The sequence below is a fragment of the Ptiloglossa arizonensis genome, unplaced genomic scaffold, assembly GCF_051014685.1.
Source record: "Ptiloglossa arizonensis isolate GNS036 unplaced genomic scaffold, iyPtiAriz1_principal scaffold0020, whole genome shotgun sequence".
In the NCBI taxonomy this organism is placed as follows: domain Eukaryota; kingdom Metazoa; phylum Arthropoda; class Insecta; order Hymenoptera; family Colletidae; genus Ptiloglossa; species Ptiloglossa arizonensis.
The window spans coordinates 1653375-1797553 of NW_027478390.1; positions in this window are offsets into that span (position 1 = coordinate 1653375).

The window sequence follows — 144179 nt, forward strand, 5'->3', positions numbered from 1 at the left end:
TTTCTTCTTTCACACGCAACAGGAATTTTTGGGTTTCGTCAATCCGTTCGCGAGATATGGGAGTTTGAAGCTAAGAAATGGTAGAGTAGGCAACAAATTTTGCGCAATTCTGCTGCTCCAACCGCTTAACCAGAATGGCCTAGGGAAAAAATACACATACCGTTGTAATCGGGAGAGTTTCTACTTTCAGACGCAGCAGAAATTTTTGGGTCTGGTCAATCCGTTCGCGAGATATGGGAGTTTGAAGCTAAGAAATGGTTGAGTAGGCAACAAATTTTGCGCAATTCTGCTGCTCCAAATCTTAACCAGAATGGCCTAGGGAAAAAATACACTTACCCTTGTAATCGGGCGAGCTTCTACTTTCAGACGCAATAGGAATTTTTGGGTTTGATCAATCCTTTCGCGAGATATGGGAGTTTGAAGCTAAGAAATGGTTGAGTAGGCAACAAATTTTGCGCAATTCTGCTGCTCCAACCGCTTAACCAGAATGGCCTAGGGAAAAAATACACATACCCTTGTAATCGGGAGAGTTTCAAATTTCACACGCAACAGGAATTTTTGGGTTCCGTCAATCCGTTCGCGAGATATGGGAGTTTGCGGCTAAGAAATGGTTGAGAAGGCAAAAAATTTTTCGCACTTCTGCTGTCCCAAACGCTTAACCAGAATGGCCTAGAGAAAATATACTCATACCGTTGTAATCGGGCGAGTGTCTACTTCCACACGCAACAGGAATTTTTGGGTTTGGTCGATCCGTTCGCGAGATATGGGAGTTTGAACCTAAGAAATGGTTGAGCAGGCAACTAATTTGGCGCACTTCTGCTGCTCCAAACACTTAACCAGAATGCCCTAGGGAAAATATGCTCATACCGTTGTAATCGGGCGAGTTTCTATTTTCAGACGCAGCAGAAATTTTTGGGTTTGGTCAATCCGTTTGCGAGATATGGGAGTTTGAATCTAAGATATGGTTGAGAAGGCAACAAACGTTTCCCAATTCTGCTGCTCCAAACGCTTAACCAGAATGGCCTGAGGAAAAAATGCACATACCGTTGTAATCGGGAGAGTTTCAAATTTCACACGCAACAGGAATTTTTGGGTTTCGTCAATCCGTTCGCGAGATATGCGAGTTTGCGGCTAAGAAATGGTTGAGAAGGCAACAAATTTTTCGCACTTCTGCTGCCCCAAACGGTTAACCAGAATGGCCTAGGGAAAATATACTCATACCGTTGTAATCGGGCGAGTGTCTACTTCCACGAGCAACAGGAATTTTTGGGTTTGGTCGATCCGTTCCCGAGATATGGGAGTTTGAACCTAAGAAATGGTTCGGGGGCAACTAATTTGGCGCACTTCTGCTGCTCCAAACGCTTAACAAGAATGGCCTAGGGAAAATATGCTCATACCGTTGTAATCGGGCGAGTTTCTATTTTCAGACGCAGCAGAAATTTTTGGGTTTGGTCGATCCGTTCGCGAGATATGGGAGTTTGAACCTAAGAAATGGTTGAGCAGGCAACTAATTTTTCGCACTTGTGCTGTTCCAAACGCTTAACCAGAATGGCCTAACGAAAAAATACACATACCGTTGTAATCGGGAGAGTTTCAAATTTCACACGCAACAGGAATTTTTGGGTTTCGTCAATCAGTTCGCGAGATATGGGAGTTTACGGCTAATAAATGGTTGAGAAGGCAAAAAATTTTTCGCAATCCTGCTGCTCCAAACGCTTAACCAGAATGGCCAAGGGAAAAAATACTCATATCGTTATAATCGGGCGAGTTTCTACTTTCAGACGCAGCAGAAATTTTTTGGTTCGGTCAATCCGTTCGCGAGATATGGGAGTTTGAAGCTAAGAAATGGTTGAGCAGGCAACTAATTTTGCGCACTTCTGCTGCTCCAAACGCCTAACCAGAATGTCCTAGGAAAAAAATACACATACCGTTGTAATCGGGACAGTTTCTACTTTCACACGCAACAGGAATTTTTGAGTTTCGTCAATCCGTTCGCGAGATATGGGAGTTTGAAACTAAGAAATGGTTGAGCAGGCAACAAATTTAGCGCACTTCTGCTGCTCCAAACGCTTAACCAGAATGGCCTTGGAAAAAAGTAGACATAACGTAATCGGGAGAGTTTCTTCTTTCACAAGTAAACAGGAATTTTTGGGTTTGGTCAATCCGTTCGCGAGATATGGGTGTTTGAAGCTAAGCAATGGTTGAGTAGGCAACAAATTTTGCGCACTTCTGCTGCTCCAAACGCTTAACCAGAATGGCCTAGGGAAAAAATACACTTACAATTGTAATCGGGCGAGTTTTTACTTTCAGACGCAGCAGAAATTTTTGGGTTTGGTCAATCCGTTCGCGAGATATGGGAGTTTGAAGCAAAGAATTGTTTGAGTAGGCAACAAATTTTGCGCATTTCTGCTGCTCCAACCGCTTAACCAGAATGGCCTAGGGAAAAAATACACATACCGTTGTAATCGGGAGAGTTTCTACTTTCAGACGCAGCAGAAATTTTTGGGTCTGGTCAATCCGTTCGCGAGATATGGGAGTTTGAAGCTAAGAAATGGTTGAGCAGGCAACTAATTTTGCGCACTTCTGCTGCTCCAAACGCCTAACCAGAATGTCCTAGGAAAAAAATACACATACCGTTGTAATCGGGAGAGTTTCTTGTTTCACAAGTAAAGAGGAATTTTTGGGTTTCGTCAATCCGTTCGCGAGATATGGGAGTTTGAAGCTAAGCAATGGTTGAGTAGGCAACAAATTTTGCGCACTTCTGCTGCTTCAAACGCTTAACCAGTATGGCCTAGGGAAAAAATACACTTACAATTGTAATCGGGCGAGCTTCTACTTTCAGACGCAATAGGAATTTTTGGATTTGTTCAATCCGTTCGCGAGATATGGGAGTTTGAAGCAAAGATATGTTTGAGTAGGCAACAAATTTTGCGCACTTATGCTGCTCCAAACACTTAACCAGAATGGCCTAGGTAAAAAATACTCATACCGTTGTTATCGGGCGAGTTTATACTTTCAGACGCAGCAGAAATTTTTGGGGATGGTCAATCCGTTCGCGAGATATGGGAGTTTGAAGCTAAGAAATGGTTGAGCAGGCAACTAATTTTGCGCACTTCTGCTGCTCCAAACGCCTAACCAGAATGTCCTAGGAAAAAAATACACATACCGTTGTAATCGGGAGAGTTTCTTCTTTCACAAGTAAACAGGAATTTTTGGGTTTCGTCAATCCGTTCGCGAGATATGGGGGTTTGAAGCTAAGAAATGATTGAGAAGGCAACAAATTTTTCGCAATTCTGCTGCTCCAAGCGCTTAACCAGAATGGCCTAGGGGAAAAATACACATACCGTTGTAATCCGGCGAGCTTCTACTTTCAGACGCAATAGGAATTTTTGGTTTGGTCAATCCGTTCGCGAGATAAGGGAGTTTGAAGCTAAGAAATGGTTGAGCAGACAACAAATTTTGCGCACTTCTGCTGTTCCAAACGCTTAACCAGAACGTCCTAGGGAAAAAATACACACACCGCTGTAATCGGGACAGTTTCTACTTTCACACGCAACAGGAATTTTTGGGTTTCGTCAATCTGTTCGCGAGATATGGGAGTTTGAAACTAAGAAATGGTTGAGCAGGCAACAAATTTAGCGCACTTCTGCTGCTCCAAACGCTTAACCAGAATGGCCTTGGAAAAAAATAGACATAACGTAATCGGGAGAGTTTCTTCTTTCACAAGTAAACAGGAATTTTTGGGTTTCGTCAATCCGTTCGCGAGATATGGGAGTTTGAAGCTAAGAAATGGTTGAGCAGGCAACAAATTTTTCGCACTTCTGCTGCTCCAAACGCTTAACCAGAATGGCCTAGGGAAAAAATACACTTACAATTGTAATCGGGCGAGTTTTTACTTTCAGACGCAGCAGAAATTTTTGGGTTTGGTCAATCCGTTCGCGAGATATGGGAGTTTGAAGCAAAGAATTGTTTGAGTAGGCAACAAATTTTGCGCATTTCTGCTGCTCCAACCGCTTAACCAGAATGGCCTAGGGAAAAAATACACATACCGTTGTAATCGGGAGAGTTTCTACTTTCAGACGCAGCAGAAATTTTTGGGTCTGGTCAATCCGTTCGCGAGATATGGGAGTTTGAAGCTAAGAAATGGTTGAGCAGGCAACTAATTTTGCGCACTTCTGCTGCTCCAAACGCCTAACCAGAATGTCCTAGGAAAAAAATACACATACCGTTGTAATCGGGAGAGTTTCTTGTTTCACAAGTAAACAGGAATTTTTGGGTTTCGTCAATCCGTTCGCGAGATATGGGAGTTTGAAGCTAAGCAATGGTTGAGTAGGCAACAAATTTTGCGCACTTCTGCTGCTTCAAACGCTTAACCAGTATGACCTAGGGAAAAAATACACTTACAATTGTAATCGGGCGAGCTTCTACTTTCAGACGCAATAGGAATTTTTGGATTTGTTCAATCCGTTCGCGAGATATGGGAGTTTGAAGCAAAGAAATGTTTGAGTAGGCAACAAATTTTGCGCACTTATGCTGCTCCAAACACTTAACCAGAATGGCCTAGGGAAAAAATACTGATACCGTTGTTATCGGGCGAGTTTATACTTTCAGACGCAGCAGAAATTTTTGGGGATGGTCAATCCGTTCGCGAGATATGGGAGTTTGAAGCTAAGAAATGGTTGAGCAGGCAACTAATTTTGCGCACTTCTGCTGCTCCAAACGCCTAACCAGAATGTCCTAGGAAAAAAATACACATACCGTTGTAATCGGGAGAGTTTCTTCTTTCACAAGTAAACAGGAATTTTTGGGTTTCGTCAATCCGTTCGCGAGATATGGGGGTTTGAAGCTAAGAAATGATTGAGAAGGCAACAAATTTTTCGCAATTCTGCTGCTCCAAGCGCTTAACCAGAATGGCCTAGGGGAAAAATACACATACCGTTGTAATCCGGCGAGCTTCTACTTTCAGACGCAATAGGAATTTTTGGTTTGGTCAATCCGTTCGCGAGATAAGGGAGTTTGAAGCTAAGAAATGGTTGAGCAGACAACAAATTTTGCGCACTTCTGCTGTTCCAAACGCTTAACCAGAACGTCCTAGGAAAAAAATACACACACCGCTGTAATCGGGACAGTTTCTACTTTCACACGCAACAGGAATTTTTGGGTTTCGTCAATCTGTTCGCGAGATATGGGAGTTTGAAACTAAGAAATGGTTGAGCAGGCAACAAATTTAGCGCACTTCTGCTGCTCCAAACGCTTAACCAGAATGGCCTTGGAAAAAAATAGACATAACGTAATCGGGAGAGTTTCTTCTTTCACAAGTAAACAGGAATTTTTGGGTTTCGTCAATCCGTTCGCGAGATATGGGAGTTTGAAGCTAAGAAATGGTTGAGCAGGCAACAAATTTTTCGCACTTCTGCTGCTCCAAACGCTTAACCAGAATGGCCTAGGGAAAAAATACTCATACCGTTGTAATAGGGAGAGTTTCTACTTTCACATGCAACAGGAAATTTTGGGTTTCGTCAATCCGTTCGCGAGATATGGGAGTTTGAATCTAAGAAATGGTTGTGAAGGCAACAAATTTTTCGCACTTCTGCTGCTCCAAACGCTTAACCAGAGTGGCCTAGGGAAAATATGCTCATACCGTTGTAATCGGGCGGGTTTCTATTTTCAGACGCAGCAGAAATTTTTGGGTTTGGTCGATCCGTTCGCGAGATATGGGAGTTTGAACCTAAGAAATGGTTGAGCAGGCAACTAATTTTGCGCACTTCTGCTGCTCCAAACGCCTAACCAGAATGTCCTAGGAAAAAAATACACATACCGTTGTAATCGGGACAGTTTCTACTTTCACACGCAACAGAAGTTTTTGAGTTTCGTCAATCCGTTCGCGAGATATGGGAGTTTGAAACTAAGAAATGGTTGAGCCGGCAACAAATTTAGCGCAATTCTGCTGCTCCAAACGCTTAACCAGAATGGCCTTGGAAAAAAATAGGCATAACTTTGTAATCGGGAGAGTTTCTTCTTTCACAAGTAAACAGGAATTTTTGGGTTTCGTCAATCCGTTCGCGAGATATGGGGGTTTGAAGCTAAGAAATGATTGAGAAGGCAACAAATTTTTCCCAATTCTGCTGCTCCAAACGATTAACCAGAATGGCCTAGGGAAAAAATACACATACCGTTGTAATCGGGCGAGTGTCTACTTTCATTCGCAGCAGGAATTTTTGGGTTTGGTCAATCCGTTCGCGAGATATGGGAGTTTGAAGCTAAGCAATGGTTGAGTAGGCAACAAATTTTGCGCACTTCTGCTGCTCCAAACGCTTAACCAGAGTGGCCTATGGAAAAAATACACATACCGTTGTAATCGGGACAGTTTCTACTTTCACACGCAACAGGAGTTTTTGGGTTTCGTCAATCCGTTCGCGAGATATGGGAGTTTGAAACTAAGAAATGGTTGAGCAGGCAACAAATTTTTCGCACTTCTGCTGCCCCAAACGCTTAACCAGAATGGCCTAGGGAAAATATACTCATACCGTTGTAATCGGGCGAGTGTCTACTTCCACACGCTACAGGAATTTTTGGGTTTGGTCGATCCGTTCGCGAGATATGGGAGTTTGAACCTAAGAAATGGTTGAGCAGGCAACAAACTTTTCCCAATTCTGCTGCTCCAAACGCTTAACCAGAATGGCCTATGGAAAAAATACACTTACAATTGTGATCGGGCGAGCTTCTACTTTCAGACGCAATAGGAATTTTTGGATTTGGTCAATCCGTTCGCGAGATATGGGAGTTTGATGCAAGGAAATGTTTGAGTAGGCAACAAATTTTGCGCACTTCTGCTGCTCCAAACACTTAACCAGAGTGGCCTAGGGAAAAAATACTCATACCGTTGTAATCGGGCGAGTTTATACTTTCAGACGCAGCAGAAATTTTTGGGTATGGTCAATCCGTTCGCGAGATATGGGAGTTTGAAGCTAAGAAATTGTTGAGCAGGCAACTAATTTTGCGCACTTCTGCTGGTCCAAACGCCTAACCAGAATGTCCTAGGATAAAAATACACATACCGTTGTAATCGGGACAGTTTCTACTTTCACACGCAACTGGAGTTTTTGGGTCTCGTCAATCCGTTCGCGAGATATGGGAGTTTGAAACTAAGAAATGGTTGAGCAGGCAACAAATTTTTCGCACTTCTGCTGCCCCAAACGCTTAACCAGAATGGCCTAGGGAAAATATACTCATACCGTTGTAATCGGGCGAGTGTCTACTTCCACACACAACAGGAATTTTTGGGTTTGGTCGATCCGTTCGCGAGATATGGTAGTTTGAACCTAAGAAATGGTTGAGCAGGCAACTAATTTGGCGCACTTCTGCTGCTCCAAACGCTTAACCAGAATGGCCTAGGGAATATATGCTCATACCGTTGTAATCGGGCGAGTTTCTATTTTCAGACGCAGCAGAAATTTTTGGGTTTGGTCAATCCGTTTGCGAGATATGGGAGTTTGAATCTAAGATATGGTTGAGAAGGCAACAAACTTTTCCCAATTCTGCTGCTCCAAACGCTTAACTAGAATGGCCTAGGCAAAAAATACACATACCCTTGCAATCGGGCGAGTGTCTACCTTCAAGTCGCAGCAGGAATTTTTGGGTTTGGTCGATCCGTTCGCGAGATATGGGAGTTTGAAACTAAGAAATGGTTGAGCAGGCAACAAATTTAGCGCACATCTGCTGCTCCAAACGCTTAACCAGAATGGCCTTGGAAAAAAATAGACATAACGTTGTAATCGGAAGAGTTTCTTCTTTCACAAGTAAACAGGAATTTTTGGGTTTCGTCAATCCGTTCGCGAGATATGGGGGTTTGAAGCTAAGAAACGATTGAGAAGGCAACAAATTTTTCGCAATTCTGCTGCCCCAAGCGCTTAACCAGAATGGCCTAGGGGAAAAATACACATACCGTTGTAATCGGGCGAGCTTCTACTTTCAGACGCAATAGGAATTTTTGGGTTTGGTCAATCCGTTCGCGAGATAGGGGAGTTTGAACTAAGAAATGGTTGAGCAGGCAACAAATTTTTCGCACTTCTGCTGCTCCAAACGCTTAACCAGAATGGCCTAGGGAAAAAATACTCATACCGTTGTAATAGGGAGAGTTTCTACTTTCACATGCAACAGGAAATTTTGGGTTTCGTCAATCCGTTCGCGAGATATGGGCGTTTGAATCTAAGAAATGGTTGAGAAGGCAACAAATTTTTCGCAATTCTGCTGCTCCAAACGCTTAACCAGAATGGCCTAGGGAAAAGATACACATAGCGTTGTAATCGGGATAGTTTCTACTTTCAGATGCAGCAGAAATTTTTGGGTTTGGTCAATCCGTTCGCGAGATATGGGAGTTTGAAGCTAAGAAATGGTTGAGCAGGCAACTAATTTTGCGCACTTCTGCTGCTCCAAACGCCTAACCAGAATGTCCTAGGAAAAAAATACACATACCGTTGTAATCGGGACAGTTTCTACTTTCACACGCAACAGAAGTTTTTGAGTTTCGTCAATCCGTTCGCGAGATATGGGAGTTTGAAACTAAGAAATGGTTGAGCCGGCAACAAATTTAGCGCACTTCTGCTGCTCCAAACGCTTAACCAGAATGGCCTTGGAAAAAAATAGACATAACTTTGTAATCGGGAGAGTTTCTTCTTTCACAAGTAAACAGGAATTTTTGGGTTTCGTCAATCCGTTCGCGAGATATGGGGGTTTGAAGCTAAGAAATGATTGAGAAGGCAACAAATTTTTCGCAATTCTGCTGCTCCAAGCGCGTAACCAGAATGGCCTAGGGGAAAAATACACATACCGTTGTAATCGGGCGAGCTTCTACTTTCAGACGCAATAGGAATTTTTGGGTTTGGTCAATCCGTTCGCGAGATAGGGGAGTTTGAAGCTAAGAAATGGTTGAGCAGGCAACAAATTTTTCGCACTTCTGCTGCTCCAAACGCTTAACCAGAATGGCCTAGGGAAAATATACTCATACCGTTGTAATCGGGCGAGTGTCTACTTCCACACACAACAGGAATTTTTGGGTTTGGTCGATCCGTTCGCGAGATATGGGAGTTTGAACCTAAGAAATGGTTGAGCAGGCAACAAATTTAGCGCACTTCTGCTGCTCCAAACGCTTAACCAGAATGGCCTTGGAAAAAAATAGACATAACTTTGTAATCGGGAGAGTTTCTTCTTTCACAAGTAAACAGGAATTTTTGGGTTTCGTCAATCCGTTCGCGAGATATGGGGGTTTGAAGCTAGGAAATGATTGAGAAGGCAACAAATTTTTCACAATTCTGCTGCTCCAAGCGCTTAACCAGAATGTCCTAGGAAAAAAATACACATACCGCTGTAATCGGGACAGTTTCTACTTTGACACGCAACAGGAATTTTTGGGTGTCGTCAATCCGTTCGCGAGATATGGGAGTTTGAATCTAAGATATGGTTGAGAAGGCAACAAACTTTTCCCAATTCTGCTGCTCCAAACGCTTAACCAGGATGGCCTAGGCAAAAAATACACATACCGTTGTAATCGGGCGAGTGTCTACTTTCAGTCGCAGCAGGAATTTTTGGGTTTGGTCAATCCGTTCGCGAGATAGGGGAGTTTGAACTAAGAAATGGTTGAGCAGGCAACAAATTTTTCGCACTTCTGCTGCTCCAAACGCTTAACCAGAATGGCCTAGGGAAAAAATACTCATACCGTTGTAATAGGGAGAGTTTCTACTTTCACATGCAACAGGAATTTTTGGGTTTCGTCAATCCGTTCGCGAGATATGGGCGTTTGTATCTAAGAAATGGTTGAGAAGGCAACAAATTTTTCGCAATTCTGCTGCTCCAAACGCTTAACCAGAATGGCCTAGGGAAAAGATACACATACCGTTGTAATCGGGATAGTTTCTACTTTCAGATGCAGCAGAAATTTTTGGGTTTGGTCAATCCGTTCGCGAGATATGGGAGTTTGAATCTAAGAAATGGTTGAGAAGGCAACAAATTTTTCGCAATTCTGCTGCTCCAAACGCTTAACCAGAATGGCCTAGGGAAAAGATACACATAGCGTTGTAATCGGGATAGTTTCTACTTTCAGATGCAGCAGAAATTTTTGGGTTTGGTCAATCCGTTCGCGAGATATGGGAGTTTGAAGCTAAGAAATGGTTGAGCAGGCAACTAATTTTGCGCACTTCTGCTGCTCCAAACGCCTAACCAGAATGTCCTAGGAAAAAAATACACATACCGTTGTAATCGGGACAGTTTCTACTTTCACACGCAACAGAAGTTTTTGAGTTTCGTCAATCCGTTCGCGAGATATGGGAGTTTGAAACTAAGAAATGGTTGAGCCGGCAACAAATTTAGCGCACTTCTGCTGCTCCAAACGCTTAACCAGAATGGCCTTGGAAAAAAATAGACATAACTTTGTAATCGGGAGAGTTTCTTCTTTCACAAGTAAACAGGAATTTTTGGGTTTCGTCAATCCGTTCGCGAGATATGGGGGTTTGAAGCTAAGAAATGATTGAGAAGGCAACAAATTTTTCGCAATTCTGCTGCTCCAAGCGCGTAACCAGAATGGCCTAGGGGAAAAATACACATACCGTTGTAATCGGGCGAGCTTCTACTTTCAGACGCAATAGGAATTTTTGGGTTTGGTCAATCCGTTCGCGAGATAGGGGAGTTTGAAGCTAAGAAATGGTTGAGCAGGCAACAAATTTTTCGCACTTCTGCTGCTCCAAACGCTTAACCAGAATGGCCTAGGGAAAATATACTCATACCGTTGTAATCGGGCGAGTGTCTACTTCCACACACAACAGGAATTTTTGGGTTTGGTCGATCCGTTCGCGAGATATGGGAGTTTGAACCTAAGAAATGGTTGAGCAGGCAACAAATTTAGCGCACTTCTGCTGCTCCAAACGCTTAACCAGAATGGCCTTGGAAAAAAATAGACATAACTTTGTAATCGGGAGAGTTTCTTCTTTCACAAGTAAACAGGAATTTTTGGGTTTCGTCAATCCGTTCGCGAGATATGGGGGTTTGAAGCTAGGAAATGATTGAGAAGGCAACAAATTTTTCACAATTCTGCTGCTCCAAGCGCTTAACCAGAATGTCCTAGGAAAAAAATACACATACCGCTGTAATCGGGACAGTTTCTACTTTGACACGCAACAGGAATTTTTGGGTGTCGTCAATCCGTTCGCGAGATATGGGAGTTTGAATCTAAGATATGGTTGAGAAGGCAACAAACTTTTCCCAATTCTGCTGCTCCAAACGCTTAACCAGGATGGCCTAGGCAAAAAATACACATACCGTTGTAATCGGGCGAGTGTCTACTTTCAGTCGCAGCAGGAATTTTTGGGTTTGGTCAATCCGTTCGCGAGATAGGGGAGTTTGAACTAAGAAATGGTTGAGCAGGCAACAAATTTTTCGCACTTCTGCTGCTCCAAACGCTTAACCAGAATGGCCTAGGGAAAAAATACTCATACCGTTGTAATAGGGAGAGTTTCTACTTTCACATGCAACAGGAATTTTTGGGTTTCGTCAATCCGTTCGCGAGATATGGGCGTTTGTATCTAAGAAATGGTTGAGAAGGCAACAAATTTTTCGCAATTCTGCTGCTCCAAACGCTTAACCAGAATGGCCTAGGGAAAAGATACACATACCGTTGTAATCGGGATAGTTTCTACTTTCAGATGCAGCAGAAATTTTTGGGTTTGGTCAATCCGTTCGCGAGATATGGGAGTTTGAAGCTAAGAAATGGTTGAGCAGGCAACTAATTTTGCGCACTTCTGCTGCTCCAAACGCCTAACCAGAATGTCCTAGGAAAAAAATACACATACCGTTGTAATCGGGACAGTTTCTACTTTCACACGCAACAGGAGTTTTTGGGTTTCGTCAATCCGTTCGCGAGATATGGGAGTTTGAAACTAAGAAATGGTTGACCAGGCAACAAATTTAGCGCACTTCTGCTGCTACAAACGCTTAACCAGAATGGCCTTGGAAAAAAATAGACATAACGTTGTAATCGGGAGAGTTTCTTCTTTCACAAGTAAACAGGAATTTTTGGGTTTCGTCAATCCGTTCGCGAGATATGGGGGTTTGAAGCTAAGAAATGATTGAGAAGGCAACAAATTTTTCGCAATTCTGCTGCTCCAAGCGCTTAACCAGAATGGCCTAGGGCAAAAATACACACACCGTTGTAATCGGGCGAGCTTCTACTTTCAGACGCAATAGGAATTTTTGGGTTTGGTCAATCCGTTCGCGAGATAGAGGAGTTTGAAGCTAAGAAATGGTTGAGCAGGCAACGAATTTTTCGCACTTCTGCTGCTCCAAACGCTTAACCAGAATGGCCTAGGGAAACAATACTCATACCGTTGTAATCAGGCGAGTTTCTACTTTCACATGCAGCGGCAATTTTTGGGTTTCGTCATTCCGTTCGCGAGATATGGGAGTTTGAAGCTAAGAAATGTTTGAGTAGGCAACAAATTTTGCGCACTTCTGCTGCTCCATACGCTTAACCAGAATGGCCTAGGGAAAAAATACACTTACCTCTGTAATCGGGCGAGCTTCTACTTTCAGACGCAGCAGAAACTCTTGGGTCTGGTCAATCCGTTCGCGAGATATGGGAGATTCAAGCTAAGAAATGGTTGAGTAGGCTACAAATTTTGCGCACTTCTGCTGCTCCAAACGCTTAACCAGAATGGCCTATTGAAAAAATACACTTACCTCTGTAATCGGGCGAGCTTCTACTTTCAGACGCAATACGAATTTTTGGGTTTGGTCAATCCGTTCGCGAGATATGGGAGTTTGAAGCTAAGAAATGGTTGAGTAGGCATCAAATTTTGCGCACTTCTGCTGCTCCAAACACTTAACCAGAATGGCCTAGGGAAAAAATACTCATAACTTTGTAATCGGGCGAGTTCCTACTTTCAGACGCAGCAGAAATTTTTGGGTTTGGTCAATCCATTCGCGAGATACGGGAGTTTGAACGTAAGAAATGGTTGAGCAGGCAACTAATTTTGCGCACTTCTGCTGCTCCAAACGTTTAACCAGAATGGCCTGGGGAAAAAATACACATACCGTTGTTATCGGGCGAGTTTCTACTTTCAGACGCAGCAGAAATTTTTGGGTCTGGTCAATCCGTTCGCGAGATATGGGAGTTTGAAGCTAAGAAATGGTGGAGTAGGCAACAAATATTGCGCACTTCTGCTGCTCCATACGCTTAACCAGAATGGCCTAGGAAAAAAATTCAGATACCGTTGTAATCGGGAGAGTTTCTTCTTTCACACGCAACAGGAATTTTTGGGTTCGATCAATCCGGTTCGCGAGATATGGGAGTTTGAAGCAAAGAAATGGTTGAGCAGGCAACAAATTTTGCGCACTTCTGCTGCTCCAAACACTTAACCAGAATGGCCTAGGGAAAAAATACTCATACCGTTGTAATCGGGCGAGTTTATACTTTCAGACGCAGCAGAAACTTTTGGGTCTGGTCAATCCGTTCGCGAGATATGGGAGTTTGAAGCTAAGAAATGGTGGAGTAGGCAACAAATTTTGCGCAATTCTGCTGCTCCAAACGCTTAACCAGAATGTCCTATTGAAAAAATACACTTACAATTGTAATCGGGTGAGCTTCTACTTTCAGACGCAATAGGAATTTTTGGATTTGGTCAATCCGTTCGCGAGATATGGGAGTTTGAAGCAAAGAAATGTTTGAGTAGGCAAAAAATTTTGCGCACTTCTGCTGCTCCAAACACTTAACCAGAATGGCCTAGGGAAAAAATACTCATACCGTTGTAATCGGGCGAGTTTATACTTTCAGACGCAGCAGAAATTTTTGGGTATGGTCAATCCGTTCGCGAGATATCGGAGTTTGAAGCTAAGAAATGGTTGAGCAGGCAACTAATTTTGCGCACTTCTGCTGCTCCAAACGCCTAACAAGAATGTCCTGGGAAAAAAATACACATACCGTTGTAATCGGGACAGTTTCTACTTTCACACACAACAGGAGTTTTTGGGTTTCGTCAATCCGTTCGCGAGATATGGGAGTTTGAAGCTAAGAAATGGTTGAGCAGGCAACTAATTTTGCGCACTTCTGCTGCTCCAAATGCCTAACAAGGTTGTCCTAGGGAAAAAATACACATACCGTTGTAATCGGGACAGTTTCTACTTTCACACACAACAGGAGTTTTTGGGTTTCGTCAATCCGTTCGCGAGATATGGGAGTTTGAAGCTAAGAAATGGTTGAGCAGGCAACTAATTTTGCGCACTTCTGCTGCTCCAAACGCTTAACCAGAATGTCCTATTGAAAAAATACACTTACAATTGTAATCGGGCGAGCTTCTACTTTCAGACGCAATAGGAATTTTTGGATTTGGTCAATCCGTTCGCGAGATATGGGAGTTTGAAGCAAAGAAATGTTTGAGTAGGCAACAAATTTTGCGCACTTCTGCTGCTCCAAACACTTAACCAGAATGGCCTAGGGAAAAAATACTCCTACCTTTGTAATCGGGCGAGTTTATACTTTCAGAAGCAGCAGAAATTTTTGGGTATGGTCAATCCGTTCGCGAGATATGGGAGTTTGAAGCTAAGAAATGGTTGAGCAGGCAAATAATTTTGCGCACTTCTGCTGCTCCAAACGCCTAACAAGAATGTCCTAGGAAAAAAATACACATACCGTTGTAATCGGGACAGTTTCTACTTTCACGCACAACAGGAGTTCTTGGGTTTCGTCAATCCGTTCGCGAGATATGGGAGTTTGAAGCTAAGAAATGGTTGAGCAGGCAACTAATTTTGCGCACTTCTGCTGCTCCAAACGCCTAACAAGGATGTCCTAGGAAAAAAATATACATACCGTTGTAATCGGGACAGTTTCTACTTTCACACGCAACAGGAGTTTTTGGGTTTCGTCAATCCGTTCGCGAGATATGGGAGTTTGAAACTAAGAAATGGTTGACCAGGCAACAAATTTAGCGCACTTCTGCTGCTCCAAACGCTTAACCAGAATGGCCTTGGAAAAAAATAGACATAACGTTGTAATCGGGGGAGTTTCTTCTTTCACAAGTAAACAGGAATTTTTGGGTTTCGTCAATCCGTTCGCGAGATATGGGGGTTTGAAGCTAAGAAATGATTGAGAAGGCAACAAATTTTTCGCTGTTCTGCTGCTCCAAGCGCTTAACCAGAATGGCCTAGGGGAAAAATACTCATACCGTTGTAATCGGGCGAGTTTATACTTTCAGACGCAGCAGAAACTTTTGGGTCTGGTCAATCCGTTCGCGAGATATGGGAGTTTGAAGCTAAGAAATGGTGGAGTAGGCAACAAATTTTGCGCAATTCTGCTGCTCCAAACGCTTAACCAGAATGTCCTATTGAAAAAATACACTTACAATTGTAATCGGGCGAGCTTCTACTTTCAGACGCAATAGGAATTTTTGGATTTGGTCAATCCGTTCGCGAGATATGGGAGTTTGAAGCAAAGAAATGTTTGAGTAGGCAACAAATTTTGCGCACTTCTGCAGCTCCAAACACTTAACCAGAATGGCCTAGGGAAAAAATACTCATACCGTTGTAATCGGGCGAGTTTATACTTTCAGACGCAGCAGAAATTTTTGGGTGTGGTCAATCCGTTCGCGAGATATCGGAGTTTGAAGCTAAGAAATGGTTGAGCAGGCAACTAATTTTGCGCACTTCTGCTGCTCCAAACGCTTAACCAGAATGTCCTATTGAAAAAATACACTTACAATTGTAATCGGGCGAGCTTCTACTTTCAGACGCAATAGGAATTTTTGGATTTGGTCAATCCGTTCGCGAGATATGGGAGTTTGAAGCTAAGAAATGTTTGAGTAGGCAACAAATTTTGCGCACTTCTGCTGCTCCAAACGCCTAACAAGAATGTCCTAGGAAAAAAATACACATACCGTTTTAATCGGGACAGTTTCTACTTTCACACGCAACAGGAGTTTTTGGGTTTCGTCAATCCGTTCGCGAGATATGGGGGTTTGAAGCTAAGAAATGTTTGAGAAGGCAACAAATTTTGCGCAATTCTGCTGCTCCAAACGCTTAACCAGAATGTCATATTGAAAAAATACACTTACAATTGTAATCGGGCGAGCTTCTACTTTCAGACGCAATAGGAATTTTCGGATTTGGGCAATCCGTTCGCGAGATATGGGTGTTTGAAGCAAAGAAATGTTTGAGTATGCAACAAATTTTGCGCACTTCTGCTGCTCCAAACACTTAACCAGAATGGCCTAGGGAAAAAATACTCATACCGTTGTAATCGGGCGAGTTTATACTTTCAGACGCAGCAGAAATTTTTGGGTATGGTCAATCCGTTCGCGAGATATGGGAGTTTGAAGCTAAGAAATGGTTGAGCAGGAAACAAATTTTGCGCACTTCTGCTGCTCCAAATGCTTAACCAGAATGGCCTAGGAAAAAAATACGGATACCGTTGTAATCGCGAGAGTTTCTTCTTTCACATGCAACTGGAATTTTTGGGTTTCGTCATTCCGTTCGCGAGATATGGGAGTTTGAAGCTAAGAAATGGTTGAGTAGGCATCAAATTTGTCGCACTTCTGCTGCTCCAAACGCTTAACCAGAATGGCCTTGGGAAAAAATACTCATACCGTTGTAATCGGGCGAGTTTCTACTTTCAGACGCAGCAGAATTTTTGGGTCTGGTCAATCCGTTCGCGAGATATGGGAGTTTGAAGCTAAGAAATGTTTGAGTAGGCAACAAATTTTGCGCACTTCTGCTGCTCCATACGCTTAACCAGAATGGCCTAGGGAAAAAATACACTTACCTTTGTAATCGGGCGAGCTTCTACTTTCAGACGCAGCAGAAACTTTTGGGTCTGGTCAATCCGTTCGCGAGATATGGGAGATTGAAGGAAAGAAATGGTTGAGTAGGCATCAAATTTTGCGCACTTCTGCTGCTCCAAACGCTTAACCAGAATGGCCTAGGAAAAAAATACGGATACCGTTGTAATCGCGAGAGTTTCTTCTTTCACATGCAACCGGAATTTTTGGGTTTCGTCATTCCGTTCGCGAGATATGGGAGTTTGAAGCTAAGAAATGGTTGAGTAGGCATCAAATTTGTCGCACTTCTGCTGCTCCAAACGCTTAACCAGAATGGCCTTGGGAAAAAATACTCATACCGTTGTAATCGGGCGAGTTTCTACTTTCAGACGCAGCAGAAATTTTTGGGTCTGGTCAATCCGTTCGCGAGATATGGGAGTTTGAAGCTAAGAAATGTTTGAGTAGGCAACAAATTTTGCGCACTTCTGCTGCTCCATACGCTTAACCAGAATGGCCTAGGGAAAAAATACACTTACCTTTGTAATCGGGCGAGCTTCTACTTTCAGACGCAGCAGAAACTTTTGGGTCTGGTCAATCCGTTCGCGAGATATGGGAGATTGAAGCAAAGAAATGGTTGAGTAGGCATCAAATTTTGCGCACTTCTGCTGCTCCAAACGCTTAACCAGAATGGCCAATTGAAGAAATACACTTACCTTTGTAATCGGGCGAGCTTCTACTTTCAGACGCAATACGAATTTTTGGGTTTGGTCAATCCGTTCGCGAGGTATGGGAGTTTGAAGCTAAGAAATGGTTGAGTAGGCATCAAATTTTGCGCGCTTCTGCTGCTCCAAACGTTTAACCAGAATGGCCTGGGAAAAAAATACACATACCGTTGTAATCGGGAGAGTTTCTACTTTCAGACGCAGCAGAAATTTTTGGGTCTGGTCAATCCGTTCGCGAGATATGGGAGTTTGAAGCTAAGAAATGGTTGAGTAGGCAACAAATTTTGCGCACTTCTGCTGCTCCAAACGCCTAACAAGAATGTCCTAGGAAAAAAATACACATACCGTTGTAATCGGGACAGTTTCTTCTTTCACACGCAACAGGAGTTTTTGGGTTTCGTCAATCCGTTCGCGAGATATGGGGGTTTGAAGCTAAGAAATATTTGAGAAGGCAACAAATTTTGCGCAATTCTGCTGCTCCAAACGCTTAACCAGAATGTCATATTGAAAAAATACACTTACAATTGTAAGCGGGCGAGCTTCTACTTTCAGACGCAATAGGAATTTTTGGATTTGGTCAATCCGTTCGCGAGATATGGGAGTTTGAAGCAAGGAAATGTTTGAGTATGCAACAAATTTTGCGCACTTCTGCTGCTCCAAACACTTAACCAGAATGGCCTAGGGAAAAAATACTCATACCGTTGTAATCGGGCGAGTTTATACTTTCAGACGCAGCAGAAATTTTTGGGTATGGTCAATCCGTTCGCGAGATATGGGAGTTTGAAGCTAAGAAATGGTTGAGCAGGCAACTAATTTTGCGCACTTCTGCTGCTCCAAACGCCTAACAAGAATGTCCTAGGAAAAAAATACACATACCGTTGTAATCGGGACAGTTTCTACTTTCACACGCAACAGGAGTTTTTGGGTTTCGTCAATCCGTTCGCGAGATATGGGGGTTTAAAGCTAAGAAATGTTTGGAAGGCAACAAATTTTTCGCAATTCTGCTGCTCCAAGCGCTTAACCAGAATGGCCTAGGGGAAAAATACACATACCGTTGTAATCGGGCGAGCTTCTACTTTCAGACGCAATAGGAATTTTTGGGTTTGGTCAATCCGTTCGCGAGATAGGGGAGTTTGAAGCTAAGAAATGGTTGAGCAGGCAACAAATTTTTCGCACTTCTGCTGCTCCAAACGCTTAACCAGAATGGCCTAGGGAAAAAATACTCATACCGTTGTAATCGGGCGAGTTTCTACTTTCACATGCAACAGGAATTTTTGGGTTTCGTCATTCCGTTCGCGAGATATGGGAGTTTGAAGGTAAGAAATGGTTGAGCAGGCAACTAATTTTGCGCACTTCTGTTGCTCCAAACGCCTAACAAGAACGTCCTAGGAAAAAAATACACATACCGTTGTAATCGGGACAGTTTCTACTTTCACACGCAACAGGAGTTTTTGGGTTTCGTCAATCCGTTCGCGAGATATGGGGGTTTGAAGCTAAGAAATGATTGAGAAGGCATCAAATTTGTCGCACTTCTGCTGCTCCAAGCGCTTAATCAGAATGGCCTTGGGAAATAATACTCATACCGTTGTAATCGGGCGAGTTTCTACTTTCAGACGCAGCAGAAATTTTTGGGTCTGGTCAATCCGTTCGCGAGATATGGGAGTTTGAAGCTAAGAAATGTTTGAGTAGGCAACAAATTTTGCGCACTTCTGCTGCTCCATACGCTTAACCAGAATGGCCTAGGGAAAAAATACACTTACCTTTGTAATCGGGCGAGCTTCTACTTTCAGACGCAGCAGAAACTTTTGGGTCTGGTCAATCCGTTCTCGAGATATGGGAGATTGAAGCTAAGAAATGGTTGAGTAGGCAACAAATTTTGCGCACATCTGCTGCTCCAAACGCTTAACCAGAATGGCCTATTGAAAAAATACACTTACCTTTGTAATCGGGCGAGCTTCTACTTTCAGACGCAATACGAATTTTTGGGTTTCGTCAATCCGTTCGCGAGATATGGGAGTTTGAAGATAAGAAATGGTTGAGTAGGCATCAAATTTTGCGCACTTCTGCTGCTCCAAACACTTAACCACAATGGCCTAGGGAAAAAATACTCATAACGTTGTAATCGGGCGAGTTCCTACTTTCAGACGCAGCAGAAATTTTTGGGTTTGGTCAATCCATTCGCGAGATACGGGAGTTTGAAGGTAAGAAATGGTTGAGCAGGCAACTAATTTTGCGCACTTCTGCTGCTCCAAACGTTTAACCAGAATGGCCTGGGAAAAAAATACACATACCGTTGTAATCGGGCGAGTTTCTACTTTCAGACGCAGCAAAAATTTTTGGGTCTGGTCGATCCGTTCGCGAGATATGGGAGTTTGAAGCTAAGAAATGGTTGAGCAGGCAACTAATTTTGCGCACTTCTGCTGCTCCAAACGCCTAACAAGAATGTCCTAGGAAAAAAATACACATACCGTTGTAATCGGGCGAGATTCTACTTTCAGACGCAGCAGAAATTTTTGGGTCTGGTCAATCCGTTCGCGAGATATGGGAGTTTGAAGCTAAGAAATGGTTGAGTAGGCAACAAATTTTTCGCACTTCTGCTGCTCCAAACGCTTAACCAGATTGGCCTAGGAAAAAAATTCAGATACCGTTGTAATCGGGAGAGTTTCTTCTTTCACACGCAACAGGAATTTTTGGGTTCGATCAATCCGTTCGTGAGATATGGGAGTTTGAAGCAAAGAAATTGTTGAGCAGGCAACTAATTTTGCGCACTTCTGCTGCTCCAAACACTTAACCAGAATGGCCTAGGGAAAAAATACTCATATCTTTGTAATCGGGCGAGTTTCTACTTTCTGCCGCAGCAGAAATTTTTGGGTTCGATCAATCCGTTCGCCAGATATGGGAGTTTGAAGCTAAGAAATGGTTGAGTGGGCATCAAATTTTGCGCACTTCTGCTGCTCCGAGCACTTATCCAGAATGGCCTACGGAAAAAATACTCGTACCGTTGTAACCGAAAGAGTTTCTACTTTCAGACGCAGCAGAATTTTTGGGTTTGGTCAATCCGTTCGCGAGATATGAGAGCTTGAAGTTAAGAAATGGTTGAGCAGGCAACTATTTTGGCGCAATTCGGCTGCTCCAAACGCTTAACCAGAATGGCCTAGGGAAAAAACACTCATACCGCTGTAATCGGGCGAGCTACTACTTTCAGACGCAAAAGGAATTTTTGGGTTTGGTCAATCCGCTCGCGAGATATGGGAGTTTGAAGCTAAGAAATGGATGAGTAGACAACAAATTTTGCGCACTTCAGCTGCTCCAAACGCTTAACCAGAATAGTCTAGGACCTAAATACACATACCGTTGTAATCGGGCGAGTTTCTACTTTCAGTAGCAGCAGAAATTTTTTGGTTCGGTCAATCCGTTCGCGAGATATGGGAGTTTGAAGCTAAGAAATGGTTGAGCAGGCAACAAATTTTGCGCACTTCTGCTGCTCCAAACGCTTAACCAGAGTGGCCTAGGAAAAAAATACAGATACGGTTGTAATCGGGAGAGTTTCTTCTTTCACACGCAACAGGATTTTTGGGTTTCGTCAATCCGTTCGCGAGATATGGGAGTTTGAAGCTAAGAAATGGTTGAGAAGGCAACAAATTTTTCGCAATTCTGCTGCTCCAAACGCTTATCCAGAATGGCCTAGAGAAAAAATACACACACCGTTGTAATCGGGAGAGTTTCTATTTTCACACGCAGCAGGAATTTTTGGGTTTGGTCAAACCGTTCGCGAGATATGGAAGTTTGAAGCTAAGAAATGGTTGAGAAGACAACAAATTTTTCGCACTTCTGCTGCTCCAAACGCTTAACCAGTATGGCCTAGGGAAAAAATAAACTTACCTTTGTAATCGGGCGAGTTTCTACATTCAGATGCAATAGGAATTTTTGGGTTTGGTCAATCCATTCGCGAGATATGGGAGTTTGAAGCTAAGAAATGGTTGAGAAGGCAACAAATTGTTCGCAATTCTGCTGCTCCAAACGCTTAACCAGAATGGCCCAGGGAAAAAATAGACATACCGCTGTAATCGGGCGAGTTTCTATTTTCAGACACAATAGGGATTTTTGGATTTGGTCAATCCGTTCGCGAGATATGGGAGTTTGAAGCTAAGAAATGGTTGATAAGACAACAAATTTTTCGCACTTCTACTGCTCCAAACGCTTAACCAGAACGGCCTAGGGAAAAAACACTCATACCACTGTAATCGGGCGAGCTACTACTTTCAGACGCAAAAGGAATTTTTGGGCCTGGTCAATCCGTTCGCGAGATATGGGAGTTTGAAGCTAAGAAATGGTTGAGCAGGCAACTAATTTTGCGCAATTCTGCGGCTCCAAACGCTTAACCAGAATGACCTAGAGAAAAAATACACATACCTTTGTAATCGGGAGAGTTTCTTCTTTCACACGCAACCGGAATTTTTGGGTTTGGTCAATCCGTTCGCGAGATATGAGAGTTTGAAGTTAAGAAATGGTTGAGCAGGCAACTATTTTGGCGCGCTTCGGCTGCTCCAAACGCTTAACCAGAATGGCCTAGGGAAAAAACACTCATACCGCTGTAATCGGGCGAGCTACTACTTTCAGACGCAAAAGGAGTTTTTGGGTTTGGTCAATCCGTTCGCGAGATATGGGAGTTTGAAGCTAAGAAATGGAAGAGAAGACAACAAATTTTGCGCACTTCAGCTGCTCCAAACGCTTAACCAGAATAGTCTAGGACAATAATACACATACCGTTGTAATCGGGCGAGTTTCTACTTTCAGTAGCAGCAGAAATTTTTGGGTTCGGTCAATCCGTTCGCGAGATATGGGAGTTTGAAGCTAAGAAATGGTTGAGAAGGCAACAAATTGTTCGCAATTCTGCTGCTCCAAACGCTTAACCAGAATGGCCAAGGGAAAAAATAGACATACCGCTGTAATCGGGCGAATTTCTATTTTCAGACGCAATAGTAATTTTTGGGTTTGGTCAATCCGTTTGCGAGATATGGGAGTTTGAACCTAAGAAATGGTTGAGTAGGCAACAAATTTTGCGCACTTCTGCTGCTCCAAACACTTATCCAGAATGCCCTACGGAAAAAATACTCGTACCGTTGTAACCGGAAAGGTTTCTACTTTCAGACGTAGCAGAATTTTTGGGTTTGGTCAATCCGTTCGCGAGATATGAGATTTTGAAGTTAAGAAATGGTTGAGCAGGCAACTATTTTGGCGCACTTCGGCTGCTCCAAACGCTTAACCAGAATGGCCTAGGGAAAAAACACTCATACCGCTGTAATCGGGCGAGCTACTACTTTCAGACGCAAAAGGAATTTTTGGGTTTGGTCAATCCGTTCGCGAGATATGGGAGTTTGAAGCTAAGAAATGGATGAGTAGACAACAAATTTTGCGCACTTCAGCTGCTCCAAACGCTTAATCGGAATAGTCTAGGACAAAAATACAGATACGGTTGTAATCGGGAGAGTTTCTTCTTTCACACGCAACAGGATTTTTGGGTTTCGTCAATCCGTTCGCGAGATATGGGAGTTTGAAGCTAAGAAATGGTTGAGAAGGCAACAAATTTTGCGCAATTCTGCTGCTCCAAACGCTTATCCAGAATGGCCTAGAGAAAAAATACACACACCGTTGTAATCGGGAGAGTTTCTACATTCAGATGCAATAGGAATTTTTGGGTTTGGTCAATCCATTCGCGAGATATGCGAGTTTGAAGCTAATAAATGGTTGAGAAGGCAACAAATTGTTCGCAATTCTGCTGCTCCAAACGCTTAACCAGAATGGCCCAGGGAAAAAATAGACATACCGCTGTAATCGGGCGAGTTTCTATTTTCAGACGCAATAGGAATTTTTGGATTTGGTCAATCCGTTCGCGAGATATGGGAGTTTGAAGCTAAGAAATGGTTGAGTAGACAACAAATTTTTCGCAATTCTGCTGCTCCAAACGCTTATCCAGAATGGCCTAGAGAAAAAATACACACACCGTTGTAATCGGGGCGAGTTTCTACTTTCAGACACAGCAGAAATTTTTGGGTCTGGTCAATCCGTTCGCGAGATATGGGAGTTTGAAGCTAAGAAATGGTTGAGTAGGCAACAAATTTTGCGCACTTCTTCTGCTCCATACGCTTAACCAGAATGGCCTAGGGAAAAAATACAGATACCGTTGTAATCGGGAGAGTTTCTTCTTTCACACGCAACAGGAATTTTTGGGTTCGATCAATCCGTTCGCGAGATATGGGAATTTGAAGCAAAGAAATGGTTGAGCAGGCAACTGATTTTGCGCACTTCTGCTGCTCCAAACACTTAACCAGAATGGCCTAGGGAAAAAATACTCATATCTTTGTAATCGGGCGAGTTTCTACTTTCTGTCGCAGCAGAAATTTTTGGGTTCGATCAATCCGTTCGCGAGATATGGGAGTTTGAAGCTAAGAAATGGTTGAGTAGGCAACAAATTTTTTGCAATTCTGCTGCTCTAAACGCTTAACCAGAGTGGCCTAGGGTAAAAATACACATACCATTGTAATCTGGCGACCTTCTAATTTCAGACGCAATAGTAATTTTTGGGTTTGGTCAATCCGTTTTCGAGATATGGGAGTTTGAAGCTAAGAAATGGTTGAGTAGGCAACAAATTTTGCGCACTTCTGCTGCTCCAAACACTTATCCAGAATGGCCTACGGAAAAAATACTCGTACCGTTGTAACCGGAAGAGTTTCTACTTTCAGACGCAGCAGAATTTTTGGGTTTGGTCAATCCGTTCGCGAGATATGAGAGTTTGAAGTTAAGAAATGGTTGAGCAGGCAACTATTTTGGCGCGCTTCGGCTGCTCCAAACGCTTAACCAGAATGGCCTAGGGAAAAAACACTCATACCGCTGTAATCGGGCGAGCTACTACTTTCAGACGCAAAAGGAGTTTTTGGGTTTGGTCAATCCGTTCGCGAGATATGGGAGTTTGAAGCTAAGAAATGGATGAGAAGACAACAAATTTTGCGCACTTCAGCTGCTCCAAACGCTTAACCAGAATAGTCTAGGACAATAATACACATACCGTTGTAATCGGGCGAGTTTCTACTTTCAGTAGCAGCAGAAATTTTTGGGTTCGGTCAATCCGTTCGCGAGATATGGGAGTTTGAAGCTAAGAAATGGTTGAGAAGGCAACAAATTGTTCGCAATTCTGCTGCTCCAAACGCTTAACCAGAATGGCCCAGGGGAAAAATAGACATACCGCTGTAATCGGGCGAGTTTCTATTTTCAGACGCAATAGTAATTTTTGGGTTTGGTCAATCCGTTTGCGAGATATGGGAGTTTGAAGCTAAGAAATGGTTGAGTAGGCAACAAATTTTGCGCACTTCTGCTGCTCCAAACACTTAACCAGAATGGCCCATGGAAAAAATAGACATCCCGCTGTAATCGAGCGAGTTTCTATTTTCAGACGCAATAGGAATTTTTGGATTTGGTCAATCCGTTCGCGAGATATGAGAGTTTGAAGCTAAGAAATGGTTGAGTAGACAACAAATTTTGCGCACTGCTGCTGCTCCAAACGCTTAACCAGAATGGCCTAGGGAAAAAATACACATACCTTTGTAATCGGGAGAGTTTCTTCTTTCACACGCAGCAGAAATTTTCGGGTCTGGTCAATCCGTTCGCGAGATATGGGAGTTTGAAGCTAAGAAATGGTTGAGCAGGCAACTAATTTTTCGCAATTCTGCTGCTCCAAACGCTTAACCAGAATGGCCTAGGGAAGAAAGACACATACCTTTGTAATCGGGAGAGTTTCTTCTTTCACACGCAGCAGAAATTTTTGGGTCTGGTCAATCCGTTCGCGAGATATGGGAGTTTGAAGCTAAGAAATGGTTGAGTGGGCATCAAATTTTGCGCACTTCTGCTGCACCAAACACTTAACAAGAATGGCCTAGGGAAAAAATACTCATACCGTTGTAATCGGGCGAGATCCTACTTTCAGACGCAGCAGAAATTCTTGGGTTTGGTCAATCCGTTCGCGAGATATGGGAGTTTGAAGGTAAGAAATGGTTGAGCAGGCAACTAATTTTGCGCAATTCTGCTGCTCCAAACGCTTAACCAGAATGGCCTAGGGAAAAAAGACACATACCTTTGTAATCGGGAGAGTTTCTTCTTTCACACGCAGCAGAAATTTTCGGGTCTGGTCAATCCGTTCGCGAGATATGGGAGTTTGAAGCTAAGAAATGGTTGAGAAGGCAACAAATTGTTCGCAATTCTGCTGCTCCAAACGCTTAACCAGAATGGCCCAGGGAAAAAATAGACATACCGCTGTAATCGGGCGAGTTTCTATTTTCAGACGCAATAGTAATTTTTGGGTTTGGTCAATCCGTTTGCGAGATATGGGAGTTTGAAGCTAAGAAATGGTTGAGTGGGCATCAAATTTTGCGCATTTCTACTGCTCCAAACCCTTAACCAGAATGGCCTAGGGAAAATATACTCATAACGTTGTAATCGGGCGAGTTGCTACTTTCAGACGAAATACTAACTTTTGGATTTGGCGAATCTGTGCGCGAGATATGGGCGTTTGAAGCTAAGAAATGGTTGAGTAGGCAACAAATTTTGCGCACTTCGGCTGCTCCAAACGCTTAACCAGAATGGCCTAGGGAAAAAATACGCATACCTTTGTAATCGGGAGGGTTTCTACTTTCAGACGCAACAGTAATTTTTGGGTTTCGTCAATCCGTTCGCGAGATATCGGAGTCTGAAGCTAGGAAATGGTTGAGAAGGCAACAAATGTTTCGCACTTCTGCTGCTCCAAACGCTTAACCAGATTGGCCCAGGGAAAAAATACACATACCGTTGTAATCGGGCGAGATGCTACTTTCAGATGCAATGGGAATTTTTGGGTTTGGTCAATCCGTTTACGAGATATGGGAGTTTGAAGCTAAGAAATCGTTGGGAAGGCAATAAATTTTTCGCACTTCTGCTGCTCCAAACGCTTAACCAGAATGGCCTCGGGAAAAAATACACATATCGTTGTAATCGGGCGAGCTTCTACTTTCAGATGCAATAGGAATTTTTGGGTTTGGTCAATCCGTTCGCGAGATATGGGAGTTTGAAGCTAAGAAATGGTTGAGAATGCAACAAATTTGTCGCACTTCTGCTGCTCGAAACGCTTAACCAGAATGGCCTAGGGAAAAAATACACATACCGTTGTAATCGGGAGAGCTTATACTTTCAGACGCAATAGGAATTCTTGGGTTTGGTCAATCCGTTCGCGAGATATAGGAGTTTGAACCTAAGAAATGGTTGAGCAAGTAACAAATTTTGCGCACTTCTGCTGCTCCAAACGCTTAACCACAACGCCCCAGGGAAAAAATACACTTACCGTTGTTGTGGAGCCAGCTTATACTTTCAGTCGCAATAGGAATTCTTGGGATTGGTCAATCCCTTCGCGAGATACGGGAGTTTGAAGCTAAGAAATGGTGTAGCAGGTAACAAATTTTGCGCACTTCTGCTGCTCCAAACGCTTAACCAGAATGGCCTAGGGAAAAGATACGCATACCGTTGTAGTCGGGCGAGTTTCTACTTACAGACGCAGTAGGAATTTTTGGGTTTGGTCAATCCGTTTACGAGATATGGGAGTTTGAAGCTAAGAAATCGTTGGGAAGGCAATAAATTTTTCGCACTTCTGCTGCTCCAAACGCTTAACGAGAATGGCCTAGGGAAAAAATACACATACCGTTGTAATCGGGCGAGTTGCTGCTTTCAGATGCAATAGGAATTTTTGGGTTTGGTCAATCCGTTCGCGAGATATGGGAGTTTGAAGCTAAGAAATGGTTGAGTAGGCAACAAATTTTGCGCAATTCTGCTGCTCCAAACGCTTAACAAGGATGGCCTAAGGGAAAAATACACATACCTTTGTAATCGGGCGAGCTTCTACTTTCATATGCAATAGGAATTTTTTGGTTTGGTCAATCCGTTCGCGAGATATGGGAGTTTGAAGCTAAGAAATGGTTGAGAAGGCAACAAACTTTTCGCACTTCTGCTGCTCCAAACGCTTAACCAGAATGGCCTCGGGAAAAAATACACATATCGTTGTAATCGGGCGAGCTTCTACTTTCAGATGCAATAGGAATTTTTGGGTTTGGTCAATCCGTTCGCGAGATATGGGAGTTTGAAGCTAAGAAATGGTTGAGAAGGCAACAAATTTGTCGCACTTCTGCTGCTCGAAACGCTTAACCAGAATGGCCTAGGGAAAAAATACACATACCGTTGTAATCGGGAGAGCTTATACTTTCAGACGCAATAGGAATTCTTGGGTTTGGTCAATCCGTTCGCGAGATATAGGAGTTTGAACCTAAGAAATGGTTGAGCAAGTAACAAATTTTGCGCACTTCTGCTGCTCCAAACGCTTAACCACAACGCCCCAGGGAAAAAATACACTTACCGTTGTTGTGGAGCCAGCTTATACTTTCAGTCGCAATAGGAATTCTTGGGATTGGTCAATCCCTTCGCGAGATACGGGAGTTTGAAGCTAAGAAATGGTGTAGCAGGTAACAAATTTTGCGCACTTCTGCTGCTCCAAACGCTTAACCAGAATGGCCTAGGGAAAAGATACGCATACCGTTGTAGTCGGGCGAGTTTCTACTTACAGACGCAGTAGGAATTTTTGGGTTTGGTCAATCCGTTTACGAGATATGGGAGTTTGAAGCTAAGAAATCGTTGGGAAGGCAATAAATTTTTCGCACTTCTGCTGCTCCAAACGCTTAACGAGAATGGCCTAGGGAAAAAATACACATACCTTTGTAATCGGGAGAGTTTCTTCTTTCACACGCAGCAGAAATTTTCGGGTCTGGTCAATCCGTTCGCGAGATATGGGAGTTTGAAGCTAAGAAATGGTTGAGCAGGCAACTAATTTTTCGCAATTCTGCTGCTCCAAACGCTTAACCAGAATGGCCTAGGGAAAAAAGACACATACCTTTGTAATCGGGAGAGTTTCTTCTTTCACACGCAGCAGAAATTTTCGGGTCTGGTCAATCCGTTCGCGAGATATGGGAGTTTGAAGCTAAGAAATGGTTGAGCAGGCAACTAATTTTTCGCAATTCTGCTGCTCCAAACGCTTAACCAGAATGGCCTAGGGAAGAAAGACACATACCTTTGTAATCGGGAGAGTTTCTTCTTTCACACGCAGCAGAAATTTTTGGGTCTGGTCAATCCGTTCGCGAGATATGGGAGTTTGAAGCTAAGAAATGGTTGAGTGGGCATCAAATTTTGCGCACTTCTGCTGCACCAAACACTTAACAAGAATGGCCTAGGGAAAAAATACTCATACCGTTGTAATCGGGCGAGATCCTACTTTCAGACGCAGCAGAAATTCTTGGGTTTGGTCAATCCGTTCGCGAGATATGGGAGTTTGAAGGTAAGAAATGGTTGAGCAGGCAACTAATTTTGCGCAATTCTGCTGCTCCAAACGCTTAACCAGAATGGCCTAGGGAAAAAAGACACATACCTTTGTAATCGGGAGAGTTTCTTCTTTCACACGCAGCAGAAATTTTCGGGTCTGGTCAATCCGTTCGCGAGATATGGGAGTTTGAAGCTAAGAAATGGTTGAGAAGGCAACAAATTGTTCGCAATTCTGCTGCTCCAAACGCTTAACCAGAATGGCCCAGGGAAAAAATAGACATACCGCTGTAATCGGGCGAGTTTCTATTTTCAGACGCAATAGTAATTTTTGGGTTTGGTCAATCCGTTTGCGAGATATGGGAGTTTGAAGCTAAGAAATGGTTGAGTGGGCATCAAATTTTGCGCATTTCTACTGCTCCAAACCCTTAACCAGAATGGCCTAGGGAAAATATACTCATAACGTTGTAATCGGGCGGGTGTCTACTTTCAGACGCAGCTGGAATTTTTGGCTTTTGTCAATCCGTTCGCGAGATATGGGGGTTTGAATCTAAGAAATGGTTGAGAAGACAACAAATTTTTCGCACTTCTGCTGCTCCAAACGCTTAACCAGAATGGCCTAGGGAAAAAATACACTTACCTTTGTAATCGGGCGAGTTTCTACTTTCAGATGCAATAGGAAGTTCTGGGTTTGGTCAGTCCGTTCGCGAGATATGGGAGTTTGAAGCTAAGAAAGGGTTGAGCAGGCAACTAATTTTGCGCACTTCCGCTGCTCCAAACGCTTAACCAGAATGGCCTAGGGAAAAAATACACATACCGCTGTAATCGGGCGAGTTGCTACTTTCAGACGAAATACTAACTTTTGGATTTGGCGAATCTGTGCGCGAGATATGGGCGTTTGAACCTAAGAAATGGTTGAGAAGGCAACAAATTTTGCGCACTTCTGCTGCTCCAAACGCTTAACCAGAATGGCCTAGGGAAAAAATACACATACCGCTGTAATCGGGCGAGTTGCTACTTTCAGATGCAATAGGAATTTTTGGGTTTGGTCAATCCGTTCGCGAGATATGGGAGTTTGAAGCTAAGAAATGGTTGAGAAGGCAACAAATTTTTCGCACTTCTGCTGCTCGAAACGCTTAACCAGAATGGCCTAGGGAAAAAATACACATACCGTTGTAATCGGGAGAGCTTATACTTTCAGAAGCAATAGGAATTCTTAGGTTTGGTCAATCCGTTCGCGAGATATGGAAGTTTGAAGCTAAGAAATGGTTGAGTAGGCAACAAATTTTGCGCAATTCTGCTGCTCCAAACGCTTAACCAGAATAGCCTAGGGAAAAAATACACATTCCGTTGTAACCGGGCGAGTTGCGACTTTCAGATGCAATAGGAATTTTTGGGTTTGGTCAATCCGTTTACGAGATATGGGAGTTTGAAGCTAAGAAATCGTTCGGAAGGCAATAAATTTTTCGCACTTCTACTGCTCCAAACGCTTAACCAGAATGGCCTAGGGAGAAAATACACATACCGCTGTAACCGGGCGAGATGCTACTTTCAGATGCAATGGGAATTTTTGGGTTTGGTCAATCCGTTCGCGAGATATGGGAGTTTGAAGTTAAGAAATGGTTGAGTAGGCAACAAATTTTGCGCACTTCGGCTGCTCCAAACGCTTAACCAGAATGGCCTAGGGAAAAAATACGCATACCTTTGTAATCGGGAGGGTTTCTACTTTCAGACGCAACAGTAATTTTTGGGTTTCGTCAATCCGTTCGCGAGATATCGGAGTCTGAAGCTAGGAAATGGTTGAGAAGGCAACAAATGTTTCGCACTTCTGCTGCTCCAAACGCTTAACCAGATTGGCCCAGGGAAAAAATACACATACCGTTGTAATCGGGCGAGATGCTACTTTCAGATGCAATGGGAATTTTTGGGTTTGGTCAATCCGTTTACGAGATATGGGAGTTTGAAGCTAAGAAATCGTTGGGAAGGCAATAAATTTTTCGCACTTCTGCTGCTCCAAACGCTTAACCAGAATGGCCTCGGGAAAAAATACACATATCGTTGTAATCGGGCGAGCTTCTACTTTCAGATGCAATAGGAATTTTTGGGTTTGGTCAATCCGTTCGCGAGATATGGGAGTTTGAAGCTAAGAAATGGTTGAGAAGGCAACAAATTTGTCGCACTTCTGCTGCTCGAAACGCTTAACCAGAATGGCCTAGGGAAAAAATACACATACCGTTGTAATCGGGAGAGCTTATACTTTCAGACGCAATAGGAATTCTTGGGTTTGGTCAATCCGTTCGCGAGATATAGGAGTTTGAACCTAAGAAATGGTTGAGCAAGTAACAAATTTTGCGCACTTCTGCTGCTCCAAACGCTTAACCACAACGCCCCAGGGAAAAAATACACTTACCGTTGTTGTGGAGCCAGCTTATACTTTCAGTCGCAATAGGAATTCTTGGGATTGGTCAATCCCTTCGCGAGATACGGGAGTTTGAAGCTAAGAAATGGTGTAGCAGGTAACAAATTTTGCGCACTTCTGCTGCTCCAAACGCTTAACCAGAATGGCCTAGGGAAAAGATACGCATACCGTTGTAGTCGGGCGAGTTTCTACTTACAGACGCAGTAGGAATTTTTGGGTTTGGTCAATCCGTTTACGAGATATGGGAGTTTGAAGCTAAGAAATCGTTGGGAAGGCAATAAATTTTTCGCACTTCTGCTGCTCCAAACGCTTAACGAGAATGGCCTAGGGAAAAAATACACATACCGTTGTAATCGGGCGAGTTGCTGCTTTCAGATGCAATAGGAATTTTTGGGTTTGGTCAATCCGTTCGCGAGATATGGGAGTTTGAAGCTAAGAAATGGTTGAGTAGGCAACAAATTTTGCGCAATTCTGCTGCTCCAAACGCTTAACAAGGATGGCCTAAGGGAAAAATACACATACCTTTGTAATCGGGCGAGCTTCTACTTTCATATGCAATAGGAATTTTTTGGTTTGGTCAATCCGTTCGCGAGATATGGGAGTTTGAAGCTAAGAAATGGTTGAGAAGGCAACAAACTTTTCGCACTTCTGCTGCTCCAAACGCTTAACCAGAATGGCCTCGGGAAAAAATACACATATCGTTGTAATCGGGCGAGCTTCTACTTTCAGATGCAATAGGAATTTTTGGGTTTGGTCAATCCGTTCGCGAGATATGGGAGTTTGAAGCTAAGAAATGGTTGAGAAGGCAACAAATTTGTCGCACTTCTGCTGCTCGAAACGCTTAACCAGAATGGCCTAGGGAAAAAATACACATACCGTTGTAATCGGGAGAGCTTATACTTTCAGACGCAATAGGAATTCTTGGGTTTGGTCAATCCGTTCGCGAGATATAGGAGTTTGAACCTAAGAAATGGTTGAGCAAGTAACAAATTTTGCGCACTTCTGCTGCTCCAAACGCTTAACCACAACGCCCCAGGGAAAAAATACACTTACCGTTGTTGTGGAGCCAGCTTATACTTTCAGTCGCAATAGGAATTCTTGGGATTGGTCAATCCCTTCGCGAGATACGGGAGTTTGAAGCTAAGAAATGGTGTAGCAGGTAACAAATTTTGCGCACTTCTGCTGCTCCAAACGCTTAACCAGAATGGCCTAGGGAAAAGATACGCATACCGTTGTAGTCGGGCGAGTTTCTACTTACAGACGCAGTAGGAATTTTTGGGTTTGGTCAATCCGTTTACGAGATATGGGAGTTTGAAGCTAAGAAATCGTTGGGAAGGCAATAAATTTTTCGCACTTCTGCTGCTCCAAACGCTTAACGAGAATGGCCTAGGGAAAAAATACACATACCGTTGTAATCGGGCGAGTTGCTGCTTTCAGATGCAATAGGAATTTTTGGGTTTGGTCAATCCGTTCGCGAGATATGGGAGTTTGAAGCTAAGAAATGGTTGAGTAGGCAACAAATTTTGCGCAATTCTGCTGCTCCAAACGCTTAACAAGGATGGCCTAAGGGAAAAATACACATACCTTTGTAATCGGGCGAGCTTCTACTTTCATATGCAATAGGAATTTTTTGGTTTGGTCAATCCGTTCGCGAGATATGGGAGTTTGAAGCTAAGAAATGGTTGAGAAGGCAACAAACTTTTCGCACTTCTGCTGCTCGAAACGCTTAACCAGAATGGCCTAGGGAAAAAATACACATACCGTTGTAATCGGGAGAGCTTATACTTTCAGACGCAATAGGAATTTTTTGGTTTGGTCAATCCGTTCGCGAGATATGGGAGTTTGAAGCTAAGAAATGGTTGAGAAGGCAACAAACTTTTCGCACTTCGGCTGCTCCAAACGCTTAACCAGAATGGCCTAGGGAAAAAATACACATACCGTTGTAATCGGGCGAGTTGCTACTTTCAGATGCAATGGGAATTTTTGGGTTTGGTCAATCCGTTTACGAGATATGGGAGTTTGAAGCTAAGAAATCGTTGGGAAGGCAATAAATTTTTCGCACTTCTGCTGCTCCAAACGCTTAACCAGAATGGCCTAGGGAAAAAATACACATACCGTTGTAATCGGGCGAGCTTCTACTTTCAGATGCAATAGGAATTTTTGGGTTTGGTCAATCCGTTCGCGAGATATGGGAGTTTGAAGCTAAGAAATGGTTGAGAAGGCAACAAATTTTTCGCACTTCTGCTGCTCCAAACGCTTAACCAGAATGGCCTAGGGAAAAAATGCACATACCGTTCTGATCGGGAGAGTCTCTAGTTTCACACGCAACAGAAGCTTTTGGGTTTGGTCAATCCGTTCGCGAGATATGGGAGTTTGAAGCAAAGAAATGGTTGAGTAGGCAACAAATTTTGCGCACTTCTGCAGCTCCAAACGCTTAACCAGAATGGCCTTTTTTTTTTTTTTTTTTTTTAACGTGGGGGAAATCTTCGAAAGACCCCCCCCGCCGCCTGGGGAGGGGCGGGGGGAGTGTGGGATTCCCCGCGCCCGGAAGGAAACCCATCGGGCGCGGGACCTACCCACTAAAACCCACCACGGTGGCCATCCTCGCACTATGCAGGGGGAGCACCTGGGACCGAAGACATCATAACATCAGGTGCTCCCCCGTGCAGGGCTCTCGCGCCCGTGTCCTCCCGTTCCAGGGAAGGGAGGGGGTACTTCCCCCTCCCTTCCCTGTTTTCTCCTCGGCGCTCTGGCGCCCGACGTCGGAGCAGGGCCACACTGCTCCGACGTCCCACTCCCGGGGGCCGCCCGAGGGCGGCCGCGAGTCCCACACTCGCGACCGCCCACGGCCCCCATAGCCGCGCCGGAAGCACGGCCCTGGGACCGTGCCGTCGGCGCGGCCGCACCCCGGCTCGTACGCTCCCGAGGGCGGCTCTGGCCTCTCCGCCCTCGAGAGCGTCGCCGTCCCTTATTCTTCCCACCCCTCAGACGACGGGCGGTGGCACGAGCCTCAAGGGCTACGCACCCCCGCCCGCCGCTCTCAGGGTGGCCTCCCCGGCCCTTCCGGAGGCCCACCCGCCCCCGGCCTCGGACGAGGCCTCGCTCGCGGTCTCCCGCTCTCGCGAATGCGGCTCGCGGCCTCCTTCTGCGAGATTACCTCCTCGCAGAAGGAGGCCACGGCCCGCCACTTCGTCTCGCTGCCGAGCATGGCCCGTACCACGCCCGGCAGCGATAGATCCGCCCCAATCACGGCCGTGAGGACACGGCGCTCCACCCCCCAGGCCGGACACACCTCGAGGGTGTGTTGCGCCGTGTCCTCGTCCGCTGGACAGTGCCAGCAGCGCGCCGCCTCTTCCACACCGATCCGGCACAGGTACTGTCCGAAGCATCCGTGCCCGGACAGCACCTGCACCAACCGGTAGGTGAGTGAGCCGAAGCGCCTACCCAGCCACTCAAACAGGACCGGCCGGATAGCCCGGACAGTCCTCTGGCCGAACAACGGCTCGGCCAGCCGCTGCTGCCAAAGCTGCAGCATGGACTCCCGGGCCTGGCGCCTGAGGGCCTCCACCTCGCATCCCGCCAGGACCACCCCATCCTCGCGGGCGCGCATGCGGCCCTCGTAGAAAGCCGCATGCGCGCCCGCGATCAAGTCCGCCGGGGGTAGCCCTGACAGGACGCTCGCCGCCTCATACGAAACGGTCCGGTACCCCCGGGCGATCCGCAGTGCAAGCCGCCTTTGAACCCGGCGCAGCAATACCTTGCTGCGCCGGGAGGCGGCCAGGTCGCCCGCCCAAACGGGGGCCCCGTATAGGGCCACCGAGTGGACCATTCCCGCGTAGAGGCGGCGAACCCGGTCACTCGGGCCCCGCAGGTTGGGGAGGATACGGCCCAAAGCGCCAACTATCCTCTCCAACCGCGGGGCCAGGGCCCGGAAATGGCCCTCGAAGCGCCAGTGGCTGTCGAGGTGAAGTCCCAGATATTTCATCTGAGACCTCACCTCGACGTCTGTCTCACCCACCCGGATCAGGGGGGGAGGCGGCTCTCCCCGGGGTCTATACATCCCGAGTACCTCGGTTTTGTGGAGAGCCACCTCCAAACCGATCCCCCTGATCCGGGAGACGACGCGCCGGGCACCGTCCTCGGCGGCCCGAACAGCCCCCCTCCAGTCCCCCCCGACGGCCAGCAACAAGGTGTCGTCCGCGTAACACGTCAGACTGACGCCGTCGGGGAGGTCTTCGGCCCGCAGGACGGTGTCGTACCCGAGGTTCCACAGCAGGGGTCCTAACACCGACCCCTGCGGAACCCCGGAGTACACCGCTCTCCTCTCCGTCCCGCACCGGCCCGGATACTCGATCCACCTGTCGCGGAGGTAGTCCTCGACGACTGCCCTAAGGTAGGCGGGGAATCGATGTTTCTCAAGCCCCCGCCTAATCGCCTCCCAGGGTAGGGTGTTAAACGCATTGGCGATGTCCAAGGACACCGCCAATGCCACCCCACCCCGGGAGACCGCCGAGGCCGAGAGGGACCGGACGCGTCGAATCGCGTCGATCGTCGACCGGCCCTCCCGGAACCCGAACTGGCACTCCGCCAGCCCGGGCCCACCCCGAACCAGAATGGCCTAGGGAAAATATACTCTTACCGTTGTAATCGGGCGAGTTTCTACTTTCAGACGCAGGAGAAGTTTTTGGGTTTGGTCAATCCGTTCGCGAGATATGGGTGTTTGCAGCTAAGAAGTGGTTCAGGAGACAACCAATTTTTCGCAATTCTGCTGCTCCTAACGCTTAACCAGAATGGCCTAGGGAAAAAATACACATACCGTTGTGATCGGGAGAGTCTCTACTTTCAGATGCAAGTGGAATTTTTCGGTTTGGTCAATCCGTTCGCGAGATATGGGAGTCTGAAGCTAAGCAATGGTTGAGAAGGCAACAAATTTTTCGCAATTCTGCTGCTCCAAACGCTTACCCAGAATGGCCTAGGGGAAAAGCACACATAGCTTTGTAATCGGGAGAGTTTCTACTTTCAGACGTAGCAGAAATTTTTGGGTTTGGTCAATACGTTCGCGAGATGTGGGAGTTTGAAGCTAAGAAATGGTTGAGAAGGCAGCAAATTTTGCGCAATTCTGCTGCTCTAAACGCTTAACCAGAATGGCCTAGGGAAAAAATACACATACCGTTGTAATCGGGAGAGTCTCTACTTTCACACGCAACAGGAATTTTTGGGTTTGGTCAATCCGTTCGCGAGATATGGGAGTTTGAAGCAAAGAAATGGTTGAGTAGGCAACAAACTTTGGGCAATTCTGCGGCTCCAAACGCTTAACCAGAATGGCCCAGGGAGAAAATAGACATACCGTTGTAATCGGGCGAGTTTCTACTTTCAGACGCAATAGGAATTTTTGGGTTTGGTCAATCCGTTCGCGATATATGGGAGTTTGAAGCTAAGAAATGGTTGAGTAGGCAACAAATTTTGCGCACTTCTGCTGCTCCAAACGCTTAACCAGAATGGCCTAGGGAAAAAATACACATACCGTTGTAATCGGGAGAGTTTCTACTTTCACACGCAACAGGAATTTTTGGGTTTCGTCAATCCGTTCGCGAGATATCGCAGTTTGAGCCTAAGAAATGGTTGAGAAGGCAACAAATTTTTCGCAAGTCTGCTGCTCCAAACGCTTAACCAGAATGGCCCAGGGAAAAATTACACATACCGTTGTAATCGGGCGAGTTGCTACTTTCAGACGCAACAGGAATTTTTGGGTTTCGTCAATCCGTTTACGAGATATGGGAGTTTGATGCTAAGAAATGGTTGGGAAGGCAATAAATTTTTCGCACTTCAGCTGCTCCAAACGCTTAACCAGAATGGCCTAGGGAAAAGATACACATACCGTTGTAATCGGGGAGGGTCTACTTTCAGGCGCCGCAGGAATTTTTTGGCTTTGGACAAACCGTTCGCGAGATATGGGAGTTTGAAGCTAAGAAGTGGTTGAGTAGGCAACAAATTTTTCGCACTTCTGCTGCACCAAACGCTTAACCAGATTGGCCTAGGGAAAAAATACACATACCGTTGTAGTCAGGCGAGCTTATACTTTCAGACGCAATAGGAATTCTTGGGTTTGGTCAATCCGTTCGCGAGATATGGGAGTTAGAAGCTAAGAAATGGTTGAGAAGACAACAAATTTTTCGCACTTCTGCTGCTCCAAACACTTATCACGAATGGCCTAGGGAAAAAATACACATACCGTTGTAATGGGGAGAGTTCCTGCTTTCACACGCAACAGGAATTTTTGGGTTTCGTCAATCCGTTCGCGAGATATGGGAGTTTGATGCTAAGAAATCGTTGAGTAGGCAACAAATTTTGCGCACTTCTGCTGCTCCAAACGCTTAACCAGATTGGCCCAGGGAAAAAATACACATACCGTTGTAATCGGGCGAGTTTCTACTTTCAAATGCAATAGGAATTTTTAGGTTTGGTCAATCCATTCGCGAGATATGGGAGTTTGAGGCTAAGAAATGGTTGAGAAGACAACAAATTTTGCGCACTTCTGCTGCTCCAAACGCTTAACCAGAATGGCCCAGGGAAAAAATACACATACCTTTGTAATCGGGCGAGACTCTATTTTCAGATACAATAGGAATTTTTAGGTTCGGTCAATCCGTTCGCGAGATATGGGAGTTTGAAGCTAAGAAATGGTTGAGAAGGCAACAAATTTTTCGCACTTCTGCTGCTCCAAACGCTTAACACGAGTGGCCTAGGGAAAAAATACACATAGCTTTGTAATCGGGAGAGTTTCTAATTTCAGACGAAATAGGAATTTTTGGGTTTGGTGAATCCTTGCGCGATATATGGGAGATTGAAGCCAAGAAATGGTTGAGAAGGCAACAAATTTTGCGCATTTCTGCTGCTCCAAACGCCTAACCAGAATGGCCTAGGGAAAAAATACACATACTTTTGTAATCGGGCGAGTTTCTACTTTCAGATACAATAGGAATTTTAAGGTTCGGTCAATCCGTTCGCGAAATATGGGAGTTTGAAGCTAAGAAATTGTTGAGAAGACAACAAATTTTGCGCACTTCTGCTGCTCCAAACGCTTAACCAGAATGGCCCAGGGAAAAAATACACATACCGTTGTAATCGAGCGAGTTTCTACTTTCAGATACAATAGGAATTTTAAGGTTCGGTCAATCCGTTCGCGAAATATGGGAGTTTGAAGCTAAGAAATTGTTGAGAAGACAACAAATTTTGCGCACTTCTGCTGCTCCAAACGCTTAACCAGAATGGCCCAGGGAAAAAATACACATACCGTTGTAATCGAGCGAGTTTCTACTTTCAGACCCAATAGGAATTTTTGGGTTTCGTCAATCCGTTCGCGAGATATGGGCGTCTGAAGCTAAGAAATGGTTGAGAAGGCAACAAATTTTTCGCACTTCTGCTGCTCCAAACGCTTAACCAGAATGGCCCAGGGAAAAAATACACATACCGTTCTAATCGGGCGAGTTGCCACTTTCAGATGCAATACGAATTTTTGGGTTTGGTCAATCCGTTTACGAGATATGGGAGTTTGAAGCTAAGAAATGGTTGAGAAGGCAACAAATTTTTCGCACTTCTGCTGCTCCAAACGCTTAACCAGATTGGCCGAGGGAAAAAATACTCATACCGTTGTAATCGGGAGAGTTTCTACTTTCAGACGCAATAGGAATTTTTGGGTTGGGTCAATCCGTTCGCGAGATATGGGAGTTTGAAGCAAAGAAATGGTTGAGTAGGCAACAAATTTTGCGCACTTCTGCTGCTCCAAACGCTTAACCAGAATGGCCTAGGGGAAAAGCACACATAGCTTTGTAATCGGGAGAGTTTCTACTTTCAGACGAAATAGGAATTTTTGTGTTTGGTGAATCCTTGCGCGCTATATGGGAGCTTGAAGCTAAGAAATGGTTGAGAAGGCAACAAATTTTGCGCATTTCTGCTGCTCCAAACGCCTAACCAGAATGGCCTAGGGAAAAAATACACATACCGACGTAATCGAGCGTGTTTCTACTTTCAGACGCAACAGGAATTTTTGGGTTTGGTCAATCCGTTGACGAGATATGGGAGTTTGCAGCTAAGAAATGGTTGAGAAGCCAACTAATTTTTCGCAATTCTGCTGCTGCAAACGCTTACCCAGAATGGCCTTGGGGAAAAATACACATACCGTTGTAATCGGGCGAGATTCTATTTTCAGATGCAATAGAAATTTTTGGTTTCGTTCAATCCGTTCGCGAGATATGGGAGTTTGAAGCTAAGAAATGGTTGAGAAGGCAACAAATTTTTTCACACTTCTGCTGCTCGAAACGCTTAACAAAGAATGGCCGAGGGAAAAAACACACATACCGATGTAATCGGGCGTGTTTCTACTTTCAGACGCCGCAGGAGTTTTTGGGTTTGGTCAATCCGTTCGCGAGATGTGGGAGATTGAAGCTAAGAAATGGTTCAGAAGACAACAAATTTTACGCACTTCTGCTGCTCGAAACACTTAACCAGAATGGCCTAGGGCAAAAATACACATACCGATGTAATCGGGCGTGTTTCTACTTTCAGACGCCGCAGGAATTTTTGGGTTTAGTCAATCCGTTCGCGAGATATGGGAGTTTGAAGCTAAGAAACGGTTGAGTAGGCAACAAATTTTGCGCACTTCTGCTGCTCCAAACGCTTAACCAGAATGGCCTAGGGAGAAATACACATACCGATGTAATCGGGCGTGTTTCTACTTTCAGACGCAACAGGAATTTTTGGGTTTGGTCAATCCGTTCACGAGATATGGCAGTTTGAAGCTAAGGAATGGTTGAGTATGTAACAAATTTTTCGCAATTCTGCTGCTCGAAACGCTTAACCAGAATGGCCATGGAAAAAAATACACATACCGTTGTAATCGGGAGAGTTTCTTCTTTCACACGCAACAGGAATTTTTGGGTTTCGTCAATCCGTTCGCGAAATATGGGAGTTTGAAGCTAAGAAATGGTTGAGAAGGCAACAAATTTTTCGCACTTCTGCTGCTCCAAACGCTTAACCAGAATGGCCCAGGGAAAAAATACACATACCGTTCTAATCGGGCGAGTTGCTACTTTCAGATGCAATACGAATTTTTGGGTTTGGTCAATCCGTTTACGAGATATGGGAGTTTGAAGCTAAGAAATGGTTGAGAAGGCAACAAATTTATCGCACTTCTGCTGCTCCAAACGCTTAACCAGAATGGCCGAGGGAAAAAATACTCATACCGTTGTAATCGGGAGAGTTTCTACTTTCAGACGCAATAGGAATTTTTGGGTTGGGTCAATCCGTTCGCGAGATATGGGAGTTTGAAGCAAAGAAATGGTTGAGTAGGCAACAAATTTTGCGCATTTCTGCTGCTCCAAACGCTTAACCAGAATGGCCTAGGGGAAAAGCACACATAGCTTTGTAATCGGGAGAGTTTCTACTTTCAGACGAAATAGGAATTTTTGTGTTTGGTGAATCCTTGCGCGATATATGGGAGCTTGAAGCTAAGAAATGGTTGAGAAGGCAACAAATTTTGTGCATTTCTGCTGCTCCAAACGCCTAACCAGAATGGCCTAGGGAAAAAATACACATACCGATGTAATCGAGCGTGTTTCTACTTTCAGACGCAACAGGAATTTTTGGGTTTGGTCAATCCGTTGACGAGATATGGGAGTTTGCAGCTAAGAAATGGTTGAGAAGGCAACTAATTTTTCGCAATTCTGCTGCTGCAAACGCTTACCCAGAATGGCCTTGGGGAAAAATACACATACCGTTGTAATCGGGCGAGATTCTATTTTCAGATGCAATAGAAATTTTTGGTTTCGTTCAATCCGTTCGCGAGATATGGGAGTTTGAAGCTAAGAAATGGTTGAGAAGGCAACAAATTTTTTCACACTTCTGCTGCTCGAAACGCTTAACAAAGAATGGCCGAGGGAAAAAACACACATACCGATGTAATCGGGCGTGTTTCTACTTTCAGACGCCGCAGGAGTTTTTGGGTTTGGTCAATCCGTTCGCGAGATGTGGGAGATTGAAGCTAAGAAATGGTTCAGAAGACAACAAATTTTACGCACTTCTGCTGCTCGAAACACTTAACCAGAATGGCCTAGGGCAAAAATACACATACCGATGTAATCGGGCGTGTTTCTACTTTCAGACGCCGCAGGAATTTTTGGGTTTAGTCAATCCGTTCGCGAGATATGGGAGTTTGAAGCTAAGAAACGGTTGAGTAGGCAACAAATTTTGCGCACTTCTGCTGCTCCAAACGCTTAACCAGAATGGCCTTGGGGAAAAATACACATACCGTTGTAATCGAGCGAGTTTCTACTTTCAGACGCAACAGGAATTTTTGGGTTTGGTCAATCCGTTCGCGAGATATGGGAGTTTGAAGCTAAGAAATGGTTGAGACGGCAACAAATTTTACGCACTTCTGTTGCTCCAAACGCTTAACCAGAATGGCCTAGGGAGAAATACACATACCGATGTAATCGGGCGTGTTTCTACTTTCAGACGCAACAGGAATTTTTGGGTTTGGTCAATCCGTTCACGAGATATGGCAGTTTGAAGCTAAGGAATGGTTGAGTATGTAACAAATTTTTCGCATTTCTGCTGCTCGAAACGCTTAACCAGAATGGCCATGGAAAAAAATACACATACCGTTGTAATCGGGAGAGTTTCTTCTTTCACACGCAACAGGAATTTTTGGGTTTCGTCAATCCGTTCGCGAAATATGGGAGTTTGAAGCTAAGAAATGGTTGAGAAGCCAACAAATACTTCGCAATTCTGCTGCTGCAAACGCTTACCCAGAATGGCCTAGGGGAAAAATACACATACCGTTCTAAACGGGCGTGTTTCTACTTTCAGACGCAGCAGGAATTTTTGGGTTCGGTCAATCCGTTCAGGAGATATGGGAGTTTGCAGCTAAGAAATGGTTCAGAAGACAACAAATTTTTCGCACTTCTGCTGCTCGAAACGCTTAACCAGAAAGGCCTAGGGCAAAAATAGACATACCTTTGTAATCGGTCGAGGTTCTACTTTCAGACGCAATAGAAATTTTTGGGTTTAGTCAATCCGTTCGTGAGATATAGTATGGGAGTTTGAAGCTAAGAAACGGTTGAGTAGGCAACAAATTTTGCGCACTTCTGCTGCTCCAAACGCTTAACCAGAGTGGCCTTGGCGAAAAATACTCATACCGTTGTAATCGGGCGAGTTTCTACTTTCAGACGCAACAGGAATTTTTGGGTTTGGTCAATCCGTTCGCAAGATATGGGAGTTTGAAGCTAAGAAATGGTTGAGAAAGCAACAAATTTTTCGCACATCTGCTGCTCCAAACGCTTAACCAGAATGGCCTAGGGGAAAAACACACATACCGTTGTAATCGGGCGAGTTTCTACTTTCAGACGCAACAGGAATTTTTGGGTTTGGTCAATCCGTTCTCGAGATATGGGAGTTTGCAGCTAAGAAATGGTTCAGAAGACAACAAGTTTTACGCACTTCTGCTACTCCAAACGCTTAACCAGAATGGCCTAGGGAGAAATACACATACCGTTGTAATCGGGCGAGTTTCTACTTTCAGACGCAATAGAAATTTTTGGGTTTAGTCAATCCGTTCGCGAGATATGGGAGTTTGAAGCTAAGAAATGTTTGAGAAGGCAACAAATTTTTCGCAATTCTCCTGCTCCAAACGCTTAACCAGAATGGCCTAGGGAAAAAATACACATACCGTTGTAATCGGGCGAGTGTCTACTTTCCGACGCAGCAGGAATTTTTGGGTTTGGTCATACCGTTCACGAGATGTGGGAGTTTGAACCTAAGAAATGGTTGAGTAGGCAACAAATTTTTCGCACATCTGCTGCTCCAAACACTTAACCAGAATGGCCGTTTCTCCGTTTCTCGGCTTCTCCGTTTCTCCGTCTCTCCGTTTCTCCGTTTCTCGGTTTCTCTGTTTCTCCGTTTCTCCGTTTCTCCGTTTCTCCGTTTCTCGGTTTTTCCGTTTCTCCGTTTCTCCGTTTCACCGTTCATTTGTTCGTTTCTCCATTTATTTCTCCGTTTCGCCGTTTCTTTCCTCGTTTCTCCGATTCTTTGTACGTTTCTCCGCTCCTTTCTTCGTTTCTCCGTTTATTTCTTCGTTTTTCCATTTATTTCTCCGTTTCTCCGTTTCGTTGTTCGTTTCTCCGTTTCTTTGTTCGTTTCTCCGTTTCTTCGTTTCTCTGTTCGTTTCTCCGTTTCTCCGTTTCTTTCTTCGTTTCTCCGTTTCTTTCTTCGTTTCTCCGTTTCTTTCTTCGTTTCCCGTTTCTTTCTTCGTTTCTCCGTTTCTTTCTTCCTTTCTCCGTTTCTTTCTTTGTTTCTCCGTTTCTTTGTTCGTTTCTCCGTTTATTTCTTCATTTCTCCATTTATTTCTCCGATTCTCCGTTTCTTCGTTTCTCTGTTCGTTTCTCCGTTTCTCCGTTTCTTTCTTCGTTTCTCCGTTTCATTGTTCGTTTCTCCGTTTCTTTGTTCGTTTCTCCGTTTCATTGTTCGTTTCTCCGTTTCTTTGTTCGTTTCTCCGTTTCTCCGTTTCATTGTTCGTTTCTCCGTTTCTTTGTTCGTTTCTCCGTTTCATTGTTCGTTTCTCCGTTTCTTTGTCCGTTTCTCCGTTTCATTTTTCGTTTCTCCGTTTCTTTGTTCGTTTCTCCGTTTCATTGTTCGTTTCTCCGTTTCTTTGTTCGTTTCTCCGTTTCATTGTTCGTTTCTCCGTTTCTTTGTTCGTTTCTCCGTTTCTTCGTTTCTCTGTTCGTTCCTCCGTTTCTCCGTTTCTTTCTTCGTTTCTCCGTTTCTTTCTTCGTTTCTCCGTTTCTTTCTTCGTTTCTCCATTTCTTTCTTCGTTCCTCCGGTACTTTCTCCGTTACCCGGTTTATTTCTTCGTTTCTCCGTTCATTTCTCCGATTCTCCGTTTCTTTCTTCGTTTCTCCGTTTCTTTGTTCGTTTCTCCGTTTCTTTTCTCCGTTTCTCCGTTTCATTCTTCGTTTGTTCGTTTCTTTGTTCGTTTCTCTGTTTGTTTCTTCGTTTCTCCATGTATTTCTCCGTTTCTCCGTTTCTTTGCTCGTTTCTCCGTTTCTTTGTTCGTTTCTCCGTTTCTTCGTTTCTCTGTTCGTTTCTCCGTTTCTCCGTTTCTTTCTCCGTTTCTTTCTTCCTTGTTCCGATTATATCTTCGTTTCTCCATTTATTTCTCCGTTTCTTTCTTCGTTTATCCGTTCCTTTCTTCGTTTCTTCGTTTCTTTCTTCGTTTCTCCGTTTCTTTCTTCGTTTCTCCGTTTCATTCTTCGCTTCTGCGTTTCTTTGTTCGATTCACAGTTCATTTCTTCGTTTCTCCGTTTCTTTGTTCGATTCTCAGTTTATTTCTTCGTTTCTCCGTTTCTTTCTTTGTTTCTCCGTTTGTTTCTTCGTTTCTCCGTTTCTTTCTTCGTTTATCCGTTTCTTTCTTCGTTTCTCCGTTTCTTCCTTCGTTTCTTCGTTTCTCCGTTTCTCCGTTTCTCCGTTTCTCCGTTTCGATTAAATGATTATAATAGTTATAATTTCTATTATAAATCATTTGAGCTATAGTTAAATTATACACTAATACTCTAAATACATATTTAATATATTTTTTAATCTCTTTAGCCTCCAGAAGAATTTTATTTATACTATTTACTGTATATAATAATTTACACAGAATGGGAAATAAATCTAATTATTTATTTATAATAAGTATTTTTTATTCACTTATTTTAAAAATTGGGATGTACTCTTTAAATGTTCGATTCATTTCTTTAATTTATTCATTAAATTGAATTAATCTATTCTTTATAACAACTTTAATAAAATTAATCCCTATAATTATTATAGAACTCATATTAAAATTTAATAATGAAATTTATTTTATTTGCCTAATTAATGTAATTATTGCCCCTATCATTTGCTTAAACAAAAAAATCAATCATAATAATTATAGGATATTCATCTGTTATACAAACATCTATTATAGTTATTTTATTAATAATTAACAGAAATACATTTTTAACATATTTCATTTTGTTTTAAATAATTTCTTTAATTTTAATTTTTATATTTAAAATAATATAGATTAACTCTTCTTCCTTATTTAATATATTAACCTCTAATAAAGGAAAAATTATTTTATACTCTATAATTATTATGTACACAAATTTGCCACCTATAGCACTCTTCGTACTGAAATAAATCGTCCTAGAAACGCTAATAAATTCAAGAATAAAATTTACCGTGGAAGGTTTAATTTTACATTTATTCGAAAGATGAAACATACAAAGTTTGTACAAAAGTATTTATTTATTTTATCGCACGGTAGGGAATATCATACAAATGGAAATACTTATCTCTAATGTCGGTAAATTGTACTTGTCGCGCCATCTATTTGTGGAAATTAGAACAATTCCTCGACAAAGTTGAGCGTTTCTCCGCCAGGTGTTTTCATCCCTTAAGTGTAGTTTAACCCTTTCTCCACTAGATGGCAACCCATGTAATTACCACGTTACAGGGATTTGTAATTGCGGGTTCACAATATATTTGCATACATACAAACTATAATGTCGATATGTAGAGAAATATTCTTTTATTTTATCGCACGGTTTCTTCGATTGTATTTGTTCGATCTAACCAAATACTTCAAGAAATTGATGGATTTATAGCCATTATTTATACCGGAACATTGTGAAAAATTGTTTAATCTACGGTCCAACGACGGTTGTTAATAATTATGATAAATAAACGTCAAGATATTGCGAAATCTGCGAAGGCAAACGGTTTCGGTGAATGTTTGTTCATTTCCGCCATTGTTACTAACATTTATGTATGTTCCCAATATTAATCGAACAATGTGCATCCTATTTATGCATTGAAAATGATTAAGTACCTCATAGAAATTAATTTGGATCGAGATTCAAAGTAAAACGTGTTTCGTAAAGTTTTATAGCAGGGAAAGTAACAATTGTTTATTAAATACACTAATTTAACATTTGCTTAATTCTTATAATTTACACAATACGCGTAGTAGTTGCATTTTTTATTTAAAAGCGCTGAAAGTCAATTAATCGCTTTTCTAGATACAACAATCATAGCGATGAACGCTTGTGAATCGATCATCGATACGTGTAGCCTTGAGAATGTCAGTTTGATCTCAACGAAAAATTCCATCGCGAGCAATGAATATTTCGATGAAATGATATTTTAAGCCTTTATTTATACTAGGGCATTGTTAATAATTATTTAAACTATGGTACTACAACAATTGCTAATAATTATGATAAATAAACGTCCAGATATTGCAAAATCTGCGAAGGCGAATAGTTTCGGTGAATGTTTATTCATTTCCGCGAGTTTTACTAACATTCATGCATGTTCCCAATATTAATCGAACAATGTTCATCTTATTGATGCATTACAAATGATTAAGAACTTATAGAAATTAATTTTGATCAAGCGTCGAAGTAAAGAGATGATTCTTAAAGTTTTAAAATAAAAAGTGAAGTAATTTATTACTATAATTTGATTTAAAAAATCAATTCTTTTGTCAGACATCTAATGATTTGATTTAATTAAATATTATATAAGTAGGTTAAAATTTAATTTTGGTTGTTAATTCAATTAATAAAGTTTGAATAATTAGTTCTTTCCACAACAATTGGCATAAATCTGTGATTAGCTCCGCAGATTTCAGAACATTGTCCGAAAAATACTCTAGGTCGATCAGTAATTAAATTTATTTGGTTAATTCGCCCTGGTACTGAGCCTATTTTTAAGCCTAAAGACGGAACAGTTCAAGAGTGAATTACGTCGTTTGATGTTGTTAATATTCACAACATTTTTCTAGGAGAAGAAAAATGTAAATATTATTTAAATCTTTATCTATATAGGAGTCAAAATTTAAATGATTAAATTCTGGGTATTCATAGGATCAATATCATTGGTGCCCAATTGATTTGATTGTTAAGTATACGGGTATTCATAGTTCATCAATAAAATATAGGGTTTTTAAAGAAGGAAGTGCAATTACTCCTAAAATTATTATTGGGAGTAAAGTTCATAAAATTTCAATATGATGATTTTTAAGTAAAAATCGATTGATAAATTTATTAGTAAAAATATCTAATATAATTATTAGAGTTAAGGAAGAGATTATAATTATTATAATTATTGTGAAGTTGTGAAAAAGATTTAAATTATCGGCATATGGCGAATTGGGGTCTTGGAAATTAATTATTTTTTAATGGGACATTTTTAATAAAAATATGAAATTTTATAAATGAATCTTAAATTCATGCACTAATCTGCCATATTAAGATTTGTTTTTAATAATTAGAGGAATAGAGAGGAATGAGTGGTCTTTTGGGGAAAAGTTTTGGGGTCATTCTAGTGATGATTGATTAAATTTAAATATAGCTAGACGTTTAGTTATAAATCTCTCCAATATAATAGACAAGAGTAAAATTATTCTTTTGAATGAAATTATTGAGCCAATAGATGATAATAAATTTTCACAGTAGTAGGAATCCGGGTAATCTGAATAACGTCGAGGTATTCCTATCATTCCTAAAAAATGCTGAAGGAAAAAAGTTATATTTACCCCAATAAATATTATATAAAATTGAGTTTTAAGATAAAATTGATTTAGGGTAAATCCTGTGAATAAAGGGAATCAATGAATTAATGAAGCAATAATAGAAAATACTGCTCCTATTGACAGTACATAGTGGAAATGAGAGACAACATAGTATGTATCATGTAGTATAATATCAATAGATGAGTTTGATAATATAATTCCTGTTAATCCTCCTATTGTAAATAAAAAAATAAAGCCAAATTATTAAATAATAGAAGGATTAATAATAAGTTTTGACCCGTAGTACGTAGCTAGTCATCTAAATACTTTGATTCCTGTGGGAATTGCAATGATTATAGTTGCAGAAGTGAAATAAGCTCGTGTGTCTACATATAAGCCTACTGTGAATATGTGATGTGCTCACACAATAAATCCTAGAAATCCAATTCCGAGTATTGCATAAACTATCCCTAGGTTCCCAAAAGTTTCCTTTTTCCCTCTTTCATTGAAAATGATATGGGAGATTAATCCAAACCCGGGTAAAATTAAAATATAGACTTCAGGATGCTCAAAAAATCAAAATAAATGTTGAAATAAAATTGGGTCCCCTCCCCCAGTAGGATCAAAGAAGGAAGTATTTAAATTTCGGTCTGTTAATAACATAGTAATAGCTCCGGCTAATACAGGTAGTGAGAGAAGAAGCAAAATTGTAGTAATTAATACGGACCAAGCAAATAAGGATATGTGATCGAATTTTAAAGCATTATTTTTTATTTTAAGAATTGTAACAATAAAATTAATTGATCCTATAATTGAAGAGATACCTGCAATATGCAAAGAAATAATTGTTAAGTCTATAGATGAAGATGGGTGATAAAGATTTGATGACAAAGGAGGGTAGATTGTTCATCCAGTTCCCGAGCCTGGGAATAATAGTGTTGTAAGAATTAAAAGTAATAATGAAGGGGTGATTAGTCACAATCTTATATTATTTATTCGGGGAAATGCTGTATCAGGGGATCCAATTATTAAGGGAATTATTCAGTTTCCGAATCCTCCGATTATAAATGGTAAAACTATAAAAAAAATTATTACAAAAGCATGTGATGTTACAATTGAGTTATAAATTTGGTCGTTATTAATTCAAGTTCCTGGCCTATTTAATTCTATTCGAATTAGTATCCTTGAAGAAGAACCAATTATACCAGATCATATAGCTGATATGAAATATAATATCCCAATATTTTTGTGATTTGTTGAATACATATATTAATTATGTTAAAAATTAATATAACCAGTATAACATAAATACAAATATAAATATTAAAAAAGTTATAAATAGATAATAGTTTAGAAAATTAAGGTTAATTTTGTTATATATTTTTTATTTAATTGAAGGGAAAAAATATAAGAAGGATATATTTAAATAATTTCATGATGTAATTAATCTTATAAAAAGATATACAATTATTAAAAGTATAAATTTTATTCTTGAATTTATTAATGTTTCTAGGACGATTCATTTCAGTATAAAGAGTGCTATAGGTGGGAAATTTGTGTACATAATAATTATTGAGTATAAAATAATTTTTCTTTTATTAGAGGTTAATATATTAAATAAGGAAGAAGAATTAATCTTTATTATTTTAAATATAAAAATTAAAATTGAAGAAATTATTTAAAACAAAATCAAATATGTTAAAAATGTATTTCTGTTAATTATTAATAAAATAACTGTAATAGATGTTTGTATAACAGATGAATATCCTATAATTATTTTGATTGATTTTTTATTTAAGCAAATGATAGGGGCAATAATTACATTAATTAGGCAAATAAAATAAATTTCATTATTAAATTTTAATATGAGTTCTATAATAATTATAGGGATTAATTTTATTAAAGTTGTTATAAAGAATAGATTAATTCAATTTAATGAATAAATTAAAGAAATGAATCGAACATTTAAAGAGTACATCCCAATTTTTAAAATAAGTGAATAAAAAATACTTATTATAAATAAATAATTAGATTTATTTCCCATTCTGTGTAAATTATTATATACAGTAAATAGTATAAATAAAATTCTTCTGGAGGCTAAAGAGATTAAAAAATATATTAAATATGTATTTAGAGTATTAATGTATAATTTAACTATAGCTCAAATGATTTATAATAGAAATTATAACTATTATAATCATTTAATCGAAACGGAGAAACGGAGAAACGGAGAAACGGAGAAACGAAGAAACGAAAGGAAGAAACGGAGAAACGAAGAAAGAAACGGATAAACGAAGAAAGAAACGGAGAAACGAAGAAACAAACGGAGAAACAAAGAAAGAAACGGAGAAACGAAGAAATAAACTGAGAATCGAACAAAGAAACGGAGAAACGAAGAAATGAACTGTGAATCGAACAAAGAAACGCAGAAGCGAAGAATGAAACGGAGAAACGAAGAAAGAAACGGAGAAACGAAGAAAGAAACGAAGAAACGAAGAAAGGAACGGATAAACGAAGAAAGAAACGGAGAAATAAATGGAGAAACGAAGATATAATCGGAACAAGGAAGAAAGAAACGGAGAAGCGAAGAAACGATGAAAGAAACGGAGAAACGGAGAAACGAAGAAAGAAACGGAGAAACGAAGAAATAAACGGAGAAACGAAGAAAGAAACGGAGAAGCGAAGAAAGAAACGGAGAAACGGAGAAATAAATGGAGAAACGAAGAAAGAAACGGAGAAACGAAGAAAGAAACGGAGAATCGGGGAAATAAATGGAGAAACGAAGAAATAAACGGAGAAACGAGGAAATAAACGGAGAAACGAAGAAAGAAACGGAGAAACGAAGAAAAAAACGGAGAAACGAAGGAAGAAACGGAGAAATAAATGGAGAAACGAAGATATAATCGGAGAAAGGAAGAAGGAAACGGAGAAGCGAAGAAAGAAACGGAGAAACGGAGAAATAAATGGAGAAACGAAGAAATAAACAGAGAAACGAAGAAAGAAACGAAGAAACGAAGAAAGAAACGGAGAAACGAAGAAAGAAACGGAGAAACCGAGAAAAAAACGGAGAAACGAAGAAAGAAACGGAGAAATAAATGGAGAAACGAAGATATAATCGGAGAAAGGAAGAAAGAAACGGAGAAGCGAAGAAAGACACGGAGAAACGGAGAAATAAATGGAGAAACGAAGAAATAAACGGAGAAACGAAGAAAGAAACGGAGAAACGAAGAAAGAAACGGAGAAACGAAGAATGAAACGGAGAAACGAAGAAAGAAACGGAGAAATAAATGGAGAAACGAAGATGTAAACGGAACAAGGAAGAAAGAAACGGAGAAGCGAAGAAACGATGAAAGAAACGGAGAAACGAAGAAAGAAACGGAGAAACGAAGAAAGAAACGGAGAAACGAAGAAAGAAACGGAGAAACGAAGAAAGAAACGGCGAAACGGAACAAGAAACGGAGAAACGGAGAAATAAATGGAGAAACGAAGAAAGAAACGGAGTAACGAAGAAAGAAACGAAGAAACGAAGAAAGAAACGGAAAATCGGAGATATAAGTGGAGAAACGTAGAAATAAACCGAGAAACGGAGAAAGAAACGGAGAAACGAACAAAGAAACAGAGAAACGAAGAAAGAAACGGAGGAACGAACAAAGAAACGGAGAAACGAACAAAGAAACGGAGAAACGAACAATGAAACGGAGAAGCGGAGAAATAAATGGAGAAACGAAGAAATAAACAGAGAAACGAAGAAATAAACGGAGAAACGAACAAAGAAACGGAGAAACGAAAAAAGAAACGGAGAAATAAATGGAGAAACGAAGATATAAACGGAGAAAGGAAGAAAGAAACGGAGAAGCGAAGAAAGAAACGGAGAAACGGAGAAACGAAGAAAGAAACGGAGAGACGAAGAAAGAAACGGAGAAACGAAGAAAGAAACGGAGAAACGGAGAAATAAATGGAGAAACGGAGAAATAAACGGATAAACGAAGAAAGAAACGGAGAAACGAAGAAATAAACTGTGAATCGAACAAAGAAACGGAGAAACGAAGAAAGAAACGGAGAAACGAAGAATGAAACGGAGAAACGAAGCAAGAAACAGAGAAATAAATGGAGAAACGAAGATATAAACGGAAAAAGGAAGAAAGAAACGGAGAAGCGAAGAAACGATGAAAGAAACGGAGAAACGAAGAAAGAAACGGAGTAACGAAGAAAGAAACGAAGAATCGAAGATAGAAACGGAGAATCGGAGAAATAAGTGGAGAAACGAAGAAATAAACCGAGAAACGGAGAAAGAAACGGAGAAACGAACAAAGAAATAGAGAAACGAAGAAAGAAACGGAGAAACGAAGAAAGAAACGGAGAAACGAAGAAAGAATCGGAGAAACGAAGAAAGAAACGGAGAAACGGAGAAATAAATGGAGAAACGAAGAAATAAACGGAGAAACGAAGAAATAAACCGAGAAACGGGGAAAGAAACGGAGAAACGAACAAACAAACGGAGAAACGAAGAAAGACCCGGAGAAACGAACAAAGAAACGGAGAAACGAAGAATGAAACGGAGAAACGAAGAAAGAAACAGAGAAATAAATGGAGAAACGAAGATATAAACGGAACAAGGAAGAAAGAAACGGAGAAGCGAAGAAACGATGAAAGAAACGGAGAAACGAAGAATGAAACGAAGGAATAAACGGAGAAACGAAGAAAGAAACGGAGAAACGAAGAAAGACACGGAGAAACGAAGAATGAAACGGAGAAACGAAGAAAGAAGCAGAGAAATAAACGGAGAAACGAAGAAAGAAACGGAGAAACGAAGAAAGAATCGGAGAAACGAAGAAAGAAACGGAGAAACGAAGAAATAAACTGTGAATCGAACAAAGAAACGGAGAAACGAAGAAAGAAACGGAGAAACGAAGAAAGAAACGGAGAAACGAAGAAAGAAACGGAGAAACGCAGAAAAAAACGGAGAAACGAAGAAAGAAACGGAGAAATAAATGGAGAAACGAAGATAAAATCGGAGAAAGGAAGAAAGAAACGGAGAAGCGAAGAAAGAAACGGAGAAACGGAGAAATAAATGGAGAAACGGAGAAATAAACGGATAAACGAAGAAAGAAACGGAGAAACGAAGAAATAAACTGTGAATCGAACAAAGAAACGGAGAAACGAAGAAAGAAACGGAGAAACGAAGAATGAAACGGAGAAACGAAGAAAGAAACAGAGAAATAAATGGAGAAACGAAGATATAAACGGAAAAAGGAAGAAAGAAACGGAGAAGCGAAGAAACGATGAAAGAAACGGAGAAACGAAGAAAGAAACGGAGTAACGAAGAAAGAAACGAAGAAACGAAGATAGAAACGGAGAAACGAAGAATGAAACGGAGAAACGAAGAAAGAAACAGAGAAATAAATGGAGAAACGAAGATATAAACGGAACAAGGAAGAAAGAAACGGAGAAGCGAAGAAACGATGAAAGAAACGGAGAAACGAAGAATGAAACGAAGAAATAAACGGAGAAACGAAGAAAGAAACGGAGAAACGAAGAAAGACACGGAGAAACGAAGAATGAAACGGAGAAACGAAGAAAGAAGCAGAGAAATAAACGGAGAAACGAAGAAAGAAACGGAGAAACGAAGAAAGAATCGGAGAAACGAGGAAAGAAACGGAGAAACGAAGAAATAAACTGTGAATCGAACAAAGAAACGGAGAAACGAAGAAAGAAACGGAGAAACGAAGAAAGAAACGGAGAAACGAAGAAAGAAACGGAGAAACGAAGAAAAAAACGGAGAAACGAAGAAAGAAACGGAGAAATAAATGGAGAAACGAAGATAAAATCGGAGAAAGGAAGAAAGAAACGGAGAAGCGAAGAAAGAAACGGAGAAACGGAGAAATAAATGGAGAAACGGAGAAATAAACGGATAAACGAAGAAAGAAACGGAGAAACGAAGAAATAAACTGTGAATCGAACAAAGAAACGGAGAAACGAAGAAAGAAACGGAGAAACGAAGAATGAAACGGAGAAACGAAGAAAGAAACAGAGAAATAAATGGAGAAACGAAGATATAAACGGAAAAAGGAAGAAAGAAACGGAGAAGCGAAGAAACGATGAAAGAAACGGAGAAACGAAGAAAGAAACGGAGTAACGAAGAAAGAAACGAAGAAACGAAGATAGAAACGGAGAATCGGAGAAATAAGTGGAGAAACGAAGAAATAAACCGAGAAACGGAGAAAGAAACGGAGAAACGAACAAAGAAACAGAGAAACGAAGAAAGAAACGGAGAAACGAAGAAAGAAACGGAGAAACGAAGAAAGAGTCGGAGAAACGAAGAAAGAAACGGAGAAACGGAGAAATAAATGTAGAAACGAAGAAATAAACGGAGAAACGAAGAAATAAACCGAGAAACGGGGAAAGAAACGGAGAAACGAACAAACAAACGGAGAAACGAAGAAAGACACGGAGAAACGAACAAAGAAACGGAGAAACGAAGAAATAAACTGAGAATCGAACAAAGAAACGCAGAAACGAAGAATGAAACGGAGAAACGAAGAAGTAAACGGAGAAATGAAGAAAGAAACGGAGAAACAGAGAAAGAAACGGAGAAACGAACAGAGAAACGGAGAAACAAAGAAAGAAACAGAGAAACGAAGAATGAAACGGAGAAACGAAGGAAGAAACGGAGAAATAAATGGAGAAACGAAGATATAAACGGAAAAAGGAAGAAAGAAACGGAGAAGCTAAGAAACGATGAAAGAAACGGAGAAACGAAGAAAGAAACGGAGAAACGAAGAAAGAAACGGAGAAACGAAGAAAGAAACGGAGAAGCTAAGAAAGAAACGGAGAAACGGAGAAATAAATGGAGAAACGAAGGAAGAAACGGAGAAACGAAGAAAGAAACGGAGAATCGGGGAAATAAATGGAGAAACGAAGAAATAAACCGAGAAACGGAGAAATAAACCGAGAAACGGAGAAAGAAACGGAGAAACGAAGAAAGGAACGGATAAACGAAGAAAGAAACGGAGAAATTAATGGAGAAACGAAGATATAATCGGAGAAAGGAAGAAAGAAACGGAGAAGCGAAGAAAGAAACGGAGAAACGGAGAAATAAATGGAGAAACGAAGAAATAAACGGAGAAACGAAGAAAGAAACGGAGAAGCGAAGAAAGACACGGAGAAACAGAGACATAAATGGAGAAACGAAGAAAGAAACGGAGAAACGAAGAAAGAAACGGAGAATCGGGGAAATAAATGGAGAAACGAAGAAATAAACCGAGAAACGGAGAAAGAAACGGAGAAACGAAGAAAGGAACGGATAAACGAAGAAAGAAACGGAGAAATAAATGGAGAAACGAAGATATAATCGGAGAAAGGAAGAAAGAAACGGAGAAGCGAAGAAAGAAACGGAGAAACGGAGAAATAAATGGAGAAACGAAGAAATAAACGGAGAAACGAAGAAAGAAACGGAGAAACGAAGAAAGAAGCGGAGAAACGAGGAAATAAACGGAGGAACGAAGAAAGAAACGGAGAAACCAAGAAAAAAACGGAGAAACGAAGAAAGAAACGGAGAAATAAATGGAGAAACGAAGATATAATCGGAGAAAGGAAGAAAGAAACGGAGAAGCGAAGAAAGACACGGAGAAACGGAGAAATAAATGGAGAAACGAAGAAATAAACGGAGAAACGAAGAAAGAAACGGAGAAACGAAGAAAGAAACGGAGAAACGAAGAATGAAACGGAGAAACGAAGAAAGAAACGGAGAAATAAATGGAGAAACGAAGATATAAACGGAACAAGGAAGAAAGAAACGGAGAAGCGAAGAAACAATGAAAGAAACGGAGAAACGAAGAAAGAAACGGAGAAACGAAGAAAGAAACGGAGAAACGAAGAAAGAAACGGAGAAACCAAGAAAAAAACGGAGAATCGAAGAAAGAAACGGAGAAATAAATGGAGAAACGAAGATATAATCGGAGAAAGGAAGAAAGAAACGGAGAAGCGAAGAAAGACACGGAGAAACGGAGAAATAAATGGAGAAACGAAGAAATAAACGGGGAAACGAAGAAAGAAACGGAGAAACGAACAAAGAAACGGAGAAACGAACAAAGAAACGGAGAAACGAACAATGAAACGGAGAAGCGGAGAAATAAATGGAGAAACGAAGAAATAAACGGAGAAACGAAGAAATAAACGGAGAAACGAACAAAGAAACGGAGAAACGAAGAAAGAAACGGAGAAATAAATGGAGAAACGAAGATATAAACGGAGAAAGGAAGAAAGAAACGGAGAAGCGAAGAAAGAAACGGAGAAACGGAGAAACGAAGAAAGAAACGGAGAGACGAAGAAAGAAACGGAGAAACGAAGAAAGAAACGGAGAAACGGAGAAATAAATGGAGAAACGGAGAAATAAACGGATAAACGAAGAAAGAAACGGAGAAACGAAGAAATAAACTGTGAATCGAACAAAGAAACGGAGAAACGAAGAAAGAAACGGAGAAACGAAGAATGAAACGGAGAAACGAAGAAAGAAACAGAGAAATAAATGGAGAAACGAAGATATAAACGGAAAAAGGAAGAAAGAAACGGAGAAGCGAAGAAACGATGAAAGAAACGGAGAAACGAAGAAAGAAACGGAGTAACGAAGAAAGAAACGAAGAAACGAAGATAGAAACGGAGAATCGGAGAAATAAGTGGAGAAACGAAGAAATAAACCGAGAAACGGAGAAAGAAACGGAGGAACGAACAAAGAAACAGAGAAACGAAGAAAGAAACGGAGAAACGAAGAAAGAAACGGAGAAACGAAGAAAGAATCGGAGAAACGAAGAAAGAAACGGAGAAACGGAGAAATAAATGGACAAACGAAGAAATAAACGGAGAAACGAAGAAATAAACCGAGAAACGGGGAAAGAAACGGAGAAACGAACAAACAAACGGAGAAACGAAGAAAGACACGGAGAAACGAACAAAGAAACGGAGAAACGAAGAATGAAACGGAGAAACGAAGAAAGAAACAGAGAAATAAATGGAGAAACGAAGATATAAACGGAACAAGGAAGAAAGAAACGGAGAAGCGAAGAAACGATGAAAGAAACGGAGAAACGAAGAATGAAACGAAGAAATAAACGGAGAAACGAAGAAAGAAACGGAGAAACGAAGAAAGACACGGAGAAACGAAGAATGAAACGGAGAAACGAAGAAAGAAGCAGAGAAATAAACGGAGAAACGAAGAAAGAAACGGAGAAACGAAGAAAGAATCGGAGAAACGAAGAAAGAAACGGAGAAACGAAGAAATAAACTGTGAATCGAACAAAGAAACGGAGAAACGAAGAAAGAAACGGAGAAACGAAGAAGGAAACGGAGAAACGAAGAAAGAAACGGAGAAACGAAGAAAAAAACGGAGAAACGAAGAAAGAAACGGAGAAATAAATGGAGAAACGAAGATAAAATCGGAGAAAGGAAGAAAGAAACGGAGAAGCGAAGAAAGAAACGGAGAAACGGAGAAATAAATGGAGAAACGGAGAAATAAACGGATAAACGAAGAAAGAAACGGAGAAACGAAGAAATAAACTGTGAATCGAACAAAGAAACGGAGAAACGAAGAAAGAAACGGAGAAACGAAGAATGAAACGGAGAAACGAAGAAAGAAACAGAGAAATAAATGGAGAAACGAAGATATAAACGGAAAAAGGAAGAAAGAAACGGAGAAGCGAAGAAACGATGAAAGAAACGGAGAAACGAAGAAAGAAACGGAGTAACGAAGAAAGAAACGAAGAAACGAAGATAGAAACGGAGAATCGGAGAAATAAGTGGAGAAACGAAGAAATAAACCGAGAAACGGAGAAAGAAACGGAGAAACGAACAAAGAAACAGAGAAACGAAGAAAGAAACGGAGAAACGAAGAAAGAAACGGAGAAACGAAGAAAGAATCGGAGAAACGAAGAAAGAAACGGAGAAACGGAGAAATAAATGTAGAAACGAAGAAATAAACGGAGAAACGAAGAAATAAACCGAGAAACGGGGAAAGAAACGGAGAAACGAACAAACAAACGGAGAAACGAAGAAAGACACGGAGAAACGAACAAAGAAACGGAGAAACGAAGAAATAAACTGAGAATCGAACAAAGAAACGCAGAAACGAAGAATGAAACGGAGAAACGAAGAAATAAACGGAGAAATGAAGAAAGAAACGGAGAAACAGAGAAAGAAACGGAGAAACGAACAGAGAAACGGAGAAACAAAGAAAGAAACAGAGAAACGAAGAATGAAACGGAGAAACGAAGGAAGAAGCGGAGAAATAAATGGAGAAACGAAGATATAAACGGAAAAAGGAAGAAAGAAACGGAGAAGCTAAGAAACGATGAAAGAAACGGAGAAACGAAGAAAGAAACGGAGAAACGAAGAAAGAAACGGAGAAACGAAGAAAGAAACGGAGAAGCGAAGAAAGAAACGGAGAAACGGAGAAATAAATGGAGAAACGAAGGAAGAAACGGAGAAACGAAGAAAGAAACGGAGAATCGGGGAAATAAATGGAGAAACGAAGAAATAAACCGAGAAACGGAGAAAGAAACGGAGAAACGAAGAAAGGAACGGATAAACGAAGAAAGAAACGGAGAAATAAATGGAGAAACGAAGATATAATCGGAGAAAGGAAGAAAGAAACGGAGAAGCGAAGAAAGACACGGAGAAACGGAGAAATAAATGGAGAAACGAAGAAATAAACGGAGAAACGAAGAGAGAAACGGAGAAGCTAAGAAACGATGAAAGAAACGGAGAAACGAAGAAAGAAACGGAGAAACGAAGAAAGAAACGGAGAAACGAAGAAAGAAACGGAGAAGCGAAGAAAGAAACGGAGAAACGGAGAAATAAATGGAGAAACGAAGGAAGAAACGGAGAAACGAAGAAAGAAACGGAGAATCGGGGAAATAAATGGAGAAACGAAGAAATAAACCGAGAAACGGAGAAAGAAACGGAGAAACGAAGAAAGGAACGGATAAACGAAGAAAGAAACGGAGAAATAAATGGAGAAACGAAGATATAATCGGAGAAAGGAAGAAAGAAACGGAGAAGCGAAGAAAGAAACGGAGAAACGGAGAAATAAATGGAGAAACGAAGAAATAAACGGAGAAACGAAGAAAGAAACGGAGAAACGAAGAAAGAAGCGGAGAAACGAGGAAATAAACGGAGAAACGAAGAAAGAAACGGAGAAACGAAGAAAAAAACGGAGAAACGAAGGAAGAAACGGAGAAATAAATGGAGAAACGAAGATATAATCGGAGATAGGAAGAAGGAAACGGAGAAGCGAAGAAAGAAACGGAGAAACGAAGAAATAAATGGAGAAACGAAGAAATAAACGGAGAAACGAAGAAAGAAAAGGAGAAACGAAGAAAGAAACGGAGAAACGAAGAAAGAAACGGAGAAACCAAGAAAAAAACGGAGAAACGAAGAAAGAAACGGAGAAATAAATGGAGAAACGAAGATATAATCGGAGAAAGGAAGAAAGAAACGGAGAAGCGAAGAAAGACACGGAGAAACGGAGAAATAAATGGAGAAACGAAGAAATAAACGGAGAAACGAAGAAAGAAACGGAGAAACGAAGAAAGAAACGGAGAAACGAAGAATGAAACGGAGAAACGAAGAAAGAAACGGAGAAATAAATGGAGAAACGAAGATATAAACGGAACAAGGAAGAAAGAAACGGAGAAGCGAAGAAACGATGAAAGAAACGGAGAAACGAAGAAAGAAACGGAGAAACGAAGAAAGAAACGGAGAAACGAAGAAAGAAACGGAGAAACCAAGAAAAAAACGGAGAAACGAAGAAAGAAACGGAGAAATAAATGGAGAAACGAAGATATAATCGGAGAAAGGAAGAAAGAAACGGAGAAGCGAAGAAAGACACGGAGAAACGGAGAAATAAATGGAGAAACGAAGAAATAAACGGGGAAACGAAGAAAGAAACGGAGAAACGAACAAAGAAACGGAGAAACGAAGAAATAAATTGTGAATCGAACAAAGAAACGCAGAAACGAAGAATGAAACGGAGAAACGAAGAAAGAAACGGAGAAACGAAGAAAGAAACGGAGAAACGAAGAAAGAAACGGAGAATCGGAGAAATAAATGGAGAAACGAAGAAATAAACCGAGAAACGGAGAAAGAAACGGAGAAACGAACAAAGAAACGGAGAAACGAAGAATGAAACGGAGAAACGAACAAAGAAACGGAAAAACGAAGAAAGAAACGGAGAAATAAATGGATAAACGAAGATATAAACGGAAAAAGGAAGAAAGAAACGGAGAAGCGAAGAAACGATGAAAGAAACGGAGAAACGAAGAAAGAAGCGGAGAAACGAGGAAATAAACGGAGAAACGAAGAAAGAAACGGAGAAACGAAGAAAGAAACGGAGAAACGAAGAAAGGAACGGAGAATCGGGGAAATAAATGGAGAAACGAAGAAATAAACCGAGAAACGGAGAAAGAAACGGAGAAACGAAAAAAGGAACGGATAAACGAAGAAAGAAACGGAGAAATAAATGGAGAAACGAAGATATAATCGGAGAAAGGAAGAAAGAAACGGAGAAGCGAAGAAAGAAACGGAGAAACGGAGAAATAAATGGAGAAACGAAGAAATAAACGGAGAAACGAAGAAAGAAACGGAGAAGCGAAGAAAGACACGGAGAAACGGAGAAATAAATGGAGAAACGAAGAAAGAAACGGAGAAACGAAGAAAGAAACGGAGAATCGGGGAAATAAATGGAGAAACGAAGAAATAAACCGAGAAACGGAGAAAGAAACGGAGAAACGAAGAAAGGAACGGATAAACGAAGAAAGAAACGGAGAAATAAATGGAGAAACGAAGATATAATCGGAGAAAGGAAGAAAGAAACGGAGAAGCGAAGAAAGAAACGGAGAAACGGAGAAATAAATGGAGAAACGAAGAAATAAACGGAGAAACGAAGAAAGAAACGGAGAAACGAAGAAAGAAGCGGAGAAACGAGGAAATAAACGGAGAAACGAAGAAAGAAACGGAGAAACGAAGAAAAAAACGGAGAAACGAAGGAAGAAACGGAGAAATAAATGGAGAAACGAAGATATAATCGGAGAAAGGAAGAAGGAAACGGAGAAGCGAAGAAAGAAACTGAGAAACGAAGAAATAAATGGAGAAACGAAGAAATAAACGGAGAAACGAAGAAAGAAACGGAGAAACGAAGAAAGAAACGGAGAAACGAAGAAAGAAACGGAGAAACCAAGAAAAAAACGGAGAAACGAAGAAAGAAACGGAGAAATAAATGGAGAAACGAAGATATAATCGGAGAAAGGAAGAAAGAAACGGAGAAGCGAAGAAAGACACCGAGAAACGGAGAAATAAATGGAGAAACGAAGAAATAAACGGGGAAACGAAGAAAGAAACGGAGAAACGAACAAAGAAACGGAGAAACGAAGAAATAAATTGCGAATCGAACAAAGAAACGCAGAAACGAAGAATGAAACGGAGAAACGAAGAAAGAAACGGAGAAACGAAGAAAGAAACGGAGAAACGAAGAAAGAAACGGAGAATCGGAGAAATAAATGGAGAAACGAAGAAATAAACCGAGAAACGGAGAAAGAAACGGAGAAACGAACAAAGAAACGGAGAAACGAAGAATGAAACGGAGAAACGAACAAAGAAACGGAAAAAGGAAGAAAGAAACGGAGAAATAAATGGATAAACGTAGATATAAACGGAAAAAGGAAGAAAGAAACGGAGAAGCGAAGAAACGATGAAAGAAACGGAGAAACGAAGAAAGAAACGGAGAAACGAAGAAAGAAACGGAGAAACGTAGAAAGAAACGGAGAAACGAAGAAAGAAACGGCGAAACGAAGAAAGAAACGGAGAAACGAAGAAAGAAACGGAGAATCGGAGAAATAAATGGAGAAACGAAGAAATAAACCGAGAAATGGTGAAAGAAACGGAGAAACGAATAAATAAACCGAGAAATGGAGAAAGAAACGGAGAAACGAACAAAGAAACGGAGAAACGAACAAAGAAACGGAGAAACGAAGAATGAAACGGAGAAACGAAGAGAGAAACGGAGAAATAAATGGAGAAACGAAGAAATAAACCGAGAAACGGAGAAAGAAACGGAGAAGCGAACAAAGAAACGCAGAAACGAAGAAAGAAACGGAGAAACGGAGAAATAAATGGAGAAACGAAGAAATAAGCGGAAAAACGAACAAAGAAACGGAAAAACGGAGAAAGAAACGGAGAAACGAAGAAAAAAACGGAGAAAGGAAGAAAGAAACGGAGAAACGAAGAAAGAAACGGAGAAACGGAGAAATAAATGGAGAAACGAAGAAATAAACGGGGAAACGAAGAAAGAAACGGAGAAACGAACAAAGAAACGGAGAAACGAAGAAATAAATTGTGAATCGAACAAAGAAACGCAGAAACGAAGAATGAAACGGAGAAACGAAGAAAGAAACGGAGAAACGAAGAAAGAAACGGAGAATCGAAGAAAGAAACGGAGAAACGAAGAAAGAAACGGAGAAACCAAGAAAAAAACGGAGAAACGAAGAAAGAAACGGAGAAATAAATGGAGAAACGAAGATATAATCGGGGAAAGGAAGGAAGAAACGGAGAAGCGAAGAAAGACACGGAGAAACGGAGAAATAAATGGAGAAACGAAGAAATAAACGGGGAAACGAAGAAAGAAACGGAGAAACGAACAAAGAAACGGAGAAACGAAGAAATAAATTGTGAATCGAACAAAGAAACGCAGAAACGAAGAATGAAACGGAGAAACGAAGAAAGAAACGGAGAAACGAAGAAAGAAACGGAGAAACGAAGAAAGAAACGGAGAATCGGAGAAATAAATGGAGAAACGAAGAAATAAACCGAGAAACGGAGAAAGAAACGGAGAAACGAACAAAGAAACGGAGAAACGAAGAATGAAACGGAGAAACGAACAAAGAAACGGAAAAACGAAGAAAGAAACGGAGAAATAAATGGATAAACGAAGATATAAACGGAAAAAGGAAGAAAGAAACGGAGAAGCGAAGAAACGATGAAAGAAACGGAGAAACGAAGAAAGAAACGGAGAAACGAAGAAAGAAACGGAGAAACGTAGAAAGAAACGGAGAAACAAAGAAAGAAACGGCGAAACGAAGAAAGAAACGTAGAAACGAAGAAAGAAACGGAGAATCGGAGAAATAAATGGAGAAACGAAGAAATAAACCGAGAAATGGAAAAGAAACGGAGAAACGAACAAAGAAACGGAGAAACGAACAAAGAAACGGAGAAACGAAGAATGAAACGGAGAAACGAAGAAAGAAACGGAGAAATAAATGGAGAAACGAAGATATAAACGGAACAAGGAAGAAAGAAACGGAGAAGCGAAGAAACGATGAAAGAAACGGAGAAACGAAGAAAGAAACGGAGAAACGAAGAATGAAACGGAGAAACGAAGAAAAAACGGAGAAAGGAAGAAAGAAACGGAGAAACGAAGAAAGAAACGGAGAAACGGAGAAATAAATGGAGAAACGAAGAAATAAACGGAGAAACGAACAAAGAAACGGAGAAACGAAGAAAGAAACGGAGAAACGAAGAAAGAGACGGAGAAACGAAGAAAGAAACGGAGAAACGAAGAAAGAAACGGAGAAACGAAGAAAGGGACGGAGAAACGAACAAAGAAACGGAGAAACGAACAAAGAAACGGAGAAACGGAGATATAAATGCAGTAACGAAGAAATAAACGGAGAAGCGATGAAAGAAACAGAGAAACAAAGAAAGAAACGGAGAAACGAACAAAGGAACGGAGAAACGAAGAAAGAAACGGAGAAACGAAGAAAGAAACGGAGATACGAAGAAAGGGACGGAGAAACGAACAAAGAAACGGAGAAACGAACAAAGAAACGGAGAAACGGAGATATAAATGGAGAAACGAAGAAATAAACGGAGAAGCGATGAAAGAAACAGAGAAACAATGAAAGAAACGGAGAAACGAACAAAGGAACGGAGAAACGAACAAAGAAACAGAGAAACGAAGAAAGAAACGGAAAAACGAACAAAGAAACGGAGAAACCAACAAAGAAACGGAGAAACGTTTCTCCGTTTCTCCGTTTCTCCGTTTCTCCGTTTCTCCGTTTTTCCGTATCTTCGTTTCTCCGTTTCTCGGTTTCTCCGTTTCTCCGTCTCTCGGTTTCTCCGATTCTCGGTTTCTCCGTTTCTCCGTTTCTCGGTTTCTCCGTTTGGGAGTTTGAAGTTAAGGAATGGTTGAGAAACCATCAAAATTTTCGCAAGTCTGATACTTGAAACCAATAACTACTATGGCCTAGGGCAAAAATACACATACCGTTGTAATCGGGCGAGTTTCTGCTTTCAGATGCAACAGGAATTTCACGAGTTCGTCAATCCGTTCGCGAGATATGGGCGTTTGAAGTTAAGGAATGGTTGAGAAACCATCAAAATTTTCGCCAGTTTGATACTTGAAATCAATAACTACAATGGCCTAGGGCAAAAATACACATACCGTTGTAATCGTGCGAGTTTCTGATTTCAGATGCAACAGGAATTTCTCGAGTTCGTCAATCCGTTTGCGAGATATGGGAGTTTGAAGTTAAGGAATGGTTGAGGAACCATCAAAATTTTCGCAAGTCTGATACTCGAAACCAATAACTACTATGGTCTAGGGCAAAAATACACATACCGTTGTAATCACGCGAGTTTCTGCTTTCAGATGCAACAGCAATTTCTCGAGTTCGTCTATCCGTTCGCGAGATATGGAAGTTCGAAACTAAGGAATGGTTGAGAAACCATCAAAATTTTCGCAAGTCTGATACTCGACACCAATGACTGGAGTGGCCTACAGCAAAAATACACATACCGTTGTAATTGGGCGAGTTTCTGCTTTCAGAAGCAACAGGAATTTCTCGAGTTCGTCTATCCGTTCGCGCGATATGGGAGTACGAAATTAAGGAATGGTTGAGAAACCATCGAAATTTTCGCAAGTCTGATATTCGAAACAAATAACTACTATGGTCTAGGGCAAAAATACACATACCGTTGTAATCACGCGAGTTTCTGCTTTCAGATGCAACAGCAATTTCTCGAGTTCGTCTATCCGTTCGCGAGATATGGGAGTTCGAAACTAAGGAATGGTTGAGAAACCATCAAAATTTTCGCAAATCTGATACCCGAAACCAATAACTCGAATGGCCTAGGGGAAAAGTTCACACGCCATTGCAATCGGGCGAGTTTCTACTTTCAGATGCAACAGGAATTTCTCGAGTTCATCAATCCGTTCGCGAGATATGCGAGTTTGAAGTTAAGGAATGGTTGAGAAACCATAAAAATTTTCGCAAGTCTGATACTCCAAACCAATAACTACAATGGCCTAGGGCAAAAATACACATACCGTTGTTATCGGGCGAGTTTCTGCGTTTAGATGCAACAGGAATTTCACGAGTTCGTCAATCCGTTCGCGAGATATGGGCGTTTGAAGTTAAGGAATGGTTGAGGAACCATCAAAATTTTCGCAAGTCTGATACTCGAAACCAATAACTACTATGGTCTAGGGCAAAAATACACATACCGTTGTAATCACGCGAGTTTCTGCTTTCAGATGCAACAGCAATTTCTCGAGTTCGTCTATCCGTTCGCGAGATATGGGAGTTCGAAACTAAGGAATGGTTGAGAAACCATCAAAATTTTCGCAAATCTGATACCCGAAACCAATAACTCGAATGGCCTAGGGGAAAAGTTCACACGCCATTGCAATCGGGCGAGTTTCTACTTTCAGATGCAACAGGAATTTCTCGAGTTAGCCAATCCGTTCGCGAGATATGGGAGTTTGAAGTTAAGGAATGGTTGAGAAACCATCGAAACTTTCGCAACTCTGACACTCGAAACCAATAACTACAATGGCCTAAGGGAAAAATACACATACCTTTGTGATCGGGCGAGTTTCTACTTTCAGATGCAACAGGAATTTTTCGGATTCATTTATCCGCTCGCGAGATATGGGAGTTTGGATTTAAGAAATGTTTGAGGAACCATACAAATTTTCGCAATTTTGATGTTTGAAACGTATAACTAGAATGGCCTAGGGCAAAAGTACACATACCGTTGTAATCGGGGGAGTTTCTGCTTTCAGATGCAACAGGAATTAATCGAGTTCGTCAATCCGTTCGCGAGATATGGGAGTTTGAAGTTAAGGAATGGTTGAGAAACCATCAAAATATTCGCAAATCTGATACTCGAAACCAATAACTGGAATGGCCTAGGGGAAAAGTACACACACAATTGTAATGGGGCGGGTTTCTACTTTCAGATGCAACAGGAATTTCTCGATTTCCTCAATCCGTTCGCGAGATATAGGAGATTGAAGTGAAGGAATGTTTGAGAAACCATCAAAATATTCGCAAGTCTGATACTCGAAACCAATAACTGGAATGGCCTAGGGCAAACATACACATATCGTTGTAATCGGGCGAGTTTCTACTTTCAGATGCAACAGGAATTTTTCGGATTCATTAATCCGCTCGCGAGATATGGGAGTTTGGATTTAAGAAATGTTTGAGGAACCATACAAATTTTCGCAAGTCTGATACTCGAAACCAATGACTGGTATGGCCTACGGGACGAATACACATACCGTTGTAATCGGGCGAGTCTCCACTTTCAGATGCAACAGAAATTTTTCGGATTCGTTAATCCGTACGCGAGATATGGGAGTTTGAAGTTAAGGAATGGTTGAGAAACCATCAAAATTTTCAAAAGTCTGATACTCGAAACCAATAACTACCATGGCCTAGGGGAAAAATACACATACCGTTGTAATCGTGCGAGTTTCTGCTTTCAGATGCAACAGAAATTTCTCGAGTTCCCCAATTCGTTTACGAGATATAGGAGTTTGAAGAGAAGGAATGGTTTAGAAACCATAAAAATTTTCACAAGTCTAATACCTGAAACCAATAACTCGAATGGCCTAGGGGAAAAGTTCACACACCGTTGCAATCGGGCGAGCTTCTACTTTCAGATGCAACAGGAATTTCTCGAGTTCGTCAATCCGTTCGCGAGATATGGGAGTTTCAAATTAAGGAATGGTTGAGAAACCATCAAAATTTTCGCAAATCTGATACTCGAAACCAATAACTGGAATGGCCTAGGGGAAAAGTACACACACCATTGTAATGGGGCGGGTTTCTACTTTCAGATGCAACTGGAATTTCTCGATTTCCTCAATCCGTTCGCGAGATATAGGAGTTTGATGTGAAGGAATGTTTGAGAAACCATCAATATTTTCGCAAGTCTGATACTCGAAACCAATAACTGGAATGGCCCAGGGGAAAAGTACACACACCATTGTAATGGGGCGGGTTTCTACTTTCAGATGCAACTGGAATTTCTCGATTTCCTCAATCCGTTCGCGAGATATAGGAGTTTGATGTGAAGGAATGTTTGAGAAACCATCAATATTTTCGCAAGTCTGATACTCGAAACCAATAACTGGAATGGCCTAGGGGAAAAGTACACATACCATTGTAATGGGGCGAGTTTCTACTTTCAGATGCAACATGAATTTTTCGGATTCATTAATCCGCTCGCGAGATATGGGAGTTTGGATTTAAGAAATGTTTGAGAAACCATCAAAATTTTCGCAAATCTGATACTCGAAACCAATAACTGGAATGGCCTAGGGGAAAAGTACACACACCATTGTAATGGGGCGGGTTTCTACTTTCAGATGCAACTGGAATTTCTCGATTTCCTCAATCCGTTCGCGAGATATAGGAGTTTGATGTGAAGGAATGTTTGAGAAACCATCAATATTTTCGCAAGTCTGATACTCGAAACCAATAACTGGAATGGCCTAGGGGAAAAGTACACATACCATTGTAATGGGGCGAGTTTCTACTTTCAGATGCAACATGAATTTTTCGGATTCATTAATCCGCTCGCGAGATATGGGAGTTTGGATTTAAGAAATGTTTGAGAAACCATCAAAATTTTCGCAAATCTGATACTCGAAACCAATAACTGGAATGGCCCAGGGGAAAAGTACACACACCATTGTAATGGGGCGGGTTTCTACTTTCAGATGCAACTGGAATTTCTCGATTTCCTCAATCCGTTCGCGAGATATAGGAGTTTGATGTGAAGGAATGTTTGAGAAACCATCAATATTTTCGCAAGTCTGATACTCGAAACCAATAACTATAATGGCCTTGGGGAAAAATACACATAACGTTGTAATCGGGCGAGTTTCTTCTTCCAGATGCAACAGGAATTTCTCGATTTCCTCAATCCGTTCGCGAGATATGGGAGTTTGAAGTTAAGGAATGGTTGAGAAACCATCAAAATTTTCGCAAGTCTGGAACTTGAAACCAATAACTACAATGGCCTAGGGCAAAAATACACATACCGTTGTAATCGGGCGAGTTTCTGCTTTCAGATGCAACAGGAATTTCTCGAGTTCGTCAATCCGTTTGCGAGATATGGGAGTTTGAAGTTAAGGAATGGTTGAGGACCCATCAAAATTTTCGCAAGTCTGATACTCGAAACCAATAATTACTATGGCCTAGGGCAAAAATGCACATACCGTTGTAATCGGGCGATATTCTGCTTTCAGATGCAACAGCAATTTCTCGAGTTTGTCTATCCGTTCGCGAGATATGGGATTTCGAAGTTAAGGAATGGTTGAGAAACCATCAAAGTTTTCGCAAATCTAATACTCGAAACCAATAACTCGAATGGCCTAGGGGAAAAGTTCACACACCATTGCAATCGGGTGAGTTTCTACTTTCAGATGCAACAGGAGTTTCTCGAGTTCGTCAATCCGTTTGCGAGATATGGGAGTTTGAAGTTAAGGAATGGTTGCGAAACCATCAAAACTTTCGCAATTCTGATGCTTGAAGCGAATAACTAGAATGGCCTAGGGCAAGAATACACATGCCGTTGTAATCGCGCGTGTTTCTGCTTTCAGATGCAACAGCAATTTCTCGAGTTCGTCTATCCGTTCGCGCGATATGGGAGTACGAAATTAAGGATGGTTGACAAACCATCAAAATTTTCGCAAATCTAATACTCGAAACCAATAACTCGAATGGCCTAGGGGAAAAGTTCACACACCATTGCAATCGGGTGAGTTTCTACTTTCAGATGCAACAGGAGTTTCTCGAGTTCGTCAATCCGTTTGCGAGATATGGGAGTTTGAAGTTAAAGAATGGTTGAGAAACCATCAAAATGTTCGCAATTCTGATACTCGAAACCAGTAACTACATTGGCCTAGGGCAAAAATACACATACCGTTGTAATCGGGCGAGTTTCTGCTTTCAGATGCAACAGGAATTTCTCGAGATCGTCAATCCGTTTGCGAGATATGGGAGTTTGAAGTTAAGGAATGGTAGAGAAACCATCAAAATGTTCGCAATTCTGATACTCGAAACCAATAACTACATTGGCCTAGGGCAAAAATACACATACCGTTGTAATCGTGCGAGTTTCTGCTTTCAGATGCAAAAGGAATTTCTCGAGTTCCCCAATCCGTTTACGAGATATAGGAGTTTGAAGAGAAGGAATGGTTGAGAAACCATAAAAATTTTCACAACTCTAATACCTGAAACCAATAACTCGAATGGCCTAGGGGAAAAGTTCACACACCGTTGCAATCGGGCGAGCTTCTACTTTCAGATGCAACAGGAATTTCTCGAGTTCGTCAATCCGTTCGCGAGATATGGTAGTTTGAAGTTAAGGAATGGTTGAGAAACCTTCAAAATGTTCGCAATTCTGATACTCGAAACCAATAACTACATTGGCCTAGGGCAAAAATACACATACCGTTGTAATCGGGCGATTTTCTGCTTTCAGATGCAACAGGAATTTCTCGAGTTCGTCTATCCGTTCGCGAGGTATGGGAGTTCGAAGTTAAGGAATGGTTGAGAAACCATCAAAATTTTCGCAAGTTTGATACTTGAAACCAGTAACTACAATGGCCTTGGGGAAAAATACACACACCATTGTAATCGGGCGAGTTTATACTTTCAGATGCAGCAGGAATTTCTCGATTTCCTCAATCCGTTCGCGAGATATAGGAGTTTGAAGTGAAGGAATGGTTGAGAAACCATCAAAATTTTCGCAAGTCTGATACTCGAAACCAATAACTACATTGGCCTAGGGCAAAAATACACATACCGTTGTAATCGGGCGAGTTTCTGCTTTCAGATGCAACAGGAATTTCTCGAGTTCGTCAATCCGTTTGCGAGATATGGGAGTTTGAAGTTAAGGAGTGGTTGAGAAACCATCAAAATTTTCGCAAGTCTGATACTCGAAAGCAATAACTACTATGGCCTAGGGCACAAATAAACATACCGTTGTAATCGGGCGAGTTTCTTCTTTCAGATGCAACAGGAATTTCTCGAGTTCGTCAATCCGTTCGCGAGATATGGGAGTTTGAAATTAAGGAATGGTAGAGAAACCATCAAAATGTTCGCAATTCTGATACTCGAAACCAATAATTACATTGGCCTAGGGCAAAAATACACATACCGTTGTAATCGTGCGAGTTTCTGCTTTCAGATGCAAAAGGAATTTCTCGAGTTCCCCAATCCGTTTACGAGATATAGGAGTTTGAAGTTAAGGAATCGTTGAGAAACCATCAAAATTTTCACAACTCTAATACTTGAAACCAATAACTCGAATGGCCTAGGTGAAAAGTTCACACACCATTGCAATCGGGCGAGTTTCTACTTTCAGATGCAACAGGAATTTCTCGAGTTCGTCAATCCGTTTGCCAGATATGGGAGTTTGAAGTGAAGGAATGGTTGAGAAACAATAAAAATTTTCACAAGTCTAATACTCGAAACCAATAACTCGAATGGCCTAGGGGAAAAGTACATACACCATTGCAATCGGGCGAGTTCCTACTTTCAGATGCAACAGGTATTTCCCGAGTTCGTCAATCCGTTCGCGAGATATGGTAGTTTGAAGCTAAGGAATGGTTGAGAAACCATCAAAATGTTCGCAATTCTGATACTCGAAACCAATAACTACAATGGCCTAGCGGAAAAATACACATACCGTTGTAATCGAGCGAGTTTCTGCTTTCAGATGCAACAGGAATTTCTCGAGTTCGTCAATCCGTTTGCGAGATATGGGAGTTTGAAGTTAAGGAATGGTAGAGAAACCATCAAAATGTTCGCAATTCTGATACTCGAAACCAATAACTACAATGGCCTAGGGGAAAAATTCACATACCGTTGTAATCGGGCGAGTTTCTTCTTCCAGATGCAACAGGAATTTCTCGAGTTCGTCAATCCGTTCGCGAGATATGGGAGTTTGAAATTAAGGAATGGTAGAGAAACCATCAAAATGTTCGCAATTCTGATACTCGAAACCAATAATTACATTGGCCTAGGGCAAAAATACACATACCGTTGTAATCGTGCGAGTTTCTGCTTTCAGATGCAAAAGGAATTTCTCGAGTTCCCCAATCCGTTTACGAGATATAGGAGTTTGAAGTTAAGGAATCGTTGAGAAACCATCAAAATTTTCACAACTCTAATACTTGAAACCAATAACTCGAATGGCCTAGGTGAAAAGTTCACACACCATTGCAATCGGGCGAGTTTCTACTTTCAGATGCAACAGGAATTTCTCGAGTTCGTCAATCCGTTTGCCAGATATGGGAGTTTGAAGTGAAGGAATGGTTGAGAAACAATAAAAATTTTCACAAGTCTAATACTCGAAACCAATAACTCGAATGGCCTAGGGGAAAAGTACATACACCATTGCAATCGGGCGAGTTCCTACTTTCAGATGCAACAGGTATTTCCCGAGTTCGTCAATCCGTTCGCGAGATATGGTAGTTTGAAGCTAAGGAATGGTTGAGAAACCATCAAAATGTTCGCAATTCTGATACTCGAAACCAATAACTACAATGGCCTAGCGGAAAAATACACATACCGTTGTAATCGAGCGAGTTTCTGCTTTCAGATGCAACAGGAATTTCTCGAGTTCGTCAATCCGTTTGCGAGATATGGGAGTTTGAAGTTAAGGAATGGTAGAGAAACCATCAAAATGTTCGCAATTCTGATACTCGAAACCAATAACTACAATGGCCTAGGGGAAAAATTCACATACCGTTGTAATCGGGCGAGTTTCTTCTTCCAGATGCAACAGGAATTTCTCGATTTCCTCAATCCGTTCGCGAGATATAGGAGTTTGAAGTGAAGGAATGTTTGAGGAACCATCAAAATTTTCGCAAGTCTGATACTCGAAACCAATAACTAGGGCAAAAATACACATACCGTTGTAATCGTGCGAGTTTCTGCTTTCAGATGCAACAGAAATCTCTCGAGTTCCCCAATTCGTTTACGAGATATAGGAGTTTGAAGAGAAGGAATGGTTTAGAAACCATAAAAATTTTCACAAGTCTAATACCTGAAACCAATAACTCGAATGGCCTAGGGGAAAAGTTCACACACCGTTGCAATCGGGCGAGCTTCTACTTTCAGATGCAACAGGAATTTCTCGAGTTCGTCAATCCGTTCGCGAGATATGGGAGTTTCAAATTAAGGAATGGTTGAGAAACCATCAAAATTTTCGCAAATCTGATACTCGAAACCAATAACTGGAATGGCCTAGGGGAAAAGTACACACACCATTGTAATGGGGCGGGTTTCTACTTTCAGATGCAACTGGAATTTCTCGATTTCCTCAATCCGTTCGCGAGATATAGGAGTTTGATGTGAAGGAATGTTTGAGAAACCATCAATATTTTCGCAAGTCTGATACTCGAAACCAATAACTGGAATGGCCTAGGGGAAAAGTACACATACCATTGTAATGGGGCGAGTTTCTACTTTCAGATGCAACATGAATTTTTCGGATTCATTAATCCGCTCGCGAGATATGGGAGTTTGGATTTAAGAAATGTTTGAGAAACCATCAAAATTTTCGCAAATCTGATACTCGAAACCAATAACTGGAATGGCCTAGGGGAAAAGTACACACACCATTGTAATGGGGCGGGTTTCTACTTTCAGATGCAACTGGAATTTCTCGATTTCCTCAATCCGTTCGCGAGATATAGGAGTCTGATGTGAAGGAATGTTTGAGAAACCATCAATATTTTCGCAAGTCTGATACTCGAAACCAATAACTATAATGGCCTTGGGGAAAAATACACATAACGTTGTAATCGGGCGAGTTTCTTCTTCCAGATGCAACAGGAATTTCTCGATTTCCTCAATCCGTTCGCGAGATATGGGAGTTTGAAGTTAAGGAATGGTTGAGAAACCATCAAAATTTTCGCAAGTCTGATACTCGAAACCAATAACTACATTAGCCTAGGGCAAAAATACACATACCGTTGTAATCGGGCGATTTTCTGCTTTCAGATGCAACAGGAATTTCTCGAGTTCGTCAATCCGTTTGCGAGATATGGGAGTTTGAATTTAAGGAATGGTAGAGAAACCATCAAAATGTTCGCAATTCTGATACTCGAAACCAATAACTACAATGGCCTAGGGGAAAAATTCACATACCGATGTAATCGGGCCAGTTTCTTCTTCCAGATGCAACAGGAATTTCTCGATTTCCTCAATCCGTTCGCGAGATATAGGAGTTTGAAGTGAAGGAATGTTTGAGAAACCATCAAAATTTTCGCAAGTCTGATACTCGAAACCAATAACTACATTGGCCTAGGGCAAAAATACACATACCGTTGTAATCGTGCGAGTTTCTGCTTTCAGATGTAGAAAGAATTTCTCGAGTTCCCCAATCCGTTTACGAGATATAGGTGTTTGAAGAGAAGTAATGATTGAGAAACCATCAAAACCTTCGCCAGTCTGATACACGAAACCAATGACTGGAATTGCCAAGGGGAAAAGTACACACACCATTGAAATCGGGCGAGTTTCTGCTTTCAGATGCAACAGGAATTTCTCGAGTTCGTCAACCCGTTCACGAGGTATTGGAGTTTGATGTTAAGGAATGGTTGAGAAACCATCAAAATTTTGGCAAGTCTGATACTCGAAACCATTAACTACATTGGCCTAGGGCAAAAATACACATACCGTTGTAATCGGGCGAGTTTCTTCTTTCAGATGCAACAGGAATTTCTCGAGTTCGTCAATCCTTTCGCGAGATATGGGAGTTTGAAGTTAAGGAATGGTAGAGAAACCATCAAAATTTTCGCAAGTCTGATACTCGAAACTAATAACTACTGTGGCCTAGGGCAAAAATACACATACCTTTGTAATCGGGCGAGTTCCTGTTTTCAGATGCAACAGGAATTTCTCGAGTTCGTCAATCCGTTTGCGAGATATGGGAGTTTGAAGTTAAGGAATGGTTGAGAAACCATCAAAATTTTCGCAAGTTTGATACTTGAAACCAATAACTCGAATGGCCTAGGTGAAAAGTTCACACACCATTGCAATCGGGCGAGTTTCTACTTTCAGATGCAACAGGAATTTCTCGATTTCGGCAATCCGTTCGCGAGATATAGGAGTTTGAAGTGAAGGAATGGTTGAGAAACCATAAAAATTTTCACAAGTCTAATACTCGAAACCAATAAGTCGAATGGCCTAGGGGAAAAGTTCACACACTATTGCAATCGGGCGAGTTCCTACTTTCAGATGCAACAGGTACTTCTCGAGTTCATCAATCCGTTCGCGAGATATGGGAGTTTGAAGTTAAAGAATGGTTGAGAAACCATCAAAATGTTCGCAATTCTGATACTCGAAACCAATAACTACAATGGCCAAGGGGAAAAATTCACTAACCGTTGTAATTGGGCGAGTTTCTTCTTCCAGATGCAACAGGAATTTCTCGATTTACTCAATCCGTTCGCGAGATATAGGAGTTTGAAGTGAAGGAGTGTTTGAGAAACTATCAAAATTTTCGCAAGTCTGATACTCGAAACCAATAACTACATTGGCCTAGGGCAAAAATACACATACCGTTGTAATCGGGCGAGTTTCTGCTTTCAGATGCAACAGGAATTTCTCGAGTTCGTCAATCCGTTTGCGAGATATGGGAGTTTGAAGTTAAGGAATGGCTGAGAAACCATCAAAATTTTCGCCGGTCTGATACTCGAAACCAATAACTACTATGGCCTAGGGCAAAAATAAACATACCGTTGTAGTCGGGCGAGTTTCTACTTTCAGATGCAACAGGAATTTCTGGATTTCCTCAATCCGTTCGCGAGATATAGGAGTTTGAAGTCAAGGAATGCTTGAGAAACCATCAAAATTTTCGCAAGTCTGATACTCGTATCCAATAACTACTATGGCCTAGGGCAATAATAAACATACCGTTGTAGTCGGGCGAGTTTCTTCTTTCAGATACAACAGGAAATTCTCGAGTTCGTCAATCCGTTCGCGAGATATGGGAGTTTGAAGTTAAGGAATGGTAGAGAAAGCATCTAAATTTTCGCAAGTCTGGTACTCGAAACCAATAACTACTATGGCCTAGGGCAAAAATACACATACCTTTGTAATCGGGCGAGTTTCTGGTTTCAGATGCAACAGGAATTTCTCGAGTTCTTCAATCCGTTCGCGAGGTATGGGAGTTTGAAGTTAAGGAATGATTGAGAAACAATCAAAATCTTCGCAAGTCTGATACACGAAACCAATGACTGGAATTGCCTAGGGGAAAAGTACACACACAATTGCAATCGGGCGAGTTTCTACTTTCAGATGCAACAGGAATTTCTCGAGTTCGTGAATCCGTTTGCCAGATATGGGAGTTTGAAGTTAAGGAATTGTTGAGAAACCATAAAAATTTTCGCAAGTCTGATACTCGAAACCAATAACCACAGTGGCCTAGGGGAAAAATACACATACCGTTGTAATCGGGCGAGTTTCTACTTTCAGATGCAGCACGAACTTCTCGATTTCCTCAATCCGTTCGCGAGATATAGGAGTTTGAAGTGAAGGAATGGTTGAGAAACCATAAAAATTTTCACAAGTCTAATACTCGAAACCAATAACTACTATGGCCTAGGGCAAAAATACACATTCCGTTGTAATCGGGCGAGTCTCTGTTTTCAGATGCAACAGGAATTTCTCGAGTTCGTCAATCCGTTTGCGAGATATAGGAGTTTGAAGTGAAGGAATGGTTGAGAAACCATAAAAATTTTCACAAGTCTAATACTCGAAACAATAACTCGAATGGCCTAGGGGAAAAGTTCACACACCATTGCAATCGGGCGAGCTTCTACTTTCAGATGCAACAGGAATTTCTCGATTTCCTCAATCCGTTTGCGAGATATAGGAGTTTGAATTTAAGAAATGCTTGAGAAACCATCAAAATTTTCGCAAGTCTGATACTCGAAACCAATAACTACTATGGCCTAGGGCAAAAATAAACATACCGTTGTAGTCGGGCGAGTTTCTTCTTTCAGATACAACAGGAAATTCTCGAGTTCGTCAATCCGTTCGCGAGATATGGGAGTTTGAAGTTAAGGAATGGTAGAGAAACCATCAAAATTTTCGCAAGTCTGACAATCGAAACCAATAACTACTATGGCCTAGGGCACAAATACACATACCTTTGTAATCGGGCGAGTTTCTGTTTTCAGATGCAACAGGAATTTCTCGAGTTCGTCAATCCGTTCGCGAGGTATGGCGGTTTGAAGTTAAGGAATGATTGAGAAACAATCAAAATCTTCGCAAGTCTGATACACGAAACCAATGACTGGAATTGCCTAGGGGAAAAGTACACACACCATTGAAATCGGGCGAGTTTCTGCTTTCAGATGCAACAGGAATTTCTCGAGTTCGTCAATCCTTTCACGAGATATGGGAGTTTGATGTTAAGGCATGGGTGAGAAACCATCAAAATTTTCGCAAGTCTAATACTCGAAACCAATAACTACTATGGCCTAGGGCAAAAATACACATACCTTTGTAATCGGCCGAGTTTCTGTTTTCAGATGCAACAGGAATTTTTCGAGTTCTTCAATCCGTTTGCGAGATATGGGAGTCTGAAGTTAAGGAATGGTTGAGTAACCATCAAAATTTTTGCAAGTTTGATACTTGAAACCAATAACTCGAATGGCCTAGGTGAAAAGTTCACACACCATTGCAATCGGGCGATATTCTACTTTCAGATGCAACAGGAATTTCTCGAGTTCGTCAATCCGTTTGCCAGATATGGGAGTTTGAAGTTAAGGAATTGTTGAGAAACCATAAAAATTTTCGCAATTCTGATACTCGAAACCAATAACCACAATGGCCTAGGGGAAAATACACATACCGTTGTAATCTGGCGAGTTTCTACTTTCAGATGCAGCAGGAACTTCTCGATTTCCTCAATCCGTTCGCGAGATATAGGAGTTTGAAGTGAAGGAATGGTTGAGAAACCATAAAAATTTTCACAAGTCTAATACTCGAAACCAATAACTACTATGGCCTAGGGCAAAAATACACATACCTTTGTAATCGGGCGAGTTTCTGTTTTCAGATGCAACAGGAATTTTTCGAGTTCGTCAATCCGTTTGCGAGATATGGGAGTCTGAAGTTAAGGAATGGTTGAGAAACCATCAAAATTTTTGCAAGTTTGATACTTGAAACCAATAACTCGAATGGCCTAGGTGAAAAGTTCACACACCATTGCAATCGGGCGATTTTCTACTTACAGATGCAACAAGAATTTCTCGAGTTCGTCAATCCGTTTGCCAGATATGGGAGTTTGAAGTTAAGGAATGGTTGAGAAACCATCAAAATTATCGCAATTCTGATACTCGAAACCAATAACCACAATGGCCTAGGGGAAAATACACATACCGTTGTAATCTGGCGAGTTTCTACTTTCAGATGCAGCAGGAACTTCTCGATTTCCTCAATCCGTTCGCGAGATATAGGAGTTTGAAGTGAAGGAATGGTTGAGAAACCATAAAAATTTTCACAAGTCTAATACTCGAAACCAATAACTACTATGGCCTAGGGCAAAAATACACATACCTTTGTAATCGGGCGAGTTTCTGTTTTCAGATGCAACAGGAATTTTTCGAGTTCGTCAATCCGTTTGCGAGATATGGGAGTCTGAAGTTAAGGAATGGTTGAGAAACCATCAAAATTTTTGCAAGTTTGATACTTGAAACCAATAACTCGAATGGCCTAGGAGAAAAGTTCACACACCATTGCAATCGGGCGATTTTCTACTTTCAGATGCAACAAGAATTTCTCGAGTTCGTCAATCCGTTTGCCAGATATGGGAGTTTGAAGTTAAGGAATTGTTGAGAAACCATCAAAATTATCGCAAGTCTGATACTCGAAACCAATAACCACAATGGCCTAGGGGAAAATACACATACCGTTGTAATCTGGCGAGTTTCTACTTTCAGATGCAGCAGGAACTTCTCGATTTCCTCAATCCGTTCGCGAGATATAGGAGTTTGAAGTGAAGGAATGGTTGAGAAACCATAAAAATTTTCACAAGTCTAATACTCGAAACCAATAACTACTATGGCCTAGGGCAAAAATACACATACCTTTGTAATCGGGCGAGTTTCTGTTTTCAGATGCAACAGGAATTTCTCGAGTTCGTCAATCCGTTCGCGAGATATGGGAGTTTGAAGTGAAGGAATGGTAGAGAAACCATAAAAATCTTCGCAAGTCTGATACTCGAAACCAATAACTACAATGGCCTAGGGCAAAAATACACATACCTTTGTAATCGGGCGAGTTTCTGTTTTCAGATGCAACAGGAATTTCTCGAGTTCGTCAATCCGTTCGCGAGGTATGGGAGTTTGAAGTTAAGGAATGATTGAGAAACAATCAAAATCTTCGCAAGTCTGATACACGAAACCAATGACTGGAATAGCCTAGGGGAAAAGTACACACACCATTGAAATCGGGCGAGTTTCTACTTTCAGATGCAACAGGAATTTCTCGAGTTCGCAACCCTTTCACGAGATATGGGAGTTTGATGTTAAGGAATGGTTGAGAAACCGTCAAAATTTTCGCAAGTCTGACAATCGAAACCAATAACTACTATGGCCTAGGGCACAAATACACATACCTTTGTAATCGGGCGAGTTTCTGTTTTCAGATGCAACAGGAATTTCTCGAGTTCGTCAATCCGTTCGCGAGGTATCGGAGTTTGAAGTTACGGAATGATTGAGAAACAATCAAAATCTTCGCAAGTCTGATACTCGAAACTAATAACTACTATGGCCTAGGACAAAAATAAACATACCGTTGTAATCGGGCGAGTTTCTACTTTCAGATGCAACAGGAATTTCTCGAGTTCGTCAATCCGTTTGCCAGATATTGGAGTTTGAAATTAAGGAATTGTTGAGGAACCATCAAAATTATCGCAAGTCTGATACTCGAAACCAATAACCACAATGGCCTAGGGGAAAAATACACATACCGTTGTAATCGGGCGAGTTTCTACTTTCAGATGCAGCAGGAACTTCTCGATTTCCTCAATCCGTTCGCGAGATATAGGAGTTTGAAGTGAAGGAATAGTTGAGAAACCATAAAAATCTTCGCAAGTCTGATACTCGAAACCAATAACTACAATGGCCTAGGGCAAAAATACACATACCTTTGTAATCGGGCGAGTTTCTGTTTTCAGATGCAACAGGAATTACTCGAGTTCTTCAATCCGTTTGCGAGATATGGGAGTTGGAAGTTAAGGAATGGTTGAGAAACCATCAAAATTTTCGCAAGTCTGACACTCGAAACCAATAACTACTATTGCCTTGGGCAAAAATACACATACCTTTGTAATCGGGCGAGTTTCTGTTTTCAGATGCAACAGGAATTTCTCGAGTTCGTCAATCCGCTCGCGAGATATGGGAGTTTGATGTTAAGAAATGGTTGAGAAACCATCAAAATGTTCGCAATTCTGATACTCGAAACCAATAACTACAATGGCCTAGGGGAAAAATACACATACCTTTGTAATCGGGCGAGTTTCTGTTTTCAGATGCAACAGGAATTACTCGAGTTCTTCAATCCGTTTGCGAGATATGGGAGTTGGAAGTTAAGGAATGGTTGAGAAACCATCAAAATTTTCGCAAGTCTGACACTCGAAACCAATAACTACTATTGCCGTGGGCAAAAATACACATACCTTTGTAATCGGGCGAGTTTCTTCTTTCAGATACAACAGGAAATTCTCGAGTTCGTCAATCCGTTCGCGAGATATGGGAGTTTGAAGTGAAGGAATGGTAGAGAAACCATAAAAATCTTCGCAAGTCTGATACTCGAAACCAATAACTACAATGGCCTAGGGCAAAAATACACATACCTTTGTAATCGGGCGAGTTTCTGTTTTCAGATGCAACAGGAATTTCTCGAGTTCGTCAATCCGTTCGCGAGGTATGGGAGTTTGAAGTTAAGGAATGATTGAGAAACAATCAAAATCTTCGCAAGTCTGATACACGAAACCAATGACTGGAATAGCCTAGGGGAAAAGTACACACACCATTGAAATCGGGCGAGTTTCTACTTTCAGATGCAACAGGAATTTCTCGAGTTCGCAACCCTTTCACGAGATATGGGAGTTTGATGTTAAGGAATGGTTGAGAAACCGTCAAAATTTTCGCAAGTCTGACAATCGAAACCAATAACTACTATGGCCTAGGGCACAAATACACATACCTTTGTAATCGGGCGAGTTTCTGTTTTCAGATGCAACAGGAATTTCTCGAGTTCGTCAATCCGTTCGCGAGGTATCGGAGTTTGAAGTTACGGAATGATTGAGAAACAATCAAAATCTTCGCAAGTCTGATACTCGAAACTAATAACTACTATGGCCTAGGACAAAAATAAACATACCGTTGTAATCGGGCGAGTTTCTACTTTCAGATGCAACAGGAATTTCTCGAGTTCGTCAATCCGTTTGCCAGATATTGGAGTTTGAAATTAAGGAATTGTTGAGGAACCATCAAAATTATCGCAAGTCTGATACTCGAAACCAATAACCACAATGGCCTAGGGGAAAAATACACATACCGTTGTAATCGGGCGAGTTTCTACTTTCAGATGCAGCAGGAACTTCTCGATTTCCTCAATCCGTTCGCGAGATATAGGAGTTTGAAGTGAAGGAATAGTTGAGAAACCATAAAAATCTTCGCAAGTCTGATACTCGAAACCAATAACTACAATGGCCTAGGGCAAAAATACACATACCTTTGTAATCGGGCGAGTTTCTGTTTTCAGATGCAACAGGAATTACTCGAGTTCTTCAATCCGTTTGCGAGATATGGGAGTTGGAAGTTAAGGAATGGTTGAGAAACCATCAAAATTTTCGCAAGTCTGACACTCGAAACCAATAACTACTATTGCCTTGGGCAAAAATACACATACCTTTGTAATCGGGCGAGTTTCTGTTTTCAGATGCAACAGGAATTTCTCGAGTTCGTCAATCCGCTCGCGAGATATGGGAGTTTGATGTTAAGAAATGGTTGAGAAACCATCAAAATGTTCGCAATTCTGATACTCGAAACCAATAACTACAATGGCCTAGGGGAAAAATACACATACCTTTGTAATCGGGCGAGTTTCTGTTTTCAGATGCAACAGGAATTACTCGAGTTCTTCAATCCGTTTGCGAGATATGGGAGTTGGAAGTTAAGGAATGGTTGAGAAACCATCAAAATTTTCGCAAGTCTGACACTCGAAACCAATAACTACTATTGCCTTGGGCAAAAATACACATACCTTTGTAATCGGGCGAGTTTCTGTTTTCAGATGCAACAGGAATTTCTCGAGTTCGTCAATCCGCTCGCGAGATATGGGAGTTTGATGTTAAGAAATGGTTGAGAAACCATCAAAATGTTCGCAATTCTGATACTCGAAACCAATAACTACAATGGCCTAGGGGAAAAATACACATACCGTTGTAATCGGGCGAGTTTCTTCTTCCAGATGAAACAGGAATTTCTCGATTTCCTCAATCCGTTCGCGAGATATAGGAGTTTGAAGTGAAGGAATGGTTGAGAAACCATAAAAATTGTCGCAAGGCTGATACTCGAAACCAATGACTGGAATGGCCTAGGGGAAAAGTACACACACCATTGCAATCGGGCGAGTTCCTACTTTCAGATGCAACAGGAACTTCTCGATTTCCTCAATCCGTTCGCGGGATATAGGAGTTTGATGTTAAGGAATGGTTGAGAAACCATCAAAATTTTCGCAAGTCTGATACTCGAAACCATTAACTATAATACATTGGCCTAGGGCAAAAATACACATACCTTTGTAAACGGGCGAGTTTCTGTTTTCAGATGCAACAGGAATTTCTCGAGTTCGTCAATCCGTTTGCGAGATGTTGGAGTTTGAATTTAAGGAATGGTTGAGAAACCATCTTATTTTCGCAAGTTTGATACTTGAACCCAATAACTCGAATGGCCTAGGTGAAAAGTTCACACACCATTGCAATCGGGCGAGTTCCTACTTTCAGATGCAACAGGAATTTCTCGAGTTCGTCAATCCGTTTGCCAGATATGGGAGTTTGAAGTTAAGGAATTTTTGAGAAACCATCAAAATTATCGCAAGTCTGATACTCGAAACCAATAACCACAATGGCCTAGGGGAAAAATACACATACCGTTGTAATCGGGCGAGTTTCTACTTTCAGATGCAGCAGGAACATCTCGATTTCCTCAATCCGTTCGCGAGATATGGGAGTTCGAAATTAAGTAATGGTTGAGAAACCATCAAAATTTTCGCAAATCTGATACTCGAAACCAATAACTCCAATGGCCTAGGTGAAAAGTTCACACACCATTGCAATCGGGCGAGTTTCTACTTTCAGATGCAACAGGAATTTCTCGAGTTCGTCAATCCGTTTGCCGGATATGGGAGTTTGAAGTTAAGGAATTGTTGAGAAACCATCAAAATTATCGCAAGTCTGATACTCGAAACCAATAACTACTATGGCCTAGGGCAAAAATGCACATACCTTTGTATTCGGGCGAGTTTCTGTTTTCAGATGCAATAGGAATTTCTCGAGTTCTTCAATCCGTTTGCGAGATATGGGAGTTGGATGTTAAGGAATGGTTGAGAAACCATCAAAATTTTCGCAATTCTGATACTCGAAACCAATAACTACAATGGCCTAGGGGAAAAATACACATACCGTTGTAATCGGGCGATTTTCTGCTTTCAGATGCAACAGGAATTTCTCGAGTTCGTCAATCCGTTTGCGAGATATGGGAGTTTGATGTTAAGAAATGGTTGAGAAACCATCAAAATGTTCGCAATTCTGATACTCGAAACCAATAACTACAATGGCCTAGGGGAAAAATACACATACCGTTGTAATCGGGCGAGTTTCTTCTTCCAGATGCAACAGGAATTTCTCGATTTCCTCAATCCGTTCGCGAGATATAGGAGTTTGAAGTGAAGGAATGGTTGAGAAACCATAAAAATTGTCGCAAGTCTGATACTCGAAACCAATGACTGGAATGGCCTAGGGGAGAAGTACACACACCATTGCAATCGGGCGAGTTCCTACTTTCAGATGCAACAGGTATTTCTCGAGTTCGTCAATCCGTTCGCGAGATATGGGAGTTTGAAGTTAAAGAATGGTTGAGAAACCATCAAAATGTTCGCAATTCTGATACTCGAAACCAATATCTATAGTACATTGGCCTAGGGCAAGAATACACATACCGTTGTAATCGGGCGAGTTTCTGCTTTCAGATGCAAAAGGAATTTCTCGCGTTCGCCAATCCGTTTGCGAGATATGGGAGTTTGAAGTTAAGGAATGCTTGAGAAACCATCAAAATTTTCGCACGTCTGATACTCGAAACCAATAACTACATTGGCCTAGGGCAAAAATACACATACCGTTGTAATCGGGCGAGATTCTACTTTCAGATGCAGCAGGAATTTCTCGATTTCCTCAATTCGTTCGCGGGATATAGGAGTTTGAAGTGAAGGAATGGTTGAGAAACCATAAAAATTTTCGCAAGTCTGATACTCGAAACCAATAACTCGAATGGCCTAGGGGAAGAGTTCACACACCATTGCAATCGGGCGAGTTTCTACTTTCAGATGCAATAGCAATTTCTCGAGTTCGTCAATCCGTTCGCGAGATATGGTAGTTTGAAGTTAAGGAATGGTTGAGAAACCATCAAAATGTTCGCAATTTTAATACTCGAAACCAATAACTACATTGGCCTAGGGCAAAAATACACATACCGTTGTAATCGGGCGAGTTTCTGCTTTCAGATGCAAAAGGAATTTCTCGCATTCATTAATCCGCTCGCAAGATATGGGAGTTTGGATTTAAGCAACGTTTGAGGAACCATACAGGTTTTCGCAATTCTGATGCTTAAACGAATAACTAGAATGGCCTAGGGTAAAAGTACACATACCGTTGTAATCGGGCGAGTTTCTGTTTTCAGATGCAACAGGAATTTCTCGAGTTCGTCAATCCGTTTGCGAGATATGGGAGTTTGAAGTTAAGGAATGGTTGAGAAACCATCAAAATTTTCGCAAGTCTAATAGTCGAAACCAATAACTACAATGGCCTAGGGGAAAAATACACATACCTTTGTAATCGGGCGAGTTTCTACTTTCAGATGCAGCAGGAATTTCTCGATTTTCTCAATCCGTTCGCGAGATATAGGAGTTTGAAGTGAAGGAATGGTTGAGAAACCATCAAAATTTTCGCAAGTCTGATACTCGAAACCAATAACTACATTGGCCTAGGGCAAAAATACACACACCATTGAAATCGGGCTAGTTTCTACTTTCGGATGCAGCTGGAATTTCTCGAGTTAGTCATTCCGTTCGCGAGACATGGGACTTCCAAGTTAAGGAATGGTTGAGGAACCATCAAAATTTTCGCAAGTCTGATACTCGAGACCAATAACTACTATGGCCTAGGGCAAAGATACACATACCGTTGTAATCGGGCGACATTCTGCTTTCAGATGCAACAGGAGTTTCTCGAGTTCGTCTATCCGTTCGCGAGATATGGGAGTTCGAAATTAAGTAATGGTTGAGAAACCATCCAAATTTTCGAAAATCTGATACTCGAAACCAATAACTCGAATGGCCTAGGTGGAAAGTTCACAAACCATTGCAATCGGGCGAGTCTCTACTTTCAGATGCAACAGGAATTTCTCGAGTTCGTCAATCCGTTTGCCATATATGGGAGTTTGAAGTTAAGGAATTGTTGAGAAACCATCAAAATTATCGCAAGTCTGATACTCGAAACCAATAACCACAATGACCTAGGGGAAAAATACACATACCGTTGTAATCGGGCGAGTTTCTACTTTCAGATGCAGCAGGAATTTCTCGATTTCCTCAATCCGTTCGCGAGATATAGGAGTTTGAAGTGAAGGAACGGTTGAGAAACCATCAAAATTTTCGCAAGTCTGATACTCGAAACCAATAACTATTATACATTGGCCTAGGGCAAAAATACACATACCGTTGTAATCGGGCGAGTTTCTGTTTTCAGATGCAGCAGGAATTTCTCGATTTACTCAATCCGTTCGCGAGATATAGGAGTTTGAAGTGAAGGAATGGATGAGAAACCATAAAAATTTTCACAAGTCTAATACTCGAAACCAATAACTCGAATCGCCTACGGGAAAAGTTCACACACCGTTGCAATCGGGCGAGCTTCTACTTTCAGATGCAACAGGAATTTCTCGAGTTCGTCAACCCGTTCGCGAGATATGGCAGTTTGAAGTTAAGGAATGGTTGAGAAACCATCAAAATTTTCGCAAGTCTAATACTCGAAACCAATAACTACAATGGCCTAGGGGGAAAATACACATACCGTTGTAATCGGGCGAGTTTCTTCTTTCAGATGCAACAGGAATTTCTCGATTTTCTCAATCCGTTCGCGAGATATAGGAGTTTGAAGTGAAGGAATGGTTGAGAAACCATCAAAATTTTCGCAAGTCTGATACTCGAAACCAATAACTACATTCGCCTAGGGCAAAAATACACACACCATTGAAATCGGGCGAGTTTCTACTTTCAGATGCAGCTGGAATTTCTCGAGTTAGTCATTCCGTTCGCGAGACATGGGACTTCGAAGTTAAGGAATGGTTGAGGAACCATCAAAATTTTCGCAAGTCTGATACTCGAGACTAATAACTACTATGGCCTAGGTCAAAGATACACATACCGTTGTAATCGGGCGACATTCTGCTTTCAGATGCAACAGGAGTTTCTCGAGTTCGTCTATCCGTTCGCGAGATATGGGAGTTCGAAATTAAGTAATGGTTGAGAAACCATCCAAATTTTCGCAAATCTGATACTCGAAACCAATAACTCGAGTGGCCTAGGTGGAAAGTTCACACACCATTGCAATCGGGCGAGTCTCTACTTTCAGATGCAACAGGAATTTCTCGAGTTCGTCAATCCGTTTGCGAGATATAGGAGTTTGAAGTGAAGGAATGTTTGAGAGACCATAAAAATTTTCGCAAGTCTGACACTCGAAACCAATAACTACATTGGCCTAGGGCAAAAATACACATACCGTTGTAATCGGGCGAGTTTCTGCTTTCAGATGCAACAGGAATTTCTCGCACTCATTAATCCGCTCGCAAGATATGGGAGTTTGGATTTAAGCAACGTTTGAGGAACCATACAGGTTTTCGCAATTCTGATGCTTGAAACGAATAACTAGAATGGCCTAGGGGAAAAGTACACATACCGTTGTAATCGGGCGAGTTTCTGTTTTCAGATGCAACAGGTGTTTCTAGAGTTCGTCAATCCGTTTGCGAGATATGGGAGTTTGAAGTTAAGGAATGGTTGAGAAACAATCAAAATTTTCGCAATTCTGATACTCGAATCCAATAACTACAATGGCCTAGTGGAAAAATACACATACCGTTGTAATCGGGCGAGTTTCTTCTTTCAGATGCAACAGGAATTTCTCGATTTCCTCAATCCGTTCGCTAGATATAGGAGTTTGAAGTGAAGGATTGGTTGAGAAACCACAAAAATTTTCGCAAGTCTGATACTCGAAACCAATAACTACATTGGCCTAGGGCAAAAATAAACATAGCTTTGTAATCGGGCGAGTTTCTACTTTCAGATGCAGCAGGAACTTCTCGATTTCCTCAATCCGTTCGCGAGATATGGGAGTTCGAAATTAAGTAATGGTTGAGAAACCATCAAAATTTTCGCAAATCTGATACTCGAAACCAATAACTCGAATGGCCTAGGGGAAAAGTTCACACACCGTTGCAATCGGGCGAGCTTCTACTTTCAGATGCAACAGGAATTTCTCGAGTTCGTCAATCCGTTCGCGAGATATGGTAGTTTGAAGTTAAGGAATGGTTGAGCAACCATCAAAATGTTCGCAATTCTGATACTCGAAACCAATAACTACAATGGCCTAGGGGAAAAATACACATGCCGTTGTAATCGGGCGAGCTTCTACTTTCAGATGCAGCAGGAATTTCTCGATTTTCTCAATCAGTTCGCGAGATATAGGAGTTTGAAGTGAAGGAATGGTTGAGAAACCATAAAAATTTTCACAAGTCTAATACTCGAAACCAATAAGTCGAATGGCCTAGGGGAAAAATACACATACCATTGTAATCGGGCGAGTTTCTTCTTTCAGATGCAACAGGAATTTCTCGAGATCGTCAATCCGTTCGCGAGGTATGGGAGTTTGAAGTTAAGGAATGGTAGGGAAACCATCAAAATTTTCGCAATTCTGATACTCGAAACCAATAACTACAATGGCCTAGGGGAAAAATACACATACCGTTGTAATCGGGCGAGTTTCTTCTTTCAGATGCAACAGGAATTTCTCGATTCCCTCAATCCGTTCGCGAAATATAGGAGTTTGAAGTGAAGGAATGGTTGAGAAACCATCAAAATTTTCGCAAGTCTGATACTCGAAACCAATAACTACATTGGCCTAGGGCAAAAATACACATACCGTTGTAATCGGGCGTGTTTCTCCTTTCAGATGCAATAGGAATTTCACGAGTTCGTCAATCCGTTTGCGAGATATGGGAGTTTGAAGTTAAGGAATGCTTGAGAAACCATCAAAATTTTCGCAAGTCTGACACTCGAAACCAATAACTACAATGGCCTAGGGGAAAAATACACATACCATTGTAATCGGGCGAGTTTCTTCTTTCAGATGCAACAGGAATTTCTCGAGATCGTCAATCCGTTCGCGAGGTATGGGAGTTTGAAGTTAAGGAATGGTAGGGAAACCATCAAAATTTTCGCAATTCTGATACTCGAAACCAATAACTACAATGGCCTAGGGGAAAAATACACATACCGTTGTAATCGGGCGAGTTTCTGCTTTCAGATGCAACAGGAATTTCTCGCATTCATTAATCCGCTCGCAAGATATGGGAGTTTGGATTTAAGCAATGTTTGTGGAACCATACAGGTTTTCGCAATTCTGATGCTTGAAACGAATAACTAGAATGGCCTAGGGGAAAAGTACACATACCGTTGTAATCGGGCGAGTTTCTGTTTTCAGATGCAACAGGAGTTTCTCGAGTTCGTCAATCCGTTTGCGAGATATGGGAGTTTGAAGTTAAGGAATGGTTGAGAAACCATCAAAATTTTCGCAAGTCTGATACACGAAACCAATAACTACAAAGCCCTAGGGGAAAAATACACATACCGTTGTAATCGGGCGAGTTTGTACTTTCAGATGCAACAGGAATTTCTCGATTTCCTCAATCCGCTCGCGAGATATAGGAGTTTGAAGTGAAGGAATGGTTGAGAAACCATCAAAATTTTCGCAAGTCTGATACTCGAAACCAATAACTACATTGGCCTAGGGCAAAAATACACATACCGTTGTAATCGCGCGTGTTTCTGCTTTCAGTTGCGACAGGAATTTCTCGATTTCGTCAGTCCGTTCGCGAGATATAGGAGTTTGAAGTGAAGGAATGTTTGAGAGACCATCAAAATTTTCGCAAGTCGGATACTCGAAACCAATAACTACTATGGCCTAGGGCAAAAATACACATACCGTTGTAATCGGGCGAGCTTCTGTTTTCAGATGCAACAGGTGTTTCTAGAGTTCGTCAATCCGTTTGCGAGATATGGGAGTTTGAAGTTAAGGAATGGTTGAGAAACAATCAAAATTTTCGCAATTCTGATACTCGAATCCAATAACTACAATGGCCTAGTGGAAAAATACACATACCGTTGTAATCGGGCGAATTTCTTCTTTCAGATGCAACAGGAATTTCTCGATTTCCTCAATCCGTTCGCAAGATATAGGAGTTTGAAGTGAAGGATTGGTTGAGAAACCACAAAAATTTTCGCAAGTCTGATACTCGAAACCAATAACTACATTGGCCTAGGGCAAAAATAAACGTAGCTTTGTAATCGGGCGAGTTTCTACTTTCAGATGCAGCAGGAACTTCTCGATTTCCTCAATCCGTTCGCGAGATATGGGAGTTCGAAATTAAGTAATGGTTGAGAAACCATCAAAATTTTCGCAAATCTGATACTCGAAACCAATAACTCGAATGGCCTAGGGGAAAGTTCACACACCGTTGCAATCGGGCGAGCTTCTACTTTCAGATGCAACAGGAATTTCTCGAGTTCGTCAATCCGTTCGCGAGATATGGTAGTTTGAAGTTAAGGAATGGTTGAGCAACCATCAAAATGTTCGCAATTCTGATACTCGAAACCAATAACTACAATGGCCTAGGGGAAAAATACACATGCCGTTGTAATCGGGCGAGCTTCTACTTTCAGATGCAGCAGGAATTTCTCGATTTTCTCAATCAGTTCGCGAGATATAGGAGTTTGAAGTGAAGGAATGGTTGAGAAACCATAAAAATTTTCACAAGTCTAATACTCGAAACCAATAAGTCGAATGGCCTAGGGGAAAAATACACATACCATTGTAATCGGGCGAGTTTCTTCTTTCAGATGCAACAGGAATTTCTCGAGATCGTCAATCCGTTCGCGAGGTATGGGAGTTTGAAGTTAAGGAATGGTAGGGAAACCATCAAAATTTTCGCAATTCTGATACTCGAAACCAATAACTACAATGGCCTAGGGGAAAAATACACATACCGTTGTAATCGGGCGAGTTTCTTCTTTCAGATGCAACAGGAATTTCTCGATTTCCTCAATCCGTTCGCGAAATATAGGAGTTTGAAGTGAAGGAATGGTTGAGAAACCATCAAAATTTTCGCAAGTCTGATACTCGAAACCAATAACTACATTGGCCTAGGGCAAAAATACACATACCGTTGTAATCGGGCGTGTTTCTCCTTTCAGATGCAATAGGAATTTCACGAGTTCGTCAATCCGTTTGCGAGATATGGGAGTTTGAAGTTAAGGAATGCTTGAGAAACCATCAAAATTTTCGCAAGTCTGACACTCGAAACCAATAACTACAATGGCCTAGGGGAAAAATACACATACCATTGTAATCGGGCGAGTTTCTTCTTTCAGATGCAACAGGAATTTCTCGAGATCGTCAATCCGTTCGCGAGGTATGGGAGTTTGAAGTTAAGGAATGGTAGGGAAACCATCAAAATTTTCGCAATTCTGATACTCGAAACCAATAACTACAATGGCCTAGGGGAAAAATACACATACCGTTGTAATCGGGCGAGTTTCTGCTTTCAGATGCAACAGGAATGTCTCGCATTCATTAATCCGCTCGCAAGATATGGGAGTTTGGATATAAGCAATGTTTGTGGAACCATACAGGTTTTCGCAATTCTGATGCTTGAAACGAATAACTAGAATGGCCTAGGGGAAAAGTACACATACCGTTGTAATCGGGCGAGTTTCTGTTTTCAGATGCAACAGGAGTTTCTCGAGTTCGTCAATCCGTTTGCGAGATATGGGAGTTTGAAGTTAAGGAATGGTTGAGAAACCATCAAAATTTTCGCAAGTCTGATACACGAAACCAATAACTACAAAGCCCTAGGGGAAAAATACACATACCGTTGTAATCGGGCGAGTTTGTACTTTCAGATGCAACAGGAATTTCTCGATTTCCTCAATCCGCTCGCGAGATATAGGAGTTTGAAGTGAAGGAATGGTTGAGAAACCATCAAAATTTTCGCAAGTCTGATACTCGAAACCAATAACTACAATGGCCTAGGGGAAAAATACACATACCGTTGTAATCGGGCGAGTTTCTTCTTTCAGATGCAACAGGAATTTCTCGAGATCGTCAATCCGTTCGCGAGATATGGGAGTTTGAAGTTAAGGAATGCTTGAGAAACCATCAAAATTTTCGCAAGTCTGATACTCGAAACCAATAACTACTATGGCCTAGGGCAAAAATAAACATACTGTTTTAATCGGGCGAGTTTCTTCTTTCAGATGCAACAGGAATTTCTCGAGATCGTCAATCCGTTCGCGAGGTATGGGAGATTGAAGTTAAGGAATGGTAGGGAAACCATCAAAATTTTCGCAATTCTGATACTCGAAGCCAATAACTACTATGGCCTAGGGCAAAAATAAACATACTGTTTTAATCGGGCGAGTTTCTTCTTTCAGATGCAACAGGAATTTCTCGAGATCGTCAATCCGTTCGCGAGGTATGGGAGTTTGAAGTTAAGGAATGGTAGGGAAACCATCAAAATTTTCGCAAGTCTGGCACTCGAAACCAGTAACTCGAATGGCCTAGGGGAAAAGTTCACACACCGTTGCAATCGGGCGAGCTTCTACTTTCAGATGCAACAGGAATTTCTCGAGTTCGTCAATCCGTTCGCGAGATATGGTAGTTTGAAGTTAAGGAATGGTTGAGAAACCATCAAAATGTTCGCAATTCTGATACTCGAAACCAATAACTACAATGGCATAGTGGGAAAATACACATACCGTTGTAATCGGGCGTGTTTCTGCTTTCAGATGCAACAGGAATTTCCCGAGTTCGTCAATCCGTTCGCGAGATATAGGAGTTTGAAGTGAAGGAATGTTTGAGAGACCATCAAAATTTTCGCAAGTCGGATACTCTAAACCAATAACTACTATGGCCTAGGGCTAAAATACACATACCGTTGTAATCGGGCGAGTTTCTGTTTTCAGATGCAACAGGAATTTCTCGAGTTCGTCAATGCGTTTGCGAGATATGGGAGTTTGAAGTTAAAGAATGGTTGAGAAACCATCAAAATTTTCGCAAGTCTGATACTCGAAACCAATAACTACAATGGCCTAGGGGAAAAATACACATACCGTTGTAATCGGGCGAGTTTCTTCTTTCAGATGCAACAGGAATTTCTCGATTTCCTCAATCCGTTCGCGAGATATAGGAGTTTGAAGTGAAGGAATGGTTGAGAAACCATCAAAATTTTCGCAAGTCTGATACTCGAAACCAATAACTACATTGGCCTAGGGCAAAAATACACATACCGTTGTAATCGGGCGTGTTTCTCCTTTCAGATGCAATAGGAATTTCACGAGTTCTTCAATCCGTTTGCGAGATATGGGAGTTTGAAGTTAAGGAATGCTTGAGAAACCATCAAAATTTTCGCAAGTCTGATACTCGAAACCAATATCTACTATGGCCTAGGGCAAAAATAAACATACTGTTTTAATCGGGCGAGTTTCTTCTTTCAGATGCAACAGGAATTTCTCGAGATCGTCAATCCGTTCGCGAGGTATGGGAGTTTGAAGTTAAGGAATGGTAGGGAAACCATCAAAATTTTCGCAATTCTGATACTCGAAGCCAATAACTACTATGGCCTAGGGCAAAAATACACATACCGTTGTAATCGGGCGAGTTTCTGCTTTCAGGTGCAAAAGGAATTTCTCGAGTTCGCCAATCCTTTTGCGAGATATAGGAGTTTGAAGTGAAGGAATGGTTGAGAAACCATAAAAATTTTCACAAGTCTAATACTCGAAACCAATAACTCGAAAGGCCTAGGGGAAAAGTTCACACACCGTTGCAATCGCGCGAGCTTCTACTTTCAGATGCAACAGGAATTTCTCGAGTTCGTCAATCCGTTCGCGAGATATGGTAGTTTGAAGTTAAGGAATGGTTGAGCAACCATCAAAATGTTCGCAATTCTGATACTCGAAACCAATAACTACAATGGCCTAGGGGAAAAATACACATGCCGTTGTAATCGGGCGAACTTCTACTTTCAGATGCAGCAGGAATTTCTCGATTTTCTCAATCAGTTCGCGAGATATAGGAGTTTGAAGTGAAGGAATGGTTGAGAAACCATAAAAATTTTCACAAGTGTAATACTCGAAACCAATAAGTCGAATGGCCTAGGGGAAAAATACACATACCGTTGTAATCGGGCGAGTTTCTTCTTTCAGATGCAACAGGAATTTCTCGATTGCCTCAATCCGTTCGCGAGATATAGGAGTTTGAAGTGAAGGAATGTTTGAGAGACCATCAAAATTTTCGCAAGTCTGATAGTCGAAACCAGTAACTACATTGGCCTAGGGCAAAAATACACATACCGTTGTAATCGGGCGAGTTTCTGCTTTCAGATGCAACAGGAATTTCTCGCATTCATTAATCCGCTCGCAAGATATGGGAGTTTGGATTTAAGCAATGTTTGAGGAACCATACAGGTTTTCGCAATTCTGATGCTTGAAACGAATAACTAGAATGGCCTAGGGGAAAAGTACACATACCGTTGTAATCGGGCGAGTTTCTGTTTTCAGATGCAACAGGAGTTTCTAGAGTTCGTCAATCCGTTTCGAGATATGGGAGTTTGAAGTTAAGGAATGGTTGAGAAACCATCAAAATTTTCGCAATTCTGGTACTCGAAACCAATAACTACATTGGCCTAGGGCAAAAATAAACTTAGCTTTGTAATCGCGCGAGTTTCTACTTTCAGATGCAGCAGGAATTTCTCGAGTTCGTCAATCCGTTTGCCGGATATGGGAGTTTGAAGTGAAGGAATGATTGATAAAACATCAAAATGTTCGCAATTCTGATACTCGAAACCAATAACTCGAATGGCCTAGGGGAAAAGTTCACACACCATTGCAATCGGGCGAGTTCCTACTTTCAGATGCAACAGGTATTTCTCGAGTTCGACAATCCGTTCGCGAGATATGGGAGTTTGAAGATAAGCATGGTCGAGAAACCATCAAAATGTTCGCAATTCTGATACTCGAAACCAATAACTACATTGGCCTAGGGCAAAAATACACATACCGTTGTAATCGGGCGAGTTTCTACTTTCAGATGCAACAGGAATTTCTCGAGTTCGTTCGTCCGTTCGCGAGATTTGGGAGTTTGAAATTAAGGAATGGTTGAGAAACCATAAAAATTTTCACAAGTCTAATACTCGAAACCAATAACTCGAATGGCCTAGGGGAAAAGTTCACCCACCGTTGCAATCGGGCGAGCTTCTACTTTCAGATGCAACAGGAATTTCTCGAGTTCGTCAATCCGTTCACGAGATATAGGAGTTTGAAGTGAAAGAATGTTTGAGAGACCATCAAAATTTTCGCAAGTCTGATACACGAAACCAATAACTACGATGGCCTAGGGGAAAAATACACATACCGTTGTAATCGGGCGAGTTACTACATTCAGATGCAGCAGGAATTTCTCGAGTTCGTCAATCCGTTCGCGAGATACAGGAGGTTGAAGTGAAGGAATGATTGATAAAACATCAAAATGTTCGCAATTCTGATACTCGAAACCAATAACTACATTGGCCTAGGGCAAAAATACACATACCGTTGTAATCGGGCGTGTTTCTGCTTTCAGATGCGACAGGAATTTCTCGAGTTCGTCAATCCGTTCGCGAGATATAGGAGTTTGAAGTGAAGGAATGTTTGAGAGACCATCAAAATTTCCGCAAGTCGGATACTCGAAACCAATAACTACTATGGCCTAGGGCAAAAATAAACATACCGTTGTAATCGGGCGAGCTTCTGTTTTCAGATGCAACAGGAATTTCTCGAGTTCGTCAATCCGTTTGCGAGATATGGGAGTTTGAAGTTAAAGAATGGTTGAGAAACCATCAAAATTTTCGCAATTCTGATACTCGAAACAAATAACTACTATGGCCTAGGGCAAAAATACACATACCTTTGTAATCGGGCGAGTTTCTGCTTTCAGATGCAAAAGGAATTTCTCGAGTTCGCCAATCCGTTTGCGAGATATAGGAGTTTGAAGTGAAGGAATGGTTGAGAAACCATAAAAATTTTCACAAGTCTAATACTCGAAACCAATAACACGAATGGCCTAGGGGAAAAGTTCACACACCGTTGCAATCGGGCGAGCTTCTACTTTCAGATGCAACAGGAATTTCTCGAGTTCGTCAATCCGTTCGCGAGATATGGTAGTTTGAAGTTAAGGAATGGTTGAGAAACCATCAAAATGTTCGCAATTCTGATACTCGAAACCAATAACTACAATGGCCTAGGGGAAAAATACACATACCGTTGTAATCGGGCGAGTTTCTTCTTTCAGATGCAACAGGAATTTCTCGAGATCGTCAATCCGTTCGCGAGGTATGGGAGTTTGAAGTTAAGGAATGGTAGGGAAACCATCAAAATTTTCGCAATTCTGATACTCGAAACCAATAACTACAATGGCCTAGGGGAAAAATACACATACCGTTGTAATCGGGCGAGTTTCTTCTTTCAGATGCAACAGGAATTTCTCGATTTCCTCAATCCGTTCGCGAGATATAGGAGTTTGAAGTGAAGGAATGGTTGAGAAACCATCAAAATTTTCGCAAGTCTGATACTCGAAACCAATAACTACATTGGCCTAGGGCAAAAATACACATACCGTTGTAATCGGGCGCGTTTCTGCTTTCAGATGCAATAGGAATTTAACGAGTTCGTCAATCCGTTTGCGATATATGGGAGTTTGAAGTTAAGGAATGCTTGAGAAACCATCAAAATTTTCGCAAGTCTGATACTCGAAACCAATAACTACTATGGCCTAGGGCAAAAATAAACATACTGTTGTAATCGGGCGAGTTTCTTCTTTCAGATGCAACAGGAATTTCTCGAGATCGTCAATCCGTTCGCGAGGTATGGGAGTTTGAAGTTAAGGAATGGTAGGGAAACCATCAAAATTTTCGCAATTCTGATACTCGAAACCAATAACTACTATGGCCTAGGGCAAAAATACACATACCGTTGTAATCGGGCGAGTTTCTGTTTTCAGATGCAACAGGAATTTCTCGAGTTCGTCAATCCGTTTGCGAGATATGGGAGTTTGAATTTAAGGAATGGTTGAGAAACCATCAAAATTTTCGCAAGTCTGGCACTCGAAACCAGTAACTCGAATGGCCTAGGGGAAAAGTTCACACACCGTTGCAATCGGGCGAGATTCTACTTTCAGATGCAACAGGAATTTCACGAGTTCGTCAATCCGTTCGCGAGATATGGTAGTTTGAAGTTAAGGAATGGTTGAGAAACCATAAAAATTTTCACAAGTCTAATACTCGAAACCAATAACTCGAATGGCCTAGGGGAAAAGTTCACCCACCGTTGCAATCGGGCGAGCTTCTACTTTCAGATGCAACAGGAATTTCTCGAGTTCGTCAATCCGTTCACGAGATATAGGAGTTTGAAGTGAAAGAATGTTTGAGAGACCATCAAAATTTTCGCAAGTCTGATACACGAAACCAATAACTACGATGGCCTAGGGGAAAAATACACATACCGTTGTAATCGGGCGAGTTACTACATTCAGATGCAGCAGGAATTTCTCGAGTTCGTCAATCCGTTCGCGAGATACAGGAGTTTGAAGTGAAGGAATGATTGAGAAAACATCAAAATGTTCGCAATTCTGATACTCGAAACCAATAACTACATTGGCCTAGGGCAAAAATACACATACCGTTGTAATCGGGCGTGTTTCTGCTTTCAGATGCGACAGGAATTTCTCGAGTTCGTCAATCCGTTCGCGAGATATAGGAGTTTGAAGTGAAGGAATGTTTGAGAGACCATCAAAATTTTCGCAAGTCGGATACTCGAAACCAATAACTACTATGGCCTAGGGCAAAAATACACATACCGTTGTAATCGGGCGAGTTTCTGCTTTCAGATGCAAAAGGAATTTCTCGAGTTCGCCAATCCGTTTGCGAGATATAGGAGTTTGAAGTGAAGGAATGGTTGAGAAACCATAAAAATTTTCACAAGTCTAATACTCGAAACCAATAACCCGAATGGCCTAGGGGAAAAGTTCACACACCGTTGCAATCGGGCGAGCTTCTACTTTCAGATGCAACAGGAATTTCTCGAGTTCGTCAATCCGTTCGCGAGATATGGTAGTTTGAAGTTAAGGAATGGTTGAGAAACCATCAAAATGTTCACAATTCTGATACTCGAAACCAATAACTACAACGGCCTAGGGGAAAAATACACATACCGTTGTAATCGGGCGAGTTTCTGCTGTCAGGTGCAAAAGGAATTTCTCGAGTTCGCCAATCCTTTTGCGAGGTATAGGAGTTTGAAGTGAAGGAATGGTTGAGAAACCATAAAAATTTTCACAAGTCTAATACTCGAAACCAATAACTCGAATGGCCTAGGGGAAAAGTTCACATACCGTTGTAATCGGGCGAGTTTCTTCTTTCAGATGCAACAGGAATTTCTCGATTTCCTCAATCCGTTCGCGAGATATAGGAGTTTGAAGTGAAGGAATGGTTGAGAAACCATCAAAATTTTCGCAAGTCTGATACTCGAAACCAATAACTACATTGGCCTAGGGCAAAAATACACATACCGTTGTAATCGGGCGTGTTTCTGCTTTCAGATGCAATAGGAATTTCACGAGTTCGTCAATCCGTTTGCGAGATATGGGAGTTTGAAGTGAAGGAATGTTTGAGAGACCATCAAAATTTTCGCAAGTCTGATACTCGAAACCAATAACTACATTGGCCTACGGCAAAAATACACATACCGTTGTAATCGGGCGAGTTTCTGCTTTCAGATGCAACAGGAATTTCTCGCATTCATTAATCCGCTCGCAGGATATGGGAGTTTGGATTTAAGCAATGTTTGAGGAACCATACAGGTTTTCGCAATTCTGATGCTTGAAACGAATAACTAGAATTGCCTAGGGGAAAAGTACACATACCGTTTTAATCGGGCGAGTTTCTGTTTTCAGGTGCAACAGGAGTTTCTCGAGTTCGTCAATCCGTTTGCGAGATATGGGAGTTTGAAGTTAAGGAATGGTTGAGAAACCATCAAAATTTTCGCAAGTCTGATACACGAAACCAATAACTACAATTCCCTAGGGGAAAAATACACATACCGTTGTAATCGGGCGAGTTTCTACTTTCAGATGCAGCCGGAATTTCTCGATTTAGTCATTCCGTTCGCGAGACATGGGACTTCCAAGTTAAGGAATGGTTGAGGAACCATCAAAATTTTCGCAAGTCTGATACACGAAACCAATAACTACAATGCCCTAGGGGAAAAATACACATACCGTTGTAATCGGGCGAGTTTCTACTTTCAGATGCAGCCGGAATTTCTCGATTTCCTAAATCCGCTCGCGAGATATAGGAGTTTGAAGTGAAGGAATGGTTGAGAAACCATCAAAATTTTCGCAAGTCTGATACTCGAAACCAATAACTACATTGGCCTAGGGCAAAAATACACACACCATTGAAATCGGGCGAGTTTCTACTTTCAGATGCAGCCGGAATTTCTCGATTTAGTCATTCCGTTCGCGAGACATGGGACTTCCAAGTTAAGGAATGGTTGAGGAACCATCAAAATTTTCGCAAGTCTGATACTCGAAACCAATAACTACATTGGCCTAGGGCAAAAATACACATACCTTTGTAATCGGGCGAGTTTCTGTTTTCAGATGCAACAGGAATTTCTCGAGTTCGTCAATCCGTTTGCGAGATATGGGAGTTTGAAGTTAAAGAATGGTTGAGAAACCATCAAAATTTTCGCAATTCTGATACTCGAAACCAATAACTACTATGGCCTAGGGCAAAAATACACATACCTTTGTAATCGGGCGAGTTTCTGCTTTCAGATGCAAAAGGAATTTCTCGAGTTCGCCAATCCGTTTGCGAGATATACGAGTTTGAAGTGAAGGAATGGTTGAGAAACCATCAAAAGTTTCGCAATTCTGATACTCCAAACCAATAACTACAATGGCCTAGGGGAAAAATACACATACCGTTGTAATCGGGCGAGTTTCTTCTTTCAGATGCAACAGGAACTTCTCGATTTCCTCAATCCGTTCGCGAGATATAGGAGTTTGAAGTGAAGGAATGGTTGAGAAACCATCAAAATTTTCGCAAGTCTGATACTGGAAACCAATAACTACTATGGCCTAGGGCAAAAATAGACATACTGTTGTAATCGGGCGAGTATCTTCTTTCAGATGCAACAGGAATTTCTCGAGATCGTCAATCCGTTCGCGAGGTATGGGAGTTTGAAGTTAAGGAATGGTAGGGAAACCATCAAAATTTTCGCAAGTCTGGCACTCGAAACCAATAACTCGAATGGCCTAGGGGAAAAGTTCACACACCATTGCAATCGGGCGAGCTTCTACTTTCAGATGCAACAGGAATTTCTCGAGTTCGTCAATCCGTTCGCGAGATATGGTAGTTTGAAGTTAAGGAATGGTTGAGAAACCATCAAAATGTTCGCAATTCTGATACTCGAAACCAATAACTACAATGCCCTAGTGGAAAAATACACATACCGTTGTAATCGGTCGTGTTTCTGCTTTCAGATGCAACAGGAATTTCCCGAGTTCCTCAATCCGCTCGCGAGATATAGGAGTTTGAAGTGAAGGAATGGTTGAGAAACCATCAAAATTTTCGCAAGTCTGACACTCGAAACCAATAACTACATAGGCCTAGGGCAAAAATACACATACCGTTGTAATCGGGCGTGTTTCTACTTTCAGATGCGACAGGAATTTCTCGAGTTCGTCAATCCGTTCGCGAGATATAGGAGTTTGAAGTGAAGGAATGTTTGGGAGACCATCAAAATTTTCGCAAGTCGGATACTCGAAACCAATAACTACAGTGGCCTAGGGCAAAAATACACATACCGTTGTAATCGGGCGAGCTTCTGTTTTCAGATGCAACAGGAATTTCTCGAGTTCGTCAATCCGTTTGCGAGATATGGGAGTTTGAAGTTAAAGAATGGTTGAGAAACCATCAAAATTTTCGCAATTCTGATACTCGAAACCAATAACTACTATGGCCTAGGGCAAAAATACACATACCTTTGTAATCGGGCGAGTTTCTGCTTTCAGATGCAAAAGGAATTTCTCGAGTTCGCCAATCCGTTTGCGAGATATAGTAGTTTGAAGTGAAGGAATGGTTGAGAAACCATAACAATTTTCACAAGTCTAATACTCGAAACCAATAACACGAATGGTCTAGGGGAAAAGTTCACACACCGTTGCAATCGGGCGAGCTTCTACTTTCAGATGCAACAGGAATTTCTCGAGTTCGTCTATCCGTTCGCGAGATATGGTAGTTTGAAATTAAGGAATGGTTGAGAAACCATCAAAATGTTCGCAATTCTGATACTCGAAACCAATAACTACTATGGCCTAGGGCAAAAATACACATACCGTTGTAATCGGGCGAGTTTCTGTTTTCAGATGACCCATGAATTTCTCGAGTTCGTCAATCCGTTTGCGAGATATGGGAGTTGGAAGTTAAGGAATGGTTGAGAAACCATCAAAATTTTCGCAAGTCTGGCACTCGAAACCAATAACTCGAATGGCCTAGGGGAAAAGTTCACACACCATTGCAATCGGGCGAGCTTCTACTTTCAGATGCAACAGGAATTTCTCGAGTTCGTCAATCCGTTCGCGAGATATGGTAGTTTGAAGTTAAGGAATGGTTGAGAAACCATCAAAATGTTCGCAATTCTGATACTCGAAACCAATAACTACAATGGCCTAGTGGAAAAATACACATACCGTTGTAATCGGGCGTGTTTCTGCTTTCAGATGCAACAGGAATTTCCCGAGTTCCTCAATCCGCTCGCGAGATATAGGAGTTTGAAGTGAAGGAATGGTTGAGAAACCATCAAAATTTTCGCAAGTCTGATACTCGAAACCAATAACTACATTGGCCTAGGGCAAAAATACACATACCGTTGTAATCGGGCGTGTTTCTGCTTTCAGATGCGACAGGAATTTCTCGAGTTCGTCAATCCGTTCGCGAGATATAGGAGTTTGAAGTGAAGGAATGTTTTGGAGACCATCAAAATTTTCGCAAGTCGGATACTCGAAACCAATAACTACTATGGCCTAGGGCAAAAATACACATACCGTTGTAATCGGGCGAGCTTCTGTTTTCAGATGCAACAGGAATTTCTCTAGTTCGTCAATCCGTTTGCGAGGTATGGGAGTTTGAAGTTAAAGAATGGTTGAGAAACCATCAAAATTTTCGCAATTCTGATACTCGAAACCAATAACTCGAATGGCCTAGGGGAAAAGTTCACACACCGTTGCTATCGGGCGAGCTTCTACTTTCAGATGCAACAGGAATTTCTCGAGTTCGTTAATCCGTTCGCGAGATATGGTAGTTTGAAATTAAGGAATGGTTGAGAAACCATCAAAATTTTCGCAATTCTGATACTCGAAACCAATAACTACTATGGCCTAGGGCAAAAATACACATACCGTTGTAATCGGGCGAGTTTCTGTTTTCAGATGCAACAGGAGTTTCTCGAGTTCGTCAATCCGTTTGCGAGATATGGGAGCTTGAAGTGAAGGAATGGTTGAGAAACCATCAAAATTTTCGCAAGTCTGATACTCGAAATCAATAACTACATTGGCCTAGGGCAAAAATACACATACCGTTGTAATCGGGCGTGTTTCTGCTTTCAGATGCGACAAGAATTTCTCGAGTTCGTCAATCCGTTCGCGAGATATAGGTGTTTGAAGTGAAGGAATGTTTGGGAGACCATCAAAATTTTCGCAAGTCGGATACTCGAAACCAATAACTACTATGGCCTAGGGCAAAAATACACATACCGTTGTAATCGGGCGAGCTTCTGTTTTCAGATGCAACAGGAATTTCTCGAGTTCGTCAATCCGTTTGCGAGGTATGGGAGTCTGAAGTTAAAGAATGGTTGAGATACCATCAAAATTTTCGCAATTCTGATACTCGAAACCAATAACTCGAATGGCCTAGGGGAAAAGTTCACACACCGTTGCTATCGGGCGAGCTTCTACTTTCAGATGCAACAGGAATTTCTCGAGTTCGTTAATCCGTTCGCGAGATATGGTAGTTTGAAATTAAGGAATGGTTGAGAAACCATCAAAATTTTCGCAATTCTGATACTCGAAACCAATAACTACTATGGCCTAGGGCAAAAATACACATACCGTTGTAATCGGGCGTGTTTCTGTTTTCAGATGCAACAGGAGATTCTCGAGTTCGTCAATCCGTTTGCGAGATATGGGAGTTTGAAGTTAAGGAATGGGTGAGAAACCATCAAAATTTTCGCAATTCTGATACTCGAAACCAATAACTACAATGGCCTAGGGGCAAAATACACATACCGTTGTAATCGGGCGAGTTTCTTCTTTCAGATGCAACAGGAATTTTTCGATTTCCTCAATCCGTTCGCGAGATATGGAAGTTTGAAGATAAGGAATGGTTGAGAAACCATCAAAATTTTCGCAATTCTGATACTCGAAACCAATAACTACAATGGCCTAGTGGAAAAATACACATACCGTTGTAATCGGGCGTGTTTCTGCTTTCAGATGCAATAGGAATTTCACGAGTTCGTCAATCCGTTTGCGAGATATGGGAGTTTGAAGTTAAGGAATGCTTGAGAAACCATCAAAATTTTCGCAAGTCTGATACTCGAAACCAATAACTACTATGGCCTAGGGCAAAAATAAACATACTGTTGTAATCTGGCAAGTATCTTCTTTCAGATGCAACAGGAATTTCTCGAGATCGTCAATCCGTTCGCGAGATATAGGAGTTTGAAGTGAAGGAATGTTTGGGAGACCATCAAAATTTTCGCAAGTCGGATACTCGAAACCAATAACTACTATGGCCTAGGGCAAAAATACACATACCGTTGTAATCGGGCGAGCTTCTGTTTTCAGATGCAACAGGAATTTCTCGAGTTCGTCAATCCGTTCGCGAGATATGGAAGTTTGAAGATAAGGAATGGTTGAGAAACCATCAAAATGTTCGCAATTCTGATACTCGAAACCAATAACTACAATGGCCTAGTGGAAAAATACACATACCGTTGTAATCGGGCGTGTTTCTGCTTTCAGATGCAACAGGAATTTCCCGAGTTCCTCAATCCGCTCGCGAGATATAGGAGTTTGAAGTGAAGGAATGGTTGAGAAACCATCAAAATTTTCGCAAGTCTGATACTCGAAACCAATAACTACATTGGCCTAGGGCAAGAATACACATACCGTTGTAATCGGGCGTGTTTCTGCTTTCAGATGCAGCAGGAATTTCTCGAGTTCGTCAATCCGTTCGCGAGATATAGGAGTTTGAAGTGAAGGAATGTTTGGGAGACCATCATAATTTTCGTAAATCGGATACTCGAAACCAATAACTACTATGGCCTAGGGCAAAAATACACATACCGTTGTAATCGGGCGAGCTTCTGTTTTCAGATGCAACAGGAATTTCTCGAGTTCGTCAATCCGTTTGCGAGGTATGGGAGTTTGAAGTTAAAGAATGGTTGAGAAACCATCAAAATTTTCGCAATTCTGATACACGAAACCAATAACTACTATGGCCTAGGGCAAAAATACACATACCTTTGTAATCGGGCGAGTTTCTGCTTTCAGATGCAAAAGGAATTTCTCGAGTTCGCCAATCCGTTTGCGAGATATAGGAGTTTGAAGTGAAGGAATGGTTGAGAAATCATAAAAATTTTCACAAGTCTAATTCTCGAAACCAATAACTCGAATGGCCTAGGGGAAAAGTTCACACACCGTTGCTATCGGGTGAGCTTCTACTTTCAGATGCAACAGGAATTTCTCGAGTTCGTTAATCCGTTCGCGAGATATGGTAGTTTGAAATTAAGGAATGGTTGAGAAACCATCAAAATTTTCGCAAATCTGATACTCGAAACCAATAACTACTATGGCCTAGGGCAAAAATACACATACCGTTGTAATCGGGCGTGTTTCTGCTTTCAGATGCAATAGGAATTTCACGAGTTCGTCAATCCGTTTGCGAGATATGGGAGTTTGAAGTTAAGGAATGGTTGAGAAACCATCAAAGTGTTCGCAATTCTGATACTCGAATCCAATAACTACAATGGCCTAGTGGAAAAATACACATACCGTTGTAATCGGGCGAGTTTCTTCTTTCAGATGCAACAGGAATTTCTCGATTTCCTCAATCCGTTCGCGAGATATAGGAGTTTGAAGTGAAGGATTGGTTGAGAAACCACAAAAATTTTCGCAAGTCTGATACTCGAAACCAATAACTACATTGGCCTAGGGCAAAAATAAACATAGCTTTGTAATCGGGCGAGTTTCTACTTTCAGATGCAGCAGGAATTTCTCGATTTCCTGAATCCGTTCGCGAGATATGGGAGTTCGAAATTAAGTAATGGTTGAGAAACCATCAAAATTTTCGCAAATCTGATACTCGAAACCAATAACTCGAATGGCCTAGGTGAAAAGTTCACACACCATTGCAATCGGGCGAGTTTCTACTTTCAGATGCAACAGGAATTTCTCGAGTTCGTCAATCCGTTCGCGAGATATAGTAGTTTGAAGTTAAGGAATGGTTGAGAAACCTTCAAAATGTTCGCAATTCTGATACTCGAAACCAATAACTACTACGGCCTAGGGCAAAAATACACACACCGTTGTAATCGGGCGAGTTTCTTCTTTCAGATGCAACAGGAGTTTCTCGAGTGCGTCAATCCGTTCGCGAGATATGGGAGTTTGAAGTTAAGGAATGGTAGAGAAACCATCAAAATTTTCGCAAGTCTGATACTCGAAACCAATAACTACATTGGCCTAGGGCAAAAATAAACATAGCTTTGTAATCGGGCGAGTTTCAACTTTCAGATGCAGCAGGAATTTCTCGATTTCCTCGATCCGTTCGCGAGATATAGGAGTTTGAAGTGAAGGAATGGTTGAGAAACCATAAAAATTTTCACAAGTCTAATACTCGAAACCAATAACTCGAATGGCCTAGGGGAAAAGTTCACACACCGTTGTAATCGGGCGAGCTTCTACTTTCAGATGCAACAGGAATTTCTCGAGGTCGTCAATCCGTTCGCGAAATATGGTAATTTGAAGTTAAGGAATGGTTGAGAAACCATCAAAATGTTCGCAATTCTGATACTCGAAACCAATAACTACTATGGCCTAGGGGAAAAATACACATAACGTTGTAATCGGGCGAGTTACTACATTCAGATGCAGCAGGAATTTCTCGAGTTCGTCAATCCGTTCGCGAGATACAGGAGTTTGAAGTGAAGGAATGATTGATAAAACATCAAAATGTTCGCAATTCTGATACTCGAAACCAATAACTCGAATGGCCTAGGGGAAAAGTTCACACACCATTGCAATCGGGCGAGTTCCTACTTTCAGATGCAACAGGTATTTCTCGAGTTCGTCAATCCGTTCGCGAGATATGGTAGTTTGAAGTTAAGGAATGGTTGAGAAACCTTCAAAATGTTCGCAATTCTGATACTCGAAACCAATAACTACTACGGCCTAGGGCAAAAATACACACACCGTTCTAATCGGGCGAGTTTCTGTTTTCAGATGCAACAGGAGTTTCTCGAGTTCGTCAATCCGTTTGCGAGATATGGGAGTTTGATGTGAAGGAATGGTTGAGAAACCATCAAAATTTTCGCAAGTCTTATACTCGAAACCAATAACTACATTGGCCTAGGGCAAAAGTACACATACCGTTGTAATCGGGCGTGTTTCTGCTTTCAGATGCGACAGGAATTTCTCGAGTTCGTCAATCCGTTCGCGAGATATAGGAGTTTGAAGTGAAGGAATGTTTGAGAGACCATCAAAATTTTCGCAAGTCTGATACACGAAACCAATAACTACAATGGCCTAGGGCAAAAATACACATACCTTTGTAATCGGGCGAGTTTCTGTTTTCAGATGCAACAGGAGTTTCTCGAGTTCGTCAATCCGTTCGCGAGGTATGGGAGTTTGAAGTTAAGGAATGGTAGGGAAACCATCAAAATTTTCGCAATTCTGATACTCGAAACCAATAACTACTACGGCCTAGGGCAAAAATACACACACCGTTGTAATCGGGCGAGTTTCTTCTTTCAGATGCAACAGGAGTTTCTCGAGTGCGTCAATCCGTTCGCGAGATATGGGAGTTTGAAGTTAAGGAATGGTAGAGAAACCATCAAAATTTTCGCAAGTCTGATACTCGAAACCAATAACTACATTGGCCTAGGGCAAAAATAAACATGGCTTTGTAATCGGGCGAGTTTCTACTTTCAGATGCAGCAGGAATTTCTCGATTTCCTCAATCCGTTCGCGAGATATAGGAGTTTGAAGTGAAGGAATGGTTGAGAAACCATAAAAATTTTCACAAGTCTAATACTCGAAACCAATAACTCGAATGGCCTAGGGGAAAAGTTCACCCACCGTTGCAAACGGGCGAGCTTCTAGTTTCAGATGCAACAGGAATTTCTCGAGTTCGTCAATCCGTTCACGAGATATAGGAGTTTGAAGTGAAAGAATGTTTGAGAGACCATCAAAATTTTCGCAAGTCTGATACTCGAAACCAATAACTACATTGGCCTAGGGCAAAAATACACATACCGTTGTAATCGGGCGTGTTTCTGCTTTCAGATGCAATAGGAATTTCACGAGTTCGTCAATCCGTTTGCGAGATATGGGAGTTTGAAGTTAAGGAATGGTTGAGAAACCATCAAAGTGTTCGCAATTCTGATACTCGAATCCAATAACTACAATGGCCTAGTGGAAAAATACACATACCGTTGTAATCGGGCGAGTTTCTTCTTTCAGATGCAACAGGAATTTCTCGATTTCCTCAATCCGTTCACGAGATACAGGAGTTTGAAGTGAAAGAATGTTTGAGAGACCATCAAAATTTTCGCAAGTCTGATACTCGAAACCAATAACTACTACGGCCTAGGGCAAAAATACACACACCGTTCTAATCGGGCGAGTTTCTGTTTTCAGATGCAACAGGAGTTTCTCGAGTTCGTCAATCCGTTTGCGAGATATGGGAGTTTGATGTGAAGGAATGGTTGAGAAACCATCAAAATTTTCGCAAGTCTTATACTCGAAACCAATAACTACATTGGCCTAGGGCAAAAATACACATACCGTTGTAATCGGGCGTGTTTCTGCTTTCAGATGCGACAGGAATTTCTCGAGTTCGTCAATCCGTTCGCGAGATATAGGAGTTTGAAGTGAAGGAATGTTTGAGAGACCATCAAAATTTTCGCAAGTCTGATACACGAAACCAATAACTACAATGGCCTAGGGCAAAAATACACATACCTTTGTAATCGGGCGAGTTTCTGTTTTCAGATGCAACAGGAGTTTCTCGAGTTCGTCAATCCGTTCGCGAGGTATGGGAATTTGAAGTTAAGGAATGGTAGGGAAACCATCAAAATTTTCGCAATTCTGATACTCGAAACCAATAACTACTACGGCCTAGGGCAAAAATACACACACCGTTGTAATCGGGCGAGTTTCTTCTTTCAGATGCAACAGGAGTTTCTCGAGTGCGTCAATCCGTTCGCGAGATATGGGAGTTTGAAGTTAAGGAATGGTAGAGAAACCATCAAAATTTTCGCAAGTCTGATACTCGAAACCAATAACTACATTGGCCTAGGGCAAAAATAAACATAGCTTTGTAATCGGGCGAGTTTCTACTTTCAGATGCAGCAGGAATTTCTCGATTTCCTCAATCCGTTCGCGAGATATAGGAGTTTGAAGTGAAGGAATGGTTGAGAAACCATAAAAATTTTCACAAGTCTAATACTCGAAACCAATAACTCGAATGGCCTAGGGGAAAAGTTCACCCACCGTTGCAAACGGGCGAGCTTCTAGTTTCAGATGCAACAGGAATTTCTCGAGTTCGTCAATCCGTTCACGAGATATAGGAGTTTGAAGTGAAAGAATGTTTGAGAGACCATCAAAATTTTCGCAAGTCTGATACTCGAAACCAATAACTACATTGGCCTAGGGCAAAAATACACATACCGTTGTAATCGGGCGTGTTTCTGCTTTCAGATGCAACAGGAATTTCTCGAGTTCGTCAATCCGTTCGCGAGATATAGGAGTTTGAAGTGAAGGAATGTTTGGGAGACCATCAAAATTTTCGCAAGTCGGATACTCGAAACCAATAACTACTATGGCCTAGGGCAAAAATACACATACCGTTGTAATCGGGCGAGCTTCTGTTTTCAGATGCAACAGGAATTTCTCGAGTTCGTCAATCCGTTTGCGAGGTATGGGAGTTTGAAGTTAAAGAATGGTGGAGAAACCATCAAAATTTTCGCAATTCTGATACACGAAACCAATAACTACTATGGCCTAGGGCAAAAATACACATACCTTTGTAATCGGGCGAGTTTCTGCTTTCAGATGCAAAAGGAATTTCTCGAGTTCGCCAATCCGTTTGCGAGATATAGGAGTTTGAAGTGAAGGAATGGTTGAGAAATCATAAAAATTTTCACAAGTCTAATTCTCGAAACCAATAACTCGAATGGCCTAGGGGAAAAGTTCACACACCGTTGCTATCGGGTGAGCTTCTACTTTCAGATGCAACAGGAATTTCTCGAGTTCGTTAATCCGTTCGCGAGATATGGTAGTTTGAAATTAAGGAATGGTTGAGAAACCATCAAAATTTTCGCAAGTCTGATACACGAAACCAATAACTACAATGGCCTAGGGCAAAAATACACATACCTTTGTAATCGGGCGAGTTTCTGTTTTCAGATGCAACAGGAGTTTCTCGAGTTCGTCAATCCGTTCGCGAGGTATGGGAGTTTGAAGTTAAGGAATGGTAGGGAAACCATCAAAATTTTCGCAATTCTGATACTCGAAACCAATAACTACTACGGCCTAGGGCAAAAATACACACACCGTTGTAATCGGGCGAGTTTCTTCTTTCAGATGCAACAGGAGTTTCTCGAGTGCGTCAATCCGTTCGCGAGATATGGGAGTTTGAAGTTAAGGAATGGTAGAGAAACCATCAAAATTTTCGCAAGTCTGATACTCGAAACCAATAACTACATTGGCCTAGGGCAAAAATAAACATAGCTTTGTAATCGGGCGAGTTTCTACTTTCAGATGCAGCAGGAATTTCTCGATTTCCTCAATCCGTTCGCGAGATATAGGAGTTTGAAGTGAAGGAATGGTTGAGAAACCATAAAAATTTTCACAAGTCTAATACTCGAAACCAATAACTCGAATGGCCTAGGGGAAAAGTTCACCCACCGTTGCAAACGGGCGAGCTTCTAGTTTCAGATGCAACAGGAATTTCTCGAGTTCGTCAATCCGTTCACGAGATATAGGAGTTTGAAGTGAAAGAATGTTTGAGAGACCATCAAAATTTTCGCAAGTCTGATACTCGAAACCAATAACTACATTGGCCTAGGGCAAAAATACACATACCGTTGTAATCGGGCGTGTTTCTGCTTTCAGATGCAACAGGAATTTCTCGAGTTCGTCAATCCGTTCGCGAGATATAGGAGTTTGAAGTGAAGGAATGTTTGGGAGACCATCAAAATTTTCGCAAGTCGGATACTCGAAACCAATAACTACTATGGCCTAGGGCAAAAATACACATACCGTTGTAATCGGGCGAGCTTCTGTTTTCAGATGCAACAGGAATTTCTCGAGTTCGTCAATCCGTTTGCGAGGAATGGGAGTTTGAAGTTAAAGAATGGTGGAGAAACCATCAAAATTTTCGCAATTCTGATACACGAAACCAATAACTACTATGGCCTAGGGCAAAAATACACATACCTTTGTAATCGGGCGAGTTTCTGCTTTCAGATGCAAAAGGAATTTCTCGAGTTCGCCAATCCGTTTGCGAGATATAGGAGTTTGAAGTGAAGGAATGGTTGAGAAATCATAAAAATTTTCACAAGTCTAATTCTCGAAACCAATAACTCGAATGGCCTAGGGGAAAAGTTCACACACCGCTGCTATCGGGTGAGCTTCTACTTTCAGATGCAACAGGAATTTCTCGAGTTCGTTAATCCGTTCGCGAGATATGGTAGTTTGAAATTAAGGAATGGTTGAGAAACCATCAAAATTTTCGCAAATCTGATACTCGAAACCAATAACTACTATGGCCTAGGGCAAAAATACACATACCTTTGTAATCGGGCGAGTTTCTGTTTTCAGATGCAACAGGAGTTTCTCGAGTTCGTCAATCCGTTCGCGAGGTATGGGAGTTTGAAGTTAAGGAATGGTAGGGAAACCATCAAAATTTTCGCAATTCTGATACTGGAAACCAAGAACTACAATGGCCTAGGGGAAAAATACACATACCGTTGTAATCGGGCGAGTTTCTTCTTTCAGATGCAACAGGAATTTCTCGATTTCCTCAATCCGTTCGCGAGATATAGGAGTTTGAAGTGAAGGAATGTTTGGGAGACCATCAAAATTTTCGCAAGTCGGATACTCGAAACCAATAACTACTATGGCCTAGGGCAAAAATACACATACCGTTGTAATCGGGCGAGCTTCTGTTTTCAGATGCAACAGGAATTTCTCGAGTTCGTCAATCCGTTTGCGAGGTATGGGAGTTTGAAGTTAAAGAATGGTGGAGAAACCATCAAAATTTTCGCAATTCTGATACACGAAACCAATAACTACTATGGCCTAGGGCAAAAATACACATACCTTTGTAATCGGGCGAGCTTCTGCTTTCAGATGCAAAAGGAATTTCTCGAGTTCGCCAATCCGTTTGCGAGATATAGGAGTTTGAAGTGAAGGAATGGTTGAGAAATCATAAAAATTTTCACAAGTCTAATTCTCGAAACCAATAACTCGAATGGCCTAGGGGAAAAGTTCACACACCGTTGCTATCGGGTGAGCTTCTACTTTCAGATGCAACAGGAATTTCTCGAGTTCGTTAATCCGTTCGCGAGATATGGTAGTTTGAAATTAAGGAATGGTTGAGAAACCATCAAAATTTTCGCAAATCTGATACTCGAAACCAATAACTACTATGGCCTAGGGCAAAAATACACATACCTTTGTAATCGGGCGAGTTTCTGTTTTCAGATGCAACAGGAGTTTCTCGAGTTCGTCAATCCGTTCGCGAGGTATGGGAGTTTGAAGTTAAGGAATGGTAGGGAAACCATCAAAATTTTCGCAATTCTGATACTGGAAACCAAGAACTACAATGGCCTAGGGGAAAAATACACATACCGTTGTAATCGGGCGAGTTTCTTCTTTCAGATGCAACAGGAATTTCTCGATTTCCTCAATCCGTTCGCGAGATATAGGAGTTTGAAGTGAAGGATTGGTTGAGAAACCACAAAGATTTTCGCAAGTCTGGTACTCGAAACCAATAACTACATTGGCCTAGGGCAAAAATAAACATAGCTTTGTAATCGGGCGAGTTTCTACTTTCAGATGCAGCAGGAATTTCTCGATTTCCTCAATCCGTTCGCGAGATATGGGAGTTCGAAATTAAGTAATGGTTGAGAAACCATCAAAATTTTCGCAAATCTGATACTCGAACCAATAACTCGAATGGCCTAGGTGAAAAGTTCACACACCATTGCAATCGGGCGAGTTTCTACTTTCAGATGCAACAGGAATTTCTCGAGTTCGTCAATCCGTTCGCGAGATATGGTAGTTTGAAGTTAAGGAATGGTTGAGAAACCTTCAAAATGTTCGCAATTCTGATACTCGAAACCATAACTACTACGGCCTATGGCAAAAATACACACACCGTTGTAATCGGGCGAGTTTCTTCTTTCAGATGCAACAGGAGTTTCTCGAGTGCGTCAATCCGTTCGCGAGATATGGGAGTTTGAAGTTAAGGAATGGTAGAGAAACCATCAAAATTTTCGCAAGTCTGATACTCGAAACCAATAACTACATTGGCCTAGGGCAAAAATAAACATAGCTTTGTAATCGGGCGAGTTTCTACTTTCAGATGCAACAGGAATTTCTCGATTTCCTTAATCCGTTCGCGAGATATAGGAGTTTGAAGTGAAGGAATGGTTGAGAAACCATAAAAATTTTCACAAGTCTAATACTCGAAACCAATAACTCGAATGGCCTAGGGGAAAAGTTCACCCACCGTTGCAATCGGGCGAGCTTCTAGTTTCAGATGCAACAGGAATTTCTCGAGTTCGTCAATCCGTTCACGAGATATAGGAGTTTGAAGTGAAAGAATGTTTGAGAGACCATCAAAATTTTCGCAAGTCTGATACACGAAACCAATAACTACAATGGCCTAGGGGAAAAATACACATACCGTTGTAATCGGGCGAGTTACTACATTCAGATGCAGCAGAAATTTCTCGAGTTCGCCAATCCGTTCGCGAGATACAGGAGTTTGAAGTGAAGGAATGATTGATAAAACATCAAAATGTTCGCAATTCTGATACTCGAAACCAATAACTCGAATGGCCTAGGGGAAAAGTTCACACACCATTGCAATCGGGCGAGTTCCTACTTTCAGATGCAACAGGAATTTCTCGAGTTCGTCCGTCCGTTCGCGAGATTTGGGAGTTTGAAATTAAGGAATGGTTGAGGAACCATCAAAATTTTCGCAATTCTGGCACTCGAAACCAATAACTCGAATGGCCTAGGGGAAAAGTTCACACACCGTTGTAATCGGGCGAGCTTCTGTTTTCAGATGCAACATGAATTTCTCGAGTTCGTCAATCCGTTTGCGAGGTATGGGAGTTTGAAGTTAAAGAATGGTGGAGAAACCATCAAAATTTTCGCAATTCTGATACACGAAACCAATAACTACTATGGCCTAGGGCAAAAATACACATACCTTTGTAATCGGGCGAGTTTCTGCTTTCAGATGCAAAAGGAATTTCTCGAGTTCGCCAATCCGTTTGCGAGATATAGGAGTTTGAAGTGAAGGAATGGTTGAGAAATCATAAAAATTTTCACAAGTCTAATTCTCGAAACCAATAACTCGAATGGCCTAGGGGAAAAGTTCACACACCGTTGCTATCGGGTGAGCTTCTACTTTCAGATGCAACAGGAATTTCTCGAGTTCGTTAATCCGTTCGCGAGATATGGTAGTTTGAAATTAAGGAATGGTTGAGAAACCATCAAAATTTTCGCAAATCTGATACTCGAAACCAATAACTACTATGGCCTAGGGCAAAAATACACATACCTTTGTAATCGGGCGAGTTTCTGTTTTCAGATGCAACAGGAGTTTCTCGAGTTCGTCAATCCGTTCGCGAGGTATGGGAGTTTGAAGTTAAGGAATGGTAGGGAAACCATCAAAATTTTCGCAATTCTGATACTGGAAACCAATAACTACAATGGCCTAGGGGAAAAATACACATACCGTTGTAATCGGGCGAGTTTCTTCTTTCAGATGCAACAGGAATTTCTCGATTTCCTCAATCCGTTCGCGAGATATAGGAGTTTGAAGTGAAGGAATGGTTGAGAAACCATCAAAATTTTCGCAAGTCTGATACTCGAAACCAATAACTACATTGGCCTAGGGCAAAAATACACATACCGTTGTAATCGGGCGTGTTTCTGCTTTCGGATGCAATAGGAATTTCACGAGTTCGTCAATCCGTTTGCGAGGTATGGGAGTTTGAAGTTAAAGAATGGTGGAGAAACCATCAAAATTTTCGCAATTCTGATACACGAAACCAATAACTACTATGGCCTAGGGCAAAAATACACATACCTTTGTAATCGGGCGAGTTTCTGCTTTCAGATGCAAAAGGAATTTCTCGAGTTCGCCAATCCGTTTGCGAGATATAGGAGTTTGAAGTGAAGGAATGGTTGAGAAATCATAAAAATTTTCACAAGTCTAATTCTCGAAACCAATAACTCGAATGGCCTAGGGGAAAAGTTCACACACCGTTGCTATCGGGTGAGCTTCTACTTTCAGATGCAACAGGAATTTCTCGAGTTCGTTAATCCGTTCGCGAGATATGGTAGTTTGAAATTAAGAAATGGTTGAGAAACCATCAAAATTTTCGCAAATCTGATACTCGAAACCAATAACTACTATGGCCTAGGGCAAAAATACACATACCTTTGTAATCGGGCGAGTTTCTGTTTTCAGATGCAACAGGAGTTTCTCGAGTTCGTCAATCCGTTCGCGAGGTATGGGAGTTTGAAGTTAAGGAATGGTAGGGAAACCATCAAAATTTTCGCAATTCTGATACTGAAAACCAAGAACTACAATGGCCTAGGGGAAAAATACCCATACCGTTGTAATCGGGCGAGTTTCTTCTTTCAGATGCAACAGGAATTTCTCGATTTCCTCAATCCGTTCGCGAGATATAGGAGTTTGAAGTGATGGAATGGTTGAGAAACCATCAAAATTTTCGCAAGTCTGATACTCGAAACCAATAACTACATTGGCCTAGGGCAAAAATACACATACCGTTGTAATCGGGCGTGTTTCTGCTTTCAGATGCAATAGGAATTTCACGAGTTCGTCAATCCGTTTGCGAGATATGGGAGTTTGAAGTTAAGGAATGGTTGAGAAACCATCAAAGTGTTCGCAATTCTGATACTCGAATCCAATAACTACAATGGCCTAGTGGAAAAATACACATACCGTTGTAATCGGGCGAGTTTCTTCTTTCAGATGCAACAGGAATTTCTCGATTTCCTCAATCCGTTCGCGAGATATAGGAGTTTGAAGTGAAGGATTGGTTGAGAAACCACAAAGATTTTCGCAAGTCTGATACTCGAAACCAATAACTACATTGGCCTAGGGCAAAAATAAACATAGCTTTGTAATCGGGCGAGTTTCTACTTTCAGATGCAGCAGGAATTTCTCGATTTCCTCAATCCGTTCGCGAGATATGGGAGTTCGAAATTAAGTAATGGTTGAGAAACCATCAAAATTTTCGCAAATCTGATACTCGAACCAATAACTCGAATGGCCTAGGTGAAAAGTTCACACACCATTGCAATCGGGCGAGTTTCTACTTTCAGATGCAACAGGAATTTCTCGAGTTCGTCAATCCGTTCGCGAGATATGGTAGTTTGAAGTTAAGGAATGGTTGAGAAACCTTCAAAATGTTCGCAATTCTGATACTCGAAACCAATAACTACTACGGCCTAGGGCAAATATACACACACCGTTGTAATCGGGCGAGTTTCTTCTTTCAGATGCAACAGGAGTTTCTCGAGTGCGTCAATCCGTTCGCGAGATATGGGAGTTTGAAGTTAAGGAATGGTAGAGAAACCATCAAAATTTTCGCAAGTCTGATACTCGAAACCAATAACTACATTGGCCTAGGGCAAAAATAAACATAGCTTTGTAATCGGGCGAGTTTCTACTTTCAGATGCAGCAGGAATTTCTCGATTTCCTCAATCCGTTCGCGAGATATAGGAGTTTGAAGTGAAGGAATGGTTGAGAAACCATAAAAATTTTCACAAGTCTAATACTCGAAACCAATAACTCGAATGGCCTAGGGGAAAAGTTCACCCACCGTTGCAATCGGGCGAGCTTCTAGTTTCAGATGCAACAGGAATTTCTCGAGTTCGTCAATCCGTTCACGAGATATAGGAGTTTGAAGTGAAAGAATGTTTGAGAGACCATCAAAATTTTCGCAAGTCTGATACACGAAACCAATAACTACAATGGCCTAGGGGAAAAATACACATACCGTTGTAATCGGGCGAGTTACTACATTCAGATGCAGCAGAAATTTCTCGAGTTCGCCAATCCGTTCGCGAGATACAGGAGTTTGAAGTGAAGGAATGATTGATAAAACATCAAAATGTTCGCAATTCTGATACTCGAAACCAATAACTCGAATGGCCTAGGGGAAAAGTTCACACACCATTGCAATCGGGCGAGTTCCTACTTTCAGATGCAACAGGAATTTCTCGAGTTCGTCCGTCCGTTCGCGAGATTTGGGAGTTTGAAATTAAGGAATGGTTGAGGAACCATCAAAATTTTCGCAATTCTGGCACTCGAAACCAATAACTCGAATGGCCTAGGGGAAAAGTTCACACACCGTTGTAATCGGGCGAGCTTCTGTTTTCAGATGCAACAGGAATTTCTCGAGTTCGTCAATCCGTTTGCGAGGTATGGGAGTTTGAAGTTAAAGAATGGTGGAGAAACCATCAAAATTTTCGCAATTCTGATACACGAAACCAATAACTACTATGGCCTAGGGCAAAAATACACATACCTTTGTAATCGGGCGAGTTTCTGCTTTCAGATGCAAAAGGAATTTCTCGAGTTCGCCAATCCGTTTGCGAGATATAGGAGTTTGAAGTGAAGGAATGGTTGAGAAATCATAAAAATTTTCACAAGTCTAATTCTCGAAACCAATAACTCGAATGGCCTAGGGGAAAAGTTCACACACCGTTGCTATCGGGTGAGCTTCTACTTTCAGATGCAACAGGAATTTCTCGAGTTCGTTAATCCGTTCGCGAGATATGGTAGTTTGAAATTAAGGAATGGTTGAGAAACCATCAAAATTTTCGCAAATCTGATACTCGAAACCAATAACTACTATGGCCTAGGGCAAAAATACACATACCTTTGTAATCGGGCGAGTTTCTGTTTTCAGATGCAACAGGAGTTTCTCGAGTTCGTCAATCCGTTCGCGAGGTATGGGAGTTTGAAGTTAAGGAATGGTAGGGAAACCATCAAAATTTTCGCAATTCTGATACTGGAAACCAATAACTACAATGGCCTAGGGGAAAAATACACATACCGTTGTAATCGGGCGAGTTTCTTCTTTCAGATGCAACAGGAATTTCTCGATTTCCTCAATCCGTTCGCGAGATATAGGAGTTTGAAGTGAAGGAATGGTTGAGAAACCATCAAAATTTTCGCAAGTCTGATACTCGAAACCAATAACTACATTGGCCTAGGGCAAAAATACACATACCGTTGTAATCGGGCGTGTTTCTGCTTTCAGATGCAATAGGAATTTCACGAGTTCGTCAATCCGTTTGCGAGATATGGGAGTTTGAAGTTAAGGAATGGTTGAGAAACCATCAAAGTGTTCGCAATTCTGATACTCGAATCCAATAACTACAATGGCCTAGTGGAAAAATACACATACCGTTGTAATCGGGCGAGTTTCTTCTTTCAGATGCAACAGGAATTTCTCGATTTCCTCAATCCGTTCACGAGATATAGGAGTTTGAAGTGAAAGAATGTTTGAGAGACCATCAAAATTTTCGCAAGTCTGATACACGAAACCGATAACTACAATGGCCTAGGGGAAAAATACACATACCGTTGTAATCGGGCGAGTTACTACATTCAGATGCAGCAGGAATTTCTCGAGTTCGCCAATCCGTTCGCGAGATACAGGAGTTTGAAGTGAAGGAATGATTGATAAAAGATCAAAATGTTCGCAATTCTGATACTCGAAACCAATAACTCGAATGGCCTAGGGGAAAAGTTCACACACCATTGCAATCGGGCGAGTTCCTACTTTCAGATGCAACAGGAATTTCTCGAGTTCGTCCGTCCGTTCGCGAGATTTGGGAGTTTGAAATTAAGGAATGGTTGAGAAACCATCAAAATTTTCGCAAATCTGATACTCGAAACCAATAACTACTATGGCCTAGGGCAAAAATACACATACCTTTGTAATCGGGCGAGTTTCTGTTTTCAGATGCAACAGGAGTTTCTCGAGTTCGTCAATCCGTTCGCGAGGTATGGGAGTTTGAAGTTAAGGAATGGTAGGGAAACCATCAAAATTTTCGCAATTCTGATACTGGAAACCAATAACTACAATGGCCTAGGGGAAAAATACACATACCGTTGTAATCGGGCGAGTTTCTTCTTTCAGATGCAACAGGAATTTCTCGATTTCCTCAATCCGTTCGCGAGATATAGGAGTTTGAGGTGAAGGAATGGTTGAGAAACCATCAAAATTTTCGTAAGTCTGATACTCGAAACCAATAACTACATTGGCCTAGGGCAAAAATACACATACCGTTGTAATCGGGCGTGTTTCTGCTTTCAGATGCAATAGGAATTTCACGAGTTCGTCAATCCGTTTGCGAGATATGGGAGTTTGAAGTTAAGGAATGGTTGAGAAACCATCAAAATGTTCGCAATTCTGATACTCGAATCCAATAACTACAATGGCCTAGTGGAAAAATACACATACCGCTGTAATCGGGCGAGTTTCTTCTTTCAGATGCAACAGGAATTTCTCGATTTCCTCAATCCGTTCGCGAGATATAGGAGTTTGAAGTGAAGGATTGGTTGAGAAACCACAAAGATTTTCGCAAGTCTGATACTCGAAACCAATAACTACATTAGCCTAGGGCAAAAATAAACATAGCTTTGTAATCGGGCGAGTTTCTACTTTCAGATGCAGCAGGAATTTCTCGATTTCCTCAATCCGTTCGCGTGATATGGGAGTTCGAAATTAAGTAATGGTTGAGAAACCATCAAAATTTTCGCAAATCTGATACTCGAAACCAATAACTCGAATGGCCTAGGTGAAAAGTTCACACACCATTGCAATCGGGCGAGTTCCTACTTTCAGATGCAACAGGTATTTCTCGAGTTCGTCAATCCGTTCGCGAGATATGGTAGTTTGAAGTTAAGGAATGGTTGAGAAACCTTCAAAATGTTCGCAATTCTGATACTCGAAACCAATAACTACTACGGCCTAGGGCAAAAATACACACACCGTTGTAATCGGGCGAGTTTCTTCTTTCAGATGCAACAGGAGTTTCTCGAGTGCGTCAATCCGTTCGCGAGATATGGGAGTTTGAAGTTAAGGAATGGTAGAGAAACCATCAAAATTTTCGCAAGTCTGATACTCGAAACCAATAACTACATTGGCCTAGGGCAAAAATAAACATAGCTTTGTAATCGGGCGAGTTTCTACTTTCAGATGCAGCAGGAATTTCTCGATTTCCTCAATCCGTTCGCGAGATATGGGAGTTCGAAATTAAGTAATGGTTGAGAAACCATCAAAATTTTCGCAAATTTGATACTCGAAACCAATAACTCGAATGGCCTAGGTGAAAAGTTCACACACCATTGCAATCGGGCGAGTTTCTACTTTCAGATGCAACAGGAATTTCTCGAGTTCGTCAATCCGTTCGCGAGATATGGTAGTTTGAAGTTAAGGAATGGTTGAGAAACCTTCAAAATGTTCGCAATTCTGATACTCGAAACCAATAACTACTACGGCCTAGGGCAAAAATACACACACCGTTGTAATAGGGCGAGTTTCTTCTTTCAGATGCAACAGGAGTTTCTCGAGTGCGTCAATCCGTTCGCGAGATATGGGAGTTTGAAGTTAAGGAATGGTAGAGAAACCATCAAAATTTTCGCAAGTCTGATACTCGAAACCAATAACTACATTGGCCTAGGGCAAAAATAAACATAGCTTTGTAATCGGGCGAGTTTCTACTTTCAGATGCTGCAGGAATTTCTCGATTTCCTCAATCCGTTCGCGAGATATAGGAGTTTGAAGTGAAGGAATGGTTGAGAAACCATAAAAAATTTCACAAGTCTAATACTCGAAACCAATAACTCGAATGGCCTAGGGGAAAAGTTCACCCACCGTTGCAATCGGGCGAGCTTCTAGTTTCAGATGCAACAGGAATTTCTCGAGTTCGTCAATCCGTTCACGAGATATAGGAGTTTGAAGTGAAAGAATGTTTGAGAGACCATCAAAATTTTCGCAAGTCTGATACACGAAACCAATAACCACAATGGCCTAGGGGAAAAATACACATACCGTTGTAATCGGGCGAGTTACTACATTCAGATGCAGCAGGAATTTCTCGAGTTCGCCAATCCGTTCGCGAGATACAGGAGTTTGAAGTGAAGGAATGATTGATAAAACATCAAAATGTTCGCAATTCTGATACTCGAAACCAATAACTCGAATGGCCTAGGGGAAAAGTTCACACACCATTGCAATCGGGCGAGTTCCTACTTTCAGATGCAACAGGAATTTCTCGAGTTCGTCCGTCCGTTCGCGAGATTTGGGAGTTTGAAATTAAGGAATGGTTGAGGAACCATCAAAATTTTCGCAATTCTGGCACTCGAAACCAATAACTCGAATGGCCTAGGGGAAAAGTTCACACACCGTTGTAATCGGGCGAGCTTCTGTTTTCAGATGCAACAGGAATTTCTCGAGTTCGTCAATCCGTTTGCGAGGTATGGGAGTTTGAAGTTAAAGAATGGTGGAGAAACCATCAAAATTTTCGCAATTCTGATACACGAAACCAATAACTACTATGGCCTAGGGCAAAAATACACACACCTTTGTAATCGGGCGAGTTTCTGCTTTCAGATGCAAAAGGAATTTCTCGAGTTCGCCAATCCGTTTGCGAGATATAGGAGTTTGAAGTGAAGGAATGGTTGAGAAATCATAAAAATTTTCACAAGTCTAATTCTCGAAACCAATAACTCGAATGGCCTAGGGGAAAAGTTCACACACCGTTGCTATCGGGTGAGCTTCTACTTTCAGATGCAACAGGAATTTCTCGAGTTCGTTAATCCGTTCGCGAGATATGGTAGTTTGAAATTAAGGAATGGTTGAGAAACCATCAAAATTTTCGCAAATCTGATACTCGAAACCAATAATTACTATGGCCTAGGGCAAAAATACACATACCTTTGTAATCGGGCGAGTTTCTGTTTTCAGATGCAACAGGAGTTTCTCGAGTTCGTCAATCCGTTCGCGAGGTATGGGAGTTTGAAGTTAAGGAATGGTTGAGAAACCATCAAAATTTTCGTAAGTCTGATACTCGAAACCAATAACTACATTGGCCTAGGGCAAAAATACACATACCGTTGTAATCGGGCGTGTTTCTGCTTTCAGATGCAATAGGAATTTCACGAGTTCGTCAATCCGTTTGCGAGATATGGGAGTTTGAAGTTAAGGAATGGTTGAGAAACCATCAAAATGTTCGCAATTCTGATACTCGAATCCAATAACTACAATGGCCTAGTGGAAAAATACACATACCGCTGTAATCGGGCGAGTTTCTTCTTTCAGATGCAACAGGAATTTCTCGATTTCCTCAATCCGTTCGCGAGATATAGGAGTTTGAAGTGAAGGATTGGTTGAGAAACCACAAAGATTTTCGCAAGTCTGATACTCGAAACCAATAACTACATTGGCCTAGGGCAAAAATAAACATAGCTTTGTAATCGGGCGAGTTTCTACTTTCAGATGCAGCAGGAATTTCTCGATTTCCTCAATCCGTTCGCGAGATATGGGAGTTCGAAATTAAGTAATGGTTGAGAAACCATCAAAATTTTCGCAAATCTGATACTCGAAACCAATAACTCGAATGGCCTAGGTGAAAAGTTCACACAGCATTGCAATCGGGCGAGTTTCTACTTTCAGATGCAACAGGAATTTCTCGAGTTCGTCAATCCGTTCGCGAGATATGGTAGTTTGAAGTTAAGGAATGGTTGAGAAACCTTCAAAATGTTCGCAATTCTGATACTCGAAACCAATAACTACTACGGCCTAGGGCAAAAATACACACACCGTTGTAATCGGGCGAGTTTCTTCTTTCAGATGCAACAGGAGTTTCTCGAGTGCGTCAATCCGTTCGCGAGATATGGGAGTTCGAAGTTAAGGAATGGTAGAGAAACCATCAAAATTTTCGCAAGTCTGATACTCGAAACCAATAACTACATTGGCCTAGGGCAAAAATAAACATAGCTTTGTAATCGGGCGAGTTTCTACTTTCAGATGCAGCAGGAATTTCTCGATTTCCTCAATCCGTTCGCGAGATATAGGAGTTTGAAGTGAAGGAATGGTTGAGAAACCATAAAAATTTTCACAAGTCTAATACTCGAAACCAATAACTAGAATGGCCTAGGGGAAAAGTTCACCCACCGTTGCAATCGGGCGAGCTTCTAGTTTCAGATGCAACAGGAATTTCTCGAGTTCGTCAATCCGTTCACGAGATATAGGAGTTTGAAGTGAAAGAATGTTTGAGAGACCATCAAAATTTTCGCAAGTCTGATACACGAAACCAATAACTACTATGGCCTAGGGGAAAAATACACATACCGTTGTAATCGGGCGAGATTCTTCTTTCAGATGCAACAGGAATTTCTCGATTTTCTCAATCCGTTCGCGAGATATAGGAGTTTGAAGTGAAGGAATGGTTGAGAAACCATCAAAATTTTCGCAAGTCTGATACTCGAAACCAATAACTACATTGGCCTAGGCCAAAAATACACATAACGTTGTAATCGGGCGAGTTTCTGCCTTCAGATGCAACAGGAATTTCTCCAGTTCGCCAATCCGTTTGCGAGATATGGGAGTTTGAAGTTAAGGAATGGCAGAGAAACCATCAAAATTTTCGCAAGTCTGATACTCGAAACCAATAACTACTACGGCCTAGGGCAAAAATACACACACCGTTGTAATCGGGAGAGTTTCTGTTTTCAGATGCAACAGGAGTTTCTCGAGTTCGTCAATCCGTTTGCGAGATATGGGAGTTTGAAGTTAAGGAATGGTTGAGAAACCATCAAAATTTTCGCAGGTCTGATACTCGAGACCAATAACTACAATGGCCTAGGGGAAAAATACACATACCTTTGTAATCGGGCGAGTTTCTACTATCAGATGCAGCAGGAATTTCTCGATTTCCTCAATCCGTTCGCGAGATATGGGAGTTTGATGTGAAGGAATGGTAGAGAAACCATCAAAATTTTCGCAAGTCTGATACTCGAAACCAATAACTACTATGGCCTAGGGCAAAAATAAACATACCGTTGTAATCGGGCGAGTTTCTTCTTTCAGATGCAACAGGAATTTCTCGAGTTCGTCAATCCGATCGCGAGGTATGGGAGTTTGAAGTTAAGGAATGGTAGAGAAACCATCAGAATTTTCGCAATTCTGACACTCGAAACCAATAACTACTATGGCCTAGGGCAAAAATACACATACCTTTGTAATCGGGCAAGTTTCTGTTTTCAGATGCAGCAGGAATTTCTCGAGTTCGTCAATCCGTTTGCGAGATATGGGAGTTGGAAGTTAAGGAATGGTTGAGAAACCATCAAAATTTTCGCAAGTCTGATACTCGAAACCAATAACTACAGTGGCCTAGGGGAAAAATACACATACCGTTGTAATCGGGCGAGTTACTACATTCAGATGCAGCAGGAATTTCTCGAGTTCGTCAATCCGTTCGCGAGATATAGGAGTCTGAAGTGAAGGAATGATTGATAAACCATCAAAATGTTCGCAATTCTGATACTCGAAACCAATAACTACAATGGCCTAGGGGAGAAACACACATACCGTTGTAATCGGGCAAGTTTCTTCTTCCAGATGCAACAGGAATTTCTCGATTTCCTCAATCCATTCGCGAGATATAGGAGTTTGAAGTGAAGGAATGTTTGAGAGACCATCAAAATTTTCGCAAGTCTGATACCCGAAACCAATAACTACATTGGCCTAGGGCAAAAATACACATAACGTTGTAATCGGGCGAGTTTCTGCCTTCAGATGCAACAGGAATTTCTCCAGTTCGTCAATCCGTTTGCGAGATATGGGAGTTTGAAGTTAAGGAATGGCAGAGAAACCATCAAAATTTTCGCAAGTCTGATACTCGAAACCAATAACTACAACGGCCTAGGGCAAAAATACACACACCGTTGTAATCGGGCGAGTTTCTGTTTTCAGATGCAACAGGAATTTCTCGAGTTCGTCAATCCGTTTGCGAGATATGGGAGTTTGAAGTTATGGAATGGTTGAGAAACCATCAAAATTTTCGCAGGTCTGATACTCGAGACCAATAACTACAATGGCCTAGGGGAAAAATACACATACCGTTGTAATCGGGCGAGTTACTACATTCAGATGCAGCAGGAATTTCTCGAGTTCGTCAATCCGTTCGCGAGATATAGGAGTCTGAAGTGAAGGAATGATTGATAAACCATCAAAATGTTCGCAATTCTGATACTCGAAACCAATAACTACAATGGCCTAGGGGAAAAGTTCACACACCGTTGCCATCGGGCGAGCTTCTTCTTTCAGATGCAACAGGAATTTCTCGAGTTCATCAATCCGTTCGCGAGATATGGTAGTTTGAAGTTAAGGAATGGTTGAGAAACCATCAAAATTTCGCAAGTCTGACACTCGAAACCAATAACTACAATGGCCTAGGGGAAAAATACACATAACGTTGTAATCGGGCGAGTTTCTTCTTTCAGATGCAACAGGAATTTCTCGATTTCCTCAATCCTTTCGCGAGATATAGGAGTTTGAAGTGAAGGAATGGTTGAGAACCCATCAATATTTTCGCAAGTCTGATACTCGAAACCAGTAACTACAATGGCCTAGGGGAAAGTACTCATACCGTTGTAATCGGGCGAGTTACTACATTCAGATGCAGCAGGAATTTCTCGAGTTCGTCAATCCGTTCGCGAGATATAGGAGTGTGAAGTGAAGGAATGATTGATAAACCATCAAAATGTTCGCAATTCTGATACTCGAAACCAATAACTACAATGGCCTAGGGGAGAAACACACATACCGTTGTAATCGGGCAAGTTTCTTCTTCCAGATGCAACAGGAATTTCTCGATTTCCTCAATCCATTCGCGAGATATAGGAGTTTGAAGTGAAGGAATGTTTGAGAGACCATCAAAATTTTCGCAAGTCTGATACCCGAAACCAATAACTACATTGGCCTAGGGCAAAAATACACATAACGTTGTAATCGGGCGAGTTTCTGCCTTCAGATGCAACAGGAATTTCTCCAGTTCGTCAATCCGTTTGCGAGATATGGGAGTTTGAAGTTAAGGAATGGCAGAGAAACCATCAAAATTTTCGCAAGTCTGATACTCGAAACCAATAACTACAACGGCCTAGGGCAAAAATACACACACCGTTGTAATCGGGCGAGTTTCTGTTTTCAGATGCAACAGGAATTTCTCGCGTTCGTCAATCCGTTTGCGAGATATGGGAGTTTGAAGTTATGGAATGGTTGAGAAACCATCAAAATTTTCGCAGGTCTGATACTCGAGACCAATAACTACAATGGCCTAGGGGAAAAATACACATACCGTTGTAATCGGGCGAGTTACTACATTCAGATGCAGCAGGAATTTCTCGAGTTCGTCAATCCGTTCGCGAGATATAGGAGTCTGAAGTGAAGGAATGATTGATAAACCATCAAAATGTTCGCAATTCTGATACTCGAAACCAATAACTACAATGGCCTAGGGGAGAAACACACATACCGTTGTAATCGGGCAAGTTTCTTCTTCCAGATGCAACAGGAATTTCTCGATTTCCTCAATCCATTCGCGAGATATAGGAGTTTGAAGTGAAGGAATGTTTGAGAGACCATCAAAATTTTCGCAAGTCTGATACCCGAAACCAATAACTACATTGGCCTAGGGCAAAAATACACATAACGTTGTAATCGGGCGAGTTTCTGCCTTCAGATGCAACAGGAATTTCTCCAGTTCGTCAATCCGTTTGCGAGATATGGGAGTTTGAAGTTAAGGAATGGCAGAGAAACCATCAAAATTTTCGCAAGTCTGATACTCGAAACCAATAACTACAACGGCCTAGGGCAAAAATACACACACCGTTGTAATCGGGCGAGTTTCTGTTTTCAGATGCAACAGGAATTTCTCGAGTTCGTCAATCCGTTTGCGAGATATGGGAGTTTGAAGTTATGGAATGGTTGAGAAACCATCAAAATTTTCGCAGGTCTGATACTCGAGACCAATAACTACAATGGCCTAGGGGAAAAATACACATACCGTTGTAATCGGGCGAGTTACTACATTCAGATGCAGCAGGAATTTCTCGAGTTCGTCAATCCGTTCGCGAGATATAGGAGTCTGAAGTGAAGGAATGATTGATAAACCATCAAAATGTTCGCAATTCTGATACTCGAAACCAATAACTACAATGGCCTAGGGGAAAAGTTCACACACCGTTGCCATCGGGCGAGCTTCTTCTTTCAGATGCAACAGGAATTTCTCGAGTTCATCAATCCGTTCGCGAGATATGGTAGTTTGAAGTTAAGGAATGGTTGAGAAACCATCAAAATTTCGCAAGTCTGACACTCGAAACCAATAACTACAATGGCCTAGGGGAAAAATACACATAACGTTGTAATCGGGCGAGTTTCTTCTTTCAGATGCAACAGGAATTTCTCGATTTCCTCAATCCTTTCGCGAGATATAGGAGTTTGAAGTGAAGGAATGGTTGAGAACCCATCAATATTTTCGCAAGTCTGATACTCGAAACCAGTAACTACAATGGCCTAGGGGAAAGTACTCATACCGTCGTAATCGGGCGAGTTACTACATTCAGATGCAGCAGGAATTTCTCGAGTTCGTCAATCCGTTCGCGAGATATAGGAGTCTGAAGTGAAGGAATGATTGATAAACCATCAAAATGTTCGCAATTCTGATACTCGAAACCAATAACTACAATGGCCTAGGGGAGAAACACACATACCGTTGTAATCGGGCAAGTTTCTTCTTCCAGATGCAACAGGAATTTCTCGATTTCCTCAATCCATTCGCGAGATATAGGAGTTTGAAGTGAAGGAATGTTTGAGAGACCATCAAAATTTTCGCAAGTCTGATACCCGAAACCAATAACTACATTGGCCTAGGGCAAAAATACACATAACGTTGTAATCGGGCGAGTTTCTGCCTTCAGATGCAACAGGAATTTCTCCAGTTCGTCAATCCGTTTGCGAGATATGGGAGTTTGAAGTTAAGGAATGGCAGAGAAACCATCAAAATTTTCGCAAGTCTGATACTCGAAACCAATAACTACAACGGCCTAGGGCAAAAATACACACACCGTTGTAATCGGGCGAGTTTCTGTTTTCAGATGCAACAGGAATTTCTCGCGTTCGTCAATCCGTTTGCGAGATATGGGAGTTTGAAGTTATGGAATGGTTGAGAAACCATCAAAATTTTCGCAGGTCTGATACTCGAGACCAATAACTACAATGGCCTAGGGGAAAAATACACATACCGTTGTAATCGGGCGAGTTACTACATTCAGATGCAGCAGGAATTTCTCGAGTTCGTCAATCCGTTCGCGAGATATAGGAGTCTGAAGTGAAGGAATGATTGATAAACCATCAAAATGTTCGCAATTCTGATACTCGAAACCAATAACTACAATGGCCTAGGGGAGAAACACACATACCGTTGTAATCGGGCAAGTTTCTTCTTCCAGATGCAACAGGAATTTCTCGATTTCCTCAATCCATTCGCGAGATATAGGAGTTTGAAGTGAAGGAATGTTTGAGAGACCATCAAAATTTTCGCAAGTCTGATACCCGAAACCAATAACTACATTGGCCTAGGGCAAAAATACACATAACGTTGTAATCGGGCGAGTTTCTGTTTTCAGATGCAACAGGAATTTCTCGAGTTCGTCAATCCGTTTGCGAGATATGGGAGTTGGAAGTTAAGGAATGGTTGAGAAACCATCAAAATTTTCGCAGGTCTGATACTTGAGACCAATAACTACAATGGCCTAGGGGAAAAATACACATACCGTTGTAATCGGGCGAGTTTCTACTATCAGATGCAGCAGGAATTTCTCGATTTCCGCAATCCGTTCGCGAGATATGGGAGTTTGAAGTGAAGGAATGGTAGAGAAACCATCAAAATTTTCGCAAGTCTGATACTCGAAACCAATAACTACTATGGCCTAGGGCAAAAATAAACATACCGTTGTAATCGGGCGAGTTTCTTCTTTCAGATGCAACAGGAATTTCTCGAGTTCGTCAATCCGATCGCGAGGTATGGGAGTTTGAAGTTAAGGAATGGTAGAGAAACCATCAGAATTTTCGCAATTCTGACACTCGAAACCAATAACTACTATGGCCTAGGGCAAAAATACACATACCTTTGTAATCGGGCGAGTTTCTGTTTTCAGATGCAACAGGAATTTCTCGAGTTCGTCAATCCGTTTGCGAGATATGGGAGTTGGAAGTTAAGGAATGGTTGAGAAACCATCAAAATTTTCACAAGTCTAATACTCGAAACCAACAACTACAATGGCCTAGGGGAAAAATACACACACCGTTGTAATTGGGCGAGTTTCTGTTTTCAGATGCAACAGGAATTTCTCGAGTTCGTCAATCCGTTTGCGAGATATGGGAGTTTGAAGTTAAGGAATGGTTGAGAAACCATCTGAATGTTCGCAATTCTGATACTCGAAACCAATAACTACAATGGCCTAGGGGAAAAATACGCACACCGTTGTAATCGAGCGTGTTTCTTCTTTCAGATGCAACAGGAATTTCTCGATTTCCTCAATCCGTTCGCGAGGTATGGGAGTTTGAAGTTAAGGAATGGTAGAGAAACCATCAGAATTTTCGCAATTCTGACACTCGAAACCAATAACTACTATGGCCTAGGGCAAAAATACACATACCTTTGTAATCGGGCGAGTTTCTGTTTTCAGATGCAACAGGAATTTCTCGAGTTCGTCAATCCGTTTGCGAGATATGGGAGTTGGAAGTTAAGGAATGGTTGAGAAACCATCAAAATTTTCGCAAGTCTGATACTCGAAACCAATAACTACAATGGCCTAGGGGAAAAATACACATACCGTTGTAATCGGGCGAGTTACTGCATTCAGATGCAGCAGGAATTTCTCGAGTTCGTCAATCCGTTCGCGAGATATAGGAGTCTGAAGTGAAGGAATGATTGATAAACCATCAAAATGTTCGCAATTCTGATACTCGAAACCAATAACTACAATGGCCTAGGGGAGAAACACACATACCGTTGTAATCGGGCAAGTTTCTTCTTCCAGATGCAACAGGAATTTCTCGATTTCCTCAATCCATTCGCGAGATATAGGAGTTTGAAGTGAAGGAATGTTTGAGAGACCATCAAAATTTTCGCAAGTCTGATACTCGAAACCAATAACTACATTGGCCTAGGGCAAAAATACACATAACGTTGTAATCGGGCGAGTTTCTGCCTTCAGATGCAACAGCAATTTCTCCAGTTCGTCAATCCGTTTGCGAGATATGGGAGTTTGAAGTTAAGGAATGGCAGAGAAACCATCAAAATTTTCGCAAGTCTGATACTCGAAACCAATAACTACAACGGCCTAGGGCAAAAATACACACACCGTTGTAATCGGGCGAGTTTCTGTTTTCAGATGCAACAGGAATTTCTCGAGTTCGTCAATCCGTTTGCGAGATATGGGAGTTTGAAGTTAAGGAATGGTTGAGAAACCATCAAAATTTTCGCAGGTCTGATACTCGAGACCAATAACTACAATGGCCTAGGGGAAAAATACACATACCGTTGTAATCGGGCGAGTTTCTACTATCAGATGCAGCAGGAATTTCTCGATTTCCGCAATCCGTTCGCGAGATATGGGAGTTTGAAGTGAAGGAATGGTAGAGAAACCATCAAAATTTTCGCAAGTCTGATACTCGAAACCAATAACTACTATGGCCTAGGGCAAAAATAAACATACCGTTGTAATCGGGCGAGTTTCTTCTTTCAGATGCAACAGGAATTTCTCGAGTTCGTCAATCCGATCGCGAGGTATGGGAGTTTGAAGTTAAGGAATGGTAGAGAAACCATCAGAATTTTCGCAATTCTGACACTCGAAACCAATAACTACTATGGCCTAGGGCAAAAATACACATACCTTTGTAATCGGGCGAGTTTCTGTTTTCAGATGCAACAGGAATTTCTCGAGTTCGTCAATCCGTTTGCGAGATATGGGAGTTGGAAGTTAAGGAATGGTTGAGAAACCATCAAAATTTTCGCAAGTCTGATACTCGAAACCAATAACTACAATGGCCTAGGGGAAAAATACACATACCGTTGTAATCGGGCGAGTTACTACATTCAGATGCAGCAGGAATTTCTCGAGTTCGTCAATCCGTTCGCGAGATATAGGAGTCTGAAGTGAAGGAATGATTGATAAACCATCAAAATGTTCGCAATTCTGATACTCGAAACCAATAACTACAATGGCCTAGGGGAGAAACACACATACCGTTGTAATCGGGCAAGTTTCTTCTTCCAGATGCAACAGGAATTTCTCGATTTCCTCAATCCATTCGCGAGATATAGGAGTTTGAAGTGAAGGAATGTTTGAGAGACCATCAAAATTTTCGCAAGTCTGATACCCGAAACCAATAACTACATTGGCCTAGGGCAAAAATACACATAACGTTGTAATCGGGCGAGTTTCTGCCTTCAGATGCAACAGGAATTTCTCCAGTTCGTCAATCCGTTTGCGAGATATGGGAGTTTGAAGTTAAGGAATGGCAGAGAAACCATCAAAATTTTCGCAAGTCTGATACTCGAAACCAATAACTACAACGGCCTAGGGCAAAAATACACACACCGTTGTAATCGGGCGAGTTTCTGTTTTCAGATGCAACAGGAATTTCTCGCGTTCGTCAATCCGTTTGCGAGATATGGGAGTTTGAAGTTATGGAATGGTTGAGAAACCATCAAAATTTTCGCAGGTCTGATACTCGAGACCAATAACTACAATGGCCTAGGGGAAAAATACACATACCGTTGTAATCGGGCGAGTTACTACATTCAGATGCAGCAGGAATTTCTCGAGTTCGTCAATCCGTTCGCGAGATATAGGAGTCTGAAGTGAAGGAATGATTGATAAACCATCAAAATGTTCGCAATTCTGATACTCGAAACCAATAACTACAATGGCCTAGGGGAGAAACACACATACCGTTGTAATCGGGCAAGTTTCTTCTTCCAGATGCAACAGGAATTTCTCGATTTCCTCAATCCATTCGCGAGATATAGGAGTTTGAAGTGAAGGAATGTTTGAGAGACCATCAAAATTTTCGCAAGTCTGATACCCGAAACCAATAACTACATTGGCCTAGGGCAAAAATACACATAACGTTGTAATCGGGCGAGTTTCTGATTTCAGATGCAACAGGAATTTCTCGAGTTCGTCAATCCGTTTGCGAGATATGGGAGTTGGAAGTTAAGGAATGGTTGAGAAACCATCAAAATTTTCGCAGGTCTGATACTCGAGACCAATAACTACAATGGCCTAGGGGAAAAATACACATACCGTTGTAATCGGGCGAGTTTCTACTATCAGATGCAGCAGGAATTTCTCGATTTCCGCAATCCGTTCGCGAGATATGGGAGTTTGAAGTGAAGGAATGGTAGAGAAACCATCAAAATTTTCGCAAGTCTGATACTCGAAACCAATAACTACTATGGCCTAGGGCAAAAATAAACATACCGTTGTAATCGGGCGAGTTTCTTCTTTCAGATGCAACAGGAATTTCTCGAGTTCGTCAATCCGATCGCGAGGTATGGGAGTTTGAAGTTAAGGAATGGTAGAGAAACCATCAGAATTTTCGCAATTCTGACACTCGAAACCAATAACTACTATGGCCTAGGGCAAAAATACACATACCTTTGTAATCGGGCGAGTTTCTGTTTTCAGATGCAACAGGAATTTCTCGAGTTCGTCAATCCGTTTGCGAGATATGGGAGTTGGAAGTTAAGGAATGGTTGAGAAACCATCAAAATTTTCACAAGTCTAATACTCGAAACCAACAACTACAATGGCCTAGGGGAAAAATACACACACCGTTGTAATTGGGCGAGTTTCTGTTTTCAGATGCAACAGGAATTTCTCGAGTTCGTCAATCCGTTTGCGAGATATGGGAGTTTGAAGTTAAGGAATGGTTGAGAAACCATCTGAATGTTCGCAATTCTGATACTCGAAACCAATAACTACAATGGCCTAGGGGAAAAATACGCACACCGTTGTAATCGAGCGTGTTTCTTCTTTCAGATGCAACAGGAATTTCTCGATTTCCTCAATCCGTTCGCGAGATATGGGAGTTTGAAGTGAAGGAATGTTAGAGAAACCATCAAAATTTTCGCAAGTCTGATACTCGAAACCAATAACTATTATGGCCTAGGGCAAAAATAAACATACCGTTGTAATCGGGCGAGTTTCTTCTTTCAGATGCAACAGGAATTTCTCGAGTTCGTTAATCCGTTCGCGAGATATGGGAGTTTGAAGTTAAGGAATGGTAGAGAAACCATCAAAATTTTCGCAAGTCTGATACTCGAAACCAATAACTACTACGGCCTAGGGCAAAAATACACATACCGTTGTAATCGGGCGAGTTTCTGTTTTCAGATGCAACTGGAATTTCTCGAGTTCGTCAATCCGTTTGCGAGATATGGGAGTTTGAAGTTAAGGAATGGTTGAGAAACCATCAAAATTTTTGCAAGTCTGATCCTCGAAACCAATAACTACAATGGCCTAGGGGAAAAATACACATACCGTTGTAATCGGGCGAGTTTCTACTTTCAGATGCAGCAGGAATTTCTCGATTTCCACAATCCGTTCGCGAGATATAGGAGTTTGAAGTTAAGGAATGGTTGAGAAACCATCTGAATGTTCGCAATTCTGATACTCGAAACCAATAACTACAATGGCCTAGGGCAAAAATACACACACCGTTGCAATCGGGCGAGCTTCTACTTTCAGATGCAACAGGAATTTCCCGATTTCCTCAATCCGTTCGCGAGATATAGGAGCTTGAAGTGAAGGAATGGCAGAGAAACCATCAAAATTTTCGCAAGTGTGATACTCGAAACCAATAACTACATTGGCCTAGGGCAAAAATACACATACCTTTGTAATCGGGCGAGTTTCTGTTTTCAGATGCAACAGGAATTTCTCGAGCTCGTCAATCCGTTTGCGAGATATGGGAGTTGGAAGTTAAGGAATGGTTGAGAAACCATCAAAATTTTCGCAAGTCTGATACTCGAATCCAATAACTACAATGGCCTAGGGGAAAAATACACATACCGTTGTAATCGGGCGAGCTTCTACTTTCAGATGCAACAGGAATTTCTCGACTTCGTCAATCCGTTCGCGAGATATGGGAGTTTGAAGTTAAGGAATGGTTGAGAAACCATCAAAATTTTCGCAAGTCTGATCCTCGAAACCAATAACTACAATGGCCTAGGGGAAAAATACACAAACCGTTGTGATCGGGCGAGTTTCTACTTTTAGATGCAACAGGAATTTTTCGCATTCATTAATCCGCTCGCAAGATATGGGAGTTTGGATTTAAGCAATGTTTGAGGAACCATACAAATTTTCGCAATTCTGATGCTAGTAACGAATAACTAGAATGGCCTAGAGTAAAAGTACACATACCGTTGTAATCGGGGGAGTTTCTGCTTTCAGATGCAACAGGAATTTCTCGAGTTCGTCAAACCTTTCGCGAGATATAGGAGTTTGAAGTGAAGGAATTGTTGAGAAACCATCAAAATTTTCGCAAGTCTGATACTCGAAACCAATAACTGGAATGGCCTAGGGGAAAAATACACATACCGTTGTAATCGGGCGAGTTTCTACTTTCAGATGCAACAGGAATTTTTCGGATTCATTAATCCGCTCAGGAGATATGGGGGTTTGGATTTAAGAAATATATGAGGAACTATACAAATTTTCGAAATTCTGATGCTTGAAACGAATAACCAGAATTGCCTAGGGCAAAAGTACACATACCGTTGTAATCGGGCGAGTTTCTGCTTTCAGATGCAAAAAGGAATTTCTCTAGTTCGTCAATCCGTGCGCGAGATATGGGCGTTTGAAGTTAAGGAATGGTTGAGAAACCATCAAAATTTTCGCAAGTCTGATACTCGAAACCAATAACTACAATGGCCTAGGGGAAAAATACACATACCGTTGTAATCGGGCGAGTTTCTTCTTCCAGATGCAACAGGAATTTCTCGATTTCCTCAATCCGTTCGCGAGATATAGGAGTTTGAAATTACGGAATGGTTGAGAAACCACAAAAATTTTCGCATGTCTGATACTCGAAACCAATAACTACAATGGCCTTGGGGAAAAATACACATACCGTTGTAATCGGGCGAGTTTCTACTTTCAGATGCAATAGGAATTTTTGGGTTTGGTCAATCCGCTCGCGAGGTATGGGAATTTGAAGCTAAGAAATGGTTAAGAAGGCAACAAAATTTTCGCACTTCTGCTGCTCCAAACGCTTAACCAGAATGGCCCAGGGCAAGAACACATTCCGTTGTAATCGGGCGAGTGTCTACTTTCAGACGCAGCAGGAATTTTTGGATTTGGTCAAACGGTTCGCGAGATATGGGAGTTTGAAGCTAAGAAATGGTTGAGAAGACAACAATTTTTTCGCACTTCTGCTGTTCCAAACGCTTAATCAGAATGGCCTAGGGAAAAAATACTCATACCGATGTAATCGGGCGAGTTTCTGCTTTCAGATGCAAAAAGGAATTTCTCTAGTTCGTCAATCCGTTCGCGAGATATGGGCGTTTGAAATTAAGGAATGGTTGAGAAACCATCAAAATTTTCGCAAGTCTGATACTCGAAACCAATAACCACAATGGCCTAGGGGAAAAATACACATACCGTTGTAATCGGGAGAGTTTCTACTATCAGATACAACAGAAATTTTACGGATTCGTCAATTCCGTTCGCGAGATATGGGAGTTTGAAGTTAAGGAATGGTTGATAAACCATCAAAATTTTCGCAAGTCTGATACCCGAAACCAATAACTACAATGGCCTAGGGGAAAAATACACATACCGTTGTAATCGGGCGAGTTTCTACTTTCAGATGCAACAGGAATTTCTCGATTTCCTCAATCCGTTCGCGAGATATAGGAGTTTGAAGTGAAGGAATGTTTGAGAAACCATCAAAATTTTCGCAAGTCTTATACTCGAAACCAATAACTGGAATGGCCTAGGGGAAAAGTACACATACCGTTGTAATGGGGCGCGTTTCTACTTTCAGATGCAACAGGAATTTCTCGAGTTCGTCAGTCCGTTCGCGAGATATAGGAGTTTGAAGTGAAGGAATGGTTGAGAAACCATCAAAATTTTCGCATGTCTGATACTCGAAACCAATAACTACAATGGCCTAGGGGAAAAATTATCCTTTGTAATCGGGCGAGTTTCTGCTTCCAGATGCAACAGGAATTTTTGGGTTTGGTCAATCCGTTTGCGAGATATGGGAGTTTGAAGCTAAGAACTGGTTGAGAAGACAACAAATTTCTCGCACTTCTGCTGCTCCAAACGCGCTACATGAACGGCCTAGGGAAAAAATACACATACCGTTGTAATCGGGAGAGTTCCTACTTTCAGACGAAATAGGAATCTTTGGGTTTGGTGAATCCTTGCGCGATGTATGGGAGTTTGAAGCTAAGGAACAGTTGAGAAGGCATCAAATTTTGCGCATTTCTGCTGCTCCAAACGCCTAACCAGAATGGCCTAGGGAAAAAATACACTTACCGTTGTAATCGGGCGAGTTTCTACTTTCAGATGCAATAGGAATTTTTGGGTTTGGTCAATCCGTTCGCGAGATATGGGAGTTTGAATCTAAGAAACGGTTGAGTAGGCAACAAATTTGTCGCACTTCTGCTGCTCCAAACGCTTAACCAGAATGGCCTAGGGAGAAAATACTTATATCGTTGTAATCGCGCGAGTGTCTACTTTCAGATGCAATAGGAATTTTTGGGTTTGGTCTATCCGTTCGCGAGATATGGGAGTTTGAAGCTAAGAAATGGTTGAGAAGACAACAAATTTTTCGCAATTCTGCTGCTCCAAACGCTTAACCAGAATGGCCTAGGGAAAAAATACACATACCGTTGTAATCGGGCGAGCTTCTACTTTCAACCGCAGCAGAAATTTTTGGGTTTGGTCAAACCGTTCGCGAGATATGGGAGTTTGAAGCTAATAAACGGTTGAGAAGACAACAAATTTTTCGCACTTCTCCTGCTCCAAACGCTTAACCATAATGGCCGTTTCTCCGTTTCTCGGTTTCTCCGCTTCTCCGTCTCTCCGTTTCTCCGTTTCTCCGTTTCTCCGTTTCTCGGTTTCGCTGTTTCTCCGTTTCTCCGTTTCTCCGTTTCTCGGTTTTTCCGTTTCTCCGCTTTTCCGTTTCACAGTTTTTTGTTCGTTTCTCCATTTATTTCTCCGATTCTCCGTTTCTTTCTTCGTTTCTCCGTTTCTTTCTTTGTTTCTTCGTTTCTTTCTTCGTTTCTCCATTTATTTTTCCGTGTCTTCGTTTCTTTGTTCGTTTCTCCGTTTCTTTGTTCGTTTCTCCGTTTCTTTGTTGGTTTCTCCGTTTATTTCTTCGTTTCTCCATTTATTTCTCCGATTCTCCGTTTCTTTCTTCGTTTCTCCGTTTATTTGTTCGTTTCTCCATTTACTTCTCCGTTTGTCCGTTTCTTTCTTCATTTCTCCGTTTCTTTCTTCGTTTCTTCGTTTCTTTCTTCGTTTCTCCATTTATTTCTCCGTGTCTTCGTTTCTCCGTTTCTTTGTTCGTTTCTCCGTTTCTTTGTTCGTTTCTCCGTTTCTTTGTTCGTTTCTCCGTTATTTGGTCGTTACACCGTTTCTTTGTTCGTTTCTCCGTTTCTTTGTTCGATTCTCCGTTTCTTTGTTCGTTTCTATATTTCTTTGTTCGTTTCTCCGTTTCTTTGTTCGTTTCCCCGTTTCTTTGTTCGTTTCTCCGTTTCTTTCTCCGTTTCTCCGTTTCTTTCTTCGTTTGTCCGTTTCTTTGTTCGCTTTTCTATTTGTTTCTTCGTTTCTCCATTTATTTCTCTGTTTCTCCGTTTCTTTGCTCGATTCTCCCTTTCTCTGTTCGTTTCTCCGCTCCTTTCTTCATTTCTCCGTTTCTTTCTTTGTTTCTCCGTTGCTTTGTTCGTTTCTCCGTTTATTTCATCATTTCTCCATTTATTTCTCCGATTCTCCGTTTCTTTCTTCGTTTCTCCGTTTATTTGTTCGTTTCTCCATTTACTTCTCCGTTTCTCCGTTTCCTTGTCCGCTTCTCCGTTTCTCCGTTTCTTTGTTCGTTTCTCCGTTCCTTTCTTCGTTTCTCCGTTTATTTCTTCGTTTGTCCATTTACTTCTCCGTTTCTCCGTTTCTTTCTTCGTTTCTCTGTTTCTTTGTTCGTTTTTCCGTTTTTTGGTCGTTTCTCCGTTTCTTTGTTCGTTTCTCCGTTTCATTCTTCGTTTCTCCCTTTATTTCTTCATTTCTGCATTTATTTCTCCGATTCCCCGGTTCTTTCTTCGTTTCTCCGATTATTTGTTCGTTTCTCCATTTATTTCTCCGTTTCTCCGTTTCTTTGTCCGTTTCTCCGTTTCTCCGTTTCTTTCTTCGTTTCTCCGTTTCTTTCTTCGTTTCTTCGTTTCTTTCTTCGTTTCCCGTTTCTTTGTTCGTTTCTCCGTTTCTTTGTTCGTTTCTCCGTTTCTTTCTTTGATTCTCCGTTTCTTTCTTCGTTTCTTCGTTTCTTTCTTCGTTTCTCCGTTTCTTTCTTCGTTTCTCCGTTTCTTTCTTCGTTTCTCCGTTTCTTCCTTCGTTTCTTCGTTTCTCCGTTTCTCCTTTTCTCCGTTTCTCCGTTTCTTCGTTTCTATTAAATGATTATAATATTTATAATTTCTATTATAAATCATTTGATCTATATTTAAATTAGACACTAATACTCTAAATACATATTTAATATATTTTTTATTCTCTTTAGCCTCCAGAAGAATTTTATTTATACTATTTACTGTATATAATAATTTACACAGAATCGGAAATAAATCTAATTATTTATTTATAATAATTATTTTTTATTCACTTATTTTAAAAATTGGGATGTACTCTTTAAATGTTCGATTCATTTCTTTAATTTATTCATTAAATTGAATTAATCTATTCTTTATAATAACTTTAATAAAATTAATCCCTATAATTATTATAGAACTCATATTAAAATTTAATAATGAAATTTATTTTATTTGCCTAATTAATGTAATTATTGCCCCTATCATTTGCTTAAATAAAAAATCAATCAAAATAATTATAGGATATTCATCTATTATTCAAACATCTATTATAGTTATTTTATGAATAATTAACAAAAATACATTTTTAACATATTTCATTTTATATTCAATAATTTCTTCAATTTTAGTTTTTATATTTAAAACAATAAAGATTTTCTTCCTTATTTCTTCCTTATTTAATATATTAACCTCTAATAAAAGAAAAATGATTTTATACTCAATAATTATTATGTACCCAAATGTCCCACCTATAGCACTCTTTATACTGAAATGAATCGTCCTAGAAACATTAATAAATTCAAGAATAAAATTTATACTTTTAATAAATGTATATCTTTTTAGAAGATTAATTACATCATGAAATTATTTAAAAATATCCTTCTTATATTTTTTCCCTTCAATTAAATAAAAAATATATAACAAAATTAACCTTAATTTTCTAAACTATTATCTATTTATAACTTTTTTAATATTTATATTTACATTTATGATATACTGGTTATATTAATTTTTAACATAATTAATATATGTATTCAACAAATCACAAAAATATTGGGATATTATTTTTCATATCAGCTATATGATCTGGTATAGTTGGTTCTTCTTTAAGGATACTAATCCGAATAGAATTAAATAGGCCAGGAACTTGAATTAATAACGACCAAATTTATAACTCAATTGTAACATCACATGCTTTTGTAATAATTTTTTTTATAGTTTTACCATTTATAATCGGACGATTCGGAAACTGAATAATTCCCTTAATAATTGGATTCCCTGATACAGCATTTCCCCGAATAAATAATATAAGATTGTGATTAATCCCGCCTTCATTATTACTTTTAATTCTTACAACACTATTATTCCCAGGCTCGGGAACTGGATGAACAATCTACCCTCCTTTATCATCAAACCTTTTTCACCCATCTTTATCTATAGACTTAACAATTTTTTCTTTGCTTATTGCAGGTATCCCTTCAATTATAGGATCAATTAATTTTATTGTTACAATTCTTAAAATAAAAAATAATGCTTTAAAATTCGATCAAATATCCTTATTTGCTTGGTCAGTGTTAATTACTACAATTTTACTTCTTCTCTCACTACCTGTATTAGCCGGAGCTATTACTATGTTATTAACAGTCCGAAATTTAAATACTTCCTTCTTTGATCCTACTGGGGGAGGGGACCCAATTTTATTTCAACATTTATTTTGATTTTTTGAGCATCCTGAAGTCTATATTTTAATTTTACCCGGGTTTGCATTAATCTCCCATATCATTTTCAATGAAAGAGGGAAAAAGGAAACTTTTGGGAACCTAGGGATAGTTTATGCAATACTCGAAATTGGATTTCTAGGATTTATTGTGTGAGCACATCACATATTCACAGTAGGCTTAGATGTAGACACACGAGCTTATTTCACTTCGGCAACTATAATCATTGCAATTCCCACAGGAATCAAAGTATTTAGACGACTAGCTACGTACTACGGGTCAAAACTTATTATTAATCCTTCTATTATTTGATAATTTGGCTTTATTTTTTTATTTACAATAGGAGCATTAACAGGAATTATATTATCAAACTCATCTATTGATATTATACTACATGATACATAATATGTTGTCTCTCATTTCCACTATGTACTGTCAATAGGAGCAGTATTTTCTATTATTGCTTCATTAATTCATTGATTCCCTTTATTCACAGGATTTACCCTAAATCAATTTTATCTTAAAACTCAATTTTATATAATATTTATTGGGGTAAATATAACTTTTTTCCTTCAGCATTTTTTAGGAATGATAGGAATACCTCGACGTTATTCAGATTACCCGGATTCCTACTACTGTGAAAATTTATTATCATCTATTGGCTCAATAATTTCATTCAAAAGAATAAATTTACTCTTGTTTATTATATTGGAGAGATTTATAACTAAACGTCTAGCTATATTTAAATTTAATCAATCATCACTAGAATGACCCCAAAACTTTTCCCCAAAAGACCACTCATTCCTCTCTATTCCTCTAATTATTAAAAACAAATCTTAATATGGCAGATTAGTGCATGAATTTAAGATTCATTTATAAAATTTAATATTTTTATTAAAAATGTCCCATTGAAAAATAATTAATTTCCAAGACCCCAATTCGCCATATGCCGATAATTTAAATCTTTTTCACAACTTCACAATAATTATAATAATTATAATCTCTTCCTTAACTCTAATAATTATATTAGATATTTTTACTAATAAATTTATCAATCGATTTTTACTTAAAAATCATCATATTGAAATTTTATGAACTTTACTCCCAATAATAATTTTAGGAGTAATTGCACTTCCTTCTTTAAAAACCCTATATTTTATTGATGAACTATGAATACCCGTATACTTAACAATCAAATCAATTGGGCACCAATGATATTGATCCTATGAATACCCAGAATTTAATCATTTAAATTTTGACTCCTATATAGATAAAGATTTAAATAATATTTACATTTTTCGTCTCCTAGAAAAATGTTGTGAATATTAACAACATCAAACGACGTAATTCACTCTTGAACTGTTCCGTCTTTAGGCTTAAAAATAGACTCAGTACCAGGGCGAATTAACCAAATAAATTTAATTACTAATCGACCTGGAGTATTTTTCGGACAATGTTCTGAAATCTGCGGAGCTAATCACAGATTTATGCCAATTGTTGTGGAAAGAACTAATTATTCAAACTTTATTCATTGAATTAACAACCAAAATTAAATTTTAACCTACTCATATAATATTTAATTAAATCAAATCATTAGATGTCTGACAAAAGAATTGATTTTTTAATTCAAATTATAGTAATAAATTACTTCACTTTTTATTTTAAAACTTTAAGAATCATCTCTTTACTTCGAAGCTTGATCAAAATTAATTTCTATAAGTTCTTAATCATTTGTAATGCATCAATAAGATGAATAATGTTCGATTAATATTGGGAACATGCATGAATGTTAGTAAAACTCGCGGAAATGAATAAACATTCACCGAAACTATTCGCCTTCGCAGATTTTGCAATATCTTGACGTTTATTTATCATAATTATTAACAATTGTCGTAGTACCATAGTTTAAATAATTATTAACAATGCCCTAGTATAAATAAAGGCTTAAAATATCATTTCATCGAAATATTCATTGCTCGCGATGGAATTTTTCGTTGAGATCAAACTGACATTCTCAAGGCTACACGTATCGATGATCGATTCACAAGCGTTCATCGCTATGATTGTTGTATCTAGAAAAACGATTAATTGAATTTCAGCGCTTTTAAATAAAAAATGCAACTACTACGCGTATTGTGTAAATTATAAAAATTAAGCAAATGTTAAATTAGTGTATTTAATAAACAATTGTTACTTTCCCTGCTATAAAACTTTACGAAACACGTTTTACTTTGAATCTCGATCCAAATTAATTTCTATGAGGTACTTAATCATTTTCAATGCATAAATAGGATGCACATTGTTCGATTAATATTGGGAACATACATAAATGTTAGTAACAATGGCGGAAATGAACAAACATTCACCGAAACCATTAGCCTTCGCAGATTTCGCAATATCTTGACGTTTATTTATCATAATTATTAACAACCGCCGTTGGACCGTAGATTAAACAATTTTTCACAATGTTCCGGTATAAATAATGGCTATAAAGCCATCAATTTCTTGAAGTATTTGGTTAGATCGAACAAATACAATCGAAGAAACCGTGCGATAAAATAAAAGAATATTTCTCTACATATCGGAATTATAGTTTGTATGTATGCAAATATATTCTGAACCCGCAATTACAAATCCCTGTAACGTTGTAATTACATGGGTTGCCATCTAGTGGAGAAAGGGTTAAACTACACTTAAGGAATGAAAACACCTGGCGGAGAAACGCCCAAGTTTGTCGAGGAATTGTTCTAATTTCCACAAATAGATGGCGCGACAAGTACAATTTACCGACATTAGAGATAAGTATTATATTACCATTTGTATGATATTCCCTACCGTACGATAAAATAAATAAATACTTTTGTACAAACTTTTGTATGTTTCATCTTTCGAATAAATGTAAAATTAAACCTTCCACGGTAAATTTTATTCTTGAATTTATTAATGTTTCTAGGACGATTTATTTTAGTATGAAGAGTGCTATAGGTGGGAAATTTGTGTACATAATAATTATTGAGTATAAAATAATTTTTCTTTAATTAGAGGTTAATATATTAAATAAGGAAGAAGAGTTAATCTTTATTATTTTAAATACAAAAATTAAAATTAAAGAAATTATTTAATACAAAATGAAATATGTTAAAAATGTATTTTTGTTAATTATTAATAAAATAACTATAATAGATATTTGTATAACAGATGAATATCCTATAATTATTATGATTGACTTTTTTGTTTAAGCAAATGATAGGGGCAATAATTACATTAATTAAGCAAATAAAATAAATCTCATTATTAAATTTTAATATGAGTTCTATAATAATTATAGGGATTAATCTTATTAAAGTTATTATAAAGAATAGATTAATTCAATTTATTGAATAAATTAAAGAAATGAATCGAACATTTAAGGAGTACATCCCAATTTTTAAGATAAGTGAAAAAAAAATAATTATTATAAATAAATAATTAGATTTATTTCCGATTCTGTGTAAATTATTATATACAGTAAATAGTAAAAATAAAATTCTTCTGGAGGCTAAAGAGATTAAAAAATATATTAAATATGTATTTAGAGTATTAGTGTCTAATTTAACTATAGGTCAAATGATTTATAATAGAAATTATAAATATTATAATCATTTAATCGAAACGGAGAAACGGAGAAACGGAGAAACGGAGAAACGAACAAACGAAGGAAGAAACGGAGAAACGAAGAAAGAAACGGAGAAACGAAGAAAGAAACGGAGAAACGAAGAAAGAAACAGAGAAACGAAGAAATAAATGGAGAAACGAAGAAATAAACGGAGAAACGAAGAAAGAAACGGAGAAACGAAGAAAGAAACGGAGAAACGAAGAAATAAACGGAGAAACGAACAAAGAAACGGAGAAACGATGAAAGAAGCGGAGAAACGAACAAAGAAACGAAGAAACGAGCAAAGAAACGGAGAAACGAACAAAGAAACGGAGAAACAAACAAAGAAACGGGAAACGAAGAAAGAAACGGAGAAACGAAGAATGAAATGGAGAAACGAAGAAAGAAACGGAGAAACCAACAAAGAAACGAAGAAACGGAGAAACGAACAAAGAAACGGAGAAACGAAGAAAGAAACGGAGAAACGAAGAAATAATTGGAGAAACGAAGAAATAGTCGGAGAAACGAACAAAGAAACGGAGAAACGAACACAGAAACGGAGAAACCAACAAAGAAACGAAGACACGGAGAAATAAATGGAGAAACGAAGAAAGAAACGAAGAAACGAAGAAAGAAACGGAGAAACGAAGAAAGAAACGGAGAATCGGAGAAATAAATGGAGAAACGAACAAAAAACGGTGAAACGGAGAAACGGAGAAACGGAAAAACCGAGAAACGGAGAAAGGGAGAAACGGAGAAACAGAGAAACAGAGAAACCGAGAAACGGAGAAACGGAGAAACGGAGAAACGGAGAAACGGAGAGACGGAGAAACGGAGAAACCGAGAAACGGAAAAACGGCCATTCTGGTTAAGCGTTTGGAGCAGCAGAAGTGCGAAAAATTTGTTGCCTACTCAACCATTTCTTAGCTTCAAACTCCCATATCTCGCGAACGGATTGGCCAAACCCAAAAATTCCTATTGCGTCTGAAAGTAGAAGCTCGCCCGATTACAAAGGTATGTCTATTTTTCCCTGGGCCATTCTGGTTAAGCGTTTGGAGCAGCAGAAGTGCGAACAATTTATTGCCTTCTCAACCATTTCTTAGCTTCAAACTCCCATACCTCGCGAACGGTTTGACCAAATCCAAAAATTTCTGCTGCGTCTGAAAGTAGAAACTCGCCCGATTACAACGGTATGAGTATCTTTTCCCTAGGCCATTCTGGTTAAGTATTTGGAGCAGCAGAAATGGGCAAAATTTGTTGCCTACTCAACCATTTCTTAGCTTCAAACTCCCATATCTCGCGAACGGTTTGACCAAACCCAAAAATTCCTGCTGCGTCTGAAAGTAGACACTAGCCCGATTACAACGGTATGTGTATTTTTTCCCTAGGCCATTTTGGTTAAGCGTTTGGAGCAGCAGAATTGCGAAAAATTTGTTGGCTTCTCAAACATTTCTTAGATTCAAACTCCCATATCTCGCGAACGGATTGACGAAACCCAAAAATTCCTGTTGCGTGTGAAAGAAGAAACACTCCCGATTACAACGGTGTGTGTATTTTTTCCCTAGGCCATTCTGGTTAAGCGTTTGCAGCAGCAGAAGTGCGAAAA